The sequence below is a fragment of the Podarcis filfolensis genome (assembly GCF_964270895.1).
Source record: "Podarcis filfolensis genome assembly, chromosome: 8".
In the NCBI taxonomy this organism is placed as follows: domain Eukaryota; kingdom Metazoa; phylum Chordata; class Lepidosauria; order Squamata; family Lacertidae; genus Podarcis; species Podarcis filfolensis.
In genome coordinates this window covers 25,419,270-25,563,083 of record NC_139611.1, presented here as the reverse complement: position 1 = coordinate 25,563,083, position 143,814 = coordinate 25,419,270, and the positions used below count along the sequence as shown (strand labels likewise).

Here is a 143,814-nt window from a genome sequence, read left to right as displayed (position 1 = left end):
GAGGTCTTTGTGTGTGTGGCGGTGAGGAGGCAGCTAAATGCACACAGTGCTTCAAGGCATGATAGAGCGGCAAATTAAATTAAGAAGTAAGCAGGCGGCTCTTCTTGCACCTCCTGCCCACCCACGCTGGTTGTTTTTTGAGTAAGGGCAACAAATCCCTCTTAATGTTTGCACCTGAAACTTGCCGGTCAAGAAACCGATCTCATGGTTCTCTATTCCGCCCTCCCACCGGCTCCCCACTCATAGGTAGGGCTGGCAAATTCAACAGTCTTGGTTTCTTATTTTTCCCCCAAGGTGGGGAGTGATCTGGAGACTGTGACCTGCAGCTGAGGCAGAGAGAGGCAGGGAGAGAACAGAGCTATGTTTGGTAAACTGAAGGCTGCTTCCTGGCATTTCCAGGTAGGGCTGGGAAAACATCCTTGCCTGCACAGAACCATTGCTTGTCAGTGTAGATGAGGGGTGGGGAACTCATCTATGCACAGTTTCTTATTCCCCTGCTCTTATTCTCCCATCCCGGCCAACAATTAGGCTTGGAAAAAAGTCTTTTCACTTTTTTTTCAAGCATAAGGGGAAGACATGTGATCTTTGGAGAGTCTGACTGGGGAGGCAAGAGTTAATCATCCCCCCCCCCCCAGCTGCAATCCTCAGGAGACTCACAACAACCCTGCAACAGTTAGGCTTGGAGGGAGCTACTCCCCAGGTACCCCATTCACAGTCCCTCCAAATCCTGCTCCCTCAATGCCGTTGAAAACCTCTTCTGTTGTAGCATTCTAATTTTCAAATCTAATTTCAGTAAGGGATGGGAGAATGGGGTCCTGTGGGCGCCATCTAGTTGCGTGTAAGACCAGAAGTGCATATTGACAACCCATGTTTTAAGCTGCCTTGATGTCCCTTTTGTTGCTTTTACCGCAAGAGACGGCTTCTTGTGAGCGAGCATCTTTTCATGAGCACTAGTGATGTGCCCAGCTCAGGGATTTTTTTTTTTAAATGGAGTCACCCTCAAAAAGCATACAGCCATACCTCGGGTTACAGACGCTTCAGGTTGCGCATTTTCGGGTTGTGCACTGCACCAAACCTGGAAGTACCGGAACGGGCTACTTCTGGGTTTCGGTGCTCGCGCATGTGCAGAAACACTAGATCGCGTCATGCACGTGCGCAGACACAGCACTGCGGGTTGCGAACGTGCCTTCCGCACGGATCATGTTCGCAACCTGAGAGTCCACTGTACATCTTTCTCCAACTCCGAAGATCATCTTTCCATTTAGACTTCATAAAAGTGTTCCTTTTCTAGCATTTTCTAATCTACATCAAGCTGCTTTTGGAAGCTGGGTTCCTTGAAACACATTTCTGCGTGTGCGAGACCTGAAACGGGGAAACTGGGACAGTCATTTTTATTCCTTACAGGACCCTCAGCGGGAGACACTGAGGGGAACTGGCAGCCAGAACTTTCTCCTGAAACACATGAGAAAAACTGAGTCAGATTTCCCTGTGGGAAGCAGGGATAGGATAGCTCCTGGGGAAAATACCTTTAAGATGCTCTTGAATTACATTTCACCCAGTTGTCCTACTTTCCAAAGTACCCTACTTTATAGAGGACAGTCCTCTATCTCAAGGGATCTCAAGAGAGAACAGCCCTTTATTTGGAGATGTCTTCTGGGACTTCCCAGTCCAAATCTGGTTTAAAGATATGGAGGATATGCAGGAGAGGCCTCAAAAATGTCCATCAACATCTGGATGGCAGATTGTGGCAGGCACACAGGCCACGGTCTTCCCCACCAGGATGAGATTTGATTTCTATTAAAATGAGAAGAGCATAAAAGGGCCTGCTGGATCAAGCCAAAGGCCCTTCTAGTCCAGAGTGGCCAACCAGACGCCTGTGGGAAATGCAAGCAGCAACATGTGTGCAAGAGCACTTTCCCCCCTGTGGCTTCCAGCAACTAGTGTACAGAAGCATTTATGGCTTCCAGCACTGGAGACAGAACAATAGCCATCATAGTTTGTAGCCAGATCCACCAGGGCCGGATTTAGGTTTGATGAGGCCCTAAGCTACTGAAGGTAATGGGGCCCTTTATAGGTCCAGCTGTCCTTTGTCAACAACAAATTGTCGCTGTTTTTTGTGTTGAATATATGCTATATGGTAATTTATGGACCGAATAGGTATCTAAAGCCAATTGCACATGTTGCCATGCACCCAGTCCATGCAGAATGTAGGCACCCTATATATAGAAATGCGCAAACCAGTGATATTTAAGGGAGCAGGCTAGCAGACGGGGCTCATTACTTACATCATAGGAGCCTGCACAACACAAAACACTGTTGCTGTATGCAGGTTTTATTTTATTATTATTATTATCTTATATTTTGGAAATGTACATCCAGTTTTTTTCCCCTTTGAATTTTTTTGGGGCCCCTAAGAGAGTGGAGCCCTAAGCTATAAGCTTGTTTAGCTTATACGTAAATCCAGCACTGCTAACCACCCATGGATTTGTGCAATCCTCTTTTTAAAGTCATCTGATTTGTTGGCCATCGCTGCCTCCTGGGGGCGGGAGTTCCATAGTTTGTGAAACTGTGTGAAGAAGGACTTTATTTTACCTGTCTTGAATCTTACAGCATTCAGCTCCATTGGCTGTTCCCGAGTTCTAGTGTTATGGGGGGGAAAACAAGTCTCTCTCCACTCTCTCCATGCCATATATTATTGGTGTTATGTACTGAGTTGAATAGGATCCAAAATGCAGCAGTCTGATTGGTCCTAGAACAATGCAGCAGTATGATTGGTGTGCAGGAGCCGCCCAATCCAGCTCCAGATGGAAGTGAATCCACAACCTGATTGGCCTACAGGAGAATTCCGGAATTAGCCAATCACGTGCAGCCCATTGTGTAAATAATGTATATAAGGCAGATACTTTGGGGAAACTATTATTCCTCCTCACCACTATGAGCTGAATAAAGAGCATGAAATCCACTCTCGACTCTGAGTATATTTCAAAACTTCACCTCTTATTTGCTTTTGCTTTTTCTTTTTTTAAGAGTCCCAGTTGCTGCAGCATTTTTTCATAGGGGAGTCGATTCATCCCCTTGATCATTTTGACTGCACTTTTCTGAACTTTTCCCAACTCTAGAATATCCTTTCTGAAGTGAGGCGACCAGAATCGTACACAGTATTCCAAATGCGGCCGCACCAAAGATTTGTATAATGGCATTGTGATATTGGCAGTTTTATTCTCAATTTGCTGCCTAATGATGGAATCTTTCCCTAGCTTGGAGTCTTGATAATTATCATTCCTATGCATCCTACACACCCTCTATTTTGAAGGCATGTCCCTTTTATTTATTTTATTCGTTTCATAAAAGTGATACACCCCTTGATTGTTTACAAAGAGAATAAAGCAATAACATTATTGGTAAAAACTAAAAACAACAATAAAGAACACCTATTTAAAACATTTTTTTAAAAAATAAAATCAGCAATAAACTAAAAAAAAAAGCTTGAAATGTTCTGCGTATCTGGGTAGGCTTGTCTACACAAAAATATTTTTAGCAGGTGCTGAAAAAAGTACAGTGAAGGCGCTTGTCTGGTGTCAATAGGCAGGACGTTCCCAAGTGTAGGTGCTGCCACAATCAAAGTTCACTTTAAACAGCAAGAACCTTACGAAGGGAGGCCTATGCTGGGATAGTTCAGCCGGTAGAGCATGAGACTCTTAATCTCAGGTTCATGGGTTTGAGCCCCACGTTGGGCAAAAATATTCCTGCATTGCAGGGGGTTGGACTAGATGACCCTTGTGGTCCCTTCCAACTCTACAATTCTAAGATGCCCACCCACACCTGGACAGCAGACTAAACGGGCACACGGCTCACCTGGCCACTGTGGGGAGACGGGTTGTATGTCTATTTAATTTGTGGTCCTAGTTTCTAAATTTGAACCGACACATACTGTATGAATGCGAATTGTGTCATGAACGATGGGAGTGGAAGTTCAACAAAAACTAGAGGGCATCATGTTGGCTACCTCTGTTGTAGCCTTTTCTCCTAGGCCTGGGAAATTGTTCTGCATCTTTTCCATCTCTAACTACGTCATTTATTGAGATGGGGATGGGGTGGGAAAACACTACTCTGCGGGTGGTTTTCCTCCCCAGCCCGTTTCCCAATAACTTCTCGCATGAAGTTCTTGCTTTAATGTTCATTTAAATCACATGAATCTGTTGTGGTGATGGGTAGATGCAACTTGCAAATTTTAGCGTTGGCCAAAGGTGCCAGACTTTGCAAGCTGACGTCTTTGCGGTGCCTGTGCAAAAATGAAAGGGCTGCAGAGGTGATAGCAGCCTGTAAATATGAGGTGTGCTGCCGCCAGTGTGCATTTAAAATACTTATCGACAGTCCTGCAGTTGGGTCAGGGATCAGAGCCTGTACAGTGGTACCTCAGGTTAAGTACTTAATTCGTTCTGGAGGTCTGTTCTTAACCTGAAACTGTTCTTAACCTGAAGCATCACTTTAGCTATGGGGCCTCCTGCTGCTGCCGCGCCGCTGGAGCCCGATTTCTGTTCTTATCCTGAAGCAAAGTTCTTAACCTGAAGCACTATTTCTGGGTTAGCGGAGTGTATAAGCTGAAGCCTATGTAACCTGAAGCGTATGTAACCCGAGGTACCACTGTAGTTACATTTCCAGGGGAAAGGAATATCTGCAGGTTTGAAGGGATGTGTCAAACCTATCCATTCTTAAGGAAATCAGCCCTGAGTGCTCACTGGAAGGACAGATCCTGAAGCTGAGGCTCCAATACTTTGGCCACCTCATAAGAAGAGAAGTCTCCCTGGAAAAGACCCTGATGTTGGGAAAGATGGAGGGCACAAGGAGAAGGGGACGACAGAGGACGAGATGGTTGGATAGTGTTGTCGAAGCTACCAGCATGAGTTTGACCAAACTGCGGGAGGCAGTGGAAGACAGGAGTGCCTGGCGTGCTCTGGTCCATGGGGTCACGAAGAGTCGGACATGACTAAACGACTAAACAACAACAACAACAAGGTGGGGAAGCTTCCCTTCCCTTGGGAGGAATCTGTGCCGTGGAAATGAAAGCTGGTTCACCTACCCTTTATTTGCTTGCTCCTCTTCCCAGATCTTGGCTGTACTTTGGCCCATCAGCAGCGGAAAATTGTTATGCCTTTGGAAAACGGCCAGCAGAGAACAGCTCTTTCCATTTGCCCAGAGTGAACTCAGTGCCCCCAAGGTGGTCAAAGGCATATCAACTATTGCTTTATACAGCTTTAAACTTGCACTTTGAATTGTTTGTGGAAGAGAAGGAAGAAGGAAGCACATTGATGCAAGTATCTGACCCAGGGGTGGCTCGCCTTGTGTGTGCATGTGTGTGCATATCAGTGGTGGGTGGGATTGAAAGGGTGTGTGGCTGCCACTCCCCTCCACAAAAAAACACCAAGCAGCGCTCTCTTCTCAGTTGATATGTGCAGATCAGCTGATGGGGGTGGCTATATTTTCCTCCCTACTGGTCAAATGATTGACTTGATAACCAGGAAGGGAGGCAATTTTTACCTGGGCTCTTTCTCCATGCACCTCAGTGCCTTTTTTTGCTCTCCAGTTATGTCTCTGTGGGGCAGTTTGTGTGATTAGCCGTTAACCAAAAGGTTGGTAGCTTGAGCCCACCTAGCGAACATTTCTGTTTAATTCTTCTACTTGTTACAATGAATAGTAATAACATACCCTCCAACATTTCTCCGATTAAGACATAGCTGTCAACTTTTCCCTTTTCTTGTGAGGAATCCTATTCGGAATAAAGGAATTTCCCTTTAAAAAAGGGAAACGTTGACAGCTATGGATTAAGATAGGGACATTTTATTCCATAATAATAATGTTACTATTTATATAACTCTGACAGGGTTGCCCCAGCCACTCTGAGTGACTTCCAACATATATAAAATCATAATAAAACATTAAACATTTTTTTAAAAAACCCTACCCAATACAGCACTGCCTTCAGATGGCTCGGGGGTTGGATAACTCCATACCCTCCAGCATTTCTCTGATGGAAATAGGGACATCCTAACAGAAACTGGGACATTATTGGATCACATCAGAAACTGGGACAGTTTCTGTAAATCCAGGACTATCCCTGGAAATTAGGGACACTTGGAGGGTCTGTAATTATAATCCTTTTATTATTAAACCCCACCCACCTGACTGGGTTTCTTCAGCCACTCTGGGCGGCTTCCAGTGCATATAAAAACATAATAAAGCATCAAACATTAAAAACTTCCCTGTTCAGGGCTGCCTTCAGATGTCTTCTAAAAGTTGTGTAGCTCTTTATCGCCTTGACATGTGATGGGAGGGCGTTCCACAGGGAGGCTGTCACTGCCGAGGAGGCTTTCTGCCTGGTTCCCTGTAACTGCAGTGAAGGAACCACCAGAAGGCCCTTGGAGCTGGGCCTAGTGAACAATGAGGTTGGAGATGCTCCATCAGGCAAATTGGGGGCTGCTTAGGCAGGCAACCCCCAATTTGCGCAGGGGTTGTATTCTGGTTGTTATAAGAATTTTAAGGTCATACATTAAAAAATTTAAATGTTCATAACTGTATACAGTATATAAACCACATGTCTGAAACCCCACAGATTAGGTCCTGAACAAATTGATCTCAAATATTTCTCTGCAAGGTCCAAGTGGGAAACCTCCCCATTGTCTCTTTCCTCACAAATCCTGTCTTAAGGGCACATTCAAGATATGAACAGGGTGTGAGCCTATGACCTAGATTCAGGAATTAAGTAGTTATAACAAAAGAGTGGCCAAAACCCAGATAATGCAGTCAGGTAACTTGCCAGACAGGAGATAAACATCGCACTCAGATTTCTGTTGTAGACCATCTTTTCTGTGATGTAGGTGTGATGTATCTGGGGGGTGGTTTTGGGCTACAACCCCTCTGTGATGTATATATGATGTTTCTGGGGGGTAGTCTTGGACTCTAGGGTGGGCAATTTAAACTGTCTATATTCGTAAGGGCGGGCACACCTTTGTTCTGGGTTCTCCTCTTCTCTCCTGTGTGTGGGGGAGCACCCTGTTGCAACGGTTAATAAAGATCAGGCTTACTAGCTGCTTTGCTTCTCAATACTCTCTGGTTGGTCTCTGTTATTTTCCTCCTACCAATAGAGAACCTACAACTTTCCTCATAGGGTTGTTGTGGGGATCAGTTGAGGGGGGCAGACCCTATTGAAGGAGAATTACATGAAGATGATGTACAGATGGTACACAACACCAGTGCAGTTAGGGAAAATGTACAAAACTAGTTCAAATATATGTTGGAAGTGTAAGGAAAAGGAGGGGACGTTTTATCATATGTGGTGGGATTGTAAGGTAATTAAAAAAATTTGGGAAATGATATACAACGAATTGAAGAAAATGTCCCATTTAACATTTGTTAAAATACCTGAAGCATTTTTATTAGGGATTATAGGGAAAGATCTGCCAAAAAAGCTGAAAAACATCTTCATGTATGCGACAACAGCTGCAAGAGTTCTGGTAGCACAAGGATGGAAGACTGAAGAAACCCCATCTAAAGAATCATGGCAAGAGAAATTGATGGACTACGCAGAACTGGCAAAACTGGGAAGTCGGGGGTGGGGGTGAGTGGGTTCTGTGGGGGAGGGTGGGGAGGGTGGGGAGGGAGGGAGGGAGGGAGGAGAAAAAGGGGGAAATAAGGATGATATGTTTCTGGATAATATGTTTTGTTTTAATTTTGAATAAAAAGTTATTTAAAAAAAACAATTGAGGGGGGCAGGGAGAACCACATAAGCTACCTTGTGCTCCTTGGAGTGAGGGCAGGAGAGAAAAATTGCTTGAGGGATCAGGAAGTCTTTCCCTGCATCTGAATAAGGTGACATCTCCCACACATGGAGGCAGGGCAGGGCAACCCAGGCTGGGCCAAGAACAGAACTCCTGGCTTCCTTTCCCTTCTGGCTGTAGGAAACTGACAACTGAAACTGATGTCTCAGGTAGACATGGGGTTGCATCACCTTGCTGTAACACAGCGATGCCTTTCAGTCACCTAGGAGGATTCCATCCTGAGACTGGATCTCTCAAGTTACACAGCCAACCCGGAGCCAAAGGAGAAACTGTATGGGGGTGTTTCAGTTCACTGCAGCAAGTAACAATGGATCAATGCATCAATTTTTGTCTCCCCACCTCTCTTTCAAATCTTAAATTCATTTCCATAACCATTTTCAGATACCTCATGAAAACTCCTTGGCAAATTTCTCTTAATATGCAACTTTTCGTATGTAGCGTTGACCAATATAGATTTTTTTTGGTGGGGGGGGGGGCAAGCTGTTTCCACTAGAACCATAGAATTGTACAGTTGGAAGGGATCCTAAGAGTAATCTAGTCCAACACCCTGCAATGCAGGAATCTCAACCAAAGTGCTAACATGATTCATTTCTGTATGTTCTTTTCATTCAGAACATGCACACCCTGAAGATGGTCTGGAGGCTGCAGCGAATGCAGAACATGGCTGGCATGTGGGGTAGCCCAGTGAGATCGTGCATCTTGATAGCACCTACCTGGCTGCCAGAGAGCTACCAGGCCAAATCCAAGGAGTTAAAACTAGCATAGGTAAAGGTAAAGGGACCCCTGACCATTAGGTCCAATTGTGGCCGACTCTGGGGTTGCGGCGCTCATCTCGCTTTATTGGCCGAGGGAGCCGGCATACAGCTTCCGGGTCGTGTGGCCAGCATGACTAAACCGCTTCTGGCAAACCAGAGCAGCAGACGGAAACGCCGTCTACCTTCCCGCCGGAGCGGTACCTATTTATCTACTTTGACATGCTTTCGAACTGCTAGGTTGGCAGGAGCTGGGACTGAACAACGGGAGCTCACCCCGTCACAGGGATTCGAACAGCTGACCTTCTGATCGGCAAGTCCTAGGCTCTGTGGTTTAATCCACAGCGCCACCCGCATCCCGTAAAACTAGCATACAAAGCCCTAAATGCTTAGGACTCAAGTACCTTAAAGAACTAATTTCCCAATATCAGTCATCTGAATACCCTACAATTGGCAGGTGAGGCCTCGTTGGTGGCGCAGTGCCTTTTTGGTGGTGGTTCCCCATTTTGAGGAATGCTCTCCCCAATGAAGTGCACCTTTCCCCCTCAATATTGACTTTCAGGAAGAATTTCAAAGTATTTCTATTTACCCCGTCATTTAATGGCTGACAGACACTGTTTCCCAAGATCACTGGTTGCAAATGCTTTAATATGTTTTGGTTTTTTTAGAATAGTTCCAAACGCTTTCCACTGTTTGTTAGTTTTTAAGTGTTTTATCATTTTCTTTTTATTTTCTTGAAACCACCTGCTGACTGAGAAGTGGAGTATACCTTGGGGCTTCTAAGCCTACAAATAAATAAACAAACAAGTCACTTTCTTTGCTCCTTTCAGGTGTGCTTAATAAATTGCCCCCTCCCCAGCCACAACATGCATGCAGTGGGGAAGGCAGCATGGGATGAGAGTCCAGCTCATAACACTGCACTCTGCACATGCCCTGGAACAAGCTCTTCTTTATGACATTACAAGGCGTTAGAGGGAGAACTGTGGCTCAGTGACAGAGCACCTGCTTTGCATGCAGAAGGTCTCAGGTTTGATCCTTGGCATCTCCAGGTCGGGCTGGGAAAGACACCCTGAGAAGCTGCTGCCAGCCAGTGCAGAAAACACTGAGGTCAATGGAACAGTGGCCTACCTCTGGTCAGCGTCTTAAGGATGAACTTCCAGTTTAAATTTAGCCCTGCTGCGTGGGAAAGGCAAGCAGATTGGCCAATTCAGAGTACTGCAGAAATGCAATGATGCTTCAGGAAATGACATTATCCTGTTTCCCTCCACTCCGAAATGCTGATGATCATTTTCATGTGCTTGTAGCTTGTAGCCAATGTTGGTAGCTGTCAGAGTTATCCAATAGCAATGGGTGGACTTGGCTAACTTGGGTCCATAATTTCCATGTAGAACTGAACTGGATACAGTGGTACCTCTGGTTAAGTACTTAATTTGTTCCAGAGGTCCGTTCTTAGCCTGAAACTGTTCTTAACCTGAAGCACCACTTTAGCTAATGGGGCCTCCTGCTGCTGCTGCGCCACCGGAGCACGATTTCTTTTCTCATCCTGAAGCAAAGTTCTTAACCTGAGGTACTATTTCGGGGGTAGCAGAGTCTGTAACCTAAGAGTTGGGAGTTGACCCTGGCTGCTTGCTTCTCCAGCTGACAGCAACTACTGCCACTGGGGATGCCGGTTCTGTGCCAGCTGTCACGTATTTCCTGTTTCCTGCTATTTAACTTTAATTGTTGTGATTGTTTTATGCTTTGTGTACTGAGTTGCATTTAATTTTTTTTAATGTTTGTTTCATGTCATATTACCTGCTATTTCCTTGGAAAAAACCCAACAACCAGCTGCTAAAAGCGTAATAGATACATTGGGCAAAGGAACGCAACACACACAGGGATTAGGAGAGCTATAATTTTTAAAATAATAATAATATAATTTTATATTTAAATTCATTTATTGCCGGCCACTCTGGGATTGTGGGACTGAAGGGTGGCAATGGGAAGTTTTAATAGAAATAAATGCAATTATTTTCTTGCCAAACCAGCCATTGAAAACACCATAGATGCATTTGGCAAAATTATTCATGCAAGCATTCACACAAACAGATTGAGGAGTGCATAAATATGTGCGCGTGTGCACGCTCACACGTACACAAGTTGTTTTACCCGTTTTTAAAATATCGGTTACCATAATCTGCCCTGAGCATACTGAGCTGACAGGGCGGCAAAGGCAGGTTGGAAAACAAATACCATTATTTTCTTGCCAGCTGGTGAAAATTTGGCCAACAAATACAACAAGGCAGGACAAGGGGTGTCCTGAGTTGTTGTTGTTGCTGCTGTTTCTTAAAGGGTAATCTACTGTTGTTTTATTTCTTTCCCCACCCCCACCCTTCTCCTTTTGGAAAAAAAAAATAATGACGAAAAAGAGATGCATTTTGGCTGCTGCTCGCAGTAACCGTAACGTGAGCATGCTAGTCTCCGGGAGTCACGAGGAAGGTCTGCAGGCTGGGCTGCAACATTTCAAAACAAGCAAGCATGGGCTGTAAGATCAACGCCGTTGCAAAAAGACGTGCGAGCAGCTGTTCCGAGATGAACACGCGAGATAAGGAGAGCGCAGGAATTTTCCGACGCGCTTTCTTCCTTAGAGACACGGATGAGCGCAAGGAGACACGGCTGAGAGAAGAGTGAGACACTTTCCAAGCAGCATGCATCTCTCTCTCTCTCCATTCCTCCTCCCTCTCTGACGCTGTAGCTTTTCCAGGGATCTCTGCCTTTTTCCTCCTCCCCTCCCTCCCTCCCCTCCCTCTCCTGTCTCTTCCTCGCTGGGCTTTGCCTGCCAGTCTGCTGAGCACCTTCCCTGCGCACCTTCCCGAGCCGCGAGCGCGCAAGCCCCAGGCAAAAACAGGCTAGGCAAGGAGCCGCAGCCTAGCCAGGCAGCCCCCCAGGAGCTTCCCGCCCCCCCCCCCGCGCCTGATCCTACTTCTGCCACCAGCCGCACCCCGGAGACGACCCCTGCGGGCCTGCCTGAGGGACTTCGCCCTCCCGGAGCTGCTACTTGCCGCCGCTGCAGTCTCGCCCGCCGGCCCGCCCGCCCGCCTCGCTCTCCCGGGAGCGCCTCGGTGGAAGCGACGATGTCGGAGGTGCTGCCTTACAGCGAGGAGAAGATCGGGCCCTACGGGGACGGCGGCGAGGTGGGGCAGATCTCCTTCACCTGCCGCCTGCAGGACACCAACAACTTCTACGCGGGGGGGCAGACCAAGCGGCCCCCCAAGCTGGGGCAGATCGGCAGGAGCAAATGCGGTGAGCGCAGCGGGGCAGCGATGCGGGGCACATGCGGGGTAGACGCGGAGTAAAGGGGGAGCAGCAGGCGAGGGGAGGCTGTCGTTGGGCGCGCTTGGAAACTGCACCCCAGCCTCCCCATTGATTTAAGGCAAATTGCTGGGCCCTTTCCCCCCCCCCCCCTCAATGTTGTGGAAGTTCTTAACTTTTCCGAGAGTGAGGTGGCGTGTGAGAGCTTGCCTCCCCTTAGTTACAAACCCTTATTTGCAATTTCTCTGGGTTCTCCCACCACCAGGAGCTCCCATGGCGGAGTCCTAGGTGTGCTTTCTCGAGAGTAAGCCTCACCATGTTCCATAGGAGCACATACACCCCTCTTCGATGTGCTGGGAGTGCAGCAGTGAGGAACGACAGAGCAGCTGCCTTACATGCAGAAGATCCAGGGTTCATCCCCCCGCCCCAAATATCGCTAGGTAGGGCTGGGAATGTACCCTGTCCGAAAGTCTGAAGGGCCTCTGCCAGTCTGTCTAGGTAACACCAAGCTAGATAGACCAACGACCTGACTTTCAGTGATTCTGTTGAAACCGGCCCCTTGATTAGAAACACGAGGACGGGCGTCTTGCTTTGTTTTTAGAGGACGGGCCACAGCTCAGAGATGGAGCACCTGCTTTCAATGTCGAAGTTCCCCGGTTCAGATCTTGGCATCTCCAGGTAGGGATAGGGAGCTCCCTTATCTGAAACCTGGAGAGCTGTTGCCTGTCAGTGTAGGTAATAGAGCTAGATCAAACAATGGCCTGACATGATATAAGGAAGCTTCCACTGTTTCTATGTTCCCAACAGTTTCTGTGCCATTATCTGATTCTGCATTCGATAGGATCCCGGCTTAAAGCACCCTCCCATAGATAAATACACCCTTAAACATGATCCATCTTTTTCTCCAAAACCTCCTTCTTGCACAACAGCTGGCGTGAAACTTGTTTGTGCCATAGTTCTTATTATGTTTTAACTCAGAGATGACCCATCGAATTGAATTGACTTAAGTGGTCCGTTCATTTCAGTGGGTCCACCCTATGTTTGACTGACGTATGCAATCTGCAAGTGTTAATTCTTCCTCACCCTGCACCCGTTCACCCCCTCGGCTTTTCTCTGCGCTAAGCCCATGCAAACCTTTCTGCTCTCCTTCTCCCTCCATCCCTCCGCAGACTTTTCACCCCATCCACATATCCATCCCTGCGGCCAGAAGCACCCACAGCAGGGGGGTCCTTGACCTGGCAATTTAATCTTAAGAAACATGCCCAAGGCAGGCTGGATGTGTGCTTGTGTGTGTGTCAAAAGGACAGAAGCTTTAAAAATAAATAAAAGGAGTGCCCATTCCCAAAGATGGTTGTGAGGTGAGGGTCAGGTGAGGAGGCGGGATTTAAAGCCCAATGCATGCAACTCCTGTCCAGGAAGAGTTTCTGCACTCTCTGCAGCAGTGCTGGGAAAGGGCCTTTGATCGGGGCTTCAATGGGGCCAAAGTGCTGAGTGAAAAATCACCCTTCCTCTCTCTGTGCAAGTAAAGGGCATGCAAACGCATTTCTGGCACTCATTTACCAAAGAACTGGTTTTCCACAAGCTCCTACCGCAGTGTCAGTAATATGGAGTATAAGTCTGCGTGTCTCCCATTCCCATGTGCTCCCATCTCGCACAGCCCCTATAAGACCCAGTGAAGCAAAAATATCTGGAGTCAAATGAATTTGCCAAAATTGGAAGTTCTTCTTCTCCTGCTGGTGTCCTCAGTGTATCTTAGCATATATGAGAGAGAGAGAGAGAGAGAGAGAGAGAGAGAGAGAGAGAGAGAGAGTCTGCTCAGATTGGTCACTGTCCTCTAAGCGCTTACAATCTAAAATGTGGAAAATTAGGCAGTGAGGGAAGGAAGGCTGTGGTGGCAGTGAGGTACTTACAACTTTGGCTGCTGATGGTCAAGAACAACGATTAAAACGATCAAGAGACTTGTGGCACTTCAGTTTGTTTTGGTGCGCGGTGCTTGTGCCAAAATAAATAGGTAAGCCTTTCGGGTGCCACAAGTCTATTCCGTTGTTTTTGCTGGAACAGCATGGCTGTCTGGAAATACAATAATATAGAGGTGTGAGGTTTTAGACTGGGCCATTCTCCATTTTTGTGGGGGGGGGGAGGGGGGTTGGACCCCACCCCAAGTAGGTGGGCCCGCTGCACAGAAACCATGACACCCCTTTCACCCATATGCAGGTCCCCAGTGGGTTCCGCTTGAGATTCTTATTGACGTAACAGTAGTAAGACTTGGAGGTGCACAGCACTCTGCTCCAGGTGATGAGTTGGGAAATGTATTATTGAAAGGCAGGACCTCTGTCTCCTCTTGAATCCTTAGATCCAGTTCACTTCTGTCAAATAATTTGGCGGAGAGAGGAAATGGGTTGGAGGTACCAACGTTCAAATTTACAAGATTTTAAAGAGGTGGGGGTGAAGGAAGGAAAATAGTACCCCAGTAGGGGACAGAGGTCATCAATGGACCCTTTCCACGTACAGCCTTCTGTTTCGCCTCGATTACATTTTTCCTTGAGACTGGAGGGTCTCACCCAACATAATTAGGGCTTAATTATAACGAGTTGAAGGGTGTGTGTATGTGTGTGGTCTCTTTGTGCTTCTGATCCTGCAATTAATTTTAGGATAGTAATGGCACTAGCCAACCTGGGACTTCATTTGCATGTTTTTTTGGGGGGGGTGTAGGTGCTTTTTTTGTTTTGCTTACAAAAAGAGTCTTAATTTGATACTCTATATAATCACCTTTGAGGTTGTAGATTTTGTGACCTTCGAAAGGGCAGATTCTCAGTGATAAACTTTGCAGGCACTCCTCTGGAAAGAACAGCACATATTTGGACTGAAAGCATCTTTTCAGAAAGGAGTGTGTGTGTGTGTGTGTACGTGTACGTGTACGTACACACCCTACAGTCATGGGGAGGGTGACAGCAGATTTACTGAGTCACACAAATAAAAAGCGTTTTGTGACTGCAACTCTAATTTCGCTCACTAGGTAATGATCCCCTATTGGACATAATGTGACTGGAGATTAATTTTTATTTTATTTTTGCGTGGAAGAGGGATTAAAAATAATTGCAAATGATAAATGATGGTTTTCAAGGTGAGTAAATAGATGCAAATTCAACCCACACACTTTCACCCCCACTAATTCGCTCTGAGACAAATCCACCAGGTAATTCTCCTTTACAAGACCTGGGATAAATTGTTAATCTGATGCTTGGCTCATTTCTTTGGACTGTCAGCTAGAGAACTTCAGTTCTCTGGTTCGCATTTGTCCCTTTCTCATTTTATCACCCATTTTAAAGCCCCACCCCACCCTGTGGCTTCATACTGTAGGGCGATGTCAGCAATTACAATCCAAATAATGGAAGCTTCATAGAATCTTAAATGCTCTGCTTTCTTTTCTTTTTATCTGCTTACAGTTGTCATTGAAGATGACAGAATTGACGATGTCCTCAAAAACATTTCAGAGAAACCACCTCCGGGAGTTTAAATCTTTCCACAGAGACACTGAGTGAAAAGGAGGGGGAAGAAAATGATTGACCTTTTATTATTGGGTAAAAAAAAAAAAAAAGGCAAGAAAACTAATAGCACTTTGAAGTTATTCCTTGCTATCCTGTGACCCATCTTGCGAAATCCTTAGGAGCAGGCTCAGAGGCAGGTGGTGTGAGATGAGGAAAGCAGTTTTACTCATGTGTGAAAAGATAAAAATAAAAAATCCAAGCCCAACTAGATTCCAGGAACTGCAAAATGCAAACCGTACAAATTGAAATGTACAAAGAAGAGCTCAGTTGTCTAAATTAAGACTGGTGCTCCCCTTTTTTTTCTCCTCTGGATGATGGGTAATTGGGAATCTGGATTTTAAAAAGTCCCTTAAACATACAGAACAGAAAAAGGCAGGGAATCTAGCAGTGTTTTCTTGGAAATCTTGGGAAGTGTCACTGTTTATACTTGTTCTGAACAAGCACTTGTTTACATGGTAAAATCTTGCAAAAACAATTCCATACATTTCCATACAATATGCTCTCCATCTCCATTTTTTTAAAAGAAAATGTCTGTATTTATGAATGTGGGTGGGGAAAGGGAGGGAAAAATAATGATATATAATTATAATTATAAACATATATCTATATATCTATATTTAATTCTAGCTACCTTTTAAAGTTTCAGTGGAATGTACGGAACCAAAACTTTTCTAAGGAAGGGATTCTACAGGGAAGAAGTTCTCTCAGTATTATTATTTTCTGAAAACAGATTGCAAATCTGGTATTTCACTGTTGCAGGAGGCAATTGTTCTTAAGGAAATAGAGAAATTTAATTTTATATGTGAAATGGGGGCAGAAAAAACAAAAGATGTGCATCGCTTTTTCTAATGACCACAAGCAAGCAATGTGGGCTAACTGCTTTCTTTCTTTTTTTAAAAAACTGTGACTTTATTCTCTGTCACACAAAAAACACCCCACCCTGCAAAAAAAAAAAAAAAAACCCCACCCAAACCACAATACAGTGACAAGTGTGCCAAATATTTTGAAATGCCAAAAGGCATTATTCTTTTTCCCTTTTCCCATTTTTGTGATTTTGAGTCCACGTAAAGTTGCATTTTTGTACCTGAATAATCCTCTTCTTTATAAAGGCTCTTTACTGACTCTTTTCGTGAAACACACATATACCTATGGGAAGCTGACTTTCGGAGTATCCTCCATTTTCTCCTTTCTTCCTTTCTGGTTCTCCTGATTGTACTTCAATTTTACTTACTTTTTGCATGACCTGCAAAACAAGAGGGGAAATGCCTCTTCAAGTGAGGAAATATTTTTTTGCCGTTCTCTTCGCATAAACTCTGGAATGACCTTTCAATGGGTAGTCTTGTTTCCTTTACTTATAAATATCGTGTATGTTGCACTCCTTTGCACAGGGCTATTTCTGAAATGTATAATAAAAAAGGAAAGAAAAAAAGAGAAAGAAAACAAAGTTCTTGTGTTCTCGTTTCATTTTATCCTTATAACAGCCCTGCAAGGTAAAACAAGCTGAAAGATAGTGGTTAGATCAGCCTTAGTAAGCAAATTTAATGGTTGGGCAAGGATTTGAATTCCGTAGCCCAAATCTCCCCATTTAAACACTGCATTATTGCTGGTTGGTCCCCCCACCTTCTACATTTTCTGACTTCCATGACAAAAGTCCATATTGAGTGATCTGCCAAGAAGCTGAATAACTCCTTTCTTGATTGAAAGCCAATACCGTCTTATCTTCTGCATGTGAAAACAGGAACATGCTTGTAAGAGTCCTGGCCTCATCCCAAAAATTACTTCTGCCATTACACATTACTTAAGGCAGGGATGGGCAGAAAGTAGAGTGGGGTCTACTGGTAGACGATCAGCAAAGATATTTGACTCAGAACTGTTTTAAAAACATCAGCATCAGAAAGACCGCCATGGCCAAAAAAATATATATTAGGCTGCTGAAATCAAGAAAACAGGAGTAGATTTGCCCGTGAAACAATTTGTGTGGCAGTGCCAGTTATGTTACTGCAGACAAACTGAGCTTGTTCTCAGAGGCCTCTTAGGGTCTCCCAGATGTCCTTTTTTATTGCATATCCATGATAATTTGCACTCACAATGCTATCAGGCTCTTCATAAGCAACCTCCCTTTCAATACTAATTTGTGCCTGCAAAAGCTTTGGGGCAACCACCTGGCTGAATTTCCATTCAGTGCATATGTATGCTGTAACTTCCCACCCTACAAATATTCTGTTCCATTTTGTTTTGGTCCTGCCTTTCCTGCACTACAGCCCCTCTGGACAGCAATAATGTGGCATCGCTCGGGAAGCATCATAGAACATCGAACAAAGCACGATTTCGCCACTCACCAATGCACTATACTGCATCAAGAACGTGTTGCAGAAGTCACCAACTTGGGAGGGGACCATATTCTGCAATTCTACACCTGTGTTTTTGAGCCATTCTTTTGCATTCTTTTTTGGCGCACCAAGATCCCATGAGCTTAAAGTCAGTCCACTAGGAGCAGAGAACCTGTGGTCCTTCAGATATCATTGTGATGTCCAGCTCCCTTGAGGCTCAGGTTACCAAAGGGATGATGGAATTGTAGTCTTATCAACATCTAGAGAGCAACAGATGTTCCCCATTCCTGACTCAGGGTCTACCCTGTCTGCTATATTCATGCAACAGGCTGCTCTCTGCTGATTTCAGAGCAAAGACTTGTTTATCTTTTTGGTTAAACGCATGCTTGGAGTGGGGAATTCCCCTGCCTTGCTATTGACCATTAGGCACCATTCAATATCCTTCCATCAAGTGTAATGTGAGATGTGGTGCCTTAGGGGACAACCCAAACCCAAAATCCGCCAGGCAAAGGGTGTTAGGATCTGGTGCATTCCCTGCTCACTCCACCAGTCCCAGCATGGCTGGGCTATGAGAGCATAAGCCCCTCATCTCAACTCAGAGTTACACCAGCATAAATCCCTCACCCTGGCTCATCTGGCTAAGCTGGGACTGCTGAATCTTATACCAGTGTATAGTCAAACTATTTAAATGTTTGTTTTCCCCTCTGCCAGGCCCAGATGGGCTCAGGCCAAGTGGCAGAAGCTTGGAACAGGGGTAATTTATGCCAGTTTAATTTAAACCAGTGTGAATCCCTCTGGCTTCCTATATTTAGGATTGCTCTGCTTGTAGAGAAGCATGGGCACTGAAATACATGTGCTCTAGATGGCAGGAAACAGAACATCTAGGAAACCCCGCGGCAGTAAAGTTTAGCTGTTGAACCCTGAAGGATAACACAACAACTGTTCAGACTTTAGCAAGACATCTTAAAGAGGAAAAAAATAAACAGGAAACTGGGACTTGTCCTTGAGAGTCTCAGACTAGGGTCTTTCCACTTAGCCATTGCCAAGAACCAGGAAATGTATCACCTGAAAAAGAGATCAGGAAATGCCACAGTTTTGCATAAAATGTGCCTATGCTGATTTATATGTGTAGATGCAAAATTAGAATGACTTTAAATAGCAAGTCATGTCAACATAGCGGAAAAGTTGGTGGCTTGGTTAGCTGGCTTGGCCAGCTCAGTCCAAGTGCTTAACTGTTGATGGGCAATGTCAAGTCCCACCCATCAGTCTCACCAGATCCTGCTTTGAACCCTCCATGGATTTTGCTAGGCTGGATTGTGTCCTTGGACACTGATAACGCCTCTTGCTTGTTCACATATAGAGGACAGAGAGGCAGTTTGGAGAAACTAGCCACCTGTAAAATTTACATTCATTGCTCCACCCACTTTTGGCTCTGGCCCCGCCCACCCCTGGCATCTGGCCTTCCAGAGGTTGCCAAGAAGGGGATGTGGCCGTCTGCCTGAAAAAGGTTTCCCACCTTTGCCTCAATCAATTGCTAAAGGCAAATCAATTAAGATGCTGCTTCGCGTTTCCAAGAATTAAGATACAGCCTTACTTAACTTGGTGGGTATAACTGGATCTAGCACTTCCCCAGTTGGCAACTTTGTGGATCTCTCTCCATCTACCTCCATCCCTCTAAAAGGCATCTCAGCGTGTCAACAGATTATAACCTAAAATGGGCCTGCTGTAAAGCAAGCAGAAGCAAGACTCAGGGTGACACCTTACTCAACAAATATAGTAAGGAAAGAAAATCTAAGGGGCAAACCCCCTTTAAAACTTTCAAAGGTTGCTGAGTAGCCTCAAAATGCTGACTGAAAACTGGAAATCAATAATGGGTAGGAATGGAAAAGGAAAACTGGAGATGGAATGGAGTATCCTGGCAGAGGGCATGAGGAAAGCTCCTGTTAGGAGAGAAGGATAGACTGGAACATTTGGCTGCAGTTCCCACTTGTTCAGTTAAGGGCAAAACCACAAGCTGAGCCTCCCTCTATAGAGCTTGGCTCTTGGGTTCTGGAACTGTAGCCCTTGCCTTGAAAATCTCAGATTCTGCAGACGAGAGAGGGAGCACACGAGGAGACAAAGCGTACGTGGGGCACACGGTGTTTGAGCAAGATCCCAGATGGACACGTGATGTGCCCTGCTCAAAGGGAAGGCACATTAAGCATGAGCTCTGTGTTAATTGCAGGGATTAAAAAGCCACGGCGAGCCTCATCGGGCTTGCAGGGAGAGCGTAAAAAGAGGCAGTAACGAGCATGCCGTGTGATCCCCCTGGCTTCAGAGCGCCAGAGGAAGGAAAACTAGCAAGAGGCTGCTGTTAGAAAAGGCACAAAAGGAAAGGAGACAGAGAGAGAGAGTTGGAGGGAGACGGTGCGGTCATCTAGTCTTGCCTCAAATGAATGCTATATTCACAACTCAGAAACTGCTTTTGTGTCCAGTTGTATCCAGCTGCTTCTAGTTTATGCACAGGCCGCGAAACCCTCCTCTCCTTCCCACCAGGTTTCTCTCAGCATCCAGCATTGAGAGGCCTTCTGTCTCTGAGCACAAGAAACGTCTTTCACCATCATTGCTCATGCATTTAACCACATGTGCACCAGGGACAAGGTGCATGGGATGCCTAGTGGATATCTGTAGATATAGGGTGAAGAGGAAAGGAATCCCAAGGCTGTGCATGCGTACATCATACATTTAGAGCACATGACATCACCTCACCCCCAGAATCCTTGGAACTGTAGCACCAATGTGGTTTGGTGGTTAGAGTGTCAGACTAGGAGCTGGGAGACTAGGGTTCAAATCCCCAAATGCCCGTGAAGCTCAATTGTAGGGCTTGTTTTTGGCACTCAGTCACTGCCTCTCAGCCTCATCTCCCTCACAGGGTTGTTGTGAGCATAACATGGGGGAAAAGAGAGCCACGAGACTAGGGTTCATATCCCCACTTGGCCATGAAGCTCACAGGGATTTTGGGAGCCAGTCACTGCATTGTGCCTAACCTACCTCACAGGGTTGCTGTGAGGATTAAATGAGGAGGGGGAGAGACGTTTTCTCCTGGTGCCTAAAGGTGTTTAATGAAGGCGCCAGGTGAACTTCCCTGGGGAGAGCATTCCACAAATGGGGAGCCACTGCAGAAAAGGCCCTTTCTTATGTTGCCACCCTCCGGACCTCTTGCGGAGAGGGCACACAAAGAAGGGCCTCAGGTGATGATCTCAGGTAGGTTCATATGGAGAGAAGTGGTCCTTGAGGTACTGTGGACCTGAGCTGTTTAAGGCTTTATAGCTCAGAACCAGCACTTTGAATTGGGCCCAGAAACTACCGTAATTGGCAGCCAGTGCAGTTCGGCCAGGATTGGTGTAATATGCTCAAACCGTCTTTCCCTGGTGAGCAACCTGGCCCCTGAATTCTGCACTTGCTGAAGTTTCTGAACCATCTTGAGAGGCAGCCCTATGTATAACGCATTGCAGTAATCTAACCCAGCTTCCATTCATCTGCAGGTGGTGAGGCAAGGCCCCAGTTTCCATGCAGACATCTATTGCCGAAAGCATGCAATTAGGAGATGCAAACAAAGCAACTTCCTCCTAAATACCTCCCCATATACCACCATCAGAGCAGAAAGAACTGAGAGGAGAACTGTGTGCTTTGGCGTGACTCTGATGCTCTGCCAGAGCCAAAAATCTGACTTTTCCTCTGGCTGGCAAATGAGGGTTACATTGCAGAGGGGTTGAGAGCCAGCTGGCCAGACAGGGCAAAAGTATCATCATCTAATTTTTGCCAGGGGTGAGTGGATCTATCCATTTCATTTTCTTTCACTTTCTCATTTTTCCAATCCTACATTCCGTTCTCAACATTTCCTCATGTGTTTGAATGTTCCACATGAAAATTCATCGGCATTTCAGGGCCAGCCTCTCCTAATATATACACAGTTGGCAAAGGAATTTTCCCCACCACAAAGTTTTGTTTTTTTTGTATTTTGGTTTCACTAATACATGTATTAGGGGACGTGGGTGGCGTAGTGGTCTAAACCACTGAGCTTCTTGGGCTTGCTGATCAGAATGTCGGCGGTTTGAATCCCCGCGATGGGGTCAGCTCCCGTTGGTCGGTCCCAGCTCTTGCCGACCTAGCACACCAGTGCAAGTAGATAAATAGGTACTGCTTCAGTGGGAAGGTAAACAGCGTTTCCGTGCACTGCTCTGGTTTTGGTGTTCCATTGCACCAGAAGCGGCTTAGTCATGCTGGCCACATGACCCGGAAAAACTGTCTACAGACAAACGCCAGCTCCCTCGGCCTGTAAAGCGAGATGAGCACCGCAACCCCAGAGTCGTCTGCGACTTAACTGTCAGGGGTCCTTTACCTTTAATACAAATATTAATATGCACACTTTCCTCTATCATATGCATTTATGTAGACCTTACCTGGTTGGAAAAACTGCAGTGCAATTTAGAAAAGTGCAGATTCTGAAGGATGGCTGTGTCTTGCTTTTGTGTACTGTTTCAGAAAGGGTGCATTTCACAGGTCCACCTTTAAATGCAAATGGAATCAAATTTCTTTTGGGATAAGCAGCAGCTTTTAATTAACACTCACTGTCTTTAGAAAAAGAACCCACAAAAGGGTTAAGTGGCTTTTCTGAGCTAATCTGAGCTTTTCTCTCCCATTTCCTCTTTCCTTCCTCTATAACCAGTAATGGCTGATGATTGTAAGTAAATATCCAGTTTACACTTTACAGCTGTGTCTGTGTTTCTTGGAATGAGATCAAAACCTGCTCTGCAACCATTCCCCCCCCCCTAATTACCACCAAAAAAACAAAAAACAAACCATTGCACAGAGATGTAAGGTTAGGAGCTATTCTGAAATGCTACAAATCCAAATTTCTGCCTGGAGTTTTGGAGTTCAGAATGACTTGATTGTAAAATGGAACCAGTGGATTAGGAATTCGGCAGCAGCGTACTGTGGTGGCTGCTGTGGCTGCTCTGGTGGTGAGCAGTTTGCTCCTTGGAGGCTGGATCTGCCGCCCGAGGCAGCTGCCTCACCTCACCTCATGGGCAGACTGTCCCTGGTCCCAGCTATATGTCCCACCTTCATTGAAAGGTGCCTTTTCAGTTAAAGTGGCCCAGCAGTCCTTTGCTCCAGGAGACTCTGGTTGTACTGGGGCTTCTGAGCCAGAGGAGGGTGATGCAATGTCCTCAAGTGGGATGGGCACTTGTGCCATGGGCTCACATGGCAGTGGTGCTTCTCCAGGATGTTCTGAATCCTCATCCTCATCCCCAGAAGAAGGCGGATCCAACCCCCGGGACCGTGACAGTCACATAGACTTGCACAAGTTTAACGTGTCCACATTGCTGCCTGGGCAAAGGAGAGTGGGCCCACCCCAATTCTAAGAACAGAAGCTAACTGGTTTGGCAGCTGAATCTTCCTCCAATCATGGCAAAAGCAGTACAGCACCACAACCTCCATCACAGCTGAGGGCAACAAGATAGTTGGGTATGTGGGGTACACCCAGCTCTGCCCCTTAACAGAAGGGAATGGTCAGGGGGGCCAGGAGAACCAGCTCTGTGTGTGTGTGTGTGTGTTGTCCCTACTGTCTCTCGTGTCTGCCAGCTAAGACAGTTGCTGCATTCTGCCTAACAGTAGGGCCAGACACACACACACACACACACACACCCCTACACACCTGGCGCCAATAATCCACACAGAACACCTTGCACAGGAGGGGGGGGGCTGAGAGTGAAAACAGTTCCTTGTCTCATTAAAAACCTGCGGGGTAATTTTGCAAATAACATAAGAAGCTGTTCTGAAGAGATTTAGCATCTTATCCCAACTCATTTCCAGCCTCCGGAATGCGTTCCTTGAGCATCGTTCGAATATCATTAAGAGAAGTCAATCTGCAGGAAAGGCGGAGAAAGGAAAGGAAGGGGGGAGGGAATCTTGTTCTAGGGGTTGATTGGATTCTCTCCCTTTCCTTTCTGAATCTGTAAGGAGCCCTTCCACAAAATGCACCTGTCTGCCTAATGATGGGTTTGGGTGGGGATAGAGGAGAAATAAAACAGGGGAGGGGGCTGCCCGCAGCAGAGCAGAGAAATTAAATTTGGTTTGCCTTCAGTAAAAGGCCTTAAAGATGCACACACACACACACACACACTACACACACACACACACTACACAATACACCATACTCCCCAATTCTCTTCCCACACATAGAAGTAATTTTGTCAAATCTTTTGTCAACTTCACCAGGATGAGCCTATTACTTCGGTGTGCTATTTAGCTCATTCCGCTCTGAACGACCAGCCACAGACTATATTATATGCCTGGTATTCAACTAAAAGCTGCTCAGAGTTGACCCGCTGAAATGATCTAAGTTATGTGCATTCGTTCTTATGGGTCTGCTCTGAACAGAACTAACACTGGATACAATCCCATGCTTTTAAAAAGGAAACGAATGTTTCCCATCTCAAACTAAATTCATCCTGAAATATTATTTATTGGGTTCAATCTTCAAGGGAGGGGGGAAGAGCGTGTGCCAACAGCATAGCTTGCTCCATCACAAATGTTTGGCATGTGAGTGTGTGTGTGTGTGTGTGAAATGAAATGCGGGGAGACAAACACAAAATCTGGTGCAGATTCACAAATTCATTAATTGGGACCAATTAAGAAAGGGAAGGATTTTTAAAGATAGAAAATACCAAATGGCAGCAAGCGTATCTCTTGCTCCAAAATCAAAGAAATGGGAGGAGGGCAACATCTTTGAAATGCCTCAAAACAAGCCTAACTAATGGACCATCTAGTTTAGCACTGTCTATCTCAGGCTTCCATAGCCTGGTAGTCCCACCCACCCCAGATATTGTTGGATCCTATCTCCCATCTTCCCTGAGCAGTGGCCATGCTGGCTGGTACTGATGGAAGATGGAGTCCAGAAACATCTGGAGAACACCAGGGTGGGGAGGCCATTGGACACTGAACAGCGGCAACTCACTTTTCACCCCAACCCGAAGATGTCAGGGGTAGACCTTTGGGTCCTTTGCATCCAACATGAGCTACAGCCCTTCCCCTAACCCAGGAAGCTGCCACATCTGCCCCGAGGCATCACAAAATCCCATTGTCCCAAGGAAGTGGTGGCTTAGATGAGATGGCAAGAGACAGGCTGTGAGGTGGAGCAGACTTGGAGTGGGATCACATCATCAGGACCCTGGACAAAACTGACAGTAGCTACACTTCAGCACCATGGCTAGCGATCTTGGCAGTTAAGGCAAAGCCTAGGTCTAGGTGAGTGTTTCCCAGACTTGGGTCTCCAGCTGCTTTTGGACTACAACTCCCATCATCCCTGACCACTGGTCCTGCTAGAAAAGGATGATGAGAGTTGTAGTCCAAAAACAGCTGGAGACCCAAATTTGTGAAACACTGGGAAACAAAAAGACTTTTGCTCCCCTGGAACCAGATCATCCCTCCCAGACTTTGCTCCTCTCTTGAGGAGTGGAAAGCCTTGAAGGGGCAGCCAGACAAAAACCACTTAAGGAGCGTGTAGCCTCTAGGAGAGGGTGTGGCCCATGGAGAGTCATGGGGGCCAAACAGAGAGCCCTGGAATGCCATATTTGGCCTCTAGACCTGAGGTCCCTGCCCTGCACTGTTGCAGAGCAATGTGGCTCAATGGGAGCTGTCCCGGGTGCTGAAGCTGCCAGCTTGCTTGTTCCACAAAGTCTTTTTGTCAAGGGCAGAGCCACATGCCACACAGCTGTTTTTATGAAGAGGGCATTGCCAGTTGGCCCTTGGTATTACAGAGGGAGGCAAGGGAGGCCTTTTCAGGTGGGTGACCCCTGTGCTAGTCAGATGCCTATGCAATGTCACAGGCAGAGTACAGTGGAGATAAGTCAGTAGCTGGTATTCAGAGGCGCACTGCCTCTGACCATAGAGTTGCCATTGAGCTCTTAGTCACTAAGTTAGCTAAATCATTTTATCCTGCTCCTCTGTTGAAAAGGGCACGCAGAGCAGGGAGCAATAAGCAGTAACGAGGCAGTCCCTGCCCTCAGGATTGCAATCTAAAAGACATGGCACAAAAAGATTCAGGAGGGATGGGAGATGGGGAAGCAAACCCAGGCATTAGTTTTTAATTACAAAATTGTTGTATGTGTTCCTTCTGGCAGGGAGTGGGGAAGCAAACTCTTTCCCACTGCTTCTTCTGTGGCCAATGGATGAGGCCTATTGGTCTCTCCTTGGTCCCGATGCTGGTCATAAAGGACCAGTCTCTCAGTAGTCTTTGGTCCCCTAACCAATGGTAGACACCAGTGTGTGCTCTCCTTCGGATGCAATGATGACAAATTCATGGGGGATGGGGCTATCAGTTGGCTGTATGCCATCTCTGATAACTGAGTTGGCATGCCTCCTGCCTATTGCTGAGAATCCTATTGTGGTCATGTCTTGTGTGTGTTTTTCCCAGAGACTGATCACTGTGAGAACAGGATGTTGGACTAGATGGGCCATTGTTGGACTAGAGAGCCAGTGTGGTGTAGTGGTTAAGAGCGGTGGACTCATAATCTGGTGAACCAGGTTCGCGTCTCCGCTCCTCCACATGCAGCTGCTGGGTGACCTTGGGCTAGTCGCACTTCTTTGAAGTCTCTCAACCCCACTCACCTCACAGAGTGTTTGTTGTGGGGCAGGAAGGGAAAGGAGAATGTTACCAGCTTTGAGACTCCTTCGGGTAGTAATAAAGCGGGATATCAAATCCAAACTCTTCTTTTTCTTCTCTTCTTGTATGTTCTGCTGTCTCATGAGTCTCTATTTCCAAAAGCTAATGGTCATCACCACATCTTGTTGCAGTGAGTTCCCCCGATACATGATGCCCTGTGGGAATAAAAGGGCTTTCTCCTCTCTCTTCTGGAAGTCTCCCCTCACCCACTTTCAGTCTCTCTCTCTCTCTCTCTCTCTCTCTCTCTCTCTCTCTCTCTCTCTCTCTCATGCACCCACACACCAGCACCCACACACTAGTCTATCATTTTATATCCCCTTCTTATAACCCTCAGCAAAGCGCTTCCCTTCACATGCTGGAGTGCACAGCTGTTTCGTGCACCTGACGACACAGAAGAGTAGGCAGAAAGAGCCATTCGCTGGTCTTTTATGTGAGAAGTGCCATTTGCACAAAGCGGATCTCGGATTGCTTCAGAGCAACATGAATAATGGAAGGCCTCTGGTATTCTCAGTTCAATTACTCAGATAAATAATACAGCCATCAAAGTGGATAACATATAATAACCAAGGAAATGAGCAATATGAAGAAGGGAGGAAGAAGGCAAATCATTTGGGAAGGGGGCAGCTGAAAGGTGGGGGAAGGTAGAGTGGGAAAAGAAACCAGGTGCTTCATGGTCTCTGCTCAGAGACTGAAATTTCCAAAAGGTACTTATTGTAATAATGGCTAAAGCCAACCCAGGGCGGGTTACATGAAATATTTAACCATCATCATCCAGAGGCAACCAGCATACCTCCTATTCTGTAAACCAGACAGGCATCTGAAGCTAGATTCCTGCAGTGAACTCTGTGTGGGGCTTTCCTTGTACTTGCTCCAGAAAGGTAAAGGTAAAGGTAAAGGTACCCCTGCCTGTACGGGCCAGTCTTGCCAGACTCTAGGGTTGTGCGCTCATCTCACTCTAGAGGCCGGGAGCCAGCGCTGTCCGCAGACACTTCCGGGTCACGTGGCCAGCGTGACAAGCTGCATCTGGCGAGCCAGCGCAGCACACGGAACGCCGTTTACCTTCCCGCTGGTAAGCGGTCCCTATTTGTCTACTTGCACCCGGGGGTGATTTCGAACTGCTAGGTTGGCAGGCGCTGGGACCGAACGACGGGAGCGCAACCCGCCGCGGGGATTCGAACCGCCGACATTTCGATCGGCAAGTCCTAGGCATTGAGGTTTTACCCGCAGCGCCACCCGCATCCCTATTCTTGCTCCAGAAACTGTGGCACAAATCCTAGAATCCTAGAGTTGCAAGGGACCCCAAGGGTCATCTAGTCCAACCCCCTGCAAGGCAGGAATCTCAGCTAAAGCATCCATGACAGATGGCCATCCAACCTCTGCTTAGAAACCTCAAAAGAAGGAGAGTCCACCACTTCCCGAGAGAGCCTATTGTGCTGTCGAAGGACTCTTACTGTCAGAAAGCTTTATTCCATATGTTTAGTCAGAATCTCCTTTCTTGTCACTTGAAGCTATGGGTTTGAGTCCTACCCTCCAGAGCAGGAGAATACAATCTTGTTCCCTCTTCTATGTGACGGCCCTTAAGATATTTGAACCGACAGTTCTGAAACCCTCTCAATGTATTACAGTGGATGCTTGGGTTGCAAACGTGATCTGTGTGGGAGGCATGTTCGCAACCCGCATCATTTGCAACCCACAGTGCCGCATATGTGCACGCACGAGCCACGAGTCAGTGCTTCTGTGCATGCGCAAAGTGCAATTTAACACTTATGCACATGCACGAGAGCTGAAACTCAGAAGTAACCTGTTCTGGTACTTCCGGGTTTGGCGTGGTGCGCAATCCGAAAACACGCAACCCAAAGTGTTTGTAACCCGAGGTATGACTGTACAGCGTATTGCTTGAAGATTTGTGTGGGATTCCCAGAGTTCCCTATGAAGAGGGATTGGCAATTCTACCACTCTGGCAACTGTAGCTCTGAGAGGAGAATGAGGGTCTCCTAAAAACTCTCAGCACCCTTAACAAACTACAACTCCCAAGATCCTTTGGGGGAAGCCATGACTGCTTGTACTGATATCATAGCGTTTTACATATAGGGTGCCAATATGGGCCAGGTCTCCTGCAACAGGTTGGGTCCCTTTCAGAGCAAAGTCTCCACTCATCCAGGACAGGGCTCCCTTCTCAAAGGAAGCTGAATACCTTCTTAAGGCTCAGTCTGGAGGGGTGTGCGTTGAGGATTAAAATTGAAGCACCACATTGTTTGGTCTAGTTTCAGCAAATGCTGAACCCAAGATTCTGGGGAAGAATTGCATTTTCTCATAGCTTGGGTAGGTGAGTGGGACAGGAATTTCCACGTGTGAGAGGGAGAGCCATGAACAGAAAAGGGAGTGTGCCAAACCCTCTACTTCCTCCGTCTTCACTAAACTTCTGGCCTGATTCAGAGCTCCAGTGTTTGACAGCTGTGAGCGACCCATTGGCAAAAGACACCTGAGAGGCTGAGCTGTTTCAAAGGGAAGGTAATCTGGACTACTTGTCAATGCATTCCATTGTCTCCCCAGTGACCTTCTAGCCTGGGAGGACAGGGCCTTGCTGTCCGGAGCATATGATATCAGCGATCTGGTTACACTGCACCAGAGAAGCCCAGTCACTGAAACCGGAGGAAAATACCCTCCTGGAGAGACTGCAATGGTCTCGGGGACTTGGCAGAAGCTGCTCCGGATTTCCGTCGCTATAGCAACCGCTTCCACAGGCCAGTGCTTGGCGCTTCTGCTGGGAACTTGGAACACGATGCAGAGGAGCTTTGTTGATTCTGCTTGCACAAACCACTGAAGTCTTGTGGGAATGCCTGGGGTGTTACCTGTGGCAACTGGGTAGGGGAGGGAAAGATGCCCCAAAGACAGGAAGGGTATTACTGGGGTGGGAGCCAATACTGTCTCACACTGACTGGCAGCAGCTCTCAAGGGTTTCAGATGGCAAGTGTTTCCCATTGCAGCCTTGAGATTCTGGGGATTGAACCTGAGACCTTTTACATGTAACACATGTGCTTTATCACTAAGTGATGTTTCTTCCCCGGCATTAAATTACGATTCCAGTCTTCATGGTTCAGAACAAAGAGCTGATTTAAACAAGAAGCTGCCTTACGCTGAGCCAGGTCATTGGTCCAGCAGAGATGCTGGAGACAGAATCTGAGACCTTCTACGTGCAAGGCATGTGCCCTACCATTGAGCACATGTGCTCTACCACTGAGGTGTCAGCAAGGGCCATTCTGAGATCCAAGTAGCCTGAGCCCTCCTTCCTTCACAGCCCTGGCTCCAGCAGATGTCTGCAAACAGTGAGAGAGGGAGTCCATTGGCTCTCTGTTGGGGAGAGCATTCTGCAGTTCGGTGTCATGAGACTGAGAAGGATTCCATACCCTCCAACATCTCTCCGGCGAAAATTGGAACATGTGTTAGCTGGTTCTCATGAGAGCGTGGCACCACCGCAAGTGTTGGCTCATGTCCTTCCCTGAGCTCAGTGGCAGCAATCCCTGAGGGGGGAAATGGGACACTCTGAGAACAAATCAGAAGCTGCGGTGGCTTCTGTAATTCTGGGATGTCCCAGGAAAATCGGGACCCTTGAAGGGTATGGGATTCATCTCTTGTAGTTGCCCGTGTGATTCCATGGGGAATGGACAGGAGACTCTCTGACCTTGATCTTAAAGGTCAGGCAGCCAGCTAAGGAAGAAGGGAGTAACATGAGCAGAAAAGGTGGACCTGTAGTTGGGTGGGTGGGTGGAAGCTGTGGTTCTCCAGAAGCTGTTGGACTCCAACTCCCATCATCCCTCACCATTGCTGGATGCTGGGGTGAGGATGATGGGCGCCAGAGTCTTACAGCGTTTGGAGGGCTGCAGCCTACCCCACCCCTGGAACAGAGGAAAGCGGGCAAAGTTATTTTCCTCAATTCTGTTTTCTCTCCTGAGTTCTCACGGCGCAGAGGAAGATGCTGCCGTTGCCACAGTAACCTGAAAGTGCATTTGAGCTAAAGAACTTAACCCAAGTTATTTCTGTGCTGAGTTTTTTTGGGAGATGTACAGAAAACTTTGGTTCTCTTCCTTAGGTCGTTAGGCAAGCGGAATCCAAAATCCATTCTGCCCATCTCGCTCGCCCACCCCACCGGCTCCTCTATTGCGAGGGAGCACTGTCAGATCTGGATTAATAACACCCCTTCTCCCCCTTTGCACCTCCCAACCCATTTTGTATTTCTAATGCAGTAAGGCAATAAAAACACGAGAAGAGACCTGCTGGATCGGACAAAGGTTGCTTGGAGCCTGATCATCTTCCCCACAGGGACCAAACTGATGCCCTGGCAAAGCCCATAAGCTGGACACAAGGACAAATGCCCCTCACCCCATTGCTTGCCCCTAGCAACGAGCATTCCTTTCCAATCTGCCTCAAAACATAACTCCTCCTAACAGTGAACTCAAGTGCTCAGTGGCAACAGGATTGTAGCCAAAACAGGGCCACTGAGAACAAGATTTAGCATGTTTTTGGGTGGAGGAAACTCTATTCCAGAGGGCAGAAGCTGAACCAATGGATCCAATTGCAAGAAAGGAGATAGCTCAGTCGGTAAGAGCATGAGACTCTTGATCTCAGGGTTGTGGGTTCAGGCCCCACGTTGGGTGAAAGATTCCTGCATTGCAGGGGGTTGCAATAGATGATCCTCCTGGTCCCTCCAACTCTGCAATTCTATGATTCTTCAATTAGGGAGAACTTTCTAATGTAAGAGCTGTTCAACAGTGGAACAGACTCCCTCAGGTGGTGGTGGACTCTCCTTCACTGAAGGTTTTTAAACAGAGGTTGGATGGCCATCTGCCAGAGATTCTTCAGCTTTGATCCCTATATTACAAGGGGGTTGGACTCGATGACCCTTGCGGTCCCAACTCTATAATTCTATGGTTCTGTGATTTATGATAGTTGGGTTCTATTGCTCTATAGCTCCAACCAACTTAGTCGCCACATTGTGGTGCACCAAATGAATTTCTTCATAGGCAGCTATATATCTCCCCTGAGCAGGCAGATTTCATCCCAGCAGGTACACCACTGACTCCATCAGGTTCAAGTGGCTCAGGTAGTTGAGGAAGTCAAGATTACAGGCAGTGGCGGAGCAAGCCGATCAGGCGCCTGGGGTGGCGCACGTGCCCTGCACATAGGGGCGGGGTGAGCCGGGGCGAGCCGGGGCAGGACACTCTGCGGGGCCTCTGAGGAGTCTGCCTGCCTCCTTGCACTCAGCCTCCCTGCAGCAGAGGGGGAGGTGGCGGGCAGACCGTTTGGGGCAGCACAGAGCCTGCAGGCGCCCAAGTCACCGCGTCACTCCCAGGAGAGACGTGCGGCTTGGGCATGCCGCAGGCCTCACTGTGAGTGCTGCCTGGCATTTTGTCACCCCTCCAGTGGTGACACCCGGGGCGAACCGCCCCCACCACCCCCCTTCCTCCACCCCTGGTTACAGGTAACTTACCAGCACTCCTCTTTCTTGATGCCTTCAAAGTGTTTCATTGCATAGAATGGGGTTTTAATAACAAGGTGGCAGTGATTATCTTCTGTGGGACACCAAGCACGACACCCCCCTTGCCTCTCCTGTTTGCATTCGTTGTTGAGGTTTTGGCCAATAAGTTCAGATCAAATTGTGCTAGGTAGTGTTGAAGGGTTTCCCATATTGTAATGTGGCCCTTGGACTGAAAAAGTCGTTCTCTCCCCCCCCCCCCGAATGAAAGGGTTGAATTAGATGGCCTCAGGCATACCCCCTCAGTGCAGTAGTTCTCATTCTGGTGCTGCTGAAGCCATTTCTCCTGTTCCTCCCTCTCTCCGGATCGCTGAGATTGGCTCCAGCACAGAAACATTGGCATGCCTGCTACCCAGCGCCCAAGAGATGCCACTGAAAAATCCAGCAGCTTGAAATAACCCACATAAGGGGGCGGGGGAAGAGGTCAGTGTGCTCTGTTGTAAGAGGGCGGAAGCCTCAGCTCTTCTGGGGGCCTTGCACATGTTCCCTCTAAGAATTGAGGCAAAATAAAGTGAAATGTTCCGCCTGGAACAAAGATAAACAGGTTAATTATTCACAACTCCCCTTTCCAAGCTGTCTTCTCCCACAAATGTAGCATAATCTTGAAATATATAAATATTCATCATCATCATCTTTTTTTTCTTTTTTTTTGCTCAAGTAGGGCTTGCTAAACTAGGTCAGCTTTTTACTGTGAAATGGTTTATTTATGATACAGGGAAGGAGAGGGAGAACAGCTTTGTTTGGAAAGAATTTTTCTAAAGGAAAGCAAACCACATTGTCTCCGTGTGTAGAATAGCATGGAGATTCTTAAGATTGCCCACTTGTATTTGACTGGCAGGTCAAATACAACTTAGATTGCTTGTTCTTACCCAATTGTCATTGCATATTCAATCTTGGGGGGAAATAGTCCAGAGCTACAAACTGGTTTTCACATCTATTTCATGGTTGCCCAGACAGCACTTTTTCGGGTTGGGAACCAAAGTTTTGTTTTTAATTATTATTTCATTTCATAATGCATATAAAAACGGAGAAAACAATTCTAGCAACTGACAAATAATTAGAGATGAAAAGCAAAATTATAAAATAGGCATGCAGAGTGAGTTAAAATAATAGCATCTAAGTAAAGACGATCAGCTTTACCAGATCAATAAATACAGTTCCAGATTTGCTTCATGTACATTCTCATACTTCACAACAACCTTGTAAGGTCGATTAGTGTTGTTTTATTCCTGTGTTGGAAAGAGAAAGCAGAGGGTGAGAATGTAAGATGAAAATAAGTCCTCTGATGGATCAGATCAGTGATGGCTTCCCCACCATCGCAAGACTCCCCTAGTCCACCATTCAGCTTCCTAAAATGCTAAAAACTGGACACTTTCTGAAAGCCCTTCTTAGTGTTTACCCCTAAGCTCACCCAGTGGGGATTTGAACCCTGGTCTCCCAGGTCTTATGCAGCCCGCCCAACTCTATTGCCCTCCAGATGTTTTGCACTACAATTCCCATGGAAATTGTAGTGCAAAACACCTGGAAGGCACCAGGTTGGAGAAGGCTGCTCTACACTGACATAATCTAAGACAGGGATCTTTCCCAACCCCACCAGAAGATGCTAGGAATATAGAACCTAGGACACTCTAACACTGAGCTCTGGCCCTTCATATCCCACATTTAAGAAATTAGGTAGAAGCTGGGACATAATCAAGCTCCTCCTCCCTGTTTGCACATAGGACAGGAAAGGGAAACTAATTTTTGCCCCGGCCAGTAAAATGGCTTGACCTCGCCCTGTCTGCATTTCCTCCATTATTCTTTGGCATCCTTAACTCCCAGAATAGAACAGTGAAAAACTTTTCAGTTCCAGAAGCATTAGATGTAAGTCATGGGAATGTTATGCAAGGTTTGATGGTGCCTTGTAAACAGTCATTAAAGTGATTGAAAAGCCTGGGCGGATGTCTATGGAAAGTTAAAAAAAGATAACAGATGAATTCTAATAGTGATGACAATAATTGCAGTGTGGAAGACCTTCCATAAATTCTAGAAGCATTGCAAGGGGGGAATGGCATACTGCAGAGCGATTGCAGGTTAAAAAGACCTTCAAAGACATATGGAGGAATTAGGGGTGGCGACGCGGTGACCTTTCAGATGTTGTTGGACTGTAGCGCACGCCAGCCCAAATAACGTGGCCAATAGTCCAGAAGCATATGGAGGAATACAGATTAGTCACTCTTTCCTCCAAGACTTAGGAAAAGGCTGTACTACACATAAATAATACAGACTGCATGCAATAAAGTTGCCTCATTTGTGCACAGAATTCTGTTTGTGCCATGGGACTTCCTTTCCCTCTCCTCTCCTTGTGTGTGCCCCCCACAGATCTGATCTGGAGGGCTGGTGGAAAAGCCCAGAACAGATTTGGGGGCATACAGGAAGGGAGGGACGTGGGTGGCGCTGTGGGTTAAACCACAGAGCCTAAGACTTGCTAATCAGAAGGTCGGCGGTTTGAATCCCTGCAACGGGGTGAGCTCCTGTTGCTCGGTCCCAGCTCCTGCCAACCTTGCAGTTTGAAAGCACGTCAAAGTGCAAGTAGATAAATAGGTACCACTCCGGCGGGAAGTTAAACGGCATTTCCGTGCGCTGCTCTGGTTTGCCAGAAGCGGCTTAGTCATGCTGGCCACATGACCTGGAAGCTGTATGCTGGCTCCCTTGGCCAATAAAGCGAGATGAGCGCCACAACCCCAGAGTTGGTCACGACTGGACCTAATGGTCAGGGGTCCCTTTACCTTTACCTTTACTAAGAGGAAGGGAAGTTCTGTTGCACCAGTGGAAGTCTATCATTGGGCATGCTGCACTCACTGCAGTTTCTGAATCAACTGCAAGGAAAGTCCCACGTAGAGTGGCATGCAGTAGTCCAGTCTTGAAGTTACCAATGCCCCCCTTTTTTTAAAAAAAGAAGCTGATAACCAGGGGGTTTGGAGGCTATGACTGGCCTTCATTTTTCCACATCTATCCTTTCACAACCAGGTTCCCCCCACCCCTCCTACCCCAAATTCCAAATGACTGGTCTGATAGCGATTAGTTCTGGGCCCTTCACCAATGCAGTCCTCCAAAGAAGATAAGGCAGTTGTCAAAAAGAGGAAGAAACAGCTTCTATTTATGCATAAATATCTTGATCAACGATGAGAGCAGCAGCAGAAATATGTGACTGTTAAGAGGATTTGGGGGGAAACATTCTGGAACACGCCACATTGCACCAGCAAAGTGGCTATCCCTGGGCAGAAAAAGACCCCATGGAGAAGGAAAGACCTCCAGAAGGCACTGAAAATTGGGGAGAAGAACAGGGATAGTTAGAGAAGGCAGGGTTCTCCTTATTATGAAGGCTCTCCTCCTGGAGACAGGCAGAGAAAACTGGCAGGGATCATAGAAATGAACTGAAAATTTCTCAAAGGGTGCTATTCACAATGGCATTGTGTGGAGGGACTCGGGGGGTAGTTGCCCCGGGTGCAAAATTGTTAATGGGTGCAAAATGTCAACACCCAGTGCTGCCAGAATACAGCCACACACTTCTGTCGCTGGACTTTGTTGAAAACAGCTTCTGCATGCAAACCAGGAAGTGGCCTCTCCAGACAATGGAACAACTCTTCTTTTCTTATATCTGCGGCTGCAATCTCCTGGGTGATGCAGACACCATTAGGCAGTTGAATATACGTGCATACCCCATCCGTTGCCCTAGCTCCCACCCACCTCCTCCGCGTGGCCCCGGGTGTTGGCAACCAACGGTACGCCACTTGTTATACGCAGAAAAGAAAGGGTCATAACTTAGTAGGGAAGCACCTGTTTTGCATGCCAAAGGTCTCCTGCTCAACCCCTGGCATCTCCAAGGTGGACTGAGAAAGGCTGCCAGTCAGTGCAGACCACACTAAAAGGATCATTGGTCTGACTCAATGTACGGCAGCTTCCAATGGTTCCTTTCAGAGACAGTAATACCTCTGAATGCCAGCTGCTGGGAATTGCAGGACGGGCAAGTGCTCTTATGCTTGAGTCCTGCTTGAGGGTTTCCCACAGACATTTGGTTAGCCACTGTGAGAAGAGGATGCTGGAGTAGATGAGCCATTGTCCTGATCCAGCAAGGCTCTCCTTTTGCTCTTAGGTACTCCAGGAGGCTTGACAGAAGTGGCAAATCCTGCTGGCTTGGTCATTTCCCCTTCTGGTCCCTGCATTCAGTGAACACATTTATGAAGAGTGTGAAACATTCCTCCTAATAACTTGGGAGTTCTCCAAAGGAATCAGCCTTATTTACACTCCTGTGGTCACACACGTTCCCTCGGTATCCATTTTCCTCAAATCTCGCTCTGTGTGCAGCTGGGCGGCATTAATTTCCACTTTGTTTCAAATGTCGGCTGAATGACTCTCTCCATAATGACACCAATTCATTTTCTTTCCCTCAAGTGGCTCTGTAGGAAATTGTTTGTAGTTGATGTCAAGCGGCTGTGGGGTTTCCCTTGTGTTGAAAATCCAGGTCATTTCAGGAAATCTCCCAGACCTACTCATCAGGTTTCCTTTTCAAGTTGGGCACACAGGCATTAATAAGTTTTGCATTTTATGCCGAAAGTGTAAAGACAAATTGGATGTGTGCGTTCGTGCCCTGGGAGGAGAATGTCACCTTTACTTTCTTTTCTCCATTTCCTTTCCAAACAATTTAATATTACAGCTGAGCTGAAAGTTCATAAGAATGACTTGCGGCTCAGTGTTTGATGGGTTGGGAGTGGGGTTGGGGAGAGCAGTGGAGGCTGATCTTTTAGGGCAAATGGGCCACTCTCCCACCTTACCAGTCCCAAAGGAGCTCCTAGCCACCACTGCAAATGGGACCTGAATACCTGAATGCTCAACATTTCCTGTTATCGTCAGTTTTGGTGGGTACCCTGATGACCAGCGGCTGGTGGAGGCTATTCCCACTTTCTCTCTGAAATGTAGATGGGTTCCCACATCACAAGACACAGTGATAACAGCAAGAACCTTTATTGAACTAACAGAACTGGATAACAGGGGCAAAGCAACTGCTTATAAACCTTTCTGAAGGCCTGGGCCACTCCCACTCCCAATGTGATTAGCTGTCTAAACTTCCAAGCTGCGAATCATGACTTAGAGTTCAACGGCCAATGGCTGAGGCCCAAATCCTGAAATGTTCTGTGATTGGATATCATGTATCGAATCAGAACACAGGAGCTTAGAATCTTTAGTTCAGACTCAAGCTCATGCAAACACAGACCACTGAATACATAGCACTCTCCATGCCCAGACCATTTCCCAACAAGTTGCATAGGGATGAAAGTATCCTTATCAGAAGGATTAGACAAATTCATGGAGGATAAAGCTATCAATGGCTACTAGTCACAATTGCTATGTTCCACCTCCACCGTTGGAGGCAACAAGATTCTGAACACCAGTTGCTGGGAATCAAAAGTGGAGAGTGCTGTTACGCTCAGGTCCTGCTTCCCTTAGGCATCTGTTTGGCCACTGTGAGGACAGTGATGCTGGACTAGATGGGCTCTTTGCCTGATCCAGCAGCCCACACTCTTCTCACATTCTTAAAGGCTGAAGAAGGCTTATCTCCCCACCACACATCTTGAGCCTGAGATACCTGAAGGCTTGCCCGTCATAATTTCCACTAGCCCACTCTTTTTGAACTGTAGAGAGCCATCCCTGAGTCTCCCCTACCATTGGAGGTGCTGTGGGTGACTATCAAGGAGAAGACCTTTTTGGTGATGGCCGCGTCACTGAATGCTCTCCTTGCAATGGATGCATTACCAATATCCAGCACATAGCCTTTCTAACAGAAACAACAATGATCCAGGAAACTAGCTCCTTGAGAGCTGACTCAGGAAGGCGGCCTGCCTGGGGAACTGGTATTCTGTGCAGGCTCCCAGAGCTCATAAAAAACAAAGTTCGTTCTACCATTATCTTAGCTCATAGTGAGTTTCTTCACAAAGAGCAGAAGACAGAAGCTTTTCTGGTGCTCAGGGCTGGGCAATGACTTGGAGAGAGTCAAGACCCAAGGGCAACCAATATCTGAAGACAAATTAGAAGTCAGGCACAAGACAGAACATTAGTCTCTCTTCTGTCTTGTGCCCGACTCCTAATTTCAGGCAAACTTTTTTGCTCAAGCAAAGCACTCCCACTCCTTCTCACCCAGCAGGAGTCCATCACCCATTTGGGTGGAGTCAGTCTGGAAGGTTCTTCCCTGTGAAGTTGTAATGCTACTGCTCACAACAAGAGCCGGGTCAGTATTTCCTAGTAGACACTCATTCTGGTACAGTGGTACCTCGAGTTAAGAACTTACCGTATTTTTCGCTCTATAACACGCACCCGACCATAACACGCATGTAGTTTTTAGAGGAGGAAAATCCGTAGGCATGCCACCTGTAGGCATTCCCTCCATAACACGCACAGACATTTCCCCTTACTTTCTAGGAGGAAAAAAGTGAGTGTTATGGTGCAAAAAATACGGTAATTCATTCTGGAAGTCTGTTCTTAACCTGAAGCACCACTTTAGCTAATGGGGCCTCCCGCTGCAGCCGCAGCGCCAGAGCACAATTTCTGTTCTCATCCTGAAGCAAAGTTCTTAACCTGAGGTAATATTTCTGGGTTAGTGGAGTCTGTAACCTGAAGCGTCTGTAACCTGAAGCATCTGCAGCCCGAGGTACCACTGTATCTTCTTTCCTGTGGCATAGTCTTTTAACCCGCTGTCCAAGTTATCAGCTTTTTAACTTCTAGTGATCCGTTTTAATTGGATGCCATTTTTGTGAAGTTGTTGTTGAAGCTTATTTTAGGGTGCTGCATGTGCTTTTAACATTTTATTATAAGTTGGTCTGGTAAGGGTGTTGTAGGAAGGGGGTATTCATGCAAATGACAGATGACCAACAATCCATGCGCAATAATAAACTGAGATGTTTGGTTTGGGTTTTGCTTGGTTTTTTAAATAGTATTCCTCCATCACTACCATTACGTGCTCTGCAGCGTTTGGCTTTCCAACAGGGTGGATTTAACTCAAGCAATAATAACTTGCCCTGTTGTCATGACAACTGTGAAAGTTAGGCTCCTGATCAGAGAGCGGCAGTGTGCATGTCTGCGTGTGAAAGTTTGCCATGTTGCTAATTGCAGATCTGGTGAATATGTTTGGAGGTGTCACAGGATAATAAGTCAGGAATGTTACCAGTGCAGGATTTATGTACAAGCTAAACAAGCTATAGCTTAGGGCCCCACTCTCTTGCCCCCCCCAAAAAAGGAAAAAAAACTGGATGTACATCCCCAAAATATAAGATAAAAAAACAAATAAAATAAAATCTACATACAGCAACAGTTTTGTGTAGGCTATGATGAGATCTATAAATTACCATATAGCATATATTGAACACAAAAAAACAGCGACAATTTGTTGCTGACAAAGGACAGCTGGACATAGAAAGGGCCCCATTACCTTCAGTAGCTTAGAGCCTCATGATCAAGGTGACTGGAATGGGCAGAACGTTGAGTACATTCCATTTGTACAATGCTTTACTAATAAATGTGTGCAGCAGACACCACACAGAAGAAACGTACAGTGAAATGAACAATTGCATCAAAATTGCTTTGTGGTTTCTTAGTGTTTTCATATTGGTGGTGAGGAAAAAATAGGTATATATATAAAAGATTCTGTGGATGCTAAGATCCAGGTTTGGGGCAAGTACTCTTTGGTGAGAGAACCTCTGCAGAGACTCAAAATCACAAAATATGCAGCAAAATAAAAAATGGGAATGTAGGTTTTTAGTCCTTTAAAATATGCCCTTGTGAGTTCCAAAATAGTTCCAAAGTAGTCTCCTCTTCTCCCAGTGTAGGAAAAGTTCACATGTTTGACAAGTTAAAAATGGTTTACTTACAAAGTTAAAAAACATTTACTTACAAACTCGCCCAGTCAGATTCATGTGCTTCTCAATACAGCAGTAAAACAAACAAACAAACAAACAAAAACAGGCAGTGAAACTTTGCCTAGTTAACATGGTTAAAGTTCCTAAATTATTGGTATAGGAACAGAAGAGAGGCTTGTTAGAGCCATGCGGTCTGAGCTTGGAGCAACCAGGTCAGACCTCTATGCATGCTGAGGTTCTCAGGTAGACAAAGTTGAACAAAGGGTGAACAATGGCTCTGACAACCCTTCCTCCAAGGTGAGGAGGAGTGACCTAGTTAAAGCTGGCAGGGCAGCTTACTCTGGACTTAGCTACATTAGTCAAAAAACAGTGTTTTGAATGCATTATAAACATGCAACACCAGTTGGTGCTGTAGAGCACAAAACTTTTCTATGCGATTTTACATAGCATTTTTTTCTTTTGTTATAACAATTTAATTTATTACTTATTTATAGCATTTTCCCCTGTGTAGATCCACCCTCTATGGCATTAACTTCTTTATGCATTAATTAGACTTAAGCATGTTGGTTATATGTTATCCCACATTTATCACAGCGCCACTGCAGGCCTTCCTACACACAGTACAGAGATCTAAAGTGGGTGTTTGAGTTAATGCACTTGGAGGTCTTCCGGCAGTCCACCCACACACTGTACCATTGGTCTTCCTGATTGTTGTTAGCCCAAGATCCCAAACTTCTTCCAGCTGCCCTTTGGCTCACCAACCATCCCCCACCTCCATCGCCTACCACTGCGAACAACAAGCCAAATGTCAGGGGTTATGACATACACATGATCCCCTCCACCTATGCAAACAAAATGCGTCCTCACAAGTCAATGACACATTCCAGCCAGCCAAAAGCACTCTGGGGGGATGTGGCTTTTGGAAGAGCATGTGATTGGCCTGGGAAGCATCTTGAGGACCAAGCAGAGAGGACAGTGTGGTGCAGTGGTTAAGAGCAATAGACTCGTAATCTGGTGAACCAGGTTCGGGTCTCCACTCCTCCACGTGCAGCTGCTGGGTGACCTTGGGCTAGTCACACTTCTCTGACGTCTCTCAGCCCCACTCACCTCACAGAGTATTTGTTGTGGGGGAGGAAAGGAAAGGAGAATATGTATGCTACAACGGCAGCAAGAATACTTATAGCAAAGCACTGGAAGACGCAAGATCTACCCACTCTGGAAGAATGGCAGATGAAGTTGATTGACTGTATGGGACTGGCAGAAATGACTGGCAGAATCCGCGACCAGGGAGAAGAGTCGGCAGAAGAAGATTGGAAGAAATTTAAGGACTATTTACAGAAATACTATAAAATTAATGAACTTTGAAAAGATGCTGGATTGAACTTATGTGGTCTCTAGCTGTTATGATAAAGACAACTGGGATTAAAATTGTTTAAGTCATAAAATTTAAAAAGTTGATTGGAAAATAAGGTGTTAGTTAAAAGGAATGTTAAGAGATTAGGATTTGCTGGATTAACAATTTGAACTAGAAAACAAGAAGGGGAGGTATGAGGAAGTCAAAGAAACATGTTACTGAAAAGTTGTTATAGAAACTGATTTGTTTTTAATATTTTTCTTTTTCTTTTTCGTTTTGTGTTTGCATAAAATTGGAAAACTTAATAAATATTTATTAAAAAAAAGAAAGGAAAGGAGAATGTTAGCCGCTTTGAGACTCCTTCGGGGAGCGATAAAGCGGGATATCAAATCCAAACTCCTCCTCCTCCTCCTCCTCTTCTTCTTCTTCTTCACATCTAGTATGATGGAGAAGTTATGGGGAACTGAAAACCTGGGACACATTTTAGTGATATTTTGTTTGGGCTATGAATGAAAAATAACCTTTTTTCGGCTGAAGAGTGGGATAAAAATGCTTTTGATAAATAACCAAAACTGAACCGGACTTGGATGATCATTAGCCTGAGAAGCAGTTAGGCTTCTGAAAGCCCGACTGCTTTACAGAGTGGCAATGGTTTAGCTTTTTTATCTTTTCCCCAACCTGCCCCAATTAGAGGATGATTCTCACCACGCTCTCGCTGAAGCCCGGAATCCAAGCGTTTTGCAGGTCACCCACGGATACTGGTTATGTAATGGGGGTGGATGGGAGGGGGGTTTGACTCTGCCTCCCACGCTGCTGAGATAATAAAGGCAAAAATAAAGACAACCTAGTGAAAAACTGTGGCTGCACCAGGTGAGCACAGATAGATTTTAAAATCCAAGGCAGGTAGGGGATGTGGGAGGTTTAGAGTGAATCAGTCCATTTCAGTTCCTCATCTCTTCCAATCTTAGGTTCATTCCTCCCCTTAAGATGGAGGTAGAATTTCAATTTAGTTTGCATGTTAATCTGAATTTGGTTAATTCACACTTCTGCAATTCTATTTGGAGGTTTGGATAACCTGAGCTTGTTTCCATTGCAGACCTAATATATCAGGACATCTCCATTCTTCCATGTCCCAGAGTGTGATTTCAAGTCTTTGTATTCATTTGCATCCTGCCTCCCATGCTACTGATATACCCCTGCCCAGGGATAAAACACTGCAAGAAAGCAATCTTGATGCGATTCTGTGGGCAGTTACATCAATACCCCTGTTTAGTGTGGTGTCTCTACATGGCCAGCTGCACATCGGTAAAACTCCACCCATGGTCCTACCTGCATTCACATCAAGGCAGTTTTTAGGACTCACCTGTTCACCATCTTCCTTGCTTTACTGAGCTGTTCCTTGCTATATAAATCAGTCATTCTAAATTTGCACCTTTATCACTTAACCTCTGCACATTTTGTGCAAGCCCACCTCTTCTTTTAGGTGATGGGTTTCTTCTTTTCTGTCAATGCTTAGGTGGCTGCTTTTACCTGAAGGAGTGTCTCCACCTCCATATTCTGCCCAGACACTGAGGTCCAGAGCCGAGGGCCTTCTGGTGGTTCCCTCACTGCGAGAAGTGAGGTTACAGGGAACCAGGCAGAGGGCCTTCTCGGTAGTGGCCCCTGCCCTGTGGAACGCCCTCCCACCAGATGTCAAGGAAATAAACAACTATCTGACTTTTAGAAGACATCTGAAGGCAGCCCTGTTTAGGGAAGTTTTTAATGTTTGACCGTTTATCGTGTTTTTAGTATTCTGTTGGGAGCCGTCCAGAGTGGCTGTGGAAACCCAGTCAGATGAATGGGGTATAAATAATAAAAGGATTATTATTACAGACCCTCCAAGTGTCCTTATTTTCCAGGGACAGTCCTGGATTTACAGAAGCTGTCCCAGTTTCTGATGTGATCCAATAATGTCCCACTTTCCCTTAGGATGTCCCTATTTTCATCAGAGAAATGTTGGAGGGTGTGGATATTTTTACTATTCTGTTGGGAGCTGCCCAGAGTGGTTGGGGATGTGTGGAGTATAAATATATTATTACAGTGGTACCTCGGGTTACATACACTTCAGGTTACATACGCTTCAGGTTACAGACTCCGCTAACCCAGAAATATTGCCTTGGGTTAAGAACTTTGCTTCAGGATGAGAACAGAAATCGGGCTCCAGCGGCACAGCAGCAGCAGGAGGCCCCATTAGCTAAAGTGGTGCTTCAGGTTAAGAACAGTTTCAGGTTAAGAACAGACCTCCAGAACAAATTAAGTACTTAACCCAAGGTACCACTCTATTATTATTATTATTATTATTATTATTATTATTATTATTATTATTATTATTATTATCTTTCAGGCCAGTGAGCCATTTCATGCAGCCAAGAATGCAAGCATTTATATTAATCTCTTTTAACCTCCTTTCCCCCCTTCAGGAATTGCTCTGTCCACTTTGTGTTGCTGTGCTGTGCCTTCTCCATTTTGCTACCATTGCTCTGCTCCTCACCCCACCATCATGGGTGGCCTGCAGCCAGCTTGGTGCTGCCCCCGTCTCTATGGGAACCAGCACAGAATATGCTCCCACCATAGATCTAAGCACCCACGTTCATGTTCACCTCCTGCATTTCATTGACCCACATTTTCAGCAGCGGCAAGTTCATCCTTCGCCACCCTCACCACCTGCAGGATGCAGAATTCGGCAGGGCTGGCCTGTGCTAATTCCAAACAGCAAATTGTTATGTCAGAGCTTCCTTCGTGTTCATTCCCTGGAGCATGTTTGTAAATGAGCTAAGACCCGTAAAGCAGAAACAATTGATCCAAAGCGAGCGAGGCGCAATGTAGACCTGTCAGAATCAATAGGACTAAGAAATCACTTGTTTAAATGGGGATTATGATGAGGGATATACCAACTGATGAAACAAACCTTTATTGATTAACCAACTACCTTTCAACCAACTAATGGAGTAATCGAGTGCTTTTCAGATAGCAGTTCTAGACAGGGATGAGCGGATTCTTCACATTGTCTTTGTTTAGCGATGCAGGACTTTGCTCTCCAGCTCCTTAATTCTGGTTCAACGAAAGGAATGGAGGAAGAATTTGTTTGGTCTGCTTTCAGCAGCAGACTAACCCAATTTGACATTCCCAGACTTGCCTGTGGATTGGCGTGCAAACCACCTGCTGGAGTGCACACTTCTCCAGATTCCGCAAAACGGTTTCGGTCCCAAATGCAGTGCATGTAAATCAGAAAAGATCCATATAAGACGTGTGCTTTAAATGCTGAGCTGATCCCTGCAAGGAGTTTTCTACCATCTGCTAGATTCACTGTTATCAAAATAATAAAGATTCTGTAATGCAAGGGGGTTGGGGAACCTGTGAACTTCCAGATATTGCTGATCTGCACCTCCATCTTCCCCGACCATTGGCAGGGCTGTCTGGGACTGGAGGGAATTGGAGTCCCATAACATCTGGAGGGTGTGTGGATATCTCACCATCAACATCCCATACTTGGCCCCCCTACAATTGTCACTGCAGGGGCGTCTGAAGGCCCATCATGCCCTGAGATGAATGAAGAAGATGCATTAACAACCTTTTCTAAACAAACCAGTTGTCTTCTGCATTTTATTCCAACTTTTTTTTCCAAAAAAGGGATGCTTATTGTTGCAATACAGTGGTACCTCGGGTTACATATGCTTCAGGTTACAGACTCCGCTAACCCAGAAATAGTACCTTGGGTTAAGAACTTTGCTTCAGGATGAGAACAGAAATCGTGCTCCGGTGGCGCGGCGGCAGCAGGAGGCCCCCATTAGCTAAAGTGGTTCTTCAAGTTAAGAACAGTTTCAGGTTAAGAACAGACCTCCAGAACGAACTAAGTTCTTAACCCGAGGTACCACTGTAATCGTATGTAAACAGCTTTGTGAGGCCCACTTGAAAAGCAGTATACTGTAAATAAATAAGAAAAATACTTCAAGTTTCTCCTTTTTCCAGGTTTAAGTTCCGTTCTCCACATAAGTTTGTTTGTGGGGTTTTTTAAAAAAAGTTTTCATGTTGTCATTTTGTTGCAAATGTCTCCTAATCTACCAGTTTTTTGCAAAGCAATTTCTCCTAATCAAATCTTGATCATTAAAGCCGATGACCAGCACTAAAGAAGCAAAATAAGAAGCATATAGAATAACAACATCCAAATGTGTACAGTGAGGTTTATATGAAAATAAAAGTAGCGTAAAGTAAAATAAAATGGGCACCAACAATTTAAAAGTTGTAATTATGCCAGGAACTCCAAAGAGGAAAATTACAAAATATTTGGGGTCAGCTCCCGGCGGGTTTTGCTTGCTGCAGCACAGAAATTGGCCACACTGAGAGCGATAGATGTATTTTGATCTGAGAGTCGTTTCCTAATGTTTGTTTGCTGTTTATGGTTTCGTTCTCCAGTAGTTTTTGTTTTCTTTTTGGCATCCATGTGCGCACACACAAACACACACACACGGTCATGTGCACACATACATCCCACTGCAATCCACTGTCCGACCCACTCACCATCTGCAGCTTTCCTAACGCACAAGCAATTTCTCACTCTCCCACCCCCTGCTTTTTGCTACAGCCTCTCCTAGGTGCTGACAAGCCCCACCTCTGCCAATCTTCAGTTGACAAAGCATCCGAGCTTCTAAACAACAACACTAATGAGCTGATATAGATCACTGCTGCTTCATCTTCTCATGCCTAGAAGCAGGAGGAGGAGAAGAAGGGCTGGGGGTGGCACTGAGTCTCATAATCTCTGTTGGGTGTAGTGAAGGGTTAACCTTCTGTGCCTGAGCCTGAGAGGAGGCGAGCTGAGTGGAAAGCGAAAGCAGTTTTGTTGCATCGCTGCAAGCTGAGAGAGAAGGACGCAGAGAAAATGCAGCTACAGACTGATGGCTATTATGGATTGTAAATACGCTGTTTTGTTTCCCAATAAAGAGGTATTAGGATAGAAGAAACGTCTGGACTTTTTTACTGCCCTTTCACACACAGACGCTGTGTAATTCTGCTAATTGCTTTACGACCGCTCCAAAGCCACACTGCGTAAACAGAAGCTGCAGAGACTCGCAGAGGAGCGTGGCTGGGCACCAAACAATAAAGCAATAAATCTACACGAAGAATCTCCCAATGGGCTCTAACACAGATTTGAAAATTTGAGCTTTTGTCTCTCTCCCTCTCTTTTGATCTCTCTTTCATATAGCTCTATCCCTGTGGAATGGGACACCCTGGGTTGCTTGGGTGTTGAACTCCTGGAGTTGGTTTGTGGTGGTTTATGTCCTGGCCCTTGCTGCTGGACAAAGAACTTGAACTCCCAGCTTTGTTTCCGCCAGAGGTTTCGATGAATGAATTAGAGGGGCACACAGGCAAGGCTCAGGTGTTGAGTTGTAGCAGATTCAAAAGATGCATAAGATGCTAAGCAAAAGCTAAAAGGATGATCCAACAAACGACTCTCCTTTTGGAGAGTGGCATGGGCACAGCTCTTACTGTGGTCAGTGGCCAGAGTCACAGGATGGGGCAAGTGAGCAGGCACTCCTTCCAATGGGCTGAGACTATGACGTTTGTTCATGGCAGTGTCGGCACCAGCTCATCATCCAATTTACTCTCAGTCACCTCCCCTGGAGGAGGAGGCTCCTCACTAACAGATGGTGGTGCCTCATTGGCAGGAAGAGGTGGTGGGGTTGTCCAGTGTCACTCATCTGCCATCCCAGTTAGTCCCTCACCTGCATCCAGCTCTGCTTTCCTTGGACCACTGGCCTGCTCCTCTGGGTCAGACACTTCTTAAGGTCCTGATTCCACCTCCTACCTCCCACTAGGACCTTCTGCAGGGTCACCTAGCTCCAACTCTCTGAGCTCTTCCCAGTCCTCCTCAAGACCCAACCATCCCCTCTACACCATCTCCACAGGACTCGTGACAGACTGTAAGTATTGCGAGAGTTGCTGTTGCACTTGGGTCCTGCTTGTGGTCTTCCCATTGGGACATCTGGTTGTCCACTGTGAGAACAGGATGATGGACTAGTTGTAGCAACCAGGCTCCTCATACATCCTTAGGTTAGAGTGTGCCAGCAGGACTGAGTCACTATTTTCTCCAACTAAATGATTGTCTATAAATTACTACTACTTCTAATAATGATTGCATTCTCCTTTCAGTAGAAGGGAGATGCAATGTTGTCCTCTCTCTTGCAGCTCAGTGGTGGGGCACCTGCTTTGGTCCCCAAGTTCAGTCCTTGGGTTCAGATATTCAGTAGGGATGCTCTTGTCAAGGCACAAATTCTCATTCATACAATCACTGCCTGAGCCCCTTGCCCAATCCTACGTCACTGATGGCTCTACACCACCTGCTAGACTAATCTTCTTTGCCAAAACTTATCCTCCACTGAGATGAAAGTCAAGAAGGTGTTCGTTCCATGGGTTCCACTAGTCCTACCATCTGTTACTGATGGTTCAAAATATACCTTGGCAGCTGTAGGGTGTGGCAAGGCAGGCTGTGCATGATACCTTCGTGTTCATGCACATGAAGTGACACAAGATGCATCCTCCCTTGGGCTGGAGAAAGAAATTTCTCTGGAGGCTGCAATACTTTCGAATACCAGTTGGTGGAAGCCACAGGAGGGGAGAGTTTCCCTTGTGCTCTGGTCCTCCTTGGGGGTTTCCTACGGGCATCTGTTTGGCCACTGTGGGAACAGGATGCTGGACTAGATGGGCCATTGGCTTGATCCTGCTGAAGGCTCTTCCAATGTGGTGTGGTGGTTAAGAGCGGTAGACTCATAATCTGGTGAACCAGGTTCGCGTCTCCTCCACATGCAGCTGCTGGGTGACCTTGGGCCAGTCACACTTCTCTGGAGTCTCTCAGCCCCACTCACCTCACAGAGTGTTTGTTGTGGGGGAGGAAGGGAAAGGAGAATGTTAGCCGCTTTGAGACTCCTTCGAGTAGTGATTAAGTGGGATATCACATCCAAACTCTTCTTTTTCTTCTTCTTATGTTGGCTTTTCACAGAGGTCTGGCCTGATGCTCCTGAACCCATTTGTTGATTAACTAACTCCTGATCAGATCACACACTCACCCAGGTTACACAATGTTGTTTCAGTGCATGAAAAATGTGCAAAAAAAGCCCTTATACACCTATTTATATGAAAGCCTTATTATACGGGGGAAAGTATTGAAAAGCACTGAGAAATGTGAATTTAACATAAAAGTGTGTATTTTGCTTTAAAAGTTTGTACACGGGGGTGCCAGCTTGAATAAAATATTTGGGGGCGGCAGGTAAACCCCACCTCACATAATTGATCACAGGATGTGACACACACGCACCGTTTGGATGGCAATGTCCATGACATTTTTGGTGGGGGCAACTCCCCCAAATATTTTATAAGGGGGCCAAAGAGATCTTGACCTCTAGGAGTCGACTTCTATGTTCATACATAATGTGTACAGTTTAAATGCAGGGTTTTTTTGGGGGGGTTGTTTGCACATTCCTTCAAAACAAAAATCTGCACAAAATGGGATGGAACAGAAGCTATGATTCTCTGCCAGACAAACTGAAGTGGGATGGAATCGGGGTTTTGCTTGGTTCATCCCTAATTTACCTCACACAGCTTATATGAAAGGGCTCGGGGGCCAAATGTGGCCCTCCAGGTCTATCTACTTGGCCCTTTGGAATGTCCTTAGGCCCCGTCCCCTACCGCCCCTGCTCTGTGCCCCCTTGAAACCTTACCAAGGTAAGAGTCACATTCATGGCTCTGCCTCTTGCCTCACCCACTGCTGACGCCTGGCCCCCAGAAGGTTCTCCATGAGGGAATGTGGCCCCTGCGATGAAAAGGTTCCCTCACCCTTATTCCACAGAGCCTCACTGAAGAACTGTAGCTTCGTGGCAGGCTATGGCTGTTGAATGCCGAAGGGGCCCAGGTTCAATGCCTGGCATCTCCACATCCCCTGCCTGAACCTCTAGAGAGCCGCTGACAGTCAGTGCAGGCAATATTAAGCTGAACTGGGAATCATAAGTCGGGCCTGTGCTGCTCAGCTTAGGCTCCAGTTGTCAGCTTCCCATTGAGGCACCTCGTTGGCAATTGTGATGTTAGGATGCTGTCTGGATCTACGACGACTTTTTTGATGTTTTCGCTCATATGCCTGAACTCTTACAAAACTGCAATTTGAGACTTGAGGGACCCGCCTAGGCTTCCCTTCAAGGTTCTGAAACCATTTGAACCCTAGTCTCCAAAGAACTGTATTGACAAAAGAAATCTAACCACCTCCCCCGATCCTCGGATTTTGCTTCAAACAATAGGTGTGTCACGCGGAGAAAGGGAACAAGAGGAAAACAGACGCCAAGGCGTTTGAAGCGAGGTGTTTTGTTGTTTAATTGGTCCCTGTGGGAAAGCGTTTTCCGATCTCCTCACCGTTCCCTCAGGGACTAGGCCAGAGCACCTTCCCAAAGAGGTACAGTGTGTTTCTGTAGACCCATTTCATACAAAATGGCTGCTGAGTGGCGTCTGCTTGAAACTGAACCCCAGCTAGCAATCTATAAGGACTGTTGTACTTGGACCAGTGGAAGTTTCTGAGGCATCTTCAAGGGCAGCCCTGTGGACAGCTGATTGCAACAATCTAGTCTGAAAGCTACCACAGCATGGAATACTGTGGCCAAGTCATCTCTGCCCCAATGGGACTGTAGCTGGCAAACCAGCCAGAGCAGGAAGTAGGCATTCCTAGCCAGCGAGACCACCTGGGTCTCAAGAGACAATATTGAATCCATGAGAAACCCCAAGCTACAAATCTGCTCCTTCCAGAGGAGTGTGACCACATCCAGAACAGACTGTCTTTCCGCTGGACTCAAAAACTTGGAACACATAACACCTCTGCCTTCTCAGGAGATGATAGTTGTTAAACTGTTTTAAAAATGTCTTTAGAATGGTTTATCATTGCAGTTTCTACCACCCTGGCCTCCTTCTGGAAGAAAGGAGGGGTGTTGAATTGAATAAATAATAATAATAATAATAATAATAATAATAATAATAATAATAATAATAGGGCTGTATCTGATTTAAGTTCTACTCAGAGAAGATCCATTGAAATTAATGAGCCTAAGTTAGTCACGACAACATTTTGGCGGATCCACTCTGAGCATGACTAACTTCAGATGCAAAATAGAAGCATGGTTAATTCCTAGTGCCCTGCAGAGAAAGAGGGGGCACTTAATTTGCAACTCCAGAATGAAGCAGAGAAATTCAGATGCAGGGGATTTCAGAAGTCCCTGCTCAGATACCAGTGTATGACTCAGCACAACATCCCAGCATCCCAGCGTGGAATGCCTTGGGGTTTGTGTGTTTGCTGAGCTCCCCTGCCAAGCCCCATACATAGTGGCTTTCCCTTCCGGCCTCCCCGCTTCTTCAGAGTTCAGGGCCCCCCTCCAGGAAGCTGAGTCCCTTTGATTTCGGGATGGACAACACAGCTTTGATTATCCTAATTCCCTTCATCGTTACAGCATGGCAATGTGTTTTTTTTCCCAAGGCAGGAGGGAGAGAGAGGAGAAGCCTGCAGTGTGATAATTGCAATTGCAGGCACAGCTCGCCAAAACCCATGGGAGAAAGCCTTTGTAGGAAATGGCGAGCATTAAACACTTCACCGGAAATAATGAGAATTGCAGATAGTAGAGGAAAAGCGGGGTGGGTGCTAATGGCTCGTGAAAACAAGATGGGCGCAATGGTTATCAAACAGCCGGATAGCTCAGCCGTACAGCAAGAGATTCTTTATCTCAGGGTTGTAGGTTCGAGCCTCAAATTGGGCACAACATTCCTGCATTGCAGGGGTTGGACTAAATGACCCCTCCTGGCACCTTCCAACTCAACAATTCTATGAGCTGAGGGGGTCATGAAATGCATCCTTTCCCTCTGCAGTTCCCTGTCTGGCTTTCTGATTTGTTTGCACAATGCTGAGTTTTCTACTTCTGGGACTGAGGCAGGGCCTAGTGGGCAGAGCTCAGAGCAAAGATGGGTGTAGAGGCAGTGGTTTGGGAAAGCAGAGAAATGGTTAGAGGCCAGCGGGGGGAGCATAGCAAGCCACAATATCCCGAGACCAAGTTCTAGTGTTACGACAGGGGGAGAGAAAAACTTTTCGCGATCCACTTTCTGCACGAAATGCGTGGTTTTTATAAGCTTCTATCCTGTCACCTCCTACTTGCCTTTTCTGCAAACTAAAAAGTCTCAGTCGCTGCAATCTTTCCTCAGAGAAGAGGTGAGCAATGTTCCGAAAATAAGAGAAGATTGTTATGTCACATATACCTCCCAACCGTTTACTGGTGGGGAGGGTGGGGCTCCTTGTTTTCTAATCACTGTCCTAATTTTTGCCTTCTGGGGGTTATTTTTTGTTTTTAAAAAGTTATTCTGCAGAGTTCAGCCCACTGACAGTTAAACATCTCACGTGGTAGTGACTAAAGAAGGCATATTAGCCTTCTTCAGCTGTCCCTCCATATGTTCATGAAATATAGAAATATAGAAAGGAAGGGTGTGTGATCACTCCTGCTGGGTCCCCAGTCTCCACCTCTGCAAATAATGGGATAATGGATCCTATGCATAAACAGCTACACATGCCCAGAGGCCCTCTTGACACCTTATAGCTGCAGTTGCAGGTGACATGCTTATTTTTTAAGCTTGTGATTCGTAAAACATTCTCTCAAGATCTTGCGGACGCTGGCTTTGGAATCAATTACTCCCAGCTAGGGATTCAGGGATAGAGTTGATTTTCTTGGTATTTTAACAAGAATCCTACCTAATTTGCGCTTCTTGAACCAACGACGCAGACTGCTATCTTTTCAAATCTCCTCTTCTGCGAATTTTGCGATGCCGTTCTCCAAACAGGTAACGTTTGCAAAAATGCATCCATTTGGGGGAAAATTGTGCAGAAAAATGCAAATGTTTCTGTATGTTTATAAACCAAACGGATATGGCAAGAAAGTCTGCTTGCCCAGCAAGATCATCGGCACACTGGTGGACAGAAGGAGTTATCGGAACGCAATGCGAAATCCTTGACCAGCTCCCTCAAGGACCAAACTTCCAGTAGATCCAGGATGGGCAACCTGCGGCCCTCCAGATGCTGGGAACTACAGCTCCCAAAATTCCTGAGAATCGGCTGTGCTGGCCTGGTTAAAGTTAGAGTCCCACAGCATCTGCAAGGCACCACATTGGAACATAGCCATAGACCCAGTAATAATAATAATAATAATAATAATAATAATAATAATAATAATAATACCCCGTCCATCTGGCTGGGTTTCCCCAGCCACTCTGGGTGGCTTCCAACAAAACACTAAAATACAATAACCTATTAAGCATTAAAAGCTTCCCTAAACAGGGCTGCCTTCAGATGTCTTCTGAAAGTTTGGTAGTTATTTTTCTCTTTGACATCTGGTGGGAGAGCATTCCACAGAACCGGGTGCCACTACCGAGAAGGCCCTCTGCCTGCTTCCCTGTAACTTGGCTTCTCGCAGCAAGCGAATTGCCAGAAGGCCCTTGGCGCTGGACCTCAGTGTCCGGGCAGAACGATGGAGGTGGAGATGCTCCTTCAGGTATAGTGGACCGAGGCCGTTTAGGGCTGTAAAGGTCAACACCAACACTTTGAATTGTGCTTGGAAACGTACTGGGAGCCGATGTAGGTCTTTCAAGACTGGTGTTATATGGTCTCGGTGGCCGCTCCCAGTCACCAGTCTAGCTGCTGCATTCTGGATTAGTTGTAGTTTCCGGGTCACTTTCAAAGGTAGCCCCACATAGAGCGCATTGCAGTAGTCCAAGCGAGAGACAACTAGAGCATGCACCACTCTGGCAAGACAGTCTGCGGGCAGGTAGAATCTCAGCCTGCGTACCAAATGGAGCTGGTAAACAGCTGCCCTGGACTCAGAATTGACCTGCACCTCCATGGACAGCTGTGAGTCCAGAATGACTCCCAGGCTGCACACCTGGTCCTTCAGGGGCACAGTTACCCCATTCAGGACCAGGAAGTCCTCCAGTAGCCATTGTTAGCTCCATGAACTGGTTGACCACGGACTGCCTTACAATCAGTGCCCAATGTGGATGAGCACCAGAGACAGGCCCTACCATGAGGCAAAGCGAGGTGGCTGCCTCAGACAGTGAATTCCGAGGGGAGGACAGCAAGGTGCGTCCTGTGGACTGCCTCCAAAGCCCATAGCTAGCTTGCAGCCCTAGCATGGCCAGTGCAGAAATGAGGTGGCGTGAGGTGACCCACCTTGGGTGGCTAGTTCCATAGGTGGGTGGAGTTAGATCACAACCTGGACTCAGATTTGGGTAAGTCGAAGATGCAGCCAAGGATGGAAAGAGCAGCAGCAGCAGCACCTCACTGAAAGCTCCCTTTCCTCCTCGCCAGAAAGGGTGCTCCTTCAGACCAGCTGCATTGCCACAGGCCTCTCTCCACCCTGGCAAGGATCCAGTGTCAGTGGTACATCTTCACACCCTCCAACTGATGAAAATAGGGACGTCCTATTTAACAACAGCAGCAGCATTTTCTTATTTATACCCCGCCCATCGGACTGGGTTGCCCCAGTTACTCTGGGCAGCTTCCAACATATATAAAAAACATAACAAAACATTAAACATTAAAATAAAACTTTCCTATGCAGGGCTGCCTTCAGATGTCTCCTAAAGTTTGTACAATGGTACCTCAAGTTAAGAAATTAATCCGTTCCGGAGGTCTGTTCTTAACCTGAAACTGTTTTTAACCTGAGGTACTTTAGCTAATGGGGTCTCCCACTGCTGCCGCCGCACGATTTCTCTTCTCATCCTGAGGTAAAGTTCTTAACTCAAGGTACTACTTCCGGGTTAGCAGAGTCTGTAACCTGAAGCATTTGTAACCCATAGTGTTTGTAACCTGAGGTACCGCTGTTTAGTTACTTATCTCTTTGGCTTGGGGGTGTCACATAACTACATATCCTCCAACATTTCTCTGATGAAAAAAGGGGTGTCCTAAACAGAGCCATAGCTAGGTGATCTTGCGCCCCGGCAGAACCATCCAGATTGCGCCCCCTAGCCACTCCACCCATTCAATTCACCCTCTATTTAAAACCTTTTCTTATGAGGCAATAATCAATATTTTTATTTATGGACATATTTTTAAGCCGCTTTTGCACTCACCCCCTTTGCCTGCGCCCCTGGCAGGGGCCCACCTCGCCACCCTCTAGCTATGGCCCTGGTCCTAAGGAAAAGCAGGACATTCTGGGACCAAATCAGAAACCGGGACAGCTTCTGTAAATCTGGGACTGTCCCTGGAAAATAGGGGCCCTTGGAGGGTCTGCATCTTGTCTCAGGTGCCTAAAGGTCTTGGCTAGAGGCCCTGGCTAGAGGCGTCTGCTCTCCGCTCAGAGTTTTAACTTCTAGGACAAAGGAGGTGAATAGGAAGGCAATGTGTTTATTAACAAGCCCCCCTCCCCACCGCCACATAGGGGCAAAACCAGGATGGTGATTTACCAGAGACCAGGAAAGCAGGACTGTCCCAGGTCAATAGGGACAGCAGGAACACATGGAATCCTTATTTCAACATGTAATTCTTGCTTTGGTCTTAGCGGTTGCCTGGGCAACGAGAAAGGCATCCGAGCTCGTTAAGGATGGAGCCTGGCTGCACAGCTCCCCCTAGCGACTTTGCCAGGGATGCAAGCGAGCGGCGGGAAGCGGTCGCCTGCCTTGCCCCTTAGGCCTGCAACAGATGGATGGGCTTGTCCTCCTGGGATGTTCTTTCTGAGCAAAAGGGCCCTCTTGTTTTGCGGGATGAAAAGGAGCTGGAGCTCGGAGACCTGTGTGAGGAGAGGAGAGGAGTCAGAAGGAGAGAGCTGAGATGGGTTTGTTGACATGGGCTCAGATGTGAGCGGTGGGGGAGGGGGGTAAGTTCCCTGCTGGGTCCTCCTAAGAGCATAAGAACATCAGGAGATCTGTGCTGAGTCAGGCCAACAGCCCATCTTAGTCCAGCATCCTGCCTCCTCTTCTGGGAAACCAGATTCCAAGCACAAGAGCATTCCTGTGGTTTCCAGCAGCTGCGATTCAGAAGCGTTGCCGCCTTTGGCCGTGGAGGCAGAGCATAGCCATTGATAGTTTTATCCTCCATGAGTTTACCTAACCCTCTTTTAAAACCACCACTGCCTCCTCGAGGGAGCGAGTCCCACACTTCTAACTATGCACGTCATGAAAAAGTGCATTTTCTTTCATCTCCCCTGAATCGTCAGGCATTCAGCGCCAACGGATGTTCACGAGCTCTAGCATTATCAGATATTTCTTAGCTATTCTTGTAATTTTTTAAAAGCGGCACTTGTGGCAAAAAAGTTGCAGGATACCGTGATCCTCTTCAGGGTCCCAGCTAGTCATGCCCTTTTCTAGGACACTGCATTATATCCCCCTTCTTCAGGTCTTGCATTCTTCCCCACCCTGCCCCTGAACACTTACTCTGCTCAGCTCTCAGTAAGCTGCTTTGGGGTCTTGGGTTTTTGCCCTGTTTGTGTGTGAGTTTGCAGGGAGGAGGACTTCTGTAAACCTTGGGGCATGCTGGTGCCTCCTCCTTCTCAGCAGCCCTGTTTTGGCTGCAGTATTGTTGGTGCTCAGCACCTGAGTTCACTATTAGGGGGAGGGGTTTATCCATACGGCTGCTGCAATCGTCCCTGTTCGCCTGGACTGTGAATAGCATCCACAGGTGCTCCAAGAACCACAAAAGATCCCCTTGGTGTCTAAGCCGTACAGCCTCTTTCACAGAAAGGGTGGGAATTTTTATTATTATTATCATTCAGTTCACATTGAAAGGTGAACCTAGCTAATTCACACTTTAGGAACAGTAAGCAAACTGAGATGCAGACGTCCTTCTAAGTTTGCACATTCTCAAATCTCCTAATGCAGATCTCCACCCAAAGAACATGTAGCAAAATGAATATACTGGTGGTAAAGTGTGCAGATACATATGTGTGTGTGTATGTGTGTGTGTACATACATTCTGTGTATGTGTATATATATATATATATATATATATATATATATATATATGCAATAGTGAAAGTAACATTTAAAAAATGCATTATTTTAGGGGAACTTGCTTTGCACACACAAAAATGCAGAGAAGGCAAACAAACATGCCTATTGAGAGAAATGCTGATGCGAATACAAATAAGAAAAGGAAGGGGCTTTTTCTTAGGGTGGGAGGTGGGAAGATTCAACTCTCTGTATGTGTGAAGATCAAGATAAAAGGGTGACTGAGGGCTACATATAGATTTATAATCTTGTGTCTTATGGTTTCTTTTTCAATTTTCTTTTTTCTGTTTGATATATTGCTTTTTATTGTTCCCTTTAATTTAGTTGAAATTTTATGCTACATTAGGTTGAAAACCCTTAATAAAACTGATTAAAGAACAAAACAAAATGCTGTTGATTCCCCCCCCCCCCCAGTTGTTTGTATGTGTGCGTGTGTGATGTAGAATTTCGGAGCACTGAAGATCAGACAAAGGAGAAACTGAGAGAATGCCCAGAACTGTCTTACCTGCACACAACAAAATGTTTGGGGCCTGTCCTGATTGCCTCAAACCCAGGGCTGTGCAGGACTGGTTTTCTTTTGCCCACATCAGTGTCTCTTGGGATGAGTTGCAGATCAAGTCAGGCAGGTGCTTGGAATCCGAAAAGCAACTGCATGTGCATTAACGAACACCATGGAGATGAGTACTTTATAAATACACCTGTGCTAATCATCCTCCGAACAATCACCCGAAAACGAGCCAAAGTGTGGGCAGGAAGATCAGAACCAAAGCACTTATCTGTCAATTTAGCTTTGCTGTGAAGCTTCACAAGCGCTGCTGCGGCGGCGGCTGGGGGGCGGGGCGGGGAGAGACCCTGCGACGCCTCCAATACGATTCCCACCCCCACCCCCCAAGTCCACGTGCTGCCTAGATCAGCTGCAGCCTCTGCCTCCTCTTTCGGCATAGAGCATCATCAGCTGTCAAAACTCAAGTGGAGGCTTCACTAAGTCTCTAAAAGGGGTTCCCCACCCATCACCCCAGGGATTGGGGGTTGGGTATTTGCTTTTTAAAAAGAGGAAAGCCTGGGGCTTGGGCTGGATTAATTTCCTACAGAGGAAAGAGCAAAGTCAGGTGGGGCTGCTGCGTTAGTCTTACATTCTGGAACTGGGGCCATATTTCCTTCTTGGTTATTTTCTGGGGGCCACTTTCCTTTTTTAAAAAAAAAATATTATTAAATTTTCCACTTTTATCATAATCACATTTTGTTACATAATTCTATAACTTAATACATTACATTAGTACCTCGGGTTAAGAACTTAATTCGTTCTGGAGGTCTGTTCTTAACCTGAAACTGTTCTTAACCTGAGGTAAAGTAAAGGTAAAGGGACCCCTGACCATTAGGTCCAGTCGTGGCCGACTCTGGGGTTGTGGCGCTCATCTCGCTTTATTGGCCGAGGGAGCCGGCGTACAGCTTCCGGGTCATGTGGCCAGCATGACTAAGCCGCTTCTGGTGAACCAGAGCAGCGCACGGAAACACCATTTACCTTCCCACCAGAGCGGTACCTATTTATCTACTTGCACTGAACCACCGACCTTCTGATCGGCAAGTCCTAGGCTCTGTGGTTTAACCTACAGCGCCATCCGTGTCCCGTAACCTGAGGTACCAGTTTAGCTAATGGGGCCTCCTGCTGCCGCTGCGCCACCGCTGCACAATTTCTGTTCTCATCCTGAAGCAAAGTTCTTAACTCGAGGTGATATTTCTGGGTTAGCGGAGTCTGTAACCTGAAGCGTATGTAACCTGAAGCGTATTTAACCCGAGGTACCACTGTACTCTATAAGAGCATCGACCTCCTTCCGTCCCTCTTTCTGACTTCCACACACCTTTCTATAGTCTTCGCATTTCTATAATCACATGTTTACCTTCTATCTTATTATATTATTTCACCTTGTTATTGGTAAATCAGTTCCTTACATTTACATTACAAAACATTTCAGTTCAAGCCTACAAACCTTTTCAAATGTTTACAGTTTTCTTTCATATAAAGTATACGGTAAATTTGTTCCAGTCCTTTTGAAAGGGTCACTAACTGTTTCTGGGGGCCACTTTCCAGTGGCAGGCAGCACCAGAGGCAAAAAGGAGCAGCATGCTAGGTTTCTACACACACCTTTCTCTGTCTTCCAACCAAGCAAGCAAGGGGCAACAACAGAATTCCAGGACGCATCCCAGCCAGTAGCAATGATGGCATCCACCAACCTGGATGGCTTTAAAAGAGGATCAGACAAATTCATGGAAGAGGCGGCTATCGACGTCTACTAGGCACAAGGACTATGCTTTGCCTCCACAGTCAGGGGGCAGCAATGCTCCTGAATATCAGCTTCTAGAAAACACAGGAGAGGAGAGGGCTGTTTTGCTGGGATCCCGCTTGCTGACTTCCTGCAGGCATCTGTTTGGTTGCTGTGAGAACAGGATATTGGCTAGCTGGGCCATTGGCCTGATCCAGCAGTAATAATAATAATAATTTATTATTTATACCCTGCCCATCTGGCTGGGTTTCCCCAGCCACTCTGGGCAGCTTCCAACCTAATATTAAAAACAATACAGCGTCAGACATTAAAAACCTCCCTAAACAGGGCCGCCTTTAGCTGTCTTTTTAAAGTAAAATAGTTGTTTATTGCCTTGACATCTGCTGGAAGGGCGTTCCACAGGGCAGGCGCCACTACCGAGAAGGCCCTCTGCCTGGTTCCCTGTAACCTTACTTCTCGCAATGAGGGAACCACCAGAAGGCCCTCGGCGCTGGATCTCAGTGTCCGGGCTGAACGATGGGGGTGGAGACGTTCCTTCAGGTATACAGGACCGAGGCCGTTTAGGGCTTTAAAGGTCAGCACCAACACTTTGAATTGTGCTTGGAAACATACTGGGAGCCAATGTAGATCTTTCAGGACTGGTGTTATGTGGTCTCAGTGGCCACTCCCAGTCACCAGTCTAGCTGCCGCATTCTGGATTAATTGCAGTTTCCGAATCACCTTCAAAGGTAGCCCCACGTAGAGCGCATTACAGTAGTCCAAGTGGGAGACAACTAGAGCATGCACCACTCTGGCAAGACAGTCTGCAGACAGGTAGGGTCTCAGCCTGCGTACCAGATAGAGCTGGTAAACAGCTGCCCTGGACACAGAATTAACCTGCGCCTCCGTGGACAGCTGTGAGTCCAAAATGACTCCCAGGCTGCACACCTGGTCCTTCAGGGGCACAGGTACCCCATTCAGGATCAGGGAGTCCTCCACACCCACCCGCCCCCTGTCCCCCAAGAACAGTACTTCTGTCTTGTCAGGATTCAACCTAAATTCATTATGTGCCATCCATCCTCCAACTGCCTCCAGACACTCACACAGGACCTTCACCGCCTTCACTGGTTCTGATTTAAAAGAGAAGTAGAGCAGGCTTTCTTATGTTCTTATCCGTGCTGTACAGTCTTTTTCCTGAGATGTTTATTATTAGATTTGAGCCCCGCCCCACCCCGGTATTAACTGGACAATTTGACCTTCCCCAAGTAATTGCCATGCTTTCTCCAGATTTGGCTGTCTCCCTTCTGCAATATTGGGAAGGCACAATGAAGGTGTCCCATAGGAGGAATCTTTGTGTCCCTGTAGAGATGAATCAGTCAAAAGTTTAGGCCACTTTAAAAAATAAATAAATAAAAATAAACCCTGTAATCTTCATGGAGAGCAACACAACAGGCTACTTTGCCCCTTTCTGAGGAAACATCCTGTAAGGACAGCAGTCCACAATGGTACCTGAAATCTAGATAGCTCAGTTGGTTAGAGCGTGGTGCTGATAACACCAAGGTTGCAGGTTCGATCCCCATATGAAACAGCTGCATATTCCTGCATTGCAGGGGGCTGGACTAAATGAACTTCAGGGTCCCTTCCAATGCATCAATTCTATGAAACATTTCTTGGCTGATACAAACAAGCTAATAGAGTCAGTGGCCAAGTTCCTGTTCTCTACTCAAAGGTCTCATAAGGTGACGCTCTCATTTTAATTGCAATTGGCAGCTCATTTTTTATCCTTGTATTATATGTTATTTAAATATATTAATGTTTTAATGATTATGTTCTTACTCTGTCCTGTTTCAATGGGTCCCTGATGGTATAATAGATGATTCATTGATTGTTTTAATATATGCTTTTATAAGTCGCTTCAAGGTGTTTCTGTGAAAATTGCTGCATGGGGCCCTGGCCATTTACCACAAAGTCCTTTCCCAAGGGTACCACCTCTTGTCAGAGAGGTGCCGAAATCTGGCAATGAGGGAGCAGTACATTAATTCCGTCAGTGCAGCCTCGCCATGCTTACAAACCAAGACAGAAAAGGTTTTCTTGCAGCAAGTTGTGGTTTTATTGCAACACCGAAGCTTCCACAAGAGAAAACCAACACAAGAAACAAGCCAAAGGAAAAATAATAATCCATGCAGTCACCATTTTGCTGATATTGCACAATGCCCTTCCCTCACTAAGCTGCTCTTCCAGCAAGCAAGCACACCAACTAGAGTTCAAAACACAATTTGGAGAGGCATTTTTCTTTGTGCGTCCAAAAACACTCACCAAACCCCCATTCATAATTTGTTCGCTGATATTCCTAATGACTGTTACTGGAGATAGAGATAGATAGATAGATAGATAGATAGATAGAGAGAGAGAGAGAGAGAGAGAGAATTGGGTTGTTTCTGATATTATTCTCATGTACCGTATTTTTCGCTCTATAAGACGCACCAGACCATAAGACGCACCTCGTTTTTGGAGGAGGAAAACAAGAAAAAAAATATTATGAATCCCAAAAGCCAGAACAGCAAGAGGGATCACTGCGCAGCAAAAGCAGCAATCCCTCTTGCTGTTCTGGCTTCTGGGATAGCCGCACAGCCTGCATTCGCTCCATAAGACGCACACACATTTCCCCTTACTTTTTAGGAGGGAAAAAGTGAGTCTTATAGAGCAAAAAAATACGGTAAATTTCTTCCCAAATTTTGAAGTTCTGAATTACTTGATGTGGTTTCCCTAACAGATCCAGTGCATTAGGAATCGTCTCTTGTTCTGTCTTTAAGTTTCCACATTTTTGTGGGTGCAGGATCTGACACAGCTTTCCATTCCTTCAAGCCATTTGTGTCTTTCTCCCTCCTCGTCACTGGGCCATACACATTGCTAAAACACTGCACAAAAGCAACCCTTAATATGACTGCGCATGCGATTGTGTCAAGATTCTTTTCGTGTGGTGTTTTACCGATATGTTGTGCATTGGTGAAAACACTACACAAAAAATAATATTGGGGAGCAGATGTACAATGGCATCAATATTGCCTCTCTTTTTGGGGGTTGTGTTTTATCAATGTATATCTTTGAACGTAACCTAGATAGCAAAGAAGAAAGAAGTGATGCGAGTAAACTGAAAGTAGGGAAACTGATCCCAGCTCTATTCCAAATGAGATGAAAGTGATTGGAGCCCGTGAAAATGCCACTTGACTGGCAGAGAGCCATGCCTGGTGGTGGGGCAACATTTCTGATGCTCCCAGAGGCTACTACTTAAGTAGCACACATAATAGCTACTATGTGGACCATCTGCAGCATAAGAGACAGCATTAAAAAAATCACTCAGTATATACTATCTATTCAGGGAGCAAGGGTACATAAAAAGACATTCAATAAAACCAGTCATACAGCAGAAATAGAGAGCGTAATGAAAATCCTCATAGATCATAGATCAGCTGCAAACTAAAAACAGCAATTCAGTTTGGGAAAGGCCTGAGAAAAACCATTTTTGCAGCACAGAGTAGTAGGCAATTGTTGAAACAGTAAAGAGCACAGGGTCCCATCCATTACAGGCATGGATATAGAGAAAAGTGGATTCTCAGCTATTCCAGTCCTGAGTTGTTAAGGCTTTATAACAGCACAATCTTAACCATGTCTCCTCATAAGTAAGTCTTGTTGAATTCAGTCGAGTTTACTACCAGGTGAATGAAGTTAGGATTGCAGCCTTAGACCATAAACTTGGCCTAAGGCAACCTAGCTGATGCATTTTGCCCTACCTGCAACTTTCAGTTTAACCTTAAAGGTAGAATGCATTGCAGTAATCCTGTCTGTGTCTGAATACCAGTTTGTGGAGACCACCAAGGGGGAGACTTCTGGCTCTTGCCCTCATAACCTAAATGCAGGCTTCCCATCTGTTTGGCCATTGTGAACACAGGATACTGGACTGGATCAGCCCCTCCATGTTGGTGGAAAGATCTGCTGATGTAGAAGTACCAACAGCAGGGTTTCCATGGTGGTAGGGAGTAAAAGGGGGCATGTTGGAGGTGAATTAGGGAAGGTCTTGGACCCATAGGAAAAGGGCAACAATCTGTACCAGCTCTGGAGCTGATGACAAGGTTTTGTTTTGTTTTGTTTTAAGTAAAAAAGAGAATGGAATCAGTGGAAATTCCACTTATCTTATTTTGAAAAAAGCATAGGAACCATTGAATCTGGCAAGCTGATGCTTCATATCCATCAACAAGAGTAAGGTTTTCATGTACTCTTGGCTGTATTTCATTGGAGATTGAAATACTCATTTAACAGATTTCAATCTTGCTTTTTTATATTGCTGTAACCTTCCTCGGGACCTCATGGGTGAAGGGTGGGCAAGAAATCAAGTTGTTGTTCTTCTATTAATTTCCAGCTGGATTCCAAAAGTAAAATCTGAGCAGAAAGTCAGAAAACCAAAACAAATTTTTTTTTTTGGGGGGGGGGGGAGAAACCAAAGTTTGAATTTGTGGGTTGTTGTTTAATTACCAAAATGGCTCTAGTTTAAGTTGAGGAGAGGGGTGCCTGATCCCGATTTCACGCAACACTGTGCAAGCTGCAGTAAATATATTTTAGCTCACAGGAATACTTTGCTACATGAAAACAAAAGGGGGGCAAGAGAAGGTTTCAATATTTTTCCCCACTTTTGAGGTTTCGGGCGCATGGGATGGCAAATGCAAAGCCCAGACACCACAGTCAAAAGCGTCAGTGATACAGCAGGCATGATCACATCCGGAAGGCACTTCGGATGTTAGATAATTATATCATCACATTGAGCAGCAAGAACAATTATTGAAAGAGGCCACCTGGTGGACTGACACAACTAAATGAAGCTGCTAACACTTTGCCGGCAGTATGAACACAGCTCAGTAGAAAACCCCACTCCACACATCCCTGGTGGCAGAGCCGGAGGGCTGGAAGATGAGTGGCAGGTAGGGGGGCTCCTGAAATTCTCCCAGTCTGAATTCCTCCCTGGAATGACTGGGAACTCTGAATCACCTAGTCTTGTTTTCAAAATAGAGTTGATGCTTTAGGAGTCTTCCACTGCTGTTTTAAACTTTCTCATCTTACATATGTGCAATTGGCCATAGCTTTGTGTTCCATGAGGACTGGGATCTTATTTTACATTTAGGGGAAAGTCTATAGCTCAGGGTGGAGCATCTGCTTTTCATGCAGAAGGTTCCAGGTTCAATCTCTAGCAGCTCCGGGTAGGGCTGGGAATGTACCCAGGCTAAAACCCTGGGAAGCCACTGCCAGCCAGTGTAGACAATACTGAGCTAGAAGAATCAATGGTCTGACTCAATATACAATAGCTTTCTATGTTCTTTCCTGTGTTGTGCCAAGACCTGCCCTTCCGTTTCTCAAAAGTTTTCTCCCTGTTTGTCTGCATGGTTCTCAGGGTAGTTTATAATTTTGGTAAATATAGGGCTTTGAGCTTAGCTTATCGATGTAAGCATGCTATGTATGCTTTTCTTTACATCAAACATTTTCCTCCATGATCTGTAGCCTCCCCAGGTGCCTGTCCTTCCTAGCCTCATATGTGGAGTTACTTCATGACGTCTTTCCCTGGGCTTTAATTGACGCGTGGGCACCTGGGAGGGCTGCAGAGTGCCAACCACAAGGGGTGATGAATTGCGGAGTGAAATAAAGGGCTGTGAATGTCTTGTCTTTCTTTCTCCAAATCACTTGCAGCCTTCCCAGGTGCCCTCAACCACCTTTAAACACAACAAAAAGCCACTTGCCCACCCATTACAACCAACATTTTATCTTCCCTTTGGATGCAATTCCTTTTCTCATTAGTTGACAAAGGACGGTCCCTCCAAAAGAAAAGTGGGAGGAAGTTTTTGTGCTGCAACATTAGTCTTTTCACCTCCTCTGCATTACCAGTGTGCAGGAACGTGCTGATAAAAGAAGACACTGCTCAAAACCAACCTTGATGGGATTGTGCATCTGCATCTGTCCTCCTCACCATTCCGGCGGCTGCCTCAGTGGGAGAGATGAGAAGCAGGACTCACCCCATCAGCTCTACTGAAAGGCCAGCTCCATCAGGCACCTCCAACCCCTAAACTGTTCCCAAGTGGTTATTATAAAAAGTGCTATTAAACTTTAAGAACCGGTGCCTGATTGTTCCTTTTTCTGTTGTGTGCCATGTCTTGTGATTGCAAGCCTGTGGTCAGGGAATGTTCTGTTTTCATTGACTGCTTATAAGCCTCCATGGGATTCTTTCCCACAAAGCAGATTACAGTGGTGTTGTGATCTGCGGTCAAAATTACTATTTCTGCAGCAGGGTCAACCCAATCAACATGAAAGGGGAGCTTTTTAGCCACTAAGAAGCCTTCTCACCCTTTGTGCTGATTGGAACGAATAAGTGTGAAAGGGGCTGAGCCAGCCAGTGAGGATTGACTCCTAGGGTCACTCTGGAGAAGGTGTGTGGGAAGAACATTGAGGAGAAGCTGTTATGTATGCTCCAAAGCTAAGCGTTTAGGAACACAGACAACACAAGCTGTTCCAGCGGAACGTCAAGGTAAACACAGCTTAAGCCACTCTGAAAGAACATATTGGAGCTCTCTGAATCAGTTCCCAACGTACCTGGCACAGAAAATAGTAGATCCAGCTGAAAAGCAACAAATGGAGATTTGTATTTATCGTTGCAATGCCTCCCTAATTATTATTGTTTTATATTTGTAAGATTATTGTATAATCTTAGGTCATATAACCTTAGAAGTGGGTGTGTCTGTGACTAACACAAAGGGAACCCTGCACTTCTGAATTTGTCACTACAGTACCAGCATAAGATTTTTACATCATTCCTACATTTTGCAGAAGACAATACTGAGCTAGGCAGATCAATGGTCTAACTTGGTCGAAGGCAGCTTCCTATGCTTATATAGGAGAAAGGCTGTAGCAGGTGGCCTTTCTGGAAAAGATCCCAGGTGCAAGCCCTAGCACTTCCAGGAAGAGATTCCTCTTCGAAAACATGGTGATCTGCTTCCCTGCCAAGACAGACCAGGGTGGGCAGAAAGTAGATCTACTGTTAGATCTCATGGTGATTTCCAGTAGATCTGTGAGGGTTTGTTTAACAACAGGGCAATAAAAAACATAAGGCTTTCTCCACATCCGACTCTTCTAAAAATTAAGCTGCTGAGATGAAGAAAGTTTATTGGGAAAACCAGGAGTGGAGTTTTGTCTGGGACTGGACTGTAAGTTTAGATCTGGTGAGAAAAACACACCCTTGGGCTGAGCAAATGCTAAGAAGCACCTTGTTCCTTAATTCTAGGCACATGTTGCCCTTCCTCTGACACTCTTTCACACGCTGATTGCTGGACTTGACATTCACCGGCATCCTAATAAACCAAGAGCAGGAGTGGGACCCATGAGCCTGAAGTTTGCTGCTCATCCCTGGTGTCTACAAGAATGAGCTGGATGGACCCCATGGACTAAGGGAGCTTCCACAGTTTGTATCTACAGACGGGAATAATATTAGCCACCATCACAGGACTTAGGCAGGAGATGGCAATGCACATTGCAAGCTTGGGACTTGATAGAAAAGGATGCATAATATTACCACCGTTTAAATGATTCTAGCCCCATAGAAAACGTGTGTTGCTGGCAGAGGATACAAGGCTGCAGGGGTGGGGAGTAGCCTCTGAAAGCAGCATTGAACCCAGGGGCAGGGAACTGCTTTTCAGCCCAAAGGCCACATTCTCTAGCAGGCCACCTTCTGGGGGCTACCTGGAAGTGGTAGATGGGGTTAGGCTTACGGGATAGGACTCCTTCTCTTTGTGCAACAGGCTACAGTCCAAACAGAGAGCAGTCAGAGAGGTTCTACATAGACAACTCTGCATCCAGGAAAGCAAGAAGCGTTATCACAGTCCAAGAACACGTCTCAACCAGGTGAAAGAGCTCAAGGAAGCTCAGGAGGAGGGTCAGTGAGAGGTGTGACCTGTGAGGAGCCCCAAGGGGTCGGATAGAGATCTTTGAAGGGCTGCATATGACCTCTGGGCCTGAGATTCCCAGCCCAGCCCTCAACCCAACATACAGGGGTGTTTCTGGCAGTAATTGGTAGGTTGTAACCTGGTTTGTGAATGAGCCACTGTGTGCCCACCTTCCCTCCTGAGATCCCACCCTCTCTTCCTCTCTATACATTATTAGGGTTGTAGCAGAGCAAATTGAACTCCAGGTTTTCATCCCAGTGCCTGAGCAGCACAAAGAGCTGCTGAGCCGCTGCCTTCACTGCCGGCAGGCTGCGGCCTTCGGGGAAATCTTGCTCGCTTAGCCACAGGCTGGCCTTGGCTGCCACCAGCTCCCACTCAATGAAGTACGAAGCAGAGCTGTGCTCCAGCCAGGCTAGGGCCACGGCTGTGGCCCACAGCATTCCCTCTGGTGCATTCTTCTGCTGGAGCTCAATGTCCACCAACCAGGCCTGCAGCTCAGAGCTGTCTGTCTCAGAACCTCTCCCGCTGTCAGCCTGCGACTCCTGAGGCGATGGAATGCTTTCTGGAAAGGAGAAGCGCTGGATGGTGATGGCGGGAGGAGAAAGCTTGTTCTCAGCCTTCAGGGCCCCAGAGTGACTTTCGACAGTGTCACTGGCAAAATGGCGGGCGTGGCCGGACTCACTCTCTTTGTTTGTCGAGGGATTGACATTGTCCAGTGGTTGAGTTCCCTCAGAGCTCTTGGTTTCCTCTGACGTGGCTGATCTCCTGGGGGCGCAGGAGCTGGCTGAGGGGCTGGCAGCCATGCGGTGGCAGGCAAAAGGAGACGTCCACTTCAGCTTCTCCAGGGGGATGTTGATGGCCTCACAGAAGGCCTTGTTCAAGAGGAAGGAGCCACAGGCAAGCTGGAGAGACACCTGAGGGGAAGGGGGAAAACAGTAGTCCTTTTGGATTCCCAAACAGGCAAGAAACTTGGGTGGTCGCAAAGGAGAGTGCTGGAACTCTCTAGAATACTGAGCTAAACAGTTGACAGGTGTGTTCAGTCTTCTACGAACAGGGCTGGCACATCCCATTTTGCTGCCACGGCGCCACTGAAGCTTCCCTTAGCTGGGTTGTGTGGCCGTGCCTGCCAAGTGGCAGTAGGTTCCAGCGAGAACTCACAGAGCACACAAGATCTCATGAGATTTCAGTGGATAAGCTGGTGCCACTTCTCTGCCAGTGGTGGGGCGCCCTTCTGCCACATTAGATGGCTGACTCAGCCTGCCTCATGGGTGGGCCGGCCCTGCCTAAGAAATCCTAGACCAGCAGAATTGTAGCCAACTAAGTTATACTCAGATCATAACAAGGTGGCTAAGATGGCCTGAGCACATAACACCAAATTTGGCCCGGCCGCACTGGTTACCAATTAGTTTCTGGGACCGATTCAAAGTGCTGGTTTTGGCCTATAAAGCTTTCTGTGGCTCAGGACCCCAATGCCTCCAGGGTCTCCTCTCCCATCACATGAAGACTGTGTCTATGTGCCGCCTCCTCAGGAGGTCCTGAGGGTGGGAATATGAGAACAGGCCTTTTCAGTAGTGGCTCCCTGCTTATGGAATGCACTCGCTTGGGAGGCTCACCTGGGTCCATCATTACACATCTTTAGGTACCAGGCAAACACACACACCCTTTGCCAGGCTTTGGTTTTTTAATTATCTGAGGCCTCCCACAGTGCGTGGGATATTTTAATCATGCATTTTAAAAATAGGATTGTCCTCTAGATTTCCTTTGTTTTCGTTTATATCCGTTTTGATATATCTTTGTTTATATATTGTAGGTCACCCTGAGTTACCCCTGGGTAAACAAAAGTAAAAAAATGCATCTAAGAAATAAATAACAAGAACAAGGTTGCATATGGGGATTACTATTATTTCTGGAAGTGTCTTCATCAATGCAGCTGCGCCATGTGGAAGGGATGGAGGCACACAGGAACTGCAGACTGTGCAAAAGCTGCAGTCAGTTATTTATTTAGTTATTGAATTTCTATGCACAACTCTTGTGCGAACTTCGGAAACAGGAGCTGTGCAACAAAGCATTCCTAATACCTGGGTTCCACTTCAGTAAAAAGTCACAAGGAAATGCAGAACTCCAAAATAAGAGAATAAATTTTGATGGTGTTTTTTTTTGGAAGCATCCAAATGTGAATGCTTGGAGAGCAGTGTCTGAACCTGGTGGGACCCAATACTTACAAGGGGCAGGTAGTCAATGTTTTCATTGTCGCTTTCCAAACTCGTCTCGCTGGTCCTGGTGGGTGTTTTTCCCATAAAGCCTCGGGCTGCTCGCGTCAACAGTCTTGTTTTGTTAAAGGTGAGCCTGGACCACCAAGACAGGGATGTGCAAAGAAAGCAGAGATGCGCTGTTCAGCCTTCAGCATGATGGCTGCCCTCTCCCAGTTAAGCACATGCTCTTTGGCTGAGGAAAAGTAGTTTCTCTGTTCCCCCACCCCACCCCACAGAATTCATGTCAGTTTCAAGGAAAAGATTTGACTGTGTGAGGAGCACATACTGACATCTTGACCCGCCGGTTTTTGCAAAGTTTTCTTGGGCGACATTTTAAACAAAATAAAGATCGCCCAACATTTCACAGCTGAGTGCAGGGGAAGGCTTGCCACTAAAGCTGTGTACAAACAACCTCTCTAATTCCGCCATCTTATTTGTCCACAGAAAAATTGGGAGGTGGGACAGTGTAGCCCTCTTATCGATATACAAAAGCTGCCTGGCCTGGTTGAGTCTTCCTTCAACAATGGTTGACAGAACAACATTCTCCACTGTCCTCAAGGATAGCAGGCTCTCCTAGGAGGTGCAAGGTGCAAATCCTGCTCGCCCCCTCCCCCCCTTGGCATTTGCCACCTGAGATGGTCACCTCACGCTGCCTTTTCAGGACGATAAACAGCCCATGGAAACATCAGCCCTTACCTGGCCGCAAAAAAGCTCTCAATGGATTTCTGAGAGGAGACAGATGGACTTCGTAGTGGAACTGAGGAGAGAGAAAATGGAAGATGGCGCCAGAGCCAGAAGGATGACAGTTTAGTGTAGTGGTCAAAGCAGGTCTCTCTATCTGGCCCTCAGAACTCTCCTCAAGCTGCACCCCTCCCCAGTCCTGCTTTTCACCTTTCTTGAGGGTTGGTGCAATGGTGGAATGTGTCCCTGTACTCTAATAATGCCTCTGGCTTGTCTGGGCAGTGGACAGAAAGAGGGAGGTAAATTTGTGTACAACCCAACCCACTGTAAACACAAGAAGTGGAATTTGCATTCATTGCTCCACCCACTTCTGCCTCACTGGCATGTGGCCCTCCGAAGGTTGTCCAGAAGGTAACATGGCCCTCGGTCTGGAAAAGGTTTCCTAACCCTGAGGTTGCCATGACCCTGGGCCTTCTCATGCCCCTTCTCTGGGGAATGAGGTCAGGGATCGCACTGGATTGCACAAATGCACACTGTGTCCTAGGGTAGATGGATGAATGATATGACCCAGTCTAAGGACTTGTCCACACTTCCGCTTGCCCTGCTACTTCCCCCCGAGAAAACCCACTCTTTATGGCTGAAGCAGAGCAAAGGTCAATTGGATTTCCCCCACAAATTGCTGTTTGTTCCGATTCAGCAGTAAAGAACGTGTTTTCCCTGAGGGAAAGCAGCAGGCAAATGCCTGGAAAGCACAGGGCAAGTGGCAAAGCTCTTTGACCTGTGCTTTCTAGGAACTGGACGAGTGGAAGGCTGGATGAGTCCTAAGGCAGCTTTCTATGTTCCTACTTAAATCAGTGCTTTATAGCTCAGTTGGTAGAGCATGAGACTCTTAACCTCAAGGTCGTGGGTTCGAGTCCCACATTGGGCAAAAGATTTTTGCACTGCAGGGGGATTGGACTAGGTGCCCCTTATGGTTCCTTTCCATTTTGCAATTCAGTGATTCTTAGGACTGGAATCTTTCTTTCTCCTGAGGAAAAGGACCACAGTTAATTTGTGGAGCATCTATTTTACATGCACAAGGTGCCAGGTTTGACCTCCAGCATTGCGAGCTACGGCTGAGACTGTCCCCTGCCTGAAACCCTGGAGAGCTGCTGCCAGCCAGTGTAGACAACACTGAGCTAGAAGATCCCATGGTCTGACTTGGTGCAAGGTTCTCTAAGACGTTCCTTACCATCTGGGAAAGTGATGCGATCCCATCCCGAGGAGGACGGTGTACTGCACGGAGACAGGCTGTTCTCTTCTGCATCTGCTTGTTGGGGGGGGGGGGGAGAGACAAGAACCAGTGACCACCTGGGTTAGCCTCTTCTGCAGCATGGCAGGTGTCAGGGAACTGCCATTGAAAGGGGGGAGGAGGGCACAAGAATACAGGGAGCCTCTGAAGTTGCTCAGAAGCAGCTCTTTGTCAGGCAGTGGAGAGAGCCCTGCCTCAAGTGAAGCAGAGGGGGGAAGGAGGGGCGGAGCGAGGGAAAGGCTCACTGGGGCTACTGAGAGCCCAAGCGCTCCGCTCAGCCAGGCTGGTCAGGAAACAGAGATGCCGCTTCCATCGCCCAGTTTTCGAAGAGGGATGAAACGTAAGGAGGGGAGGTAGAGATTTGGGGTGTCTAAGTTCTTATGCTGGGGGGAGGACCGGAAGAGGCCACTCCCAGAATCTGCAAGTGACTGAGGCAGAAACTTTGGATTTCTGCACTGTACATAAAAGATAAAGGTAAAGGGACCCCTGATCATTAGGTCCAGTCGTGGCTGACTCTGGGGTTCCGGAGCTCATCTCGCTTTATTGGCCGAGGGAGCCGGCGTACAGCTTCTGGGTCATGTGGCCAGCATGACTAAGCTGCTTCTGGCGAACCAGAGCAGCACACGGAAACGCCGTTTACCTTCCCGCCAGAGCGGTACCTATTTATCTACTTGCACTTTGACATGCTTTCAAACTGCTAGGTTGGCAGGAGCAGGGACCGAGCAACGGGAGCTCACCCCATCGCGGGGATTCGAACCACCAACCTTCTGATCGGCGAGTCCTAGGCTCTGTGGTTTAACCCACAGCACCACCCGTGTCCCTGCACTGTACATAGTTTGCACTAAAATAAAACCTGTAAAAGACAGGTCAGAGTCCTGGCTGTTTACTCGCGAGCAACCACCTGCAAACCTGACAGCAGGGATTGGGTTGCTCAGTGGAGGGGCATCTGTGAGGCTCTGCCAGGGTCCTAGAGTCCTCCTTCCTCCTTCCCTAGAGTCCTCCTTGGTGCCTTCCCAGCTTTCGGGAAGAGATGGGAGGGCTCCCGGACCCTGCCAGAGCCTCGCACCTGCTTCACAAAGCCAGGTGCTTCCTTACCTGCCTTTGGGAAGGCAGTGTGAGGACTGGGGGGGGGGGGGGTGAACCAAAGTTTGGGCTCACACAGGGTGCAATGGTACCCAAGTCCGCCACTCCTCAGGGCAATTACAATTTTAGGCGAACCATCTGCTCATTGCATGCTGATAAGGTGGGGGGAGGGTTCAGCAGGGCTGGTGGCAGGTATGGGCTTTGCAAGGCCCATAACCCTAAGGGGGGGGTCAACATCCAGTCCCTGGAACTGATCCTGGAAGGAAACCCTCAAGAAACTGGGGTACGGTTCTAATTTCGCCAGCTTCTTGATATCAGAATAAAAACAGACCCTTTAAATCCTGGGAAGGATTCAGATGGGTTTTTTAAAAAATAAAAATAAATCTATGCCTTTTAAAAAAGAAACCTACTTTAGTTAAAAAAAACAACAACCCAAAAGTTTTTCTTTTAACAATTGCAAATAAAGACATTTCAAAGGACCTTTAAATTTTGTTCTTGTATGCCACAACCATAGCCAGAATGGCGTTTGCCCAGAAGTGTAAAAAGATGCTATACCAACTAAGGAAGAGTGGCTGATTAAACGGATGGATTATGCCGAAATGGCAAAACTGATGGATGTAATAAGAAACCAAGAGGGGAAAATTTGTAGAATATCTGAAAACTTCTGGCATGCAAATAAGTTCATTAGTAGGATTAACTTAAATCAAGCAGTTAAAAATATTACTAAGGTAAAAGGAAGAATAGCTTAAAAATGGAGTAAAGTGGAATATTCAATGTTAAAAATCTAAAGTAGAAAAGGAACCACAAAAGGGTGGGGGGGGGGGAGTCAAATATGGAATTGTATTCATAATTTGTGTTTGCAAATTTCTGTGTCTTGGTCATATTGTGAAAACTGAAAAATCAAATTTATTTTAGAGAAAGAAAAAGAAAAGAAATCTACAAGAATGCTGTTATCTTACTCATGCCAAGCAATTGGTCACCTGCTGAATCTTGACCACAGGTTGACTGGATGCGTCCCAGCCCAGAGGAGAGTGTTCTGTGCCGCCTGTTCTCAGAACCCGAATTCCGTTGGCTGCCGGGTTTCAAGGCTGGACCTTGGAACAAATCAGATGGAATCATTATAGAGTGAGAACTGGCAATTTTGAGGGTTTGGGAGGGGGTGGACATGTCTTCTAACCCAGTGAAAATGAAACACACCCACCCACCCATGCAAAACAATTTCTCCACCCACGTTTGCCTACTGCTAGCATGGGGACCCTGGAAAGCTTCTCAGAAGGGAATACAGGTATAATAATAATAATAATAATAATAATAATAATAATAATTTATTATTTATACCCCGCCCATCTGGCTGGGTTTCCCCAGCCACTCTGGGCAGCTCCCAACCGAATATTAAAAACACGGTACAGCATTAAACATTAAAAATTTCCCTAAACAGGACTGCCTTCAGATGTCTTTTAAAAGATAGGTAGCATGGGTGTAGCTGGGTGGGTGGTTAGGCAGGGAGTGGCAGCTGCCCCCCCAATCAATAAAAATGCATAGCTAACTGAGGTGTCCCCCCCCAAAGACTCCCCCCCACAAGAAAAATCCTGGCAACACCCATTGCAGGCAGCCCTGCATGAGATGGCTCCAAGGCCTGATTCTGAACAAGACAGCCTCCTACATTTCTAAGTCCACGGGAGCATATGACATAACCCTTGTACTGGTCAGTCTTCCAGGTGACACCAGGTGCTGTTGCCCACAATCCTTGTGCTCCGGCTAGGCTCCTCTACCTGCATTGGGATATTCCACAACGGTCGGCAAGTAGCTATTGTTGCTCAGGTCTGCGGGCAGAAAGGCTGTGTATTTGCTGATCACATTGCAGGCTTTGCTGGTGTGCACGGCATTCACCTGGTACCGCCGGCCGGACCCTGTTGGACAAAAAGTGCCGGGTAGAGATAGTCAATCTCCCCCCCCCCCAAGATAGAGAAGTTTGCTTCCTACAGATCCAATCTGACTGCACAGTAAGAAAGACATCCATATGAACCTACCTGGACCCTGAGATCATCATCTGAGGTCCTCCTTCATGTGCCTCCTCCATGAGAGGTCCAGAGGGTGGCAACACAAGAAAGGGCCTTTTCTGCAGTGGCTCCCCATTTGTGGAATGTTCTCCCTAGGGAGGCTCACCTGGCGCCTTCATTATACACCTTTAGGCACCAGGCAAAAACGATCCTCTTCAACCAGGCCTTGGGCTGATTAACATCCTATACTCCTTTTACATGTGTTTGTGGGAGCGGGTGGGGAGAGGGGGTTACTGATTTGTGGGGGGGGGTAATCATGTATTTTGTGCTTTTATATTGTATTTTGGGACGCGGGTGGCGCTGTGGGTTAAAACACAGAGCCTAGGACTTGCCAATCAGAAGGTCGGCAGTTCGAATCCCCGCGACGGGGTGAGCTCCCATTGCTCGGTCCCTGCTCCTGCCAACCTAGCAGTTCGAAAGCACAAAAGTACAAGTAGACAAATAGGTACCGCTCCAGCGGGAAGGTAAACGCCGTATCTGTGTGCTGCTCTGGTTCGCCAGAAGCGGCTTGGTCATGCTGGCCACAGACCCGGAAGCTATACGCCGGCTCCCTCGGCCAATAAAGAGAGATGAGCGCCGCAACCCCAGAGTCGTCTGCGACTGGACCGAATGGTCAGGGGTCCCTTTACCTTTAATATATTGTATTTTATGTTGTGAGCCGCCCTGAGATCTGCAGATGAAGGGTAGTATATAAATTTTAATAATAATGATGATGATGTCTGGACAGGGCCCCAAGTTATATCTACAGCATGTTAAAACATGGTTTGGCTTACTGGGGTAACTCCATCTTCCACCCCCCAGCAAAGAGTAGCAATTTCATTGAAGCTATCAATGCAAGTTACCGTGCTCAATTTCACATTCCCTCTCTGCGAGCTGCTCAAAGTCCCGGATGATGGACTTGGCAGCCAGGTGGTGGAAGGTCTCGCTCCAGAGATCATCTTCGTCATTCCTCTTGCCCTCCCGACCTCGGAAAAGCGGGGCTATGTCAAACAGCACCTCCCACTGGACCACTTCGTTGTTCCGTAGCCCTTTCACCACCGCCTTGCAGGTGGATCTTGGAGAGTGCCGCCAGCTGCCACCGGCTGAGCCAATCTCTGGGTCGTGGGATTCCCAATCCGACGAAGTCTCCGTTTCAAAGAGGAAGGATGGGTGCTGGGCAACATCTGCCGGGGAGAGGCATGCAAGCAATTATGTGATACCTGTGGGACTTGCAACAAAATGTCTTGTTCAGGTTTCCACTCAGCCAGCCATGCCCTTCTTCCAAGCTGCTCCATTTCTTTTCCCCTTCCCCTTTGGTTGGCGCTGTGGTCTAAACCACAGAGCCTAGGGCTTGCCAATCAGAAGGTCGGTGGTTCGAATCCCCATGACGGGGTGAGCTCCCATTGCTCGGTCCCTGCTCCTGCCAACCTAGCAGTTTGAAAGCATGTCAAAGTGCAAGTAGATAAATAGGTACCGCTCCGGCGGGAAGGTAAACGGCATTTCCGTGCGCTGCTCTGGTTCGCCAGAAGCGGCTTAGTACTGCTGGCCACATGACCCGGAAGCTGTACGCTGGCTCCCTCAGCCAATAAAGCGAGATGAGCGCCGCAACCCCAGAGTCGTCCGCAACTGGACTTAATGGGCAGGGGTCCCTTTACTTTTATTCCATGTCCATTAAACATGCTCAGTCCCCACTGGGCTGGAGAGGGGTTGGTGCCCTCTTCATGGTGCTGATAACTCCAAGGTAGCAGGTTCGATCCTTGTATGGGACAGCTGCATATTCCTGCAGTGCAGGGGTTGGGCTAGATGATTTTCAGGGTCCCTTCCAATTCTCTGATTCTCCCCCTAAATCTTTTTCTACTTCTGCAGTCTTCTGGATTCCCCCACGCTATTCCCAATGCTTCCCTCTTGCTCCTCAGTGGTGCTGTTTCGGCTACAATCCTGTTAGCACTCACCAGCTGAGTTTGCTATTAGAGGGAGTGATATATGAAGCTACTTGAAAAGCCAGATCATTAGTCTGTCTAACTCAATATTTTCAACTAGCAATGGAGCAAGGAGAGCAGTAAATAATGCTGATATATTTCACATCTGGCAACCGACACAAATTTCCATGGCCCTCTAGCAGCCACGGTGGCTCATTTGCCAGAAGTAATGTACTTAGTCTTAACTCTGGAAGTGTATACTCAATTCTGACCAAACTAAGCCTCCTAGGGCCTGGTGATTTGGATGGCTTACCCAGATCTCCCGGGCTCCGGCTCTCTGAAAAAATGGACCCTGGGAGGGAGTCGGTCTCAAGTGGCCCAAAGTTCTTCCCAGTCTGTGCAAGGCTGATGTGCTGCTGTGGTGATTCTGGGTTGTGGCAGAAGGAGAGACGACTCTGCTGCAGCAGGGAGGGCCGCCTTGCTCCGACCCCTCGTATTCTTGGGGTAGATATTTGAGGGCTGGCAGCGAAAGCCTGAGAAGACTGAAAGGTCAGGAGAGGAGAGGTAGGATCCCGTGCATACTCCCACCCAAACACACTCCGGGGAAACAAGGGCATCACTCAGGAAGAACAGCTGGTTCTGATATAACAGTGACAACAGTGGACTAGTGTTTGGGGGCCACAGGGGCAGTTGCCCCAGGCAGAAAATTGTTAGGGAGTACAAAATTTCAACACCCCGTGCTGCGGCAATTCAACTGCATGCTTATGTGGCTCTGTTGAAAATGACCTCTCCATGTGAACCAGGAAGTGACCTCTCCAGCCAATGAAACAACTCTTCTTTTCTTATCTCTGCAGCTGTGATCTCCTGGGTAATGTGGATATCATTAGGCAGTTGAATGCAAGTGTGTACTCCATCCTTCCCTGGGTGCTGGCAACCCACGCTATGCCACTGAGCGACAAGAGTGGTCAGAAATGGGGTCCACATGCAACAAGGGAAGGGAAGGTTTTTGGCTCCAAGGGCTGCATTTGCTCTGGGGCAAACCTTTTGGCACTGCATGGGTGGGGCTTGAGGCAAAAGTGGGAGGAGCAGCAGCAGATGAGACTCTTACCTTTGTGCAGAAGGCTTCATTCCAGCCACACCAAAGCCAGACATTTACACACACACACACACACACACACCACACACACACACACACACACACACACACACACACACACACACACACTATCCAGCCAGGTAAAAGTGCTCAAGGACAATGTTGCCTGAAGGCCGGTTGGTAAAGCCTTGAGGGTGGCATTTAGCCCGAAGGCTAGAGGTGCTGCTGCTGCCTTATTCCAGGGTCAAACTATTGGTCCTCTTTTCTGAAAATGGTTGATTCTGGCTTGCAGCAGCTTTGTAGGCTCTCATGTAGTGCAGAGTTTTCCCCTGTTTAGCTGATGCTTTTAACTAGAGTTGCCGAGGACCGAACACGAAACCCTCTCTGTGCAGAGCACGTTCCCTGAGCCACAAGCCCTAAATAAGATTTTCTACTTTCAAAGGGTTTCCCCTTCTCCAGCTCAGTAAGTCTGATTTCTGCTCAGTTAGGTAGACCACTGCTACTATTCCTCAGATTGCAGACTGGGCTTCCCACAAGGTCTGTTGGCTTGTAGTAGCCCTCTAGATATTGTTGGGCTCTCGATGCACATCAGCCTCAGCCAAGAATTGGGCATTATAGCTCAGTCAGTGGAGCATGAGACAAGGCCATTCAGAACTCAAAAATCTGGGAAGCATCTATTTAAAAAATGGTACAGAGAGCAGGCACATAGGGGCCAACTCTTAGGGACCGAGTTCCCTTCACCCCCCCTAAAATATTTGAAGGGGCTGAGGGTCCGCAAAGTTGATGGGCATTGCCATTCAAATGGTGTGCATATGCTGTGTCTTGTGATCTATTATACAGGGCAGGGCTTACTTGCCCCCCCCCCCATATTTTATTCAAGTTGGCATCTCTGAGCAGGCATCTTACAGCAAGCTAAACCTGAGTCCAAACAACAGTTTCCACACAGTAATTAAAGACAGCACACACATAGGGACGCGGGTGGCGCTGTGGGTTAAACCACAGAGCCTAGGACTTGCCGATCAGATGGTCGGCAGTTCGAATCCCCGCGACGGGGTGAGCTCCCGTTGCTCAGTCCCTGCTCCTGCCAACCTAGCAGTTTGAAAGCACGTCAAAGTGCAAGTAGATAAATAGGTACCGCTACGGCGGGAAGGTAAACGGCGTTTCTGTGCACTGCTCAGGTTCGCCAGAAGCGGCTTAGTCATGCTGGCCACATGACACGGAAGCTGTACGCCAGCTCCCTCAGCCAATAAAGCAAGATGAGCACCGCAACCCCAGAGTCGGCCACGACTGAACCTAATGGTCAGGGGTCCCTTTACCTTTAATATTTCTGAATACCAGTTGCTGGAAACCCCGGAAAGGATAGTGCTCTTGTGCTCGAATCCTGCTTCCTGGTTTGCTGCAGGCACCTGGTTGGCCACTGGGACAACGGGATGCTGGACTAGATCAGCTCTTGGTCTGATCCAGCAGGCCTCTGATGCTCACCTATTCTTAATCATGCTGTGTTTGAGCAAGAGAGAGTCTCACACTGCCTCAAAGATTTACTCCTTACATCATAAGCTTTCATGCTCACTTCGTCAGATGCGCTTCGGTTAAGTACCCAGTGAAGCTAGCGGCTCTCCACAATGATTCCAACCACAGTTAATCTTCGAGGTGCTACAAGGACTCTTGATGGTTTATAGAGCCAACAGACCAGCACCCTGACTCCTCTGAACGTCATGTCTAGAGTGATCTATGCTGCTCCACTTATTGGAAAGGTTTCGTTGACCTCTTGTGAGGTAGACAAAGCAAAATATACGAGTTTCAGCCAGCCAGCTGCTTTAATTACAGAGAGGAAGATTAGGTGTATGATACCAGGGCTCAGTTGCTTGGTAACCACAGCTGGAACCTCTGTGATGTTCTGTGGCGTTATGTGTGTTTTAAACAAGGCCCTTTCTTAGAAGGGGGTGGTGATTAGGGATTCATATATGTAGTACTGAGAGGGTCACACTCCATTCCTAGGTTCACATTTTTAAATTCTTTACTTTAAGGATAGCTGTGTTTTGGTTTGCATATTGTTTAGGAATGTGTGAATTTGACAAGTAGATTTCAGCTGCTGGGAATCGCAGTTGGGGAGAGTGCTGTGTTGCCCTTTCCTCCTGCTTGTGGTGCTTCCCATTGGGAGAATCTGCTTGGCTACTGTGAGAACAGGATCCTGGCCCATTGGCCTGATCTAGCAGACTCTTCTTACATTCAGAGATTTTCAAGGAGAATGTGATCTATCTTCTGATTGCTCCTGTTCTGCAGTCAAGAGAAAGGTATCGTGTTTTTCACTCTATAAGACGCACTTTTTCCCCTTCAAAAATTAAGGGGAAATGTGTGTGCGTCTTATGGAGCGAATGCAGGCTCCTTAGCTTCAGCGATAGCAATGCGAAGCCTCCGAAGCGCAGAGGGAGAGCTCCCCCCGCGCTCCGGAGGCTTCGCGTTGCTTTCGCTGAAGCCTCCTGAAGCCCCCGGAGTGCAGCGGAAACTCCCGCTGTGCTCTGGGGGCTTCAGGCAGCTATCCGCAAGCCTTTGGAGCGCAGCAGGAGTTCCCGCTGCGCTCCGAAGGCTTGCAGAAAGCCTCCTGAAGCCTGGAGAGCGAGAGGGGTCGGTGCGCACCGAGTCCTCTTGCTCTCCAGGCTTCACTTCGCTGGAGAGGCGCTGCACAGTTTTCCCTCTCTGCGCAGCGCCCCTTCAGTGAAGCGGGAGGAGAAATGGAAGGGGCTCCGTTTCTCCTACCGCTTCACTGAAGGGGCGCTGCGCAGAGAGGGGAAGAATTTTCCCCCCCTGTTCTCCCCCTCCTATGATCCGGTGCGTCCTATAGAGTGAAAAATACGGTATCGTCAGATTTCCTTATGAACACCCCTTGCATTCCCATCTACAGACATATTTCCCCATTTAAGATCTGTTCTCGACTTCCTCTGCGGAAAGAGTCTACCGTAGTGGGAGATAGCTTGAGCCACTTGCCCTGGTGTGCTGAACTTTCAGAGGTGGGGCCAATAAGCTTTTGACACACCCATTAGAAAACAACAATAAGGCACGCGGATAAGCAGCTCCAGGGACACCCTTCCAACGTATATTTTACTCAAAGTGCAAGGAAGCTTACCTGAAACTCCACCTGCCACAATGGCGGTTCTGGGCTGAGTTGGGTGAGATCCTGCAGCTGGGCCTTCCGAAGCGGGTTCTTAATGAGAGCAGAACTGGGGTCGCTGGCCGTGGGAACCTTCCGGAATGGTTCGTGGTCAGCAATTTGATTGGTGCTGTACGCCCTACGCCGTGACGGAGCTGTTGTCGCGTCCACTCCTGGGAAGATAAAGCGCCAGTAGGTTGTATGCAACTAAATCCGACTTAGACTAGGCCCACTGAAATTAATGAACCTAAGTTAGCCATGCCCATTAACTTCAATGGACCTACTTTGAGTTGGACCAGCCTTGGATACAACTCTACATAGCAATATAGGCAGGGGGGCAGGGGGGAGTTAATAGGTAAAGCTCTCCTCAAAGCAGCAGCTCCCTTGAGAAATAAAATCAGTCAACTAATAGAAAGGCTGGTAAAAGGTACACCTGGCCACTGAGGTCACCTGGGCCTCTTGTGACAGGGGTGGATACATGAGCAGCCGCAGTCTGTGGACCCAAAAAGAGGTAAAGGTAAAGGACCCCTGGACGGTTAAGTCCAGTCAAAGGTGACTGTGGTGTGGCGGTGCTCATCTCGCTTTTCAGGCTGAGGGAGTCAGCGTTTGTCCACAGACAGCTTTCTGGGTCATGTGGTCAACATGATTAAAATGCTTCTGGCGCAACAGAACACCAATAGAGAAACCAGAGCGCACAGAAACGCCGTTTACCTTTCTGCCACAGCAGTACCTATTTATCTACTTACACTGGCGTGCTTTCAAACTGCTAGGTTGGCAGGGTCATTCCACATCAAAACACCTGATTTTAATACTCACGACTCAGATTTCCTTCAAGAATTTTTTTTAAATTAGTTTTATTTTGATATCCAAATAAGCCCAATTGGCTGAAAAATAAGCGAAACCGGAGGTTTTTTCTAAACTGATGCAGAAATTGCATTAGCCTAAATCGCTCAAAAATCAAAATTTTAAAAAAATTCTCCTGTGCCCAATTTTGGACCAAAATATCTTTAAAAATTAATTTGAGGTTCTCTCATAGGTATCTACACATTAAAAAAAATTGAAGAAAATCTGAGTCATGAGAGCACATGACACCAGGTGATTTGGCGTGGAATGACCCTTCAAGGAGCCTAAGGTAGTATCTGTGGTTCTCTCCCTCTTCATTTGACTCTCACAATCCTGTGAGGTAGGTTAGCCCTAGAGATGGTTACTGGTCCAAGGTCATCCAACGTGCTTCATGGATGAATGGGGATTTGAACCCAGGTCTCTCCCAGGTCCTAGCCCAGCACTCTAACCACTTTGCCACCCTGGCTTTCATCTAAAGTGTGGTGCTTTACTGCACCAGATAAAAATGCCTTTCCAGGATGAGCCCCTGCACTTTGCACCATTGTGAGCTGTAAAGCGACATGCAAAAGGAACCAAAATAAGGTGGCTTCTTTCCCAAGGACTTGGCAGAAAGACAATTCCATTTTCATTTAAAGATGAACCTACCTAATTCACACTTTCTGAACCAATACACAGACAGAAACACGGCTATCCTTCAAAACGAGCCCTTCTCTGAATTCTGCAATGGAGATCTCCAACCAAACATTGCATACGAAAATAATAATTTTTAAAAATGAATATGTATGGGGGGAATGCACACGTTCGTGAATATAATGCACGTATTAGGAAAAGTTGCTTCGCAAAAGATGTGTGAATTAGGCAAAATTGCATAAGAACATGCATATATGAAAATAAACTTGCACAAGGACGCTAATGAATTTTCATGAGGTCGCCGCCACACCGCCAAACTTGATCTGGAAACATGGAAAATGGAGCAAAACATCTGGGAAAGGAGGAACGTTTAGGAACAGTAAAGGAGAAAATCTTCTTTTCCCCTTTTACATGTATGAACGACATCCAAATAGCTGAAGGAGAGGAAACTGACCAGAGTCCACTTCAGATTCACTTCCCAGGTCTCTGCCAACCTCCAGGAGTTCAGGGGTCCTCTCTGAAGGCAACCCAGTTTCTGAATCCTTGAGGCAGCCCCAGACATCTGAGCCACCTCCTTCTTCTTGTGAGTGGAAAAAAACGGAGCTGCCAGACTCTTGGGAATGCAGCATGCTGTAGCGTCGCCTCTTGTCCTAATGATAATAGTAACAAATAATATTTTTTTATTTATACCCTGCCCTTCCTGGTTCAGAAAACCAGGCTCAGGGTGGCTAACAACAAATTTAAAACATTTGATGTAACAAAAAACAGCATAAGATACAGAATTGGACAAAATGACAGGAAGGATTCGAAACCTGCGGGACCAGAGATTTACACAAGATTGGAAGAAGTATATGAATTATCTGAAGAGCAACTGTAATCAACAAATTACGCTAGTAGGACTACAAGAAGTTTTGTAAGGAGAAATATATTAAGTGTTACAAAGTAGAAAAAGATAGAGATATTGGTTATGAGTTTGAAATGTAACAGGGAAGATAAGAAATGCATACTGAGAGATTAGATTGGAAAATTTTCAGACAGGATTGATGGAAGTCAAAAATTTGAATAAAATGTAAAAGTATGTTTAATTACTGTTGAAAATGATATGTTTAAAAAACTAATAAAAATTATATTTATAAATACAGTATAAAACTTGAATAACAATAAATTCAGAATTCAAAAATCAATTTAGGGGGGGGAAAGCCATCCAATAAACATTAGATGATCACCAGGGCTAGCTGGTTAAATTAGTCCTATTTGGGCCAGCAAGGAGACCAGGGGAGAATTAGCTGTGGGATCCCAGATCCTAGGGGAGAGAGGAAAGTGAGGGAGGAAACTGGTTCAAAAGGATCACTCAGCTCCCGTGCAAAGCTACCTGATACTGCCCCACACCATTTGGTCCATCTATCTTGTTGCTGTCTACACTGACTGGCAGCAGCCGTCCAGGGTTTCAGACAGGCTTCTCTCCCAGTCCTACCTGGAATTAAACATGGGACCTTCTGCATGCAAGCAGGTGCTCTAATGATAAGCTACAGCCCTTCTCCACTTGCTGTCTTTTTTTCCTTTTCTTCTTCTTCTTCTTCTTCTTCTTGACTTAAGAAAGTTATACAGATAGCAAAACGAAGAAGCCTAAATTAACATTGCCTTCTACTGATAAGAAATAATAATAACTACAGTGGTACCTCGGGTTAAGTACTTAATTCGTTCCGGAGGTCCGTACTTAACCTGAAACTGTTCTTAACCTGAAGCACCACTTTAGCTAATGGGCTGCGCCGCCGGACCCCGATTTCTGTTCTTATCCTGAAGCAAAATTCTTAACCTGAAGCACTATTTCTGGCTTAGTGGAGTGTGTAACCTGAAGCGTATGTAACCTGAAGCGTATGTAACCTGAAGCGTATGTAACCCGAGGTACCACTGTATTACAATAATGAAAATACTAAAAATACATTTACTTCCCCTTTTGAACTTCTATTCTGGTTACAATATATTACTATTCTATAAGAATCTATTATATCCTTTGCCGTCTCATATATTATTTTATTTCTCAAATTCAACCTAAGTCTCCCCTTCTCCCCACTGCTTCCCTTCACCTGTGTGAGATATTGCCATCATAATATTTTTTTTCTAGTTGCTTTAACAAAATAGAATAACATGAAAACTGTTAAATTATAATTACTTCTTTTGTCCTTACACGCTTAACAACTGCCTATTAAGAGTTCTGCTTTAACACCATATTTCTTCATCTATTCCCCTATGCATTCCCATTCTGTGTAGAATTTTTGATTGGAACAGCCCCTGATTGATGCAGTCATTTTTGCCATCTTGGCAAACTGTCTTTTTTTCTCCCGGGTCTGATTTCTCAGGCGAGGGTGACCATCAATAAAAGATGCCACCTTACATGGCTGAAACATTGCCTCATTGAGTTCGGCCTTGCCTGCTGTAACTGGGAGTGGATCTCCCGATTCTCATGGCATTGAGTTTGTATAATGCCTTCTACATGGAATCAAAGAATTGTAGTGTTGGAAGGGACCCCAAGGGTCATCTAGTCCAACCCCTTGCAATGCAGGAATCTCAGCTGAACAGGGTAGGGCTGTGACCTGGATTCAAGAACTAAGGTATTTACTTGCCCCGAAATGGAAAGAACAGAAGTCCCAGCAAAGGAAGAACAGATATAAATACTTATGGAGAAATGGCAAAATTTACAGGAAGAATAAGAAATCAAGATACAGTGGTACCTCGGGTTACATACGCTTCAGGTTACAGACTCCGCTAACTCAGAAATAGTACCTCGGGTTAAGAACTTTGCTTCAGGATAAGAACAGAAATCGTGCTCCGGCGGCGCAGCAGCAGCGGGATGCCCCATTAGCTAAAGTGGTGCTTCAGGTTAAGAACAGTTTCAGGTTAAGAATGGACCTCCGGAACGAATTAAGTACTTAACCCGAGGTACCACTGTAACATTTTTTTAAATAAAAAAAGGGAAATGGTTTGTTGAATATTTACAGATGAATTATAAAGAGATGAAATCATTGGCAGGATTAACAACCTGCAGTTTTATAAGAGTATATATTTAAAGTAGATGAGTAAATGAGCAAATTAAGTGAATTTGGAAATGCTGAAGATATTAAAACCGCAGAAAGTGGGGGAAGGAAGTCAAGTTTTGAAATGTCAAAATGATTGTAAAATTAGTGAAATGTATAAAATTAGTGACACGTATAAACTTGAAAAGTATAAATAGATTTGTTGTTTAGTCGTTTAGTCGTGTTCGACTCTTCGTGACCCCATGGACCAGAGCATGCCAGGCACTCCTGTCTTCCACTGCCTCCCGCAGTTTGGTCAGACTCATGTTTGTAGCTTCGAGAACACTGTCCAACCATCTCGTCCTCTGTTGTCCCTTTCTCCTTGTGCCCTCAATCCTTCCCAACATCAGGGTCTTTTCCAGGGATAAATAGATAGAGAAACAATTTTAAAAAAATAATAACTAAGGTATTCACCATCTCAAAAAAATGGCCCAGACTGGCCAGTTAATGCGATCAGTGACCATTATCTTGACAGACAGGAGAAAAGCCACACTCAAATTTCTGTTGTAGACCGCCTCTTTCTGTGATGTGTCTATGATACCTTTGGGTGGTCTTTGGTTAAGGGGCTGGGCAATTTCTAAAGTCTTTAAAAGTTCTTACACACCTTCGTTCTGGGTCCTCGCCTCCTTGCAAGGTGGGGAGGGGAACTCTGCTGCAACAGAAAAATAAGATCTACCTTGCTTTCACTGGATCTTGCCTCCATCCATTCATCTCTGACTGATAATGGACTTAGGGGATACTGAGTCCTTTGATGGAGTGTTGAGCTGTAAAAGTCAACCCCGTTTTTTTCTATAACGGGGGAAGAACAGGATGGAGCCAGATTCTGGAAGCATATTGTTAATGGCATTATATTAAGTAGAAGGTTTACTGTGAGGGGTTACTTACCAGCCTGGGGTTCGAAACATACAGGGACGTATCACAGACAATGCTGTAGCCCACCAACCGGTCCCCTGGGAAAAGGCAGCTGGCACTGACAGGTGAGATTAAGACTTCGGCTGTTTCAGGGAAGACCCAGTCCACGGAGACGTCGCTAATGACCGGAGCCATCGCCTTCTTCAGAGATTTTATCATCTGGGAACCCAGAGCAAGAACAAGTCTGTCAAATCAGATTCCAATCACATGTACTGGTAAACCTTTGTGCTGAGATCTGGTCATAGTTATCCACATATTCAGGCCAGACTACTGCCATGAGTTGTACCTGGAGCTGCCTTTGAAGGCTACTTGGAAATTTTGGTTAGAGCAGAATATGGACGCAAGGCTGCTCACTGCTATGGAAAGTCGGCAGAATAAAGAGCTTACGGGTGCTTAGCTTGTTTCTAGGAATAATTGATGTACAGTGGTACCTCGGGTTAAGTACTTAATTTGTTCCGGAGGTCTGTTCTTAACCTGAAACTGTTCTTAACCTGAAGCACCACTTTAGCTAATGAGGCCTCCTGCTGCTGCCACGCCGCCGAAGCACGATTTCTGTTCTCCTCCTGAAGCAAAGTTCTTAACCCGAGGTAATATTTCTGGGTTAGCAGAGTCTGTAACCTGAAGCGTATGTAACCCGAGGTACCACTGTACTGGCATTGAACTAGAAAGCTCTAAAAACCCAAATCACTGCCTGCTCCCCTGCATAAAAGATGGGAGAATGTGGGAAACAACAAACCACATTGGCAGAGTTTATGCTTTGCATGCAAAATTTTCCAGGTTCAATTCCCAACATTTCCAGGTAGGGCAGAGAGACCTGTCTGAAACTTTGAAGAGGGACTGCCAGTCAGTGATGCAGTTACTGAATTAGATGGACCAATGGTCTGACTCAATATAATGCAATTTCCTGTTTAAACCAGCCCTTACAAACATGAGGACTAGACTCTTATTTTTAAGCGAAGGCTCATATCCCTATGTGTGATTGGAACAGGTAAAGTCCACTCTCTAAGCCAAATTCACAGTCCACACACTGCATACCAAAGTCCAATAACGTTGGTGAACATAACATAGAAAATGCATTATATATGTGGATATTGCTTGGGGGGGGACGTGTTATTTTGAGGAGAAAATACATACAAATGCACTTATCAGGAAAAATCTGCACAAAAATGCTGATGACTTTTTCATTTTCAAAGAATCACAAATGTTGCTGTGGAAATGTGGAAAACTGACTTTAAGAATGAGAAACCAAGAGAAGCTGAAACAGACAGATTCTTCCATCCTTATGCATGAGTGATACCGCCAAGTATGGCTCCAATTAAACAGAGTTCAGGAGGAGTCAAACACAAGACAGAGCAAACCTATGAACAGTGTGTGTGTGTGTGTGTGTGTGTGTGTGTGTGTGTGTTGGGGTGGTGAATCTGCTCACTCCTAACTCCAACCTTCCGAAAGCTTACGATGCAATAAATGTATTTTAAAATGTATTGAAAGTGCCACAGCTGCTTTGTTGATTTTGATTCATTCCTATGCTGCTTCCTTCCTCTGTGTTAGGGCTCCAGGAACAGGGTACACTAAACAGTACACTTACTTTAAAAAAAAAAAAATGTTGTCTGCAATGCTGCAGTCCTCAGAATCCTCTGCCTCTCCATACCAGCTCATGGTTCAGGAGCTGCTTTCAGAGGCAAAAGAGAGTGAAGCCTTCTGCTATAAATCACACGGCAAAACAGGAAAGTGTTGTTTTAGATGAGGCTGCTCCATGTGTCCCCCGAGAGCAGTTGACACTGCTTTTTTCAAAGAAGTCCAATGGCCAAATTAATGGCCCTATAAATGCTTGCTTTCATCTCAGGGATACAGAGCGGAGAATCTCAAGCTTTTGAAGACGCATAAATTCCATCCCCTCATTTGCTCTGTCTCTTTCTCCCCCCCCCCCCAACTTGGCTGATCTGCAAAAAATAAAAATAAAAAAAATTAAAGGTTGTACAAAACTTGTGAGCCGGCAAGATTTTATACAATCCAGACTGGAAGAAGATGAGCTGGTGGTCCACAGACTCTTGAAACCTTCTTTTCCAGCTGGACCAACCCTGATTAGAAGTGTCATTGCTGGACTGTGAGTTGGGAGCTCCAAACATTTTGTGAACATTTATATATTCATGGCATTTTTATCTGACCTTTCCTCCCGTCAGCATTTGGTGTTTGTATGCAACAGCAGGAGGTTACCTTTAGCAAAATGTATCCTTGCTTGGAGCACACCTTTAATTGGAAGGCACTCAGACTAAGTGTAAGATAAGGGAGCTTATGTTTATTAAGGGAAGGGCATTCTTGTTTGGAAAGAGTTCTATAGCCCTAGCTAACTAACTAGTTGGAGAAACAAGGAAGCTCCTATTGCCCCTTCTTTCTTGGAAGGTACAAGCAACGTGGCCTTGGCGCTTGCAAGTCCAGAAAAAGTGTGAGAGGAGGTGGAAGGGGAAAGAGGATGAAACTTAAATGACACTTTGGCTTCAAAGGACAGGTCAGCACAGAGATCAAAGGGACAGAGACAATTTAGGAATCTGGACTCTCCCATTATATCTGTCTTAACACCACACAGAGCCTTCTAAGCAAGCAGAGTTGCACCTCAGCATCCATCCAATGTCTCCAAGGAACCCAAGGAGCAATACACTTCCCTCCTTTTGCTCTGATAATCATCTTCTTCTCCGGCAATCACTCGTAGCCGAGTAAGATTGTCTTCCATAAACACGATTTTAACAGTGAGTCTGTAAGTGATTGTGGAGGGCAATTCTGGATCCACACCTCCTTCCACGGTGGGGACATTGGTTTCCGGGCGGGAGTTGATCACGGTGTGGATTTGCCAAGCATGCCTTCCTCTTAGCACGTTTCTCCCTTGCATCCTGAGTTTGAGTGTCTTGATCAGGCATAGGCAAATTCAGCCCTCCAGATGTTTTGGGACTACAACTCCCATCATCCCTAGCTAACAGGACCAGTGGTCAGGGATGATGGGAATTGTAGTCCCAAAACATCTGGAGGGCCGAGTTCACCTATGTCTGGTCTTGATAATGCCCTGATAATGATACTGTGGTGGCCACTGGACAGGAATCAGGAAGGAGTGGGCATTCCTGGTAAGGAGGGATGCTTGGATAATACAGTATGGGAAATTGTGTGTGAGAGGACATTGTAGCAGTCAGAGTGCCCAAATGCTTGGCAAGCCAGGAAAAAACAACAAGGAGATAGATCTTTTTAAATATTGGTGATAGCCACTCTTAAAATTATATGCAAACTAGCCTCTCAAACATCTTCACTCTGTTTGTGAGGTGGGATGGAGGAGAACTTTTATGTTACTTGCATATTAATGAGAAGCAGTCTAATCTGCACTTCTTGAACCAACAGGCAAACTGAAACACACCTATCCTTTGAAATTCACCTTTCTCCAAATTTTGCAGTTTTCCTGCCCAATAATGTGTGCAAAAGTGCACCTATTAAGGACAGGAGTGCCTAAAAATCCAAATATCCCTGAAAACAGCATGCAAACAATGTGCATGATGTTAAGGGCCTGATTTGGGGAGGGAAGGTGTGTACGTATCAAAGCCGTATACAAAGAAAAAAGTGTTCATTAGGAGACATTTGCACTGAAATGGCTGACCAATTTTCATGAGGGTGTGTAATAAGAAAAAAAGTCAATCAATCAATCACAAAGTACTTCAGAAAGGTGGAAGACAGTATTTCAGGGCGGGGAAAATGAGAAACTGAAAAGCCCCTGGAAGAGCAGATTTGTCCATCCCTATTAGTGGGCCCGGAAATTGGGAGACAGGGGAACAAGTTCACCTAAGTTCTTCAGTGGGAGGAGAAACTCTTCAGGGGCATCTGGCAGAAGCAGAGCTTTTATCCTTTTCTTCCAAGTCTGACAACCATCCTCCACAAGGCCCCAGACTGAGCGTCATTCCAGGGCATGGTGTGAGGAAAACAATGGCTTTTGACGCCGGTGGTCTGAAAAAGCCTAACACTTAAAGAGTTGTCAGTGTGAGGAGTCTGACACACCAAGTTGCTTTGACATCACACTGAGGCAAAAAAGCAGCCCTGTTTTATTGCTCCCCCCACCTCCAATTTCCGGCTACTGAACACCCAGGTTCAGGCCCTGGCTAGAAAACAGAAGGGCTGGTTCCACTTCTTGAGCAAGTTACCTCTCCTCTGCTTCTATTGTCTCCGATGTGGTGAAAGCAAACCCCTTTCTCCAACCAAGACTGTTCTTTCTTCCTGCACAGAGACACGCACTCCCCCGCCAATCTCCCTGCTCTTGCACACAAAAGGGTAAATTGCATCTCTCCAGTGACTGGTCCGCGGGGGCGCTTTTCATCCGACATAACTGGGCCCACTCAATGTGTGGGCGTCAGGGAGCGGAGAAAGAGCACCAGCTGCCAAACCGCCTGCCTCCACAGTCCTTCTGAGACGGGGGGGGGGGGGAGATCATTAGATGATCAGAAGTTTTAGTCTCAACTGCAAGACTAATGCTGTGTTGTCACATTAAAAGACCAGAGCATCTTGGAGGAATTTTGAATCGTAATGAAATCCAGGGGGGTGGGAATGCTTTTTCTGGTGGGATGATGGGGTGAAAGGAGACACTGCAGAGGCTGTGTGGATGCCTCATTTGATGGCTATTGTCCACCTAGTTCAGTACTGCCTACCACTGACTGGCAGTGGCTCCCAAGGTTTCAGGCAAGGGTCTGTCACCTGGAGATGATGGAGAGTGAACATGGGATGTTCAACAAGCAAAGCAGGGGCTCTTCTCACTGAGTTATGGCCCTCCCCCCCCCCCCAAAAACAGAATGACAAAGGATGGTGCTGGCCTCAGATGTGCTCTGTCTGTTTCTATTTTTCAGGCATCGTTTCTGTTTTCTGGACCCTGCCTCTGACAAATCCCTGCCTTATGGATTTTCGCCTCTTGTTAGAATTTTGTTTGTTCAATGCACAATAACCTTTATTTTGTTCTAGGGATTTTATTCCCCCTAGCATCTCAAGGAGCTACATCCCTGAGCGGAGGATGGATGCCCCTTTATCAAACACACATGCAAATCCAAGCACACAAACCTTTGGCCAAGCTAAGAATATCAGAAGCTGCCTGATACATGATACAAGCACATCAGGGTGTGTATGTGTGTGTGTCGGGGGAAATACACAAAAGAACTGAAAGATGCAGCATACTTTACAGGAGCTTAGAAAGCTGTCTTATACTGAATCAGACCATTGATTCCTCTAACTCAGGATTGTTTACACAGACAAGCAGTGGCTCTCTGAGATTTCAGGCCTTCCCCAGTCCCTGCCTGTAGATGCCAAGGACCTGGGACCTTCTGAAGGCAAAGGATGATGTCTACCAATAGGCTACAATGCTCATAATAAATACAGAAAGCTTCCTTAAGCACTGCTTTACGTAGCTCAGTGCTGTCTACCTGCCAGGGTTTCAAGCTGTACCTGGAGATGCCCAAAGTGAAAATTGGAACCTTCTACATGAGGGGCACAGTTGCCTGGAGCTGATAGCCGTAGTTCTAAACATCTGGAGGCACCAGCTTGACAAAGGCTGCTCTGGTGCCCCCTGAAGGTACCTTTGATCAATGATCCGAAGTATGAGCCAGCAAATGAAACAATTCTTGAGAAAGCCTGGCTCGGTTGCATGCAGTTGTCTGCTGTTCCCAAGTGTGCTGACCTTAGGACACTGGAGTAATATTGATAACAACAAACAAAAATGGGAACTGCGTGTGATCTGAAATGAAGAAAGGAGGGGGGAGGGGAAGCTCAAGTAGGTCTGTGTTGGAAAGACAGAGTAATTCCCCTCACTTCCATTTAAAAACAACAGACAAGGATAAAGACTGAGATTTTTGTGTGCTACTGACAGAATGTAATCTAAGATAAAGTTTAATTGGGCCATAAATCTCTTGCTGGAAAGAAAAGAATTTGGGGGCTGTGATAAGAACGTTGCAGAGATTCTGGGAGTTGGAAAGGAGTATTACATCTTCAGTGCATTCAAAAACTGCCCACCTTTTCCTAGGCTGAGAGAAAAATGGCAAAGATCTGCAACATGTTTTACTAGTGAGACGAAATGGTTTCTAGCAGACTGTCATCTGTTCTGAGACACTGAAGCAAGGGACGGAAAAATAAGACCTCTGAGAAACTTTGAGATTCGGTTCCGCCCCAAGCCACAATGGGAGAAAACAATAGCTGGGAAGTGAAAAAGACAACACCATATACTGTGTGGACAGAAGGATTCTCCATGGATATAAGAGTTTTCACACCCAGGGCACAATAAAGATAATAGTTTGAGGTCACCTCCAGACTGGATTATTGTAACTCGCTCTACGTGGGGCTGCCCTTGAGACTGACCCAGAAACTCCAGCGGGTGCAGAATGCTGCAGTGAGACTCCTTACGGGGTCTTCGCTGCGAGATCACATTCACCTGGTGCTATACCAGCTGCACTGGCTCCCGGTGGAGTACAGGATCAGGTTTAAGGTGCTGGTTTTAACCTTTAAAGCCCTATACGGCCTAGGACCCTCGTACCTACGGGACCGCCTCTCCTGGTATGTCCCACAGAGAAACTTACGGTCTTCAAATAAAAACATCTTGAAGGTCCCAGGCCACAGAGAGGTTAGGCTGGCCTCAACTAGAGCCAGGGCTTTTTCGGCTGTGGCTCCGATTTGGTGGAACGCTCTGCCACAAGAGACTAGGGCCCTGTGGGACTTGACATCTTTCCGCAGGGCCTGCAAGACAGAGCTGTTCCACCAGGCCTTTGGCCAAGGCACAGCCTGACTCCCTCCCTCGGCAATCTTTGCGGAGCTCTGGCCCAATGGTTGCCAGTGGCTTGATTTGAATTAATTTTATAATGAATGATTTTAGAGTGTTGTTTGTGTTGTCCTTTTGTACTGTTTTATTGTTGTTAGCCGCCCTGAGCCCGGCTTCGGCTGGGGAGGGCGGGATATAAATAAAATTTATTAATTATTATTATTATTATTATTCACTTAAAGCTTTATAAATTTATATACTGTAACATCACGAATGAAAATAATTATGTAGCTGTTAACGAAGGGATTATTATTATTACTGAAATGTAACTGACATTAATTAGGATTATGGAACACACTGATATAAGATTGGAAATGCACCCAAACCACCATGTGGGGAGCCACTTTCACTAAAATGTAATAATTGGGAGTTGATTGGCACTTTGATAATTGTATAGTTTGTTATTGCTATAATTTGGCTATTTTGGGGGATATATTGGAAAACTAATAAAAAAACGTTATTAAAAAAGTGTGCTGATCTTAATTGCTAGTTTTGTCTTTGGCTCAGGTTCCTCTGCAGTAGGGTGACCAAACTTAAATTGAGCTCATCGACCATCTTCCCTGCGCTGGCTGACTCCAATCGAAATTTTTTAATGATAGAAAACAACTGATTCCAAAGCACTTCAAAGTTTGCACTGGCTTCCTAAAGCCGGGTGAAAACTCTCAGGCACACACAAATGGGTGCACTGGGGCCAACATTCTGATGATTCTAGTCCCGAACTTGGGAAGATGGACTTGGAAGTAGTGGTTGGTCTTCGGGGCACACTTTGCCCCTTCCCCAGACTTACGGGGGGGGGGGGAGAGCAGATCTATGCACATTTCCACAGTGGAAAAACTCTTGCAACTGATTTGCTTTGGAGTGGATTTAAAGTTGCTTAGACACTTTGGAGCATGTCTGAGAACCCACCTCCAACCACCACTTTCTGAATCATGGTTCACAAATTGCCATCTGTAGGCCCTAATATATATATATATAACTTTTTTTGGAGTGTTCCAAATTAGATCTGTCTTCTTTTACTTCTGCATGTGATTCTTGTACAGTCGTGCAGAGGACGAAGTGGAGGCAGCAAGTGTATTGAGCGGACAGGGACAATATCACCAGAACGATAGGAAGTACATATTACCACAGCACACTTCCCATCATTCCCCAAAAGTCCTCCTTGGGTTCAAGGGGAGCCCAATAGCCTGTCGTGTCAGAGCTTGGGGCCAGGGAACTGGGAGCCATCAGATAGTTTTCCCAGGCAGGCTAAGGCAGGCAGAATCAGCTTCAACAGACATCAGGACCCTGGACAGCTCTCAGCGGCCCCTGTTGGATAAACATCTCAGCAGATTGCTGAGACCATCTGAAGAAGGGGTCAGCAAACTTACCACGCCTCGGGCCAGTGTCTCCAGCGCCAATTGCACGGTGGGCCGGAGGGCGAGGGAGCGCATGCCCATATGTGTGCGCACATGCTATTTCCGATGCACTTCCGGGTCGGAGGAGCACCAGAAATAGCTTGTGCGCATGTGCACAGGCCTCCTCCGACCTGGAAGTGCACCAGAAAGAACGCTTGCCCATGTGCAAATAACGCTTGCGCATGCGCACAAGCTATTTCCAGTGCTCCTCCGACCCGGAAGTGGGCAGCCGCGCAGCACAGCGCTGGTAAGAATGGGCGGTGGCAGCGGGGATCGCCACGGGCCAGATAAACGAGTCCCTTAGGCCTTATCCGGCCCGCGGGCCTTAGTTTGGGGACCCCTGATCTGAAGCCTTAGGTAGCTTGGCAAAGCCTTTACTGTACTTGACTTCTCCTCCTTGGAAAAATGAGCTATGCTATCTTAAAGGGCTCTTACCAGGTTGTGCAAACATGGCTTTTACAAGTATCTTCCCCAGGGGTTACATTTTGGGGGTTATGTGATAGAGAAAGTTCATAGATCATTGCATTTCATATGGAAAGTATGTGGGGTTGTGGGCAGAGAGAGGTAGAGAGGGAGAGAACTTTTTCTTCTCCTCTCATAATCCTGTCACTCAGCAGGCTGGCTGGAAGAGTGAAGAGGACCAGCCCACATTGCAACCCTTTCTTGCAGGCCCCAGTTGTTTCTCATGGGTGCAAAGGAGATGGAGAACCACAGCAGTACCTTTGGCTGCAACCTCTCTCCCTCAACCAGGAATTCCGCACTTCCTTTGGACACGGCAGCCAGGCCATTTACCAGCCTCCGACAGGCATTCTGCCCAATGCCAAAAGTATAGCACCTGCAAGAGGAAAAGACAGAGGGATCGGATGCGCCCGCAATGGTGGTGAAGGGAAATGCCGAGACTCTGGCAGTGGAAAGTTCTGCAAGGCTACAATTCCAAATGAATTTTGTTCCCATCAACAGCAGAAGCACAGCTGGTGGTGGCATGAGAGATAGACTTTTCTGTGGCTGCTCCTGCATTGTGAAATTCCCTCCTTAGCAGGATTAGACAGGAATCCTCCTTGTTATTCTTCCTTCCTGTTCCTTTCTTCCTATTCAGACAGGCCTTTGGAAACTAAGGCACAGAAGATGCTGGCCACTGTCATTTATTGTGGGGGTGGGTGGGTGAAGGGACTTCAGCTGCTAGGAGCTGGCTCCTATGCCGTTAGGGCAAGCTGTACTCTAATTGCTGCCTCAAAATCTGTTCTAAGGTAAAGGGTAAAGGGACCCCTGACCATTAGGTCCAGTTGTGACCGACTCTGGGGTTGCGGCGCTCATCTCTCTTTATTGGCCAAGGGAGCCGGTGTACAGCTTCCGGGTCATGTGGCCAGCATGACAAAGCTGCTTCTGGCGAACCAGAGCAGCACATGGAAACACCGTTTACCTTCCCGCTGGAGCGGTACCTATTTATCTACTTGCACTTCGTGCTTTCGAACTGTTAGGTTGGCAGGAGCAGGGACCGAGCAATGGGAGCTCACCCCATTGCAGGGATTTGAACCGCCGACCTTCTGATCGGCAAGCCCTAGGCTCTGTGGTTTAACCCACCGCGCCACAATCTGTTCTGGTGCATCTTAATTATTCCTTTTAACTAGTTTCTATGACTTTTTATTCTATTTTACTACTTTTTATTTGTGCGCCATTCTAGGATGAAGCAGCATCCAGCCAGGTGAAGTGTGAAAAGGCTCACTCATTTGTCTCTATGGCAACAGAGGTCGATCTTTAAGATGCAAAGGATGGGTACTTAAGTTGGCCAGCTAGAGCCATTACCTTAACAAAGGGAATGGTCTGACCAGGTTCCCTCTTATAGATTCTGCCCTCACAGATACAGAATTGTAGGTTTGGAAGAGACCCACTCGTATCATCATCCAGACTGACATCCATCAAATCTATAACAGTTTATTAGCCTACAGTGCCAATTCTCCTCCCTCCCCACCACAAGTTCTATCCACCACTCCTTTAGCTTTCTTCCAGTCTTAAACATGAAGGAGAAATGATAGTACAGTCAGACTGAGAGCTTGGGAGCTCACAGAAAGAGCTTCACAAAAGCCCCAGACTGACAGCCCAGAAAGGCACTTGGTCCTGGGAAGATCTGCCTTTGCATTCAGCCTGGCATAAAGGTCACAAGTCAATAAATAGATTTGTCAATATGGTGGAGGATGGGAGAGGCTGTTGCAAAAGCAAGGGGGAGAGGAAATGCCAGAAGGGGCTTCTACCTAGTGGAGAACGAGTGGTTCCGGACAAGTTCGATGACCTTTCCCGTGTTGCTGACGGCGCCATCAGTCAGCAGGAAGAGCAGCCGTGGGTGGCCTTGGTGGATCGGCTGCCGGATGACCCACCTCAAGGGCGACAAGACGTTGGTGCCACCCATGTCAGCACGGATCTTCTTTATGCTTTCACATGCAACGGCCAAGTTCTCCTGCAGAGGAGCACAAGAACCACCCAGGGGGCTCACACACGAACAAAAGGCAAACTGGCATTTGTAGTGGGGTTCACATGAACAAGAGGCAGGATATAGGGCAGGGTTATGTAAGGGTTATGCTAGGCGAGGAGCAACCAACCTTTTGGGCCTTGAGAGCACACCTGCAAAACGGGGAAACTATTGTAAGCACGGCACTGCAACCAAACACACAACGCCATCGATTCCATCAGCTGCAATTCAATTGTCATGGACGCAGAAGGGTGGAGGGAGGCACCAGCTGGGAAACGCCCAAGGGGGCAAGGTTCAGAGCTGGGGGTTTGATGTCCCCAAGTTCTGGTCTTATAAGAGAGGGAGAAAAACTTCTCTATTAGCTTCCTCAAAGTCATGCATAATTTTATAAATTTCTATCATGGCACCTCTTGCCTTTTCTCTAAACCAAAGTATAATGATATCATATGTGGCTGCCAACTTGGATGGATTTAAAAGCAGATTAGAAAAAAAGTCATGGTGCATAAGGTTATCAATGGCTACTAGGCACAAACTGACTATGTTCCATCTTCAGTGATGGAGACCCTGAACGCCAGCTTCTGGGAATTGCAAGTGGGGAGAGAGCACTTAGGTATTCCTTTTGGCAGTGGTTCTCAACCTGTGGGTGGCCAGATGTTGTTGGACTACAACTCCCATCATTCCTGAGCTCTGGCCTTGCTAGCTAGGGGTGATGGGAGTTGTAGTTCAACAACATCTGGGGACCCACAGGTTGAGAAAGGCTGCCTTATGGGATTCAAAGAGGCATCTGGCTGGCCAGTGAGAAAAGGTTGCTGGACTAAATGGGCCATTGGCCTGATCCTGCAGGGAACTTCTTACGTTCATATAAGAAGAGAGAACTGGGGGAGGGGGTGGATAACTCATTTCACATCAAGATGAGAATGAGATAGATGAGAATTAGCTGGGGGAGATAGAATCATGTGGATAAGTTCAACACTAAGATTATAAGAAATTTACACACACGGGCTTAATATACAGTGAACTGGTTCCAAAAAATCCGGGTCATTTTTCAGTGAGTGGAGGGTGACAGACCTAGTTGAGGGGGGTGTGATGAAGGAGGAAGATCCAGCTAGCAAGTCCCTATTGCTCCCTTACCATGTGAAACTCTGAAGGGAATTACAGAGTCACCACAAAGTCTGCTCATGATGGGTTAAGGTCTCTGAAGAAAAGGAGATTTAAAATAGAAGAGACAGAAAGCGTCCCCTCACCTCGCAGTAGGTCTGGCTGGAAGGAAACAAGGCCTTGAAAGTCGATCCAAATCCAATGATATTGAATAGACACGTTGGCATCAGACTCTTCAGAATGACCAGGAGGGCATCCTGGCGAAGGGAAGAAAGGAACAGAAAGTCAGGACTTCTGCTTGGTAGCGGCATATATGCGGTACTATTTTCCCCAGAAGTATAGTCCAGAGTCAGCTTTAGTTTCCTTTGGGGAAGAAAATAAAATGAAGAGTAGAAACTTAACAAGACAAATAGCGGCTGAGGGGTCTGCAAACCAAGTCCTTTGAGGGAGGGTTGAAAGAGCTGGGAATGTTTAGTCTGGAGAGATGAAGATTAAGAAGATCATGCTTTTCAACTACCTGAATGGCTGTCTTGCTCCAGAGTGGAAACTGCGTTTCAGCAGAACATTAGTAGAGGGCTCTTAATGTTGAGGACTGTTCCTGTTAAGTTGTGGGTGAACATATCAGACGACACAGCGATTCTTCAGACAGCTCTTGTTTATTCACAGGACAGAACTGAACTGAACTGAAGGGTTCAGCCAACCTGCTTATATAGAGCTCAACTACAAAGCAACAGTAACAACTTCCTGTAACTATCCAATCACTGAACGTCACTTTCAATTCCTTATTTGCATATGCGGACCTGAGTGAAACTATCTACAGTATCCCCCTGCTGGCCCAGGGTGAGAACTTCAGTACATAAGTTTCAGCAGGGAAATGGGCTCCTTCAAGAAGCAGTAGGCTCTCACAATCACACACACACATACACACACACACACACCAACATGGCAGCAGGCTGCCCACTTCCCTGAGCAGTGAGAAATTCTGGGGACCAGCACAGCTAAGGGAGCTAAGGCTTTGATTCCTTCGGATCAAAGAGCAGTGGAGATTGATGGCGTCCTTGCGATATTTGTTTTATTTGCAAGTCCTCCCCTTTCAGCCAGCTTGCAGTGCTGCTGTTTTCCTGGATTCCTATGCTCCTTTTACACTGCATTGCCCATTGCATTATGTAACTGTGACCTTTTGATCAACATAATGCCACGTCACACCAGAAATTTAAATGGCATAAAAAAAGTACGGCGGAAGACAACCATTAATTCCATCGCATGAAATCATGATGCAAAACTCCCAGGATTTTCTGGGTTGCAAATAGATAGATTCCTCTCCCCCTCCCGGATGATAACACAGAAATTAGCACCAAAGTTCTACAAGATTCCACTAGTAGTTTGCTGGAAAAGTCCGCAAACTTTTTCAGCAGGGGGCCGGTCCTCTGTTCCTCAGACCTTGTGGTGGGCCAGACTATATTTTGAAGAAAAATAAAGAACGAATTTCTATGCCCCACAAATAACCCAAAGATGCATTTTAAATAAAAGGACACATTCTACCCGTATAAAAACACACTGATTCCGCGACCATCCGCGGTTTGGATTTAGAAGGTGATTGGGCTGGATCCGGCCTCCGGGCCTTAGTTTGCCTACCCATGTTTTAGACCCTGGGCTAGGGACTGGTGAATCTGCCAGTTTCAGTTGCTCTCAGTTTCTTATTTTCCCAATCTGAAGTCCAATTCTCCACTTTTCAACATCAAGTTGTGCTTTTTAGCATTGTCTGTCACTTTAGGGGGTCCTGCAACAACAGAATTGTGGGATTTGGCCCTAAGGTCTAAAGTTAGGTGACCCTGAGTTTTGCAGTCTTAGAAGGGCCCCTCTCTTTACAGTGGTACCTCGGGTTACAGACTCCGCTAACCCAGAAATAGTACCTCAGGTTAAGAACTTTGCTTCAGGATGAGAACAGAAATTGTGCAGCGGCAGCGGAAGGCCCCATTAGCTAAAGTGGTACCTCAGGTTAAGAACAGTTTCAGGTTAAGAACGGACCTCCGGAACGAATTAAGTTCTTAACTCGAGGTACTACTGTAGTTGGTAAAGTGTTTTATTTCCACTTAATTCAAAATGTGTTCTGCTCTGCAGGGTGAGATTCTGGATTTCTGCCCTGGAGGTGCCATGGCCTCCCAAGCAGCACCCCTGCAGACAAATTACTACCCCACCCGGGAACAACCCAGGGCCAGGGTGATTTGTTTAAAATGATATTCCAGACTATTCTCAAGAACATATTCCTGCATTGCAGAGGGTTGGACTAGATGACCCTTGGGGTCCGTTCCAACTCTACAATTCTATGATTCTATGACTCCAGGAGAACCCAAAGTGACGGACACATTCACAGTCATTCAACAGCAGATGCTCCACATCAAGCACACACACTATCCAACAGGGTCCCCTCCTGAGTTCTTTCAAGAGATGTAGATAAATAGACAGGCTAACAAGGAAGATTAAAAATTAAATACATACAAGGTGAATCATTGTCAGCTATTTACTCACCTTCAAAGGTATTTTTCTCCCTAGCACCAGAACATGTTTCCACCCCCACCCCCCTTGGGAGTTTAAGAAACAAATCTAGATTTCTGATTTCCATTCAGGGAGCTGCCATTAGCAATACAAAGAGACAATGGGTTTCCGCTGCACCCAAAACCATTATTCCACCCACCCAGGCATAATCTTGTTTATATGAAGATAATATTCCCTTCAGGCGACCCATTTCCAATCTTGCTGTTCATAAACAGAAATTACACTTTCCTCAGACTAGACAAGGTTGCCTTCTCCCTCCCTCCTCCGCTGCTTCTGAATGCACAACACAACAAAACCTTAGCAGGCTCAGCCTGCTGCAAAGTTGATCATTTTAGGCTGAGTTGAAAAGCTCCATGATGGAGCACCTGCTTTCTGTACAGGAAGTCCCAGGGCTTTTTTCAGCTGGAACTCACCAGAACTCAGTTCCGGCACCTCTCAGGTGGGCGCATTGCCATAATGTCCCACTCTTCCTTAGGACGTCCCTATTTTCACTGGAGAAACGTTGAAGGGTGTGGAGTTATGTGACCCCCAAGCCAAGGAGATAACCTTTAGAAGACATCTGAAGGCAGCTCTGTATAGTTTTATTATGTTTTCATATATGCTGGAAGCTGCTCAGAGTGGCCAGGGAAACCCAGTCAGATGGGAAGGGTATAAATAATAAAATTGTTGTTGTTGTTGTTGAACAGGACATCCCTATTTTCATCAGAGGATTGTTGAAGTAATATTAGCTGGTAATATTAGCTTGAAAAACCAAGGATTGAATGAGGGATCTTCTGCCTATAAAGCATCTCCTTTGCCACTGATTGCCCATATATGTTGCCCATATATGTTGGAAGCTGCTCAGAGTGGCTGGGGCAACTAAGTCAGATGGGCAGGGTATAAATATTATAAATAATAAATAATAATAATAATATTTATGATGCCCCTATTTTCATCAATGTTGGAGGGTATGCAGGGCTGGCTGGCAACCCACGAACATTTTTGTTGTTGTTGATTAGTCGTTTAGTCGTTTAGTCGTTTCCGACTCTTCATGACCCCATGGACCAGAGCACGCCAGGCCCTCCTGTCTTTCATTGCCTCCCGCAGTTTGGTCAAACTCATGTTTGTAGCTTCGAGAACACTGTCCAACCATCTCATCCTCTGTCGTCCCTTTCTCCTTGTGCCCTCCATCTTTCCCAACATCAGGGTCTTTTCCAGGGAGTCTTCTCTTCTCATGAGGTGGCCAAAGTACTGGAGCCTCAGCTTCACGATCTGTCCTTCCAGTGAGCACTCAGGGCTGATTTCCTTCAGAATGGAGAGGTTTGATCTTCTTGCAGTCCATGGGACTCTCAAGAGTCTCCTCCAGCACCATAATTCAAAAGCATCAATTCTTCGGCGATCAGCTTTCTTGATGGTCCAGCTCTCACTTCCATACATCACTACTGGGAAAACCATGGCTTTAACTATACGGACCTTTAACTATACGGACCTTTGTTGGCAAGGTGATGTCTCTGCTTTTTAAGATGCTGTCTAGGTTTGTCATCGCCTTTCTCCCAAGCAGCAGGCATCTTTTAATTTCGTGACTGCTGTCAACATCTACAACCTCCATATAAATAGGTTTCCCTCCTGGAAGCGAGCTACAGGAGCCCCAAAGTTCTTGCTCTTCATGGGTACAGCTAGTTGGCCAAGCATCCTGGGTGCTCCAAGTGCAGCAGAAAATGGCTGAGGGAGCTATGGTTCAGAGAGAAAGCGAGAGAAACACCACAACACAGACCCGCACCCTAAGCACACACATATTCACAACACACAGAGGCCCCTGTTCTCCGTACGGTAGGCGTTTCCCAATCAGGAAACCTCCCATGCGTCATTTGTTCAGTCACATAAATGCTGCTTCCAGTGCGCCGCTTGGCAAGAGGAGCGAGCGAGTGCCAAAGCCCCAAACCTGAACTATTCCACCCGCTTTGACTTTGTTCAGCATGGAAGAGCTATCAAGAGTGCTCAGCTGTGGCTGAAGGAGCACATTAAACAACATTATATGCCATTGTCAGGATGACAGAGCAGAATCCCTGAAGAATAATTAAGAAGTCACTTAGCTGAATGAAGGACAAGGAAAAGGAGACCTCCCTGCGTCTTAAATGAGGGATTGATGCACTGACGATGAGTCACCGCTTTGAAGGAGAGTAAATAGCTGCAGAACTTCACCCTCCATTTTCCTAGCTGGGTGGGTGACGTGGGGAAGGGGATGACAGGAATGTGCTGATAACAGGGGGTAAAACAAACCATTTTGATTTTCCCATTTATATTTCTGCTTTATGAGGCAGCCAGCAATCATATGAGCAGGGTGCTTATGCTTTCCAAAAGTGAAAAGAATACACAACTTCTAAATATCTGAAAGTTTTGTAATGCCTGCATCGCTGGTTCAATGCCTGTGCAACACCTGAACTTCAGCCTTGTTGCTCATTCAACGTACAGTCCTGGCTTAGCTGTGTATCACTTCCCATCCAACAATGCAGACCTGGTTTAATTTTATTCCCCAACACAGACCTGGCTTAACTGTGCATTGTTCCAAATTCAACAGCACACAGCCAGTTTAACTGTCCATCACCTCCCATTCAGCAATGCAGACCTGGTTTAACTGCATTTTACTCCCCCTTTCAACAGCAGCACAGAGCCCATTTAACAGCACAGGCTTGGCTTAACTGTGCATCGCCTCCCATTCAACAGCACATGCTTGATTTAAATGTGCATCCATTCGTCAGCACAGATTTTGCTTAACTGTACACCATTCCCAGCCCAATGGCACAGGCCTAGCTTAATTACAGGGCTAATCCGGATTTGCACTTGCATATTCCTCAACTGTCCTGATTAAATTGGGACCTCCCATTTTGGGAGTCTTGTGCAGGCCATATGACTCGCACGATAACATGGCCCCAGAAAACAGGAATCCCGGTTTTCTGCTGCAACATGTTGGAGGGTATGCACTTGTCCCATGCTTAGAAAGCATGATTTTTTTTTACCAGTTTTGCAAAACTGGTAAAAAAAATACGTAGCTTGGCTTCTCTCCAAAATCAAGGAGGGAGAATGGAATGTGTGTGTGGAATCTGTGTGGATAAATTCTACATTTTCAGGAAATTCCACCTGAAACTGTCTGAAAAGCGTGATAACGATATAATAAAGTAACAAAACTAAACACAAACACATTTTAATAAAAGCAATTGCTTGAGGCTGCAGCTATCAGCCGTCGCCATGAGAACGGGGCCGGGAACACAGTGACGTGCAAACAGGACCACCAAGATCTCCCTGTGTGTTTGTTCATGTTTTCAGCTTCCCTTCCTCTCTTATCTCTGAATTAATCTGGTGGCTCTCAGGGAAAGAAAAACGCAGAAAGTTTGATTAGCCTTTACGTATCGATGCTGCTGCAGTCTCTGGATGGATTGATCTAGAGGATGGTACGTGCTGGGGGGGGGGGAGATAAAAGAAACTGGGTGTTCGGCAGAAAGTAATAAAATGGTAACTGGGGTTTGTTTGAAACTGAATTGGATTTCGATAAAAGGAAAAGACTTTGCACTGCTGAGTCTTTTAAAAAAGAACAATTATCTAAGGTACAGCTAGGGAGCCCCAGGCCCAGGGGGCAATGTGGCTCTCCAATTCGCTCCATCCTGCCCTCCAGGTCACACACACACCCTCCTGTGCCACCCCTCTTCTCCCCAGGCCACCTCCCCTTACCACCCCTGTTTTGCACCCTCTAAGTATTTACACCAGTCGGGAAAGCATTTTGAACTTCAGTAATGCTTGCTTGCTTACTTACCTGGGTGGGAGACACAGAGAGCCATTGTATCTCTAATTTGCTTTTAAGGGAGATGGTTGTCAGAAGGTTGCCTGCTCCCTGCCATTAACTGCCCCATGCTCCTTTCCACACGCTCTGGATTAACTTCCAGCATGGAAAACTGTCACCAGAGGGCCCCTGCTAAGCACTGCATTGTGTGGCAACTCAATTTTCTACCCAATTGCCCAGTGAAACTAGAAGGCATTCACGAACGAATGCCCTTCCCACTCTACATGCAAGAATCAGGTAGCCATGCACACCTTGACATGGTTGATGTTCACACCACTCATACTCCCACTGCGGTCCACGAGAAAGATGAATTCTCCGTGGCTCTTCCTGAGGTTGGGTTGGACCGTCCTCAGATCAGGACAGAAGTTCAACATGATCACTGGGTGGTGAGGGATGTCCTTGTGGAGCCGCTTCCTGATGATTTCTGTCTGCAACAACCAACAAGAAAATCGGTACAGGCTGTTGTTGCCTTTCATTTAAAAACAAGCAAGCCAGTTTTATTTCTTAGAACGGTGGGTCCTTTTCATAAATTAGAATCCTGGAGCTGAAGATAGCACTTCCCCTTATAACCTAGGGTTCATCCACACTTTCGCTTGGCCTGCATTTTGATCGTAATGTGAACTGACCAATTCCCCCCCCCCAACCTAAGAACTTTTCTTGTTCTGTGGCTGTGCCTTGCGAAGATCTGATCTTACTCACTGAACTGGATCTTACCAGATGCGTGTAAATCTGAAGAGAGATTTTGCTTAACTAAGCTTCCATTCAGTGGATAAGATAAGATTTTGGCAAGGCACAGCTGTGGAATAATGAGATGAAAGCTGGGGAAATTAATTGGTATACAATATGATCAAAACAGAGGTCAAGGAAATGTGGGGATGAGCCCTTATTCTCAGCGGCCTTTATACCTTTCCTGTGTGTGTGTGTGTGTGTGTGTACACACACACATATTCCCCCTTTCTCTTCTCTCTCTTTTTCTTTTTTCTATGCTGTCCTTTATCTTATATACCCTGTTGTTGTTTAGTCGTTTAGTCGTGTCCGACTCTATTTCCATGCTTTTACTGTTATTAGTTTTACTTCTACACACTTCTTTTCCATTAACTCCTCATTTTCTCTGTATGTGTGTGTGTGGGGGGGGTGTCTTTTGTATTTCTTTATATTAACATGAGTCCTACCGGATTGATTGAGATAATTATCTATGTAATCACATCCAATGAAATGTGTCATTGCTTCTCTCCATTTGTCTTCAACTTTTATTATATAAATACCCGCTCCCCCCGCCACACCCCATGAAAAAGCAATGATGAGACGTTATGAAGATATCAGAACTGCATGATGATATGAAAACATTTATCTGAGCTTTTAAAAGGAAATAAAGGTGGGATTTGTTTAATAGGACGTCTTGTGTCATGACCGATATGCATGTACCCATCAGACTACTTCCTCTCTCAGCAGCCACTTGGTAGCAACCATTCCATCAGGCTGGAAGAGACAGAGAAGAGAAGCAGAACATTTCATCAGCCCAGTTGAGAAGCCAGTGATATGGGGCTCCTCTCCTCTTCCTTAAACTGTTTATAATTTAATGGTCATTACAAGAGCTTTGTAACTAAGAACTAGTGCCAGAATTCACTTTTCCTCCTCAATCCCTTCTAGGTTGCCATATTTCAAAAAGTGAGAATCTGGACACAAAAGCTGAGCTCTCTTTTTTTGGCAAAGTTGTTGAGCCTTCCCAGCCACCCACCCACCCCTTTTTGAGCTTTGTTTTGCACAATGTGAAAAAAGAAGAAGTTTTGAGCTTTTTAAAGGGGAATTTGCGGAAATCTACACTTCCAACATGAGTTGCTATATGTCCAGATTTTCCCAGACATTTCAGCGATTTCTGCCCGGACGAGGGCCAAATCCCAGCTATGTACAGGAAATTCCAGGTGTATTACAACCCTAATTTTCCTCTTGTGCCATGTCTAAGGGCAGGGCCTCTGTTATTATTGATTTTAGTGAGTTGGTCTCAGAGTCTTCTTTTGGCTGAAGAGTGTAGGCAAACATTCCCTGCACTGCTAGCCTTGGAAGTATTGGAACTCAATAGTGCAGCTGCTCTGCCAAGAATAAAATGTGTTTCTGCTTAATCATCTGAGTCCCCCTGTGCCTTGAATTGGGAAAGACATTTGCATGGGTTCTTATTAACACCCTCAACCCATTATCCAATTATGGTATAAACTAACAAAAGCTCATTAGTTGCCCACTGTTTCCCCAGGATGTTTGTCCCACGTAATCCCACTAGCTAACGAGTATTTGCATAACACGCCAAAGACAGGAGCTTAATTACAATTTCCAACCGACATTCTGAAACTTAATATTTTAAAGAAAGGAAGGAACTCCAACAGAGTCTTGTGGAGGCTGTTTGCCACCAGAAATCGCTCCATTTGCTGCTTTCTTGAATATCATCAACTGGGCACCTCACAAGCTGCTGAGTGTAATAGGATCACTTTTCCTATTCAATGCACATTGATTTCACTAGCTATTCCACCATAACATAATGGCGGACTTTGTTGAAAGCCTTACTAAAAATCAAGATACGCTACATCCACAGTATTCCTGAAATATACTCGGAGTCGAGTGTGGATTTCATGCTCTTTATTCAGCTCATAGTAGTGAGGAATGAAAGTTCCCCCCAAATATCTGCTTTATATACATTATTTACACAATGGGCCGCACGTGATTGGCTAATTCTGGGATTCTCCTGTAGGCCAATCAGGTTGCGGATTCACTTCCACCTGGAGCTGGATTGGGTGGCTCCTGCGGACCAATCATACTGCTGCATTGTTCTAGGACCAATCAGACCGCTGCATTCTGGACCCTATTGTTCTAGGACCAATCAGACTGCTGTCTTTTGGATCCTATTCAACTCAGTACATAACAATTCCCATGATCCACCAAGTTAGAAACGATAAAAAAAGAAAAGAAGAAAAGATTCATCTGGCATGACTTGTTTTTGAGAAACCCATGCTGGGTCTTAATAATCATAGCATCCTTTTCTAAATGCTCACAGACTGTTCAATTATCTGTTCTAGGATCTTTCTTGATACTGTACTGATGTCAAACTCATAGGTTGATAGTTTCCTGGGTCCTCTCCACCACCATTTGTGCACCTCCAGTCTGCAGGGACCTCAGCTGCTGGATCAGGCCAAAGGCCCATCCCGTTCAGCATCCTGTTCTCACACTACCAGTCAGGTGCCCCAATGGGAACCCTGCACAGCAACAACAACTCTCCCCACCTGTGATTCCCAGCCACTGGCACCCAAAGGCATCCTGCCTCTACATAGCCACTGAGGCTTGTAGCCATTCATAGCATTATCTTTCATAAATATCCAAGTTGCTGGCTGTCACTGCCTCCTGTGGGGGCAGGTTCCATAGGCTGACTGTATGAAGAAGTAATTTCTTTTGAATATCCTGAACCTCCCAACATTCTGCCTCTTTCTTGGAGGTCTCTTGAGTTCTAATACTATGGAGAGAGGGAGAAAATCTTTTCTCTGTTCCCTTTCTTTGCAGCCACAGAAGTGCAAATACCTACACTAGTGGCCAGAATTGTGGAAACCTTTTGGGAAAAGTGTATTTCCGAGGTTTGGTGGCTCATAACGCCACTTTGTTTTTTAGTAATACCATAATATTATGTATCAATGGAAAGATAACTTAATGAAGAATGTAATGCAACAAAGTTTGTTCAGTTATCTGTATTCTAGCAAAAGTTATAGCCAAATAACCAGAAAAGGGATGCACAACTTGCTTAGGTTAATATGCAGTAGTTTTCCTTCATTTGAATGCAGCCATTAGCATGACTGTATAAAGAGAGCCAACTAGGTGTTATGAGCCATCAGACCTTGGAAATACACTTTTTCTAAAAGGTTCCATAATTTTGGCTACTAGTGTAGCAACCTGCTTTCTATAGTGGCCAACCAGATGTTTCAAGGAAGTCACAGGCAACACTTGGGGGAAACACCCCTCCCCTGTTATTTCCCCACTGGGAATTCAGAGGCATGCTGCCCCAGAACATGATGTACCTGGGTCATAGAACTGTAGTTGGAATGGACCCTGAGGATCATCTGGTCCAACACGCTGCAATTGTGAGAATATGAAGCCATCCCATACGGGGTTCGAACCTGCAACCTTGGCGTTCTCAGCACTGCACTCTAACCAACGGAGCTATGAGCAGAAGTGGTGAGCCTGTGGGCCCTCCAGGTTGTACAACCAGCCAAGCTAGTGTGACCAATGTTCAAAGTTGATGGGAGTTAGAGTCCATCAACATATTGAGGGCTGAAGCTAAGCTCCCCAAATTGTAATGAAAGCTATCAATACCCATCCAGACCTCATTTCCTCAATGAATTTGGGCCAAACCGCACACCATCATGGGTGCAAACCATGCTTATCGCTGGCTGCTTCTCAGAATGGTTTAAGAGTCAATCTCTCTCTTCCCAGGGAACTCTGAGAACTGTAGCTATGTGAGGCTGGCGTAGAAAATGGAGGGAAGACTGGCTCGCTCTTCTGCCCCTCACCTTTCTCTCTGCACTTGCATCTTTCTTGGTCCCTTTAATGAAGTCATTCCGCCCCTTCAGGTGCTGCTCATATTCCACGGGGGACATGTCACCCTCTTCCATTAATACATGGGGCAAGTGAGGCTCTGGAACGGCAGGGAGATTGGGAGAGAAAAAGAAGAGGTCAGGTTTGCAGGATCTACTTGGCGATTTTTCTAGAACTTTGGGATCCACCATCAACAGGAGCTGGGGGCACCAAGAACAGGGGGTGGGGATGCTTTTTTCAGCCAGAGGATAGAGGAAGATGGGTAGAGTGTCTGTATAAACTAGTCTACTGTACAAAGTGTGGGATAACCAACCTCCTATAAGCAACATGCTTAAGTCTAATTAATGCATGAAGGGGTTAAGACCATAGAGTAAGCTGTCCTGCCAGGCTCAGCTCTCATTGGGAGGGACTAGGTCAAGGTATATTTTTAACAAGCCACCCCCAAAATGACAAATGCAGAGGCAAGATTGAATCGGCAATTTACCAGGGACCGGAAACTATGGACTGTCCCTGGTTAGGTGGAGCATATTCAAGATGCAATGTTTCTTGCATTGTCTAAACAGAGAAGGAGGGATCTCTGGGATGGGGAGGCCCCAGAAGTCAAGAGATAGCAAGCACGGCCCACCTACCGCTTGGATGGATCAGGATCTCCACGGGTCGGTCAAAAGTATGTTTATTGGCCAGTGTGATCACAATGCTCTTGGCAGATCTGGCTGAAGGAGCGGCATCTGCGCGGATCTCGTGCGTCGGGCTTTCAACTCCTAGTTGGGGAAGCCAGTGTGGGAAATATGATGGAGAACCCCAAAGAACTTGAGAAGAGGTACGTGTGTGTGTGTGTGTGTGTGTGTGTGTGTGTGTAGGAGCCATTGTGGAGTAGTGGTTAGAGTGTCAGACTAGAACCTGGGAGACCAGTGTTCAAATCCCCACTCAGCTATGAATCTCGTTGGGCAATCTTGGGCCAGTCACTGTTTCTCAGTCTAGCCCACCTCACAAGGTTGTTGTTCGAAGATGAATCTGGAACCCGGAAAACTTGAGTTTGGAGCAAAGGTGGGCATATGAATGCAATCGTAAATAACAGCAAACTCATGCACTGCTATGCTAAAAAGCAGGATGGTAATCAATTTTAATACTGCTACTTTTCAACAAAACGCTTTCACCATGTTTGCTGTAGCCTTGCTTGCAGTGCAAGCCCTACTGAAGTGTAAACTATACTAAACTCAAATTGAACTATGTGCCGGTGCATGTTACAGAAGTCATGCCTGCCTCACACCTCTCCGACTTTTGCCGCAATAGGAGCCATGATCTGGCTTAGCGTTATGTCTCGTTGGTTTATTTCCAAACAAAACCATGAGCTGTGAACCAAGGTTTATTCTTTGCTTAGCACTTATGGTTTGTTCGAGGGAAAACAGACCATAAGCCTAGGTCTGGACATAGTGCTAAGCCAGACAATGGCTTAACCTCCAGCCGGGCAGCAGAAAAAGTTGATGTGAAGTGTAGCAGCCTTAATTTTTATCCCTTGCACCAACACCACACACGAAACCATAGTCTAGTTTGACTATGAGTGAGGGAAAGGGCCGTAGCTCAGAAGCAGACAACCTGTTTTGTACTCAGAAGACCCCAGGTTCACTCTCTGGTAAGACTGCCATATTTTGAAGAGCAAAAAAACAAGAGGACACCTTTGCCAGCTTCTACTTTTAACTATGGACCACTATGATGATTCCACCCATGAAAAAGAGGACATGTCCTGGTCAAAGAGGACATATGGCAACCTTGTGAGATCAGCTGGGAAAGAATCCTCACTGAAACTCTGAGAACTCTGCCAGTCAGTGTAAACATTACTGAGCAAGGTGGGCCAATGATCTGACAGCTTCTAGTTGCTTAGATTGGAGGAGTCGGCCACGGAGTAGCAGCACTGAGAACCAGAACTCACCATTGTCCCACAGAGCAGAGGTGGTGAACACAATGCCCTCCAGACTACAACTCCCATCATCTCTGACCATTGTCCATGTTGTCTGGGGGCTGATAGGGGTTATAGTTCCATACCAGGTGGATGTTCAAAAATGTTCCCATCCCTGCCCGCTTTTATATAGACTTACCTGCAAGTAAGCACGGTCCTCTGATCTCCAGGTAGAAGCTGAACTCATACTCAGTAGGATTCGTCGCTTCCGTTTCCAAAAGCCGAGCCAGACAGAATTTTCCAGGCTGATCCAGAGTAGCAACACCACAGTAGTGTCTGTCTCTGCTAAGAAGGAGGCGATTTGTAAAAGGAATGCTAAACGCAACTTTCAGGTTGTGCGCAGGCCCATCTAAACCATCAAAAGGACTTCAAAATTCCCATCCAAAATCCTCCCTGTATTTTTGAGTCTTGAACAATCTGGGCTTTCCTTAAAAGCAGAAGCAAAAGTCCTGTTCCTTGTTACACCTCTAAACTTTAGATAGCATGGAGAGCTATCTATTCCCTTCACAGAGCTATAATTGTCAAACCACTCTGAAAACTGTAGCTTTGTGAGGGGAATGGGGTCTCTGAACAGCTCTCTGCACCTTTAACAAACCAGAGCTCCCAGAATTCCTTGGGGAAGCCATGACTGTGGAGAAGGGTATCATAGGGCTTTCAGTGCATGCTGCACATGTAGCTTAAGAGGCACACATGAGGCTCCCAGGTGATTCTGCCATAGTGTCCCTTCAGGCCATGCTATAAAGCCTTGGCAGCTTTGCCCTAGGATGTGGCAATGTTGTCCCTCCCTCCCTCTTGTAGCGCTAGCTAAACCCATCAAGAGCAATATTTCATGTCGGTCCCTTACAATCGAAGGTGGTGTCCAGAGATGGCGGCGGTGGCATCTGTGCTATTCTGGGGGACCTTAGGGACACACACAGCTGGAAGGAGGACCCTCACAGCACCGCTGGGAAGGGTCTGCAGCTCTGAGGAGGTACTGATGCAGATGGAGACATTTTCCTGAGGAGGAACGATGCCCAAATTGGCCACAAAGACGATCCTCTCCAAATCCTCATCTAGCACAATACGTCCTGTGTAAAAGAAAATAAATGACAAAATGTCAAAAAATTCATATCCCCAGCAACCCCACCCACCTCTCTATATAAGGGTTGCCATGGCCTAGTTTTCAGAAGTCCTAACTACCACTAACGATGGGTGAATCTCTCCATTTTGGTTACTCTCATTTTCTCATGTTTTCAATCTTAAATTCAGTTCTTCTCATTTCCAAATCAGGTTGCTTTTTTTAATAAAATAAAAAATGCCTCCAAATAGACATAGTTCTTGCCTAGTATAAACATTTTTGTCAAGCAATTTCAGCCTAACATACAACATTTTTGTATGCTGTTTTCATTAATATCCTCCTTTTAATGTGCACACTTTATCTTACTGTATGCATTTTGGTACGCCACATCATCATTCACTATGAAAAAGTGTCTGAGCAGCTTATGAAAAGACAATATTAAGAATAATGCAAAACCAAAGCAATATATTTCAGTAACACAATTTCAGTACACCCGTTTTGATCCTAGTCTGTATGTGTATTGGATCTGATTATTTGTTTGCTTTGAATGTATGTACTGCTTGCCGATATTTTCATTGTTAAATTGCTTTGGGATGCCTTATGGGAAGTGATTCATAAATGATACAAATAAATAACTCTGTGTGTAAAGGAATTCTACCCTGACAAGGACTGGGGCACTGTCAGATTGGGGAGTGGCAAGGGAAAAAGAAATTTCTCTTCAGTTTTCAGGAGGGGTTTGCTGTTTACTTTACTTGACCTTTCAAGGTGGCCAAAGGTATTCTGTTCCGCCTCCTTTGCTTTTAAAACTTTTTTTCCCTTAGAAAGGTTGTTTTTGCCACTTCCCAGATAAGGGTGGCACTCGGCTGCCACTCTGCCACCTAGTGGCCTGGAGGGTCTACACCCTCACCAAGAGTTGCTACCATCTTAGATGTGGTTGTATTTTCCTCACAAATAATTCTCTCACCACCTTCGTCCAGGGCCCTGCCATTGGGGAGGCTGCAGCAGTCAACGTAGCAGTCGTCAATTCTGGCCTTGTCTTTGATTTGCACGGTCACAACCCGTTCAGAAACCATCGCCTCAAAGCCAACCACAGTTGTGTATTCATCCAATGGGTAGACAAAAAGCCCTGCCAATGGGAAGCATCCTTTCAGGAGACATAATGCTTATGTCTGGGGTCAAAGGTCATTGGGGCTGGGGGTGGCTAAGGCAAGGAACCTCACACCTGGGAAACAAATCTGACCCTAGGGGCGTTCTCCTCCAGCAACATCCCAGGCCAATGTTATGAGTCCCAAGGAGATGTCTTGGAGGGGCTGGTCAAACCAGGATGAGAGATGGGAGGAGTTGGACGATGACCCTAGGGAAGCTCTGCAGTCCCTTTCCCATCAGCTCCCGCACCAGTCTCACCTTCAGCACCTGATCAACCACCTGCATAACTAGAACCCACCCCTGGTACAGCATCCAGGAAGCACCTCACACCTAGCCTGGTCCATGGCAGTTGCTGACACCCCCTCTGTCACTTAGGTTGTGGAGGCGCCAGTACCAGCACAGACAGACAGATCATACCCAGCCCAGCCAAAGGAGTTCCTGTTTGGTTGCCCAGCGCAAAGAAACATTCTGCTTGCCGCACTGAAGTTGCGTCCACCCCAGTCCTAGGTACAGGGGCCAAGGGGGCATGTTGCTTGCTGGGTCAGCATCTTAGCTGATTTAGCCGCGTGAGATTCCAGGGTCTGGATCAGCTGGGTTCCTGACGTCACCACTAACACCAGGTGTGCTAACAGGGATGGGGCAGGTGGCAAACTGCAGGACGCCTTGCTGTGGGTCTCCTCAGAGAGGCTTGCCTCCTTAGACCCTTTAGGAAGCCTCTCCCATGTGGACACACATCACCTGAGACAGATTAATAAGGCTTGAGTATGGGCATGGGTGCACATTCCCTCTGTCCCTTACCTTCAAAGGGGTGGGTCTCTGAGTTGCTGTAGGTGAGAGAGGCCGTCATCCCAAAAGCATAGCCGCTGACACAAGAGGTCACCTCAGAGGCCGCGAGAGGGAGAGCAGAGTTGGTCATCCGGTTGATGAGCCCCGGCATGGTGCTAATCGTCTCTCCAGACTGGAGCGGGGTGGGAAACCACAGTAACAGTCAGATTGTTAGCTTTTTTTTTCTTGGCAACTTAACTCGAAGATTTATAGGGGCTGAGGAATGCTGGCAGCCCCATCACCTGCTCCTGCTTGGGGGACTAATTGTTAACACCTGCCTGAGGGACGCCACCCAGAGATACTTGCTTACAGAATCGCTCCTTCATGGCAGGTGTTAGGCCAGGCCAATGGCCCATCTAGTCCAGCATCTTGAAACCTTCATTTTGGATGTGTTTCCTGATTGGTGGTTTCAGACCCTCCAATGAAAATAGGGACACCTATTTACTATCTTTTAGTAAAAAAAACCCAGAGGCATTCCTTTTAGGTATAATCACAAATGATATTCCTGACAATCAAAGGAAAGTATGCCTCTATGCGACAACAGCTGCCAGGATGCTCATAGCAAAAAATTGGAAAGGGAGAAAAATTCCATCAGTGAAAGAATGGCAAATTAAATTTTGTGAATATATAAATCTGGCAAGACGCACAGCATTCATAAGGGGACAATCGGACCAAAAATTATTAAAAGAACGGGGATGTGCTAAAGAGTATATGAAAGAACATTGTTCTGGAGTAAGCATATTGGTATGTAATGAATGAAGCTTTGCAGGGTTAAAGAAAGAGAAAAATGGTGTAAAAAGTATAAAGATAGAGGTATTCTACATTAGTCAGAACAACTTAGAGTAAAAATTTCAAGGTCTTAGAACAAAGAAAGGAAGTCAATATGTGTATATGTATGTCATGATTAGATTAGAATGATGATGTGGTTTTGTTTGTAGATGTGTATTTTTGTTTTGTTTTTGTGTTCTTTTTTCTCTTGGGTTTTTTTCTTGTTTGTACTGTTTCATTTTGGATTCAGTGTTTGTAATTTTGTTGTAATTTTGCATTGAAAAGAAAAAAAGAAAAGAAAGAAAAAGAAAGAAAATAAGGACACCCTAAAATAATAATAATAATAATAATAATAATAATAATAATAATAATAATAATAATAATAATTTTTTACCCCGTCCGTTTGACTGGGTAACTCTCAGTCACTCTAGGCAGCTTCCAACAGTTCTAAAAACATAATAAAACTTTTTTTTTAAATAATCTTTATTAAAGTTTCAAGGGTCCTTACCCTTTTTACTTTAATCTTAATGTTTTATCTTAATATATTATAGCCTTACATTTTCAACTGTTATCAATCCATTTTTACATACTCCTTTATGACATTATTACTAAAGCCACATAGCTTCATTCCAGCATCCCTCTAGCATTCCTTAATTTTACAGTATTTCTGTAAGTAGTCTTTAAATTTCTTCCAATCTTCTTCTACCGACTCTTCTCCCTGGTCTCGGATTCTGCCAGTCATTTCCGCCAGTTCCATATAGTCCATCACTTTCATCTGCCATTCTTCCCGGGTGGGTAGATCTTGTGTCTTCCAATACTTTCTGATGAGTATTCTTGCTGCTGTTGTTGCATACATAAAGAAAGTTCTATCCTTCTTTAACACCAATTGGCCGATCATGCCCAGGAGAAAGGCCTCTGGTTTCTTCAGGAAGGTATATTTACATACCTTTTTCATTTCATTATAGATCATCTCCCAGAAAGCCTTGATCCTTGGGCACGTCCACCAAAGGTGAAAGAATGTACCTTCAGTCTCTTTACATTTCCAACATTTATTATCGGGCAAATGGTATATTTTTGCAAGCTTGACTGGTGTCATGTACCACCTGTAAATCATTTTCATAATATTCTCTCTTAAGGCATTACATGCCGTAAATTTCATACCTGTGGTCCATAACTTTTCCCAGTCAGCAAACATAATGTTATGTCCAACATCTTGTGCCCATTTTATCATAGCAGATTTCACTATTTCATCCTGAGTATTCCATTCCAACAGCAAGTTATACATTCTTGATAGTATCTTAGTTTTGGGATCTAACAGTTCTGTTTCCAATTTTGATTTTTCTACCTGGAAGCCAACTTTCTTATCTAGATTGTAAGCCTCCCTTATTTGATAATAATGAAGCCAATCTCGCACTTTATCTTTTAGTCTCTCATAGCTCTGCAATTTCAATTTATCTCCTTCTTGTTCCAAAATCTCCCAATATTTTGGCCATTTGGCCTCCATATTGAGCTTTTTCTAAGCCTTCGCTTCCATTGGTGACAACCACCTTGGGGTTTTACTTTCAAGTTAATCTTTATATCTTGTCCAAACATTAAACAACGCTTTCCTAACAATATGGTTTTTAAATGCTTTATGTGCTTTGACCTTATCATACCACAGATATGCATGCCACCCAAATACGTTATTAAAACCTTCTAGATCCAAAATGTCTGTGTTCTCAAGAAGCAGCCATTCTTTCAGCCAGCAAAATGCGGCTGATTCATAATAAAGCTTAAGGTCTGGCAGGGCAAATCCACCCCTTTCCTTTGCATCAGTTAGTATTTAAAATTTTATTCTGGGCTTCTTGCCCTGCCAGACAAATCTAGAAATATCTCTCTGCCACTTCTTGAAACAGTCCATTTTATCCAAAATTTGTAATGATTGAAACAGAAACAACATTCTTGGCAATACATTCATTTTTATAGCGGCAATACGGCCTAGCAAGGAAAGCTTCAAATTTGACCATATTTCTAAGTCCTTTTTCACCTCTGACCAGAATTTTTCATAGTTATCTTTAAATAAATTCACATTCTTAGCAGTCATATTAACCCCCAGGTATTTTACTTTCTTAACCAGCGTTAAGCCTGTCTCCTTCTGAAACCTCTCTTTCTCAATCGCAGTTAAATTTTTCTCTAAAACCTTAGTTTTCAATTTGTTCAACTTAAATCCTGCAACCTGACCAAATTCTTGAATCATATCAAGTACTCTTTTACTACTAGCTTCTGGCTCCTGTAATTTCAATACTAGGTCATCTGCAAATACTTTCAATTTGTACTGTTTAGCTCCGACTTGTATACCTTTAACCAATTGGTCCCTTCTGATCATATTTAGGAGAACCTCCAGGACTGAAATAAAGAGCAGTGGGGAAATTGGGCAACCTTGTCGTGTCCCTTTCTCTGTCTTAAATTCCTCCGTAACCACATTATTAACAATTAGTTTAGCCTTTTGTTCTGAATAAATTGCACCTATACCATTTCCAAAACCTTGACCAACCCCCATCCCCAAAAGATTCTTCTTCATGAAACTCCAAGAAATGTTGTCAAAAGCTTTCTCCGCGTCTACAAATATCAAAACTGCTTTAGTGTTAATGTTCACTTGTAATTTTTCTAAAATATTAATTATATTTCTCATATTATCAGACAAGTGTCTGCCCGGGAGAAAGCCTGCTTGGTCTTTATGTATCTCTTCCACTAATACTTTTTTTTAATCTTTTAGCCAAAATGTCTGCAAAAATTTTGTAATCCACATTGAGCAGGGATATGGGGCGGTAATTCTTAAGTTGTGTCTTCTCAGAATCAGTTTTCGGTATAAGTGTAATGTAAGCTTCCTTCCACGACTCTGGTGCTTTTTCCCCCCTCCAAAATTCCATTACAAACTTCCTTTAGTGGGTAAATTATCCAATCTTTCAAAGATCTATAATATCTTGAAGTTAAACCGTCCGGCCCTGGAGATTTACCCAATTGCATGTTCTGGATGGCACCTTCTACCTCCTGATCCTTTATCTTATCATTCAACATTAACTTATTTTCTTGAGAGATTTTTTGTAGCCCATTTGTTTTCAAAAATTGATCTATATCAATCTCTTTCTGTGACCCTTGTGTATATAATTGTTTAAAGTATCTCTGGAAACATTTTCTGATCTTCACTGGATTCTGTATATTCTTTCCTTCCACTTCCAAATTTGTGATGGTGTTAAGTTTTTGTCTTTTTTTCATTTGCCAAGCTAGCAATTTCCCACATTTGTTGGCCGATTCAAATGTTTTTTGTCTCATCTGTTTGATTTTCCACTCTATTTCCTGATTCATCATTTTCATATATTGAACTTGATATAACTTTATTTCTCTCAGAATCTCTTGCGATTTTGGTTTCGCTCTCAATTTCTTTTTACCTTCTTTTATTTTCTCCAAAATTTTATCCTTTTTCTCATTTTGAGTTCTCTTCTTTATTGCATTCTGTTGAATCAGAAACCCTCTCATAACCGCTTTACTTGCGTCCCAGATTACTCTTTTTTCAACAGTCATATTCATATTTATCTCAAAATAGTCTCTCAAGGTTTTTTGGGCCTTCTTGGTCACTTCTTCATCTCTAAACAAGGTGTCATTCATCCTCCATCTGAAGGAGCCAGTTGGTGTTAATTTCATCTCCATTTTCACGGCATTGTGGTCGGAGCAGGTTTTAGGGCAAATTTCCACTTTTCTAATCTTTGGAGTCAGTCCTCTAGTTATCCAAATTTGGTCAATTCTTGTCCATGTCATTTTGGCTTCAGAGAAGTAAGTTCCCTCTCTGCCCAGGGGGTTCTTTGTTCTCCAAATGTCAACTATGTCCATATTATCTGTCATCTCAAAAAAGGTTTTTGGTAGTCTGCCGTCCTTAGTAACTACCTGTCTCTGTGCCTTGTCCATGTTTGTAGATACCACTCCGTTCATGTCCCCCATTATAATGATATTATAGTCCAAATAGTCCAACAAAATTTCATGCAACTTTTTAAAAAATTCTGATTTTCCCTCATTCGGAGCGTAAACACCTACTATCAAAAATTTCTCTCCTTGTAGTTGAATTTCAATTGCCACAAATCTTCCTTGGTCATCTTTGAATATAAATTTCGGTGACAGGCTCTCCTTTGCATAAATTACTACTCCTCTTTTTTTTACTTTGTCTGAAGAGATAAATTCTTGACCCAGTCTTTTATTAATCAAAACTTTCCTATGGAGCCTTATCACATGTGTTTCCTGTAGGCAAATCAAGTCCAATTGTTCTTTTTTTAGTAGGTGAAAGACTTTTTTCCTTTTTTGAGAAGAATTCAAACCATTAGTATTCCAGCTCAGTAGTTGCAGGGCCATGATGTAATTATTCTGCTTTTCCTCCAACTGCACCAAGTGTTTGCTCTTGTTCTGTCAGCGGTATTGCTGTTTCTTTCTCTGGACAGTCCAGTCCAAAAGATAGTCTTGATATGTCTAGTATTCCTCTTTTAATGATCCTCTGTCCAGTGCTCTTTGCTCTAAGGCTCTTTCAAATGATTCTCTGTCCAGTGCTCTTGGCTCTTCTCCAGATTCTTTCTGCAAGTCTTCTCCGTAATCTTTCAGAAATTTTTCTTTGTCTTCCACTGATCTTATTTTTATCTTTCTTCCTTTAAACCTAAAGGATAGGCCTTGGGGGAATTCCCACCTAAAGATAAGTCTGTTCCTTCTCAACAGGGCGACCAAATCTCCGTAATTGGACCTAAGGTCCAAGAGATGTTTTGGAATATCTTTAAATATCTCAGCTCTTGACTGATGTATTTCTAGAGTCTTCTGGAAATGCAGACCCAAAATTTTGTCTCTCTCCTCTTTTGATCGAAGGGTAATCAAACAGTCTCTCACCCTGTTCTTCTTCCCCCCTCTTCCAAGTCTAAAAGCACTCACAATCTTAAATCCTTCTTTTCCCTGTTCTAGTTCCCAAAAGTCTACAAATTCCTGCATAAGAAAGTCTGACAAATTATCCTTCTCTAGCTCAGGCACAGCTCTGATCCTTAAATTAGTTTGTTTCTCCTTAAGTTAAATCATAGAAAAAGTTGACCTGTGATCCTCAAGCTGCCTCTGTATGCCTGGAATCTTCTCCTCTACTGTGGCTGCTTTTTCCTTGGCTTCTTCAGCTGTCTGTCGAGTCAGAGTAGACTCCTGTAGCAGTTTCTCAATAGTTTCTGTATTGGTATTTACCTTTTGTCCCAAATTATTAATGCTTATAGTATTTTGATCAATTTTAGTAGTTGCTTCTCCCACCTGTTTACTTAATTTTTCCAATGATTCATTTATCTTGCCTAATGCCACTGCTAAAGCTTCTTCAGATGACATACCTTTTGGCTTAGATTGTATGGATGCAGCCGCAGATGAGGCAGAAGGACCCGATGTTGACGGTCTTCGCTGCCAAGATTTCCCAGACCTCGTTGTTTTGTCTAAAGGATAATCTGCTTTTTCTTTCCCATCTGCCATACCACTTCAACTGAAAATCCAAGGTCAGTCCCACGGCCAACTTGTTTCAAAGTGGAAAATTCCCCTGGCCTGAATATTAACAGTTTCAAAGACTTCCTCTAGGGGGACACAGTATCAGTCTATAATGATATGTTCCAAAGTAGCACTTTAAGACAACCCCTTCAAGCAAAAAAACAAAAGCAAAAGTCAGTTTCAATTTATAATACTTTCCAGTTACTTCCTTTCTTTCTAAGATCAGGAGAAAACAGCCAAAAACAATGTATCTCCCTTGCAGAGCTAGCTGTCAAGAAGTTACTTTGTTCACAGACAGTGCGCTTTCAAGAACGGCAGTCTTATTGTCCATTGGCAGCCTGTTCCCAGGTTTTGAGCAGTAGATCTTTATTTCCTTCCCTCTCTCTTGCAGGTAAACGTAGTTCAAATCTCTCCCCCCTCTTCTCCTGCATCCAAGGGGGGTATCACTTACTTGGGTGTTAGAATTTTAGTCCTTTCAAATCCGTTTTCCCAGGCTTTAGGATACAGCTTCTTTGCTTTAGTCTATATACAAAAAGCGGAAGGCAGACTTCCTGTTTATACCTTCCCGCTTCGGTGCCGAATTTAAGATCCTTTTTTCCCCCTTACTTTCTCCAATTAATCCTACTCACGGGTAGTTGTTTTTTGGGTCGAATTGTCTCAGGAAGAAGTCAGCACTCTCAGGCAACAGCTATGCGGCTTCGCTCCGTGGAGGTAGCAGTCTGCTCACAGCACCGCGCCACTCGCCCGCTTCGCTCCGGAGCCCGTAATCAGGTCCCTTTGCAAATTGGGGGGGGCGCAAAAAGGTGCCCGCCGAGCCCCACGTTCACAGGCTTCACCCCGCCTGTGATTTAAAAAGGGTCTCCGCTTCGCGGTTTGACCTGATTTCCACGGAGCGGGTCCCTCCAGCTCAGAGGGAATCCGCCATTGCCGATGGCGCTAAACCCGGAAGTCCGATACCACCTAAAAACATAATAAAACTATACGGGGCTGCCTTCAGATGTCTTCTAAAGGTTGTCTAGTTACTTATCGCCTTGTCTCAAGGGTCACCTAACTCCATACCCTCTGACATTTCTTCAGTGAAAATAAGGATGTCCTGATTGGGTAAGAGAAAAAGGATTAAAGAAAGTGAATCATAAGTAATTGAAATTAGGGGTTGCTGAAAAAGTTTAAAACAGGGATGCAGAAAAGGGAGGTATGGGGAAGGCGTTGAAATAAGGCTTAAGAAAAAGAGGTTATGAAATTATACGTGTCTATATGTTTGTTTGTCTATGTATTGTTAGTTGTAAAGTGTTTTAATTCATGTTGGAAAATCAATAAAAATTTATTAAAAAAAAGAAAATAAGGATGTCCTACCATACCCTCCAACATTTCTCCAATGAAAATAGGAGTGACCCCTAAGAAAAAATGAGACATCCCAGGATCAAATCAGAAACTGCAATGACTTTTGTAAATCTGGGGCTGTTCCTGGAAAACAGGGGCACTTGGAGGATGTAGGATCAGCCTGTTTGGCATTTCAAATTGCAGGTTGCTTCCATTGACACCTTTAAGCAAATGACAATAAAAAGATATCACCCCAGTCAATTCCATAATTCATTAAAATATGATCCACCAGGATGGTATCAGCAAAAAAAATTACAATCCATAAAATGCCACAGATTAACTGAGCAGCTCAGTTACATAGACATTCCAGCCTTTCTTGATTTAGATCAGAAACCACTCATTAAACACATCAAATGGTGTGAACTTTGCCAAGTAATGTCTGAAATTAGGAAACAACTAAGTAAAGGGCCAGTAGCCCAGAGAGGCAAGACTACGTTAACACACATCAAATAGAAATACCTTTCCTGATTGACAGTTTCAGTCCTAAATGCGCTTTCCAGGGAGCAGTAAGCCACACTGAGCTGAATGAGACTCAATTACTTTTGAGCAAACATGTTTAGGATCTTTGCCCATGGGGCTAGGCTATGGGGAATAAAGCGCTATATAAAGTTCTACATTGAGCCCATGTTTTTAATTTTGTTTCCTGCTGATTGTGAAAGAATTATGCCCCAGAGGCACAGAAGTGTACTAGAGAGGAAAAGATTGTAGTTTTAATTAAGCACTACCATTAACTATGCCTGTTGCTGGTTTAAAAAAATAATTACTGGTAAGAAAATTCATATAATACGCTCATTCTGGGATTGAGCTACTTGGCAGAGGCGTAATCAACTTTGCATGGTTCCCTTGATCAAAACTCTCCAGCCCTGGAAATTTAGCTTCATTTAGAATTCTAAACTTTTATCTCTGACATGCAAACTTTTCACGAAAAGTAAACTCAGGGCACAAAAGAGAACGCACCCATCCTGCATTCTTGAGTGGTACAAACCCTGGTTAGCAGGACTAACAGCTCCCTTAGATAGCTTCCTATTCATTTCAAGAGAGTTTGCACAAAGCAGGTTTGCTGCGAATCATTGCTTAATTACATGAGTAGCAGCTTAAACCAGCCTACATTACGTTGCTGAAATGGAAACTGCTAACCAGAGGTGGATTTTTGTGTGTGAAAGGGCTGTGCACTCAGTTCAGTTTCTGGTACCAAAATCATAATTCTGTGCTCAGAATGCATTCAAAAGACCTCTGAATACTCTTTCTTTCTAACTCCAGACACCTTTGCAGATGGACCTGGTTCATAAAGATCTTGGGGTTCTAGCATGGGGAGCCCCCCCGACTTTTAGTAAGCAATGCAAATGCACTATAGATGACCTATAGGCCCTGAGCTTGATCTAGCACATAAATCCCGCCCTTGATAACACCGATCCCTTTGCAAACCTTGCAAAATTAAGATGGGGAAGACAACTAAACTCACTGGGTTGCATGCAATAGGTCCCAGGTTTAATCTGAAGCATTTTGAGGCAAGACTGAGCAAGCCCTCTGTCTGACACCCCAAAGAGCCACTAGCAGCCGCTGTAGGCAATACAGAGCTTAATGAACCCATAGCCTGTTTTTGTGCAATGCAGACAGAGGTATAGTGGTCAAAGGTTATGGGGGGGAGAGTTGAAGACCCCATTACTATTTGCACATCAGGGTCCCAGCAGGGTCTCTGGCCCCCAAACCCTGGAGCTGCCCTATCAGCTTGAAAGGGGAACTTTCTTGGCACTGAGAATAATAATAATAATAATTTATTATTTATACCCCACCCATCTGGCTGGGTTTCCCCAGCCACTCTGGGCGGCTTCCAACAGAATATTAAAATACAATAATCTATTAAACATTAAAAGCTTCCCTAAACAGGGCTGCCTTCAGATGTCTTCTAAAACTCTGGTAGTTATTTTTCTCTTTGACATCTGGTGGGAGGGCGTTCCACAGGGTGGGTACCACTACCGAGAAGGCCCTCTGCTTGGTTCCCTGTAACTTGGCTTCTCGCAGTGAGGGAACAGCCAGAAGGCCCTCGGCACTGGACCTCAGTGTCCAGGCTGAACAATGGGGGTGGAGATGCTCATTCAGGTATATGGGACCGAGGCAGTTTAGGGCTTTAAAGGTCAGCACCAACACTTTGAATTGTGCTCGGAAACGTACTGGGAGAAGAAGTCTTATCACTCTTTGTGTTGATTGGAGCCAATCAGAGTGAAAGGAGTTGAGTCAGCCACTGAGGATTGGCTCCTAGGGTCACTCTGGAGAAGGTGCGTGGGTTCTGTGTGCTCCAAAGTCAAGCATTCGGAACACTGAAAACACAAGGCGCTTCAATTTCAAGAGGATGGTGTGCAAGTTCTGTTGCACACAATGGTACTTCAAGGGAAAACACGACTTAAGTCACTTCAGAAGGAGATATTGGAGCAAACAAAATCATTTCCCCGTGTATGTGCACAGAAAGCAGTAGATTGAGCTGAAAGGGCAACACATGGAGATCTGTGTTGATCATTGCAATGCATCCCTATGCTTGAAAAGTATAGAGCAGCAGTTCTCAACCTGTGGGTCCCCAGATGTTGTTGGACTACAACTCCCATCATCCCTGAGCTCTGGCCTTGCTAGCTAGGGGTGATGGGAGTTGTAGTTCAACAACATCTGGGGACCCACAGGTTGAGAAAGGCTGGTATAGAGGGTTCTCAAAGAAATGCTTAAATCTATAATGTGCTGGTTGATTTCAAAATTTCAGCTTCACTTTGAGCTAATGCTTGAATATATCCCATGGTTTTCACATATGGACTAGTTCTTGTTGTTGACAAAGGTGCTTTCACTGTGAAATCGCCTCAATATATTTAATGGGAAGAGATTCATAAATGGAAGCAACTGAATAAATAATCCAAAGATTCACCCGAGGGACAGTGCTTTGTGCAAACAGATTCCTGCTTAATGACTATTATTATTAGGCTGGGCAAGGAAGGGAAGGGAAGAGACAGAGCTCAGCCCCCATAGTCATGGTCGAACTGGCTTCTCCTGAGGTCTTCCCAGAAGGTGGCTAGACCTTCTCTCCCAACTTGCAGCTTGCCAAGAGAATATCCAAGAATCTATTATGCCTCAGCAAAGATCTGTGTAAAAATCATGCACTGCTGCAAACTAAGCAGGGGAGGGGGCTTCCGTAGATGCTGGCAAGCCAAAACAGCTGGAATGGTGTGGACAGAAGCACAGCTGGGGAAGAAGGTTGCTAAGGGAAACGACAGCCAGAGCTCAGCCAATCACATAGGCACGGCACCAGGCATTGCAAGCTGAGGAAATGCGTCTGTGGGTCTTTGCAAATCTGCAGGAGGCCAGAATAGAACGAGAACAGACTTCAGCCGCAGCTACTGGCTTGTGGATTGGTTGAGGCACCCTGGAATTCTGTGGTTCAAGTTGCACAGCTCTGAAGTGTAGTAAGGCTCAAAGTGTGCTGGCGTTCGTCAGCCATCCATGAACATTAGTCTAGTGGTGGCTGGTGGACACTGGGGCCAGAAGGGTGGAAGGCAAGGAGGCCAACACTAGATGGCGCCAGAGTCAATGACAGGAAGAGCTAGCAAAGCCTACTTTGGACCGATTCTCCTCCTCCTTGCTGAGTTGTACAGGGGCACTAAGTTCAGACTAAGGAGGAGGAATCAGACAGCCAGGGCCATGCCTTGGGCTGGTTGTAAGTAAAAGAAGAAGAAAGCAAGTGGAAACTGGCTGAAGTTGGTGGGGCAGTGCCCCGTTCACTCCGATGGACCAACTTCCACTCCATCATCCTTGAGATGAACTGAAATTTTCTCTGGGCATTTTTTGGAGGGAAGGCCTAAGATTTTCATTGTCCCCAGGTTCCCCTAGCTAAACAAGCCCACGTTGCAGAATGTGCTCTGAATATCATCACCATTTTTAATGGCAACCATCACCCTCCACTCCCAATGCCTGGGAATGATGGTGAAGGGTATTGATAGCTACTAACCATGAAGGCTATGCTCTTCCTCCATAGTTGGGTTTCCCATAGCTGGCCACTGTGATGGAGTTGCCGTATGGTTTTCCTGCACTTGTCTTCTTTTGAGGGGCCAGCATGCCCGTCCGGGTGGATTTTTGCACTTTAAATGAAATGTCCAGGTTTTGGGGGTTTATTTTTATTCGTGCATTCATTTTTGGAGGGGCGCATGCATGCTCAGGAGGGCACTGTGCCCCAGAAGCGGAAGCACCACAGCGGGGTCTGGAGTGAGGTCTGCAGGCCATACTGGTGCCACTTCTGCTGCGGCCATCTCTGGAGTGTCCGCTTCTCGGAGCAATGGATCCAAACTACAAGAAAGAAGATTCCACCTAAACATTAGGAAGAACTTCCTGACAGTAAGAGCTGTTCGACAGTGGAATTTGCTGCCAAGGAGTGTGGTGGAGTCTCCTTCTTTGGAGGTCTTTAAGCAGAGGCTTGACAACCATATGTCAGGAGTGCTCTGATGGTGTTTCCTGCTTGGCAGGGGGTTGGACTCGATGGCCCTTGTGGTCTCTTCCAACTCTATGATTCTATGATTCTATGAGAAGTGGGCGGCCTGCTGTGGCCTGCTTTAGGCCTCTTGATGTCTCTGTTGGCATACAACCAAGGAAACGGGGCAATTGGCAGGCCCCCAGCTGGCTCCAGCCCACCGGCCGGTGTGCAGGACAATCTCCAGTCCTTGTTGCAGCATCTGCGACCCACAGCTTCAGAAGCCGGGGCACGCAAACTCAGCAGAGATAACGTGCAAACAGAAGTGGCAGAAGAGGTTGTGTAAGCATATTTACAAGCAGTTTATTCAGCATACATCAAGACAAAAGGAAAACATGTCTGATCCCCCTTCGTGTCCAAAGCAAGCAGCAAAAACGAAAGCTATATACAAACAGAAGTTCCCAGCAAGCTGTGCTAGAGTGTAAACAGACATGTGACACACAACAGTCTCATGCCTGTCCCTTAAGGTGGAACGGAATATTCTAACAGTCTCCGGCAGCCACCAGGCCTTGCTTAGCCTTCTGGGGGGCGCATCAGGTGTTGTGTTATCTCCTGCGGCCGCCAGGCCTGGCCTGGGAGCTGCTCAGCTTCCCCTCGTCTGGAGACGTAGCATCTCATGAGCAGGAGGCCAAATGGTAATGGAGGGGAGGGAAGGAGGAGGTGAGCAGGCAAACGAGTGTCCTCTTTTTTGCTTTTTGCTGAGAGCCAGTGTGGTGTAGTGGTTAAGAGCGGTAGTCTCGTAATCTGGGGAACCGGGTTCGTGTCTCCGCTCCTCCACATGCAGCTGCTGGGTGACCTTGGGCTAGTCACACTTCTTTGAAGTCTCTCAGCCCCACTCACCTCACAGAGTGTTTGTTGTGGGGGAGGAAGGGAAAGGAGAATGTTAGCCGCTTTGAGACTCCTTAAAGGGAGTGAAAGGCGGGATATCAAATCCAAACTCTTCTTCTTCTTCTTCTTCTTGGGCTAAGGCAAGCCTACACTGTGAGGACAGGATGCTAGACTAGATGGACCATTGGCCCAATCCAGCAGGTTCATCTTATGTTCTTATTTTTCTTATGTATGAAATCATTCTTTTAGTGTAACTGCACCTACGCCTGACACATAATTTCAGGATGCTCATTTATTTTCTTAAAACTTGTTGATTTTTAATGTGTTTTGATCATTTTATTATGTTTAGCGTCTGTTTTCTGCTGCTGTTTTTATGAACATATCATGCCATTTTATGTAAACTGCTTGGAGATTTTTTTAAAAAAACAAAACGGTACGTAGTTAAATAAATTGGTTGGTTGGCATCCTTCTGTATCGGGAGACGATGGAGGAGTGCCTCTCTGGGGGTGAAGTCAAACCATTGGAAGGTTAAGTAAGTAAGTAAATAACAACAGTTAATGGGAAACGTATCTTTCTGCCTGAGACCCAAGTGACTCAGAGCCAGTCAGACTATCCTCCGGACTAGGTGAGCAAATAATCTGATCTGGTACGAGGCAGCTTTCTGTGTTCATGTTATCTGCCTTGAACTCTTGGGGGCAGGTTGGCTTTAGAATCCAAACAGATAAATGAAAGAGAAAATGTGTGGAGACCGTAAGGCTGTAACAGAGGAAAGCTGCAGGTTGCTTCTCTTGACTGATGCGCTAAGGGGTCCTCTATCTGCTCTTAACAATCTGACTACCTCCTCTTTGGAAGGAAGATGAGGAAGATGAAGGAGGGGTGATTAATGTCAGGACTGTCCTTTTCTTGCAGGAACGTAAACCAGGGATTTAGTGTTCTTCTCCAAGTGCATTTATGGTGGTGCACTGGTGTTGCGTTGATATGATGGGAGGAAAGAGGTGATGCTTGGGGAATGTTAACCCACTTGCATGCCTTTGTAGCAAATTACAGCATAATAATCGTAATAATTTTATTATTTGTATGCCACCCATCTGACTGCATATAAAATCTGGTTATATAAACATCAAAAGATAAACATCCATTGTTACGGTACACAGCAAAGCAATCCCATTCAAACAGCACAGTGTTTAAGGCAGGTGGAGAGATCAAGGGAAAGCCTGTGTAAACAGTTGTGTCTTCCAAAGCCGGTGGGATGCCAATGCAGATGGAGACTCCTGTATTTCAGCATTCTGTTACACTGATGTGACTAGTGGGAAATATGCTGTGGGGAGGGAGAAGCCTCTGGCCCAGGAGCCAAATGCAGCTCTACAAGTCTGGCCCTCAAAAAAGACTCCTCCCCAAGCCACACCCCTTCCTAGGACAAGCCTCCCACTTGCCCAGCTCCACCCCTTTCTTAAGGGCATTGGCCTCACTGGAATGGGTCCTTGGACTGTGACCATGCCTCTATCTTGCCTGGATAGGGAGCGGAGAGATGTATGTGGGTTAGGGTGTATATAGAAACCTCTGACACATGTGGCTGAACAATTGCTTACTGAAGCAAGTTCAAGGTCAGGTCCATGGCCCCACACACATTTGCCTCTGGATCCATCAATGCCTGTCATGCAGTTACCAGAAGCTTTCCCAAGGGGCAATGCAGCCCTCGGACTGGAAAGGAGTTCCATTCTTGCCATTCGGACATGAAAAGTGATGCATTTGCATTGTTCTGCACAGAAGAGCAAGAACCATAGATCAGCTGTTGGAGAAATGGGCACCTGTTCAAAGTTCTTCAAATTAAACCAGAATTCATGGGTGAGATAGTGTGCATGTGTGTGAGGCACCCCAGGCAGAGCAAATCAGAGGGATCGTACAGGAACAGGACAAGGGAAACAAGACTCATTCCCAGATGCAGTAATTTCACATGTATATTGATGCAACACATCAAAATTGGAAGTCTTACTGCTAGAATCTGATGCACTCAATAAAGAACTGAATAATTGCAATGGGACAGGCCATTAATTGCTTTTTGAGTTGCGTGTGAGCATGGCCCGAGCTGTCTTTGAGGGCTGCCAGATTATCGCACAAATGCAGATCCCTGAACCGACAGGCGAGCTGTTTGCCAGCAATTTCTTCGGCTGGCTCCCAGTCCTTTTTGCTGAATGCAAGTCAAAGCAAAATCATACGTAGGGAATGGGGAGTGGAGAAGGCAGCAAACTGGAGTCGTGTTTTTGTGTTCATCTACGTCTCCAATCCATGAAAGGCTTAGCAGCATTAGTATTCCACACGTCATGTCAGCTGCTGAAGGGTGTGTGCAGGTTTGTGTGTCTTGAACTGGGACCTGCAGTGACCAGCAGCCTTCAGCTCCTTACTTCTTGCACAATCAATCAGCCAAGCCATAAGGTAAGATGGTCTCATAGGCTGCAGTATCAGCCTGTGTGCTCTCAGCTAACCCTGAAGGTTGTAGCTACATGCTAAAGAGGAGAGGGTTTGTGCACCTTCAATAAGTGTGTGGCACGCTGCGCCTGCTGAAATCTCTTCTACCCAACATTTCCCCCCCCCCAATGCTCTTTATTGAGTTTTCTTTAACATAAACAAACAAAATAAATACTCTAAAATTCAACGGTCATATGTCTACTTATTTTCTAAACGCTCCATCGCGCACGGACTTCCCTCCCTCCCTTCAATAGCCTTTCATATTGAATTTTCTCTTTTTTCGCAGATTCTTAATAGCATCCTATACACATCACAAAATTTATTTTAATCCTACTACAGTCTTTAAACTTCTACAGTTATTACCTATATACTCAACAAATTTACTCCATTTGTTTTTGAACTTTGTTTCCTCTTGGTTACGGATCCTGTGGGTCAGTTTTGCTAATTCTACATATTCAACCATTTTTGTCTGCCACTCCACTAGTGTTGGTATTTCCTGAGTCTTCCATTTTTGGGCTACTAAGATTCTGGCAGCAGTCATAGCATACATAAATAGTCTCTGATCTGCTTTTCTTATTTCATCTCCTATCAACCCCAGCAAAAAGGCTTCCGGGGTTTTTTTGGGGAAGGTATATTTGAACACTTTTTTCAATTTGTTGTAAATCATATTCCAAAATTTTCTCATTTTTTCACATGTCCACCACATGTGAAAAAGCTTTCTCTTCTCCCCAACAATTAATGGTGTCGGAGTCCTGAGGAGGTCAGCTGAGCTTGCAGCCTGATAGAGAGGCAGCAGACCTGATCAAATCCCTCCTTCAGAGCTGGGTTGACAGTCTGAGCAACGTGTCACCTCTAGTTTCCTTGCCAGCCTCATAAGAACATAAAATGAGCCTGCTGGATCAGGCCAGCGGCCCATCTCGTCCAGCATCCTGTTCTCACAATGGCCAAACAGATTCCTCATAGGAAGACCAGAAACAGGACCTGATCACACGAACACTCTCCCCTCCTGTGGTTTCTGGCAACTGGGATTCAAAAGCATCGCTGCCTCAAACCACGGAGGCAGAGAATAGCTTTCGTGGCTAGAAGCCTCAATAGCCTTCTGTTCCATGAATGTGTCTGATCCTCTTTTAAAGCCAGCTAAGTTGGTGGCCATCCCTGCCTCCTGTGGGAATGAGTTCCATAGGTTAACCGTGCGCCCGTGCGCCCTGTGTCAGAGCACAAAATGAAGGAAGGATTCTTGGGGATCAGGATCCCGAGGATCCATTTCACAGGGTGAGTTGAGCAGGAGAACACTCAACCTGTTTCGTGAATAAAAAAAAGAGGGGGCTGCAATTTTCCAGGAGTGAAGGCACCATTTAAATATAGTTTCACACACAATGGAGTCTTGATATGACAGCTAATAATTGCATGTGAAGAACAGAGTCTTAATGGAAATTGATTCAGTGGAGCGTAGGTGTGACAGAACCTAGAATCTCAAGGGAGCAGGGAGAGGCCTCCTCAGACTGGGGCTGCCATAGGCAGAGGAGATTTGACTGCCTTGGGGTTGTGCTCAGAGAATAGACCTGTGCTTTCTAACTTGTTCATGGACAATCTAAAGTTAGGAGTGAGTAGTGAGATGGCTGAGTTTGCCGAGGGCACTAAATTGTACAGGGTCGTCAAAGCAAAAGAAAGAGATAATGAAGAGATCCAAAAAGGACCTCTCCAAATTGAGTGAAGGGGCAGTAAAATGGCAAATGGAATTCAATGTGAACAAGTGTAAAGGGATCCATGTTAACAGTGGCGGAGGAAGGGGGATGTGGTAGGGACAGGCCGCCTCGGGTGTCACCACTGATGGGGGTGACAAAATGCCGGGTGGCACTCACCACGGGGCCTGTAGTGCACCCGAGCCACGCATCTCTCTTGGCAGCTCCATGCTGCCCCAAACAGTCCACCCGCTGCTTCCCCCCAGCTGTAGGGCGGCTGAGTGGGAGGAGGCAGGCAGACTCCTCAGAGGCCCCACAGAGCATCCTGCCCCAGCTCACCCCGCCCCTGGGCCCAGGGCACGCCCACCACCCCAGGCGCCCAATCAGCTTGCTCTGCCGCTGCACGTTAAGGCAAAATAATCTTCATTTCACACATATGCTTAAGAGGTCTGAATTGGCAGTAACGGACCAAGGGTCATATGAGATAGCTCAATAGAGGTGTCAACACAGTGTGCAGCATGCTAGGGAGCAATGGGAAAGAAATTGAAAACAAAGCTACAGATATCAGAATGGTTATTATACAAATCTATGGTGAGACCAGGGACGCGGGTGGCACTGTGGGTTAAACCACAGAGCCTAGGACTTGCCGATCAGAAGGTCGGCGGCTCGAATCCCTGTGACTGGGTGAGCTCCCGTTGCTCGGTCCCTGCTCCTGCCAACCTAGCAGTTCGACAAGTAGTTAAATAGGTACCGCTCCGGCGGGAAGGTAAACAGCGTTTCCGTGTGCTGCTCTGGTTCGCCAGAAGTGGCTTAGTCATGCTGGCCACATGACCTGGAAGCTGTACGCTGACTCTCTCGGCCAGTTAAGCAAGATGAGCGCCGCAACCCCAGAGTCGGCCACGACTGGACCTAATAGTCAGGGGTCCCTTTACCTTTACCTTTATGGTGCGACCACATTTGGAATATTGTGTATACTGTAGTTGTGACTGACTCACTATGAAAAGGATATTGCAGAGTTAGAAAAGGTTCAGAAAAGGGCAACCAAAATGTGAGAAAAGGTTGCTGCATTTGGGACATTTACAGAAAAGGCGAGTGAGACGTTGCATGAGAGAAGTTAGTTTTAAACTTCTTTTGGGATGCTCCTTGGTTGTGTGGCTCTGGGCAGGGGGCGTCTCAAGATGAGCTCCTGCACTTCCAGATTCCCACCCCTATTTGGCAGTGGCACCGTGGCTCTTAAAGAGCATTCCCAGAGAGGCTCTCCTTTGTGTCAGGTGAAAAACTTTTTTATTCACCCACACTTCAAAACAGACTTGAGGTTATATTATGAAGCGTCATGTCTTTGTTGGTTGAAAGAATGGATGAAGTTAGAAAATAATGAATTATTGGATTTAGAAGGTTATGATAATAGATTCGGTTGGCACACGTATTTATGGTATGATAAAAAAATAATACATAAAGGGTTTGAAAACCACATCTTTAGAGGATCTTTGATTGGAGTTTGGAATAGGTATAAAAATGTATTAGAACCAAAGATTCCACATTGGTTATCACCATTAGAGGTTATGAGTATTAAAAAGATAAATATGAGCGGGAGATGGATAACATGAGAAACTATTTAAAAAGGAAGGAAATAAGTGGAAATTGGAACCATATGAAGAAGTAAAAGAATATGTTAAGGATTGGCTGCATTATTTTCAGTTAAATGAAATGTTTAAAAAAGAGTTTTTAGAGAGGGGATATTCTGAAAAAGAATCTAGATTTCAACAAGAAATCTTAAACAATGAAGTGAAAATTTTATCTAAAATGTATAAAATATTGTTGGAATGGAATACTGTGGATGAAGAGGTTAAATCTGTAATGATTAGTTGGGCTAGAGATTTCAGATATAATATTGAATTTGAGAAATGGACTAAATTATGGAAAGATGGGTTAAAGTTTACAGCTTGTACAAGGATTAAGGAAAATGTTATGAAGATGTTATATAGATGGTATATAACACCAGTAAAACTGGGTAAAATGTATAAAGTGTGTAATAAATGTTGGAAGTGTAAGGAGACAGAAGGAACATTTTACCATATGTGGTGGGAATGTAAGAAGGTAAAAAGCTTCTGGGAGATGATCTATAATGAGTTAAAGAAAATGTTGAAATATACTTTTGTTAAAAAACCAGAAGCTCTCTTGTTGGGAATACTGGATAATGAAATTAGTAAAAAAGATGTGAAATTAGTTTTGAATGCAGTAACAGCAGCCAGAATTTTGCTGGCACAGAAATGGAAACAGGAAGAGATGCCCACGAAAGAAGAATGGAGGATGAACCTGATGGAATACGCAGAAATGGACAGATTGATGGGGAGAATTAGGAACCAACGTGACCAGAGATTCTCCGAGGACTGGAAGAAATTTACAGAGTATATCAAAAATTTCTGTGATGAGCAAATAACGTTCGTTGGCTTTCAAGAAGCTCTGTGAAATTACTGTTAGAAATATTGTTTAAAAAATATGATGTGATTAAGAGTATTTGAGTGCAATATAATATTGGGAAATGTGAGATGAGGATAAAAAAATAAACGGAAAATTATCAGACAAGCTGAGGGAAGTTCTGGGAAAAAGGGTTTAAGTTAAAAATGGATGTATAATTTTGTAAAAATGTTTTTTTTAATGGAAAATATAATAAAAAATATTTATTAAAAAATATATATATTTGGCAGTGGCACCGTGGCTCTTAAAGAGCATTCCCAGAGAGGCTCTCCTCTGTGTCAGGTGAAAAACTTTTTTATTCACCCACACTTCAAAACTGTATTTTAAATCCATGCTGTAAACTGCTCTGTTGTAAGAATGGATGTTTAGTTCTCTTCTCTTCTTTTCCATTCGCTTTCTAAGATTATTATAGATTGTATTTTTAATATTGTTTCGTTTGTGGAATAGTTAGTGATGGACTGCTAGGCAAAGGCCATCATCAACTCCAGACAGCTCTCCAACAGGTGTAGTTCGCAGGATGCTTCAGGTGTCCACTTTTGTGGAGCCCCACCATGTGATCAGCAGCTAACCCTTCATGGAGTTCCAAACCTACTGGTTCCAGCCAAGCTCCAGTTAGCCCCATGACGGACAGCTATACAACAGGTGAAGCCATTCCTTGCATAGAGATGGGCCCATGCTGCACATGGCACCTCCTTCCCTGCTCATTGTGCAACTGTTAAGTGCAGAGTCCAGCCTAGATGACTGGCGGAGTTTTTCTTTCTGAAGCCCACTTGATCCCAGAAGCTGTTCAATAAAGGCAGCTTGGGAACAACCTTTTTTGTTTTATTTGTCACCCAAACGGGCCACCTGATGATGATGATGATAATAAAATTTTATTTATATCCCGCCCTCCCCAGCCGAAGCCAGGCTCAGAGTGGCTAACAACAATAAAACTAACACAGTTTACATAAAATCAATTAATTGAAATGCATTCTGAAATCAATTCAAAATCAAATTAATGGCAACCATTGGGCTAGAGTTCTGTGAGGATTACCGAAGGAGGGGGTCAGACTGTGCCTTGGCCAAAGGCCTGGTGGAACAGCTCTGTCTTGCAGGCCCTGCGGAAAGATGTCAAGTCCCGCAGGGCCCTAGTCTCTTGTGACAGAGCGTTCCACCAGATCGGGGCCACGGCTGAAAAAGCCCTGGCTCTGGTTGAGGCCAGCCTAACCTCCCTGTGGCCCGGGATCTCCAAGATGTTTTTATCTGAAGACCGTAAGGTCCTCCGTGGGACATACCAGGAGAGGCGGTCCTGTAGGTACGAGGGTCCTAGGCCGTATAGGGCTTTAAAGGTTAAGACCAGCACCTTGAACCTGATCCTGTATTCCACTGGGAGCCAGTGCATCTGGTATAGCACCGGGTGAATGTGACATTGTGACAAGTTGGTGTCTCGGGTCAAGCTGAATGTCCTAGATTGGTTGGATGCAGAGGAATAGTGGGAGGAAGCAGCTGAGGAACCACCAAGGGAAGAAAGCTTAGAGCCCAAGGAATGGTGGTGGGACAACGATGAGCAGTCAGAGGGAGAAAACTAGGAAGAGGAGGTGTTGGAAGCTGAAGAGGTAACAGGGCTTTGTGAGCTGGGAGAGTCTATGACAGAGAGAAGTCCAGAATCAGAAGCTGAGCTGAAGCAAGAGAGGAGGCAGGGCCAGAGGCAGAGAGGAATCAGGCTGGTGAAGAGTCATGGAAGTCTTCCCCTTCTGCTGCGACAAGCTCCCCTCCCTGCTTTCTCCCAGAACCAGAAGAGGACTGAAATGGGTGGAGCAGCAGCAAGCTGCACACAGTGAAGTCTCCAATTGCTTGGAAAAAGCCCTGTAGAGAATGGGACTTAGATGGCTGTGAGCAGGTGTGGATTTTCAGTCTTGGCAACTGATTCATGGGGAAAGACCTACCCGGGATAAGCTGCTGTGCTCATTAGGCCTGACACTTAGCCAAATCTGTGAAGGTTATGTTTTCGCTAATACTGTAAAGGGTTAACTCCAGCTTTGCACAGTGTGAATTACTGCTGACTCACTCTGTGGCGTGTGTGTGTGTGTGTGTGTGTGTGTGTGTGTGTGCATGCGTGTGTGTGCTGAAATAAGAATCTTGCCCACTGACCAGATCCAGTCCTCCTCTTACCCTGCAATATCAAAACCAACTTAAAATGATCCTTCAAAATTTGCATGCCTCTGGTTTTGGGGTGCAGTTTCCCAACCAACCAGTGTGTACAAATATGCACACCCCGTGGGAAATGTTCATCACACAAAGAAGCATTTCATTAGGCAAATAGCTTGCAAAAACATGCAAATTTGCACGGAAATTGTGATAAATTTTCACGATTTTGTGTGTTTTTAAAGATCGCAAATTGCTGCAGAAACGTTAAGTGATTTTGAGATTGGAAAACTGAAACTGACAGAGGGAAAGCCAAAATTGATATATTTGTCCACCCCTAGTGTCTCCCTACTTTAGTGAGAGGACTGGCTGGCATACAGATGTGGCTGCATCATCAGCCTGTGATTGGTGGGAAGCAGTGATGTATCTATTCATGCTGGGGGCGTGGCTGTCATAGCTGCTCCAATTTTTGTGGTGGCATCACTTTTACCTTCTCAGCCTTATTGCTGGGCAAGTCTAGGATACCAATGAAGTTGGTGCCCAGAATATACATATTTCTGTCCAGTGGATTTAATGCTGTTAGAAGGGACTTTGCTTCAGAATCATGGACTGAAAATAACGTTGGTTTCTTCTGGACTTTGGCCATATTCACGCCACATATTTAAAGCACTATAATACCACTTTTGACAGTCATGGCTTCTTCCCCCAAGGAATTCTGGGATCTCTGGTTTGTTACGGGTGCACAGAGACCCCTGTTCTCCTCACAGAGCTACAGTTTTCAGAGCGGTTTAACAATCAATCCCTCTTCACAGAGAACTCTGGGAATTGTAGCACTGGGAGGGAGGAAAGGGGTCTCCAAACAACTCTCAGCTCCCTCAGCAAACTGCACTTCCCAGCTTTTTGAGGGGAAGCCATGACTGCTTAATGTGGTATAATCCTTTAAATATGTGGTGTGAATGTGGTCTTTGTGCCTTCCATCTCCCAATCTCTACAATGGTGCACTTATGGGGTAGGGGGAAGAGAGGAAACCTAATTAGGCAGGGAAGAGAAGACCCAATACTCCCCACTGCAACCATCAAATCATCACCATGGGAGACTCGAGTCTAAACAGAGCAGAAGGCCTCTGCGCCCCCATCTCCTGTGCTCTTTCACCAGTATGAGCATAAGTGGCCCTCCAGCATGTCAGGAATCATAGAATCATAGAATTGTTGAGCTGGAAGGGACCCTGAGGATCATCTAGCACCCTGTGATGCAGGAATATGCAGCTGGCCGGTATGAAGACTACAGGATCTCTCTGTACAAAACTCAGCTGTGAACCACGATGTCCTCAGTTCAGATCTGCCCTCGGCCACAAACTCAAGAGCTACCCTTAGGTAACCGCCTATTCGCTTGGCCTCAGTCTTCCCATCTGCAGTATGGGGATAACTATACTGACCTACCTCAAATTAGGTAAAGGTAAAGGTACCCCTGCCCGTACGGGCCAACAAGGCCGTTAGAGTGATTAGTCAAAGCGCACTGGACTCTCAACCACACCAGATGAATGTTATGTTTACTTGTTGCTAGAATATAATATTTCCAGTTAATTTCCTCAAGTTTTTGGAAGTGGTGAAATAGTAAATGCCAAGGTCCTTTGGAAGATGTGAGGACATGAGATTTCTACTGAATGCCCCTGGGGAATTCTTAAAAGTGCAAGGAGTGAAACGGAGCTCCAAGGTTTAGCAATGGCACATTCAAATCTTGAGATTTCACACACTCTGCTAGCCCAGGAGGACTGTACCAAGTCTGAGTATCACACTCTAGAGTTGAGATCATGTATTTAAGCTGTCATGGTGTTGATTTCTTCACAACAATGGTATGGGTGGGTAGACGCAGTAGCTCCAACGGAGTCTAATAGTAACCTTGCGATTTCAAAAAATGAAAAAAAAGAAATGGGGAAAAAATGCAGCCAATCCTGTTTGAGAGTGAGACTTAATCTGAATCAAGTGGCAATTAGCTCCAGAACCTACCGGTATTTATCATGCAGTGCCTGAGGCCCCCTGAGTGAAATGCAAAGGTGATTCGACAAACTAAACCTATGCTTCAAAACATGTGCCCAAAATGCTCTTCTCTCACTACGAACTGGTCCGAAACATCATGCGCTTGTGGGGGAAAGACTTTGGGGGTGGGCAAAGCACTTGACTCTCAGCCCTAGCCCCCCCCCCCCCGCTGCGAGATGAAACCATTTTGAAAGCACTGCAAAAATCATAGCTTACCAAAGGTTCAAGATCATTTTAACAAATAACAATGTGCTGATACAGTGCAGTCAAAGTGCATGGAACTTTCCAGAGCTACATAAGACCAGGTCCCTGCCCTGCACAGCTTACAATCTGCATGTAACAAGAGGGGAAGAGAGGGCAGAAGCAATGGTGGGGAAGAAGAAAAGAGGGGAAGGAGGAGAGAGGGGAGGATTACAGTTCATGGTGTTTCATATGATCTAGCAGCTTAGCAGCCATAGAGAAGGTAATTAATGAAAGAGATAAAAGCCTCTGCAGGATATATGGATCGTGTTAAAGAGGTCTGATCTAGAGATGATATTCAGGCAGCTTGAGGGAGCCTGTGATGTTCTCATGCAACTCTTTATTCCTATATCCTCCAGAGAGACACCGACCATCAAAACAAGTCTGAATGTAGAGGTTGGATGGATCCAGCACCTTCAATGGCACCTTGGAAGGGTTGTTTTTTCGAAACTGGGGCTCTGGTGCTGTTACACACACACACACACACACACACACACACACACACACCCATTTCAGCCAGCAAAGGGGGTTCTGTGCTGCCCCAGCCTTTTGCCACCCAATTCCACCCAACTCTGCCTCCCCTTCGCCAACAACATCCCTTAAGAGACTGGTGGAAAATTATGCTTTGGAAAGCAGAATCTCTCCCTCTCTCTCTCTCTCTCTCTCTCTCTCTCTCTCTCTCTCTTCCTCTAAGTGGGAGCTGCTATAGCCTGTAGAAAGGTGAAGTGCCCAGCTACACACACACAACTAACTAGACATGGAATACGGCGCTATGGGAAGAAAAGTGCAGACAACAGACAGGCACGCAGAAGGAACACAGCCCCTGGCACCGCAGCAGAGGCCAATCTGTAACACCCCTCGCCCCCCCCCTCCAAAAAGAAAAAGAAAAAAGGAGAGATCAAGAAGAGAAAGTCGCTGCTTTGCTTTCCCGTCTTTCCTACCTTGTCTGGAAGGAGAGATGAGCCGGGAAACGGGGAGGTGTCGCCGGGAGAGATGCCGGATCAACTTTGCAGGTTGCTGAGCGCTCGCTCGCTCCGCTTGCTGGGCTCAGTGGTCCAGAACGGGCTGGACCGGTCTAGGCGATAGCAAGCCGGCAGGAAACCTTTTCCCGCTTCTGTGCTCTGTGTGTGAGAGAGACAGTGCGTGAGAGAAAGCCACACAGAGAGAGGAGACATGAGATAAGGAATCAGGCAGGGAGGGAGGGGAAGGAGGGATGCTCAGCAACCTGTGGGATTCAACAGGCGCTCAGCATCCTGGAAAGGGCATAAGGAGCACCAGCTCCGCGGCAGCCCAAGCCTTGGACCGGTCTCTCTCTCCATCCCAGCTGGGTGGAGGCAAGGCAGAGCTGCCTCAAACGCGAGAACTGCAGCTGCCCTGCCGGTCCGGCTGGGCTGAAGCAGTTTGCCATCTGGCAGGGGGTATTTTCGGGGTGTCAGCACGCAGGAGAGCACCCTGGACCAGAATTGCACGCCTGAACAGGGTTTCCAGAGCAGTGGCCATCTAGCCTACGACAATAGCACTTGCATCCTGATTATTAGCGATTCGTTATTGTTTGGTATTATTGGGATCATTTCCCCCCAGTTTGCTCTAGGATCGTCTGCGTTACTCAGCAGTTGCAAGGAACAAGTAGAAGTGATTCCAGTAGACTTTCAAGAGAAATGTGTGTGTGTTGGGGGGGGTGTTTAATTCTCCACATCTCCTATTACTAGAACTTGGGGGGAGGGAGAACCAATGGAGCTGAACACTGGAAAATTCAGGATCTCACAGAGTTAAGCTGTGCAATTTGCTACAAACTGCAGTGATAATCAACAGCTTGGGTGGATTTAAAAGGGGGTTAGGTAACTTTACAGAGGATGGCCTAGATTCCCCTTCCACTGTTCATAGGAGCCAACTCCTAGGGACCAATGTCCCTTCAGCTCCCCACCCCAATAAAATATTTGGGGGTCCAGGGACCCCAAAGTTGATGAACGTTGCCATTCAAATGGTGTGTGTGCACTGCGTCATGCCATCAGTTATGTGGGGCGGGGTTTACCTTCCCCCACCCCCATATTTTATTCAAGTGGTCACCCCTGCTACTGTTGGAGGGAATATGCCTCTGAGTATTGCTTGCTGGAAGTCACAAGTGGGTAAAGTTGCTGTTGCACTCAGATCTGTTTGTGAGTTTCCTGTTTGTCAGGTCACTGCAAGAACAGGATGCTGGGTTAGAAAGCTCTTGAGTGGACAGACTCTCTGAGTGGTGCAGCTGGATTCTGGATTTATGAGGTCCTTCATATGGTGTGGCATACATGGTTCTCGCCCTCCCCATTTTATTCTCACAACAACCCTGTGAGGTGGGTTAGGGTGAGAAACAGGGGTCACCAGAAACTTTTGAGGCTGTGTGCATATTTGAATGTAGGTCTCACATCCCAGTCCAATGCTCTACATCTCACTTTGGCTGCAATCCTACTTGAACCAGTGTGGTGTAGTGGTTAAGAGCAGTAGCCTCGTAATCTGGTGAACCGGGTTCGCGTCTCCGCTCCTCCACATGCAGCTGCTGGGTGACCTTGGGCTAGTCACACTTCTCTGAAGTCTCTCAGCCCCACTCACCTCACAGAGTGTTTGTTGTGGGGGAGGAAGGGAAAGGATCATGTTAGCCGCTTTGAGACTCCTTAGGGTAGTGATAAAATGGGATACCAAATCCAAACTCTTCTTCTTCTTCTTGAGAGTAATCCCCGTTGAATTCAATAGGACTGACCTCTGAGTAGATGTGGCTAGGCTTGCACTGTTAGATGGGAATGATCTTTGGCACATCTACACAGAAGTAAGTTCTGCTGAGTAAAATGGGACTTGGCCCCCAGGTAAATATGGACTGCTCCCCCCCAAGAGCTACCCAGACAGCAGCACTTGCTTGTGTGAGACACTTTTAAAAAGGACTCAAGTGTACAATGTTCTAGAGTGCTACAGATGGGAGTGCTTAGCTCACATAGAGAAGAGGACAAACAGGTCAATTAGCAGCACCAGATCCAGGGATTTTGTGTCAGGGTGGGGTGGGAAGATCTGGGGAAGGCACTTTCAGAGGTCTTCTTCATCTGGTTGAGATTCAAAGCACGCAGCCTGAGAATGGGATTTCTTTTGCGGCCTAGGACCCACGTACCTATGGGACTGCCTCCCCTGGTAGGCCCCATGGAGGACATTAAGGTCCACAAATGACAACATTTTGGAGGTCCCAGGTTGCAAGGTCGTTAGATTGGTCGCAACTAGGGCCAGGGGCTTTTCAGTACTGGCCCCGACTTGGTGGAACGCTCTGTCACAAGAGACTAGGGTCCTGAGGGACTTGACATCTTTCCACAGGGCCTGCAAGACAGAGCTGTTCTGCCTGGCCTTTGGTTTGGACTCAGTCTGACCCTTATGTTTCCCTCCCCTTATGGTTTTGATAAGGCTGCATTTTAACCTGTGTTTTAAATTGGGGTTTTTTTTTCCTATTATGTTTTTACTGTAATTTTACTGTTGTTAGCTGCCCTGAGCCCGGCTCTGGCTGGGGAGGGTGGGGTATAAATTGTTGTTGTTGTTGTTGTTGTAAGGTCACAACATATGCACAAGCTTTGCAGGCTCAGTACACCCTGTACCTTCAAAGCACATTCAGAGCACATTCTTTGCCTCAAAGAATTCTGGGCACTGTAGTTTACCCCTCACAGAGTTAAAGTTCCCAGAAACCTTTAACAAACAACAGTGCCCAGAATTCTTGGGCAGGCTGTGTGCTTCAAATGTGCTTTCAAGGTATATTGCATACACAGCCCTTCTCTCTGGAATGGGCCCTGTATGTAAGTGTTGCTGCAGATGAAAAGTTTAGCCTTGCTGGCATTTCCCATTGTCTTTTTTTTAAAAAGACTGAAACATCTACCCCAAGTAGTAATTATTTTGCTGGTGGCCCTCAGGCTGGTAATCACATAGGGCTAGAAGGCTGCAAGTAAACTTATCATAGACACCTGGTATCAAAAAGGTTTTATTAATAGTCATCTCAGAAAAATTAATTCATCACACAGAGGTACAAAGGGCCAGGGCAGAATGGGAACCTGGTGAGGTTTCATTATTCATACAAAGGGGTCATTCAGAACACCATGGGTTGCTGGCAATGCTAGTCCTACTCAGAGTAGACCTACTGAAGTTAATGGACATGACTAAATTAGTTCCTTAAATTTTAACAGGTCTACTCTAAGTACAGTGGTACCTCAGGTTACAGACACTTGAGGTTACAGACTCCGTAACCCAGAAATAGTACCTCAGGATAAGAACAGAACAGAAATCCTGTGGCGGTAGCGCGGCGGCAGCGGGAGGCCCCATTAGCTAAAGTGGTGCTTCAGGTTAAGAACAGTTTCAGGTTAAGAACAGACTTCCAGAACGAATTAAGTTCTTAACCCGAGGTACAACTGTATAGCAGTTAGATAGAAACCCATGTCTCCAAGTAGTATGAGTTCATACGAAAAAAATATTTGGTTCTTCCTTAGACAAGTTTCCCTCTTCAGTGTTACTTGTCAGAACGATTCCCAATTTGGCCAATTCTGGTACCTATCTTATGCCATCCTGTAACAAAGCAAAATATATTGTTAAGCTGCTTATTGCTCCTTTGTTGATTATTTTGATATTGCGTATGGTACATCAGTGTCCACTTTGGGTTGTAAAATAATGGTGATGATAATAATAGTTGTTTGGTTGAACAGACTTTACAGTTATAAACAGTGAGGAGGCTGAAATCTGAAGAACGTGTGTGTTTTGCACAGCTACAATTCCCTGCACCTGTAACGAACTATAGTTCCCAGGATTCTTTGGGGGAAATGATGTGCTTTAAACGAACACTGGATGTACTTTTGATGCATGGTGTGCATCTTCCCAACAACATTGTGAACATTTTAAATCTCAGTTCTCACCATCCCTGACATTTGGCCATGTGGGCTGGGTCTGATTGACAGTTCAATAACATCTGGAGGACATCCTGTTGGCTTTACCTGGACACAGCCTGTTGGTGGCAAGGGAAAATAAATAAATATCAAAGGAGAATTCCCTGGATACCAAGATCCAGGGCAAGTACTCTTTGGTGAGAGAAGTTCTCAAGAGAACTCCATCAAAAATTTAAAATCACACAATATGCAGCAAAACAGAGCATGAAAATATAGGCTGTTAGACCTTTAAAATATGCCCCTGTGAATTCCTTCCAAAGTTTGCCTCTTCAGCTACCAGAGGCAGGTGCATGGGGACACCTGCTTGTCAATCATCCTATGTTCCCCACTCTATTCAAATTGGTCTGTTCTGCAAAGGGGAAATGTTCCTTTGCCCATGTGGTTTGATTTTAAAGCATGCCGGGCAAAGGTCTTGCAGCTGCTTCCTGTCAGCTAACCAGCACTGATGACTGCACAGCCTGCTTCCTTAGGCTACTTAGTTTGATTTCAAGGGAAGCATTTTCCTGCAGTCAGAAGGGCTTGCAGGTGTATTAACTTGCCCAGGAACCAACAGTGGCCCTAGGATCCACTGTAGTGCAGGGCAAGGCAGAAAACTTCCCTATGTCCCCCCTCCCATATACATAAAAATAAGTAACCAGCTGTTTCTGCCCAATCATGTACAAAGCAGAGGGTGGGAGGGTGAGATTTTAAGGGGGATAGACATAGGGAGGATGGGTTCAGGCAGTCCTTGTGGTACCCTGGACCTAAGTTGTTCAGGGCTTTGTAAATTAGCACAAGGACCTTGAACCTGGCTCTGTAGTAGATGGGCCGGCAGGGCTGATGCTTTAACTAAGGTTTTGCATGTTCTCAGCCAGATGCCCCCATCAACAATCTGGCCACTGCATTCTGCACCAGCTGGAGCGAGAAGCAAGGACCAGGACCAAGGGCAGCTCCGTGGAGCACGCATTGCAATAATTCAGCTTCAAGGTTTAAATGTATGGCATGGGTATGCTCTTTAGGTCATACTTAGTTGGGACAGAGGAGCGTGGCAATTCAGTCCCTCTGCTGCACTGCCTGTCATCTAATGATTTAAGCTGGAATATTCTATTCAGTCTATTTGTTTACTTTCAATATTTACAGGCCACTTTTCACCGCAGATGGTTGCAAAGCAGCTTACACAATCCATCAATCAAAATCTCACAGTGTTTGAAACAAATGGAAGCAACAGGGGAAAGCATCAGATCAATAAACAGGGGTAGCAAGAATTGCTTAAAAAGCCCCCTGAAATAATAATAAAAAGTCACTTCACATGGGAGCAGAGGGACTTACTCCTGAGTAAACAAATATAGGGCTGGCACTACTGAGACACAGAAAGCTGTCGTGTCGCCTTTGGCTCCTAGCCACTGCTTTTTCCCAGCAAAGGGTTGGGAAAGGCTGAGTTGCAAAAGGGTCATTCCCACCACCAGCTGAAGGACACAGAGAGGAAAACAGAGACATCATAATAAGCAGGACGGAGACATCCCTGGCGCTCAGCCCAGCGTTCACTCAGTCAATTAGATCATGCGTCTACATTAAACTTGTCAGATATGATACATTTCCCCAGTTCTTGTGGATTCCCAAGGAGCAGAAGGCATAGGGAAAGGGTCTACATCAAAATAAAGGGTGGGTTTGTTTTTGCAGTCCTGGAAAGTG

General features: G+C 45.9%; 2 protein-coding genes across 7 annotated transcripts; one reads left to right on the top strand and one right to left on the bottom strand.

Moving 5' to 3' along the window:
* The first annotated feature begins 11,099 nt into the window (after positions 1 to 11,099).
* Positions 11,100 to 16,870, top strand: CAMK2N1 (calcium/calmodulin dependent protein kinase II inhibitor 1). Its single transcript, XM_083629047.1, has 2 exons — positions 11,100 to 11,869; positions 15,325 to 16,870. The coding sequence occupies exons 1-2, from the start codon at positions 11,701 to 11,703 to the stop codon at positions 15,393 to 15,395; spliced, it is 240 nt and encodes a 79-aa protein (XP_083485173.1). The 5' UTR covers positions 11,100 to 11,700; the 3' UTR covers positions 15,396 to 16,870.
* Positions 16,871 to 63,026: 46,156 nt separating this feature from the next.
* VWA5B1 (von Willebrand factor A domain containing 5B1) lies at positions 63,027 to 138,818 on the bottom strand. Of its 6 annotated transcripts, XM_083628490.1 has the most exons (23): positions 138,435 to 138,818; positions 138,151 to 138,330; positions 113,160 to 113,319; positions 112,180 to 112,341; positions 111,003 to 111,225; positions 110,298 to 110,443; positions 108,831 to 108,962; positions 108,177 to 108,301; positions 103,884 to 104,060; positions 97,409 to 97,519; positions 95,950 to 96,152; positions 94,421 to 94,535; positions 85,460 to 85,645; positions 81,955 to 82,150; positions 80,004 to 80,200; positions 76,097 to 76,325; positions 74,728 to 75,048; positions 73,598 to 73,735; positions 72,806 to 72,919; positions 70,683 to 70,760; positions 69,467 to 69,527; positions 68,741 to 68,864; positions 63,027 to 67,432 (listed from the first exon to the last, which is right to left on the bottom strand). In XM_083628490.1, the coding sequence occupies exons 3-23, from the start codon at positions 113,296 to 113,298 to the stop codon at positions 66,722 to 66,724; spliced, it is 3,888 nt and encodes a 1,295-aa protein (XP_083484616.1). In that variant the 5' UTR covers positions 113,299 to 113,319; positions 138,151 to 138,330; positions 138,435 to 138,818; the 3' UTR covers positions 63,027 to 66,721. The 6 variants fall into 6 exon arrangements, with proteins under 6 accessions (XP_083484616.1, XP_083484620.1, XP_083484619.1 ...); XM_083628494.1 differs by lacking the exon at positions 138,435 to 138,818 and having other exon boundaries at positions 76,097 to 76,316; positions 138,151 to 138,374; XM_083628493.1 differs by lacking the exon at positions 138,435 to 138,818 and having other exon boundaries at positions 112,183 to 112,341; positions 138,151 to 138,374.
* Between the last annotated feature and the right edge of the window lie 4,996 nt (positions 138,819 to 143,814).

Bases quoted from the DNA above. Each gene is read 5' to 3' on its own strand.
- CAMK2N1 (XM_083629047.1), top strand. From the start codon at position 11,701: ATGTCGGAGGTGCTGCCTTACAGCGAGGAGAAGATCGGGCCCTACGGG. The intron at 11,870-15,324 runs GTGAGCGCAGCG...ATCTGCTTACAG, and splicing joins GATCGGCAGGAGCAAATGCG to TTGTCATTGAAGATGACAGA.
- VWA5B1 (XM_083628490.1), bottom strand. From the start codon at position 113,298: ATGCCGGGGCTCATCAACCGGATGACCAACTCTGCTCTCCCTCTCGCG. The intron at 96,153-97,408 runs GTGAGGGGACGC...GCTCCTCTGCAG, and splicing joins CCAGCCAGACCTACTGCGAG to GAGAACTTGGCCGTTGCATG. The intron at 70,761-72,805 runs GTGACCAATTGC...CCCCCCAACAAG, and splicing joins CTGTGGTCAAGATTCAGCAG to CAGATGCAGAAGAGAACAGC.